This window comes from Cucumis melo, chromosome 5 (genome assembly GCF_025177605.1).
Source record: "Cucumis melo cultivar AY chromosome 5, USDA_Cmelo_AY_1.0, whole genome shotgun sequence".
NCBI lineage: Eukaryota > Viridiplantae > Streptophyta > Magnoliopsida > Cucurbitales > Cucurbitaceae > Cucumis > Cucumis melo.
The window spans coordinates 8,846,557-8,990,735 of record NC_066861.1 but is presented as its reverse complement, the minus strand read 5'-3'; the positions used below and the strand labels follow the sequence as shown (position 1 = coordinate 8,990,735).

The following is a 144,179-nucleotide window of genomic DNA, read 5'->3' as shown; positions in this document are numbered from 1 at the left end:
TAAGAATATCCAACATCAACTCAACTACACCAACAAGGTACTTTCTACAATCTCCAAAGCAGTAGAAAGAATAGAGAATCCAGATCTTTCCATAAAAGCTAAGAACCCTGAGATTCCTCAAGCTGATCCCAATCAACCAATATTTCAACCCAACAGTTTTGATATTGGTAAGCTCAAGGATGACCCTTCAGATATCTTGATTGAAATCAACAAGCATCTTTCCTCCATCTCTATAAACAAAGTAGCCCCGTCGGTAGACAAAGACAAAGTTCCAACAGGCAAAGTTGAAAACATAAGAGGAATCAACATGATAAAGAAGGATTCTTTTCAGCAGGCCCCTACTTCAAAGATTCTTCCAGAAGCTCAATGGGTAGATATGAAGAATCACTACTCTCAACCATCATCTCCTAATTTGGGTTGGAATGACCTACATCATGAAAGGCATTCTTATAACGGAACCTCTCTAGTCACTTGGAATATTAATGGATATTCTGAAGCTCAAATGATGAACACATTTCAAGAAATGTTGTTAGCAACCTCACCCTATAGTGCTAGGAAAACAACTCTTACAACAGGCCAGATTATTATTTCATGTTTCACTGGAAATTTGAGAAGCTGGTGGCATAATCAACTTACGGGGCAAGAAAGATACTGTATCTTATCTGCTACAAAGATAGTGGTCAAGTAGGAAGGAGCGTCCACTCTTAGACAAGATGAAGAACTAGATATGGTGAATCTATTGATCTACACAATGACGAAACATTTCATTGGTAGCACTCAAATTCATTTCAATCTTGCAACAGAGTCCCTCCTAGGCTTGAGGTGTCACAAGATGAGCCTATACAAATGGTATAAAGACACCTTCATGGCACAACTTTATACCCTCACAAGCGAAGTTGACATTTGGAAACAAAAGTTCGTTGAAGGACTTTCGCATTGCATTGCTCAAAAGTTCTATCAAACAGTGGCAACGAATTCAGTCACCAAGCAAATCGACTGGTCTGAATTAACCTTTGGGGACATCTCAACCATAGTTCAAGCAATATGCATTAATCTCTGTATAGAGAATAAACATACTATGAAGGTCATCAAAGACTTTGACTACCGAAAGGAGCTAGGAACCTTCTGCAAGCAGTACGGGCTTGACAAAGGACCTAAGGATGAACGAAAGAAAAGGAGAAAGTCTTCCAACAAGCGACTCTTTAGTAAAAGCAAGAGTAAAGATCCCGAATTTCCTCGAAGAAAGAGAAAATATTACAACAAAAATAAGATTAGAGATAAATATTCTTAAAAAACAATGCCATTTCCTATAAGTGCAACTGCAAAGGTCATTATTCAAACCATTGCCCTCTGAAGGATAAGATCAATGCATTGACTATGGATGAAGAGACCCGACAATCTCTTCTTTATGCAATTAGGTTTGAGGAAGATGACTCATCCCAAATTGAATCCTCTTTCGATGAAGAAAGAATCAACGTTCTTAATGAAGAAGAATCTTCTAGTGAAGAAGCCTTCTTTCCCAAAGTGACTTGAGCGATGATGAATGAGCAAATCCTTGCATTCGAAGATGTGCTGGAAAATGCTCTGGGCACATTAATGTCATCTCCAAAGATCAAGAAACTCTCTTTGATCTTATCGATCAATTACCCGATGAGAATTCCAAGCGAGCTTTCCTTCTAAAGCTAAGCCAGAACATTGAATAACAAAATTCTCAAAGAAAGATCGAGCAAAGTTCGATAATATATTCAGGATATATTAAATTGTATCATAGGCGAAGCTAAGAAGCCGGTTCAAATCGAAGATCTCCACTCTGAAGTGAAGATACTCAAAAGAGAAGTTGCAGACAATAAGCAACGACTTACAACTCTTGAACAAGCCTTCAACACGATTCAAGAAACTTAAGGTTCAAATAAAGTCTCAATAGTTCAAAAGGGAACTGCCTCAAACACCCCTACAAGTTCAAGAAAGATGCTGTTGATTGAAGAACCTGGAGTCACTCGAAGCATCAACTAAATTATATCAAAGGCGAAGCTAAGAAGCCGATTCAAATCGAAGATCTCCACTCTGAAGTGAAGATACTTAAAAGAGAAGTTGTAGACAATAAGCAACGACTTACAACTCTTGAACAAGCCTTCAGCACGATTCAAAAAACTTAAGGTTCAAATAAAGTCTCAATAGCTCAAAAGGGAACTGCCTCAAACACCCCTACAAGTTCAAGAAAGATGCTGCTGATTGAAGAACCTGGAGTCACTGGAAGCATCAACTACATTAGCAGAGTGCAAAATTAGAAGTGGATGTCAAAGATAGTCTTTAAGGTAAAGGACTTTCAATTGGAAACACTTTTTTGATAAGGATATTTTTTTATAATTGGAAACACTTGCACTTATCGATTCAGGTGTGGATTAAAACGTCATCCAAGAAGAACTTGTCCCTTCTAAATATTTTAAAGAAACAAAGGAGACGTTGAGTGGAGCAAACAAAAATCCCCTCAACATCTAATACAAATTATCCAAAGTTCACATTTTCAAAGGAGATGTCTGCCTTATCAACACTTTCATTTTGGTTGAAAACCTTAATGAAGGAATCATATTAGGAACCCCTTTTCTCACGCAGTTATACCCATTCTCAGTCTCGGATAAGGGAATAAATTCAAAGAAATTCAACAAGGAAATTACTTTCGAGTTTACTCACCCAGTAACTCCTAAATACATCTCAACCATTGAGGAAAACATTCATCAATTCATAAATTGCATCGTCATGAAGGAAAAGCAAATCGAGTTCCTTCAAGATGAAGTCAAAACCTTCAAGGTGGCTTTCGGAATTAACAAGCCATCTGTTGAACTTAAGATCTAAGCTTCCTAGCAAAATTCGAGAAAGAAGTTTGTTCAAGTCTCCCAAATGCCTTTTGAGATTGAAAGAAGCATATAGTAACCCTACCATATCTTGATGAGTTCATCGAGGCCTAAATCCCTACCAAGGCCAAGCCCATTCAAATGCACAAAAATCTAGTTAAGACCTGTACGGAAGAAATATTCGATCTTCTCAAAAAGGGACTTATCAGCCCATTAAAAAGCCCATGAACAAAGATATGGTTAAGACCCTTAATGTACACTGCCTTAGCATTAGCCATATTGAACTTGGCTAGAATTTTCTTGGTATATTATTTCTCTAATAAAAACAATTCCCTTCTACTTCTTTGCCTTGTGATTTCTAGGGTCCTCTTAGCCGACTCTAAGTCCTTTATTTCAAATTCATTCTTAAATTGTTGTTTATCTCATTTAGCTTAGTAAAAGTTTTACCAGCCAATAGCATGTCATCAACATATAATTGCAAATAGACTAGGCTTCCATCAGTTAGCTTCTTATAGTAGACACAAGGATCATATAGACTTTTCATAAAACCTATTTTGTTGATGAAATCATCAAACCTCTTATACCAACACCTTGGTGATTGCTTCAATCCATATAAGTATTTCTATAGTTTGCAAATTAGATCTGTTTTTCCTTTAGCTTTAAAACCTTTAGGTTGTTCCACATATAAATCTTCTTCTAGGCTTCCATGTAAAAAAGCTATAGTGACATCCATCTGTTCTAGCTCAAGGTCTTCACAGGCAATATAGCTAGGAGAACTTTGATTGAAGTGTGCTTTACTACTAGAAATTTTTTTATTTATAGTCAAATCCTTCTTTCTGTTTAAAGCCTTTGGCAACTAGTCTGGCTTTGAATTTCACCTTCTTATTCTTTTCACATGAGAATTTCTTCTTATAGACCCATTTGTAGGGGATAACTCCTTTGTTAAGAAGTCTATCAGTCATGTTTCATTCTTATGTAAAGAATTAATCTCACTTTTCATTGTTACAAGTCATTCATCTTTTTCATCACTATTTAATGCTTCTTTAAAGCTGCTAGGTTCTTCATTATCATCTTCTAGGAAATGATTAAAAATGCAATCAGCTCTTGCATATCTTGATCAGCGTTTGGTTGTTCTTCTTTCTCTATCTCTTGTTAGAAGATAATCATCTAGGTTTTTAACTTGTCTATTTGTGCTGTTTTTTGAGGTGCTGGGTGCATCTAATGCTTGTGGTTGATCATCAATAATCACAGAATCTTTATGACTTGGATAAATTTCAACATAGGAACTAGAAGTATGATTCTGCACTTCTAGTTGCTTGCTTGTTTCAAAGTTCATGTAGAGCTCATTTTCTTTGAAAATCACATGTCTACTAATCAAGCTTTTATTTGAAGTAAAATCCCAGCACTTATATCATTTCACTCCTTCAGGATACCCTATAAACATACATTTTAAGGCTCTAGGCTTCACCTTACTTTGCTTAATATATACATAGCCTGTGCATCCGAAGGTCTTCAAGTTTGATAAGTTAGGAGGTAATCCTCTCCACATTTCTTCAGGGATCTTCATGTTAATATAAATACTAGGACTTCTTATTAATGGTGTATATTGCTATGGCTAAAGCTTCTGCCCAAAAATCTTCAAAAAGTTTGACTTCTGACAGCATACATGTAACCCTTTCCATCAATGTTCTATTCATTCTATCTGTAACTTCATTCTATTGTGGAGTACATGCCACTGTTCTGTGTCTAATAATTTCACACTCATTACAAAGAGAGTTAAAATTGTTGCCTAGAAGTTTTAGACCATTATCAATTCTAAAATATTTCACCTTCCTTTCAATTTGAGTTTCAACTCTAATCTTCCATGTTTTAAAACATTCATAGGTTTGATCTTTAGGTTTAAGTAAATAAGTCCATACGTTTCTGAAATAGTCATCTACTAAAGATAGGAAGTACCTAAAGTCTCCCTAAGATGTTATTTTAGATGGTCTCAAAGATCTCCATGGACATAGTTAAGAATTACCTTGGTGGTATGTTCTCTTCTAGTGAATCTCATTCTCTTGGACTTTCCATACATGCAATGCTAACAGAAACTGAGTTTTTTTGTTCCCCTTGCTTGCCTTGCTTCATGAGTTCATTCAAACATTTCTCACTAATGTGTGAAAGTCTTCTATGCTATTGTTCCATCTCAACATTTTTTTTTGTTTCTGACAATAGGACATACTTAAGTTGAGTGATTCTTTTCAACACATAGTAGCCATCTAGTTTCTTTCCAGTTAGGACAATTCTGTCTTATTTTTTCTATCATCAAAACTCATTTTTCTCTAATGAATGTACGTCCCTAATCATCAATCATTCTTAGAGAAATTATGTTTCTTTTGAGTTTTGGAAAATATCTAATATCTCTCAAAAGAACCTCTTTGTTGTCTATGAGCCTTAATAGTACTGAGCTTCTTCCAATGATTTCACATTCATTGTTATTGCCCATGTAAACTAAGTCTCCTTCCTCTGATTTGTAGTCAACAAACTAGCTCTTCTTGGAGTTCATATGGTAGGTACAACTTGAGTCTAAAATTCAATCGCCCTCCTCAGTTTCAACTTCCATGGCCGTTTTATTTACAGTAGCAAGTACCTTAGTATATTCATAAGATTGTTCTCCAGCACGCCCTTGATATCTTCCATGTTCCATAAGCCTCTTTGAGCCATCTCTTTTATGATCTTTGTGCCTGTTTGATTCTTCTCTTCCATATGGCATAAATTTCGATTATCATTTCTTCTATAGTGTCTTCCTCTTTCTGGGTAGTTCTTGAAATATCCTTCTTTGTGACAGATAAAACATTTCAAGATAGGTCTATCTCTATAATTTTTGTGGTTTTTATTAAAATGATTCTTCTTGAATTAATTCTTTCCCTTAGAGAAAAGGGACTCAACACCTCCAACATTCTTTCCCTCTAATTGAAGCTCCAACTCTTTGCTCTTCAAGGCAGTAATGATAACATCCATTTAAACTGATTCTTTTCCATATTTCAAAGTTGATTTCACTTCTTTGTAAGTATCGTGTAATGAATTTATCAAGATGGCAACCTTGCTTTCGGCCTTAAGTTTTCTCTCGATTGATTGAAATCGTTTGTCAGTTTCTTGAATTCATCCAAGTTCTCATTAAGAGTTTTTAACTGGTACATTTTAAAAGAAAACAAGTCTCTCCCTCACATAAAGGTTTCTTGGTAAGTCTTTTTTCTCAATAGAGAGCCTTTAGTACATTATCTGTGAAGTCGAGAATTGGGATTTCATAGGCTCTCTTCCATGCTCTGCTTATCAACTTCAGTCATTGTTCCTGATAATTTCTCTGGATCTTGAATAGCTTTCAATGCCTTTTGAGAACTCAAAATTGCTTGAATTCGTTTTGGTCAGACAGTAAAATCTTCTTCTCCATTAAACCATTTTAATTCAAACTTTGTAGTAACCATTGTAGATTTTTCAAGATTTTCAAGAAACTTAAGAACTCTAAGGGTCTTCATGAACTTGTCTATTATACCAATTGATATAAAACCTTTTAGCAATAAAAACAAAGGATTTATTACACCTTCTTCACTTACCAATGCATGTTGATAGCACGTGACCATTTATGATGGACATCTATAACTTTTTCTCTCTCTTTTGTTGGAACTAATGAAAAGTAAAGGTAAAGAAAGTTTATTTTGCTTTTCTTTTAATTTTGTACATGCAGAGTTTTCCTTCTTTTATTTTTGTACATGCAGGGTTTTCTTTCTTCTTTCTTCAAGCCTCTTTCATTTCATTAGAAAAGAAACATCAAGTCTTCAACAATGGAGCGGAAAAGAAAATTCGAGAGAGAAAGGAAAAGAAAGATCAATGCAGAGATTTAGAGTGGTTCGACAAAAACACCTACATCCACTTTTAAGGCTATCAATCCATTTCTTTTGGGGGAGATTACAAGATGAAGAATGAAAAGATAAGTGTCAAGAAACTCTCAATTTTATAGAGTGACTAAATCAACCAAAATTAGTTAGCAACTATAACTAATTTCTAGTTTTAATTTCTAACTTCTTGAACTGTGTTTAACAGATCCAGCAAGCAAGGAACTTGAGTTCAAATTTATTTCTCCTACAGTTATAAAGCAAGTAAGGATGAGTTTCTTAATGGATATCGCTCGTTCATAGAATTAGATGCGTATCATCTCAAGGGGCCATGCCAAGGGCATTTGATGGCCGTAATTGGAATAGACGGTAATGATGGCATATATCCTGTTGCGTGGGCTGTGTTAGAGGCAGAGAAAAAAGATAGTTGGACATGGTTTCTTTCCCTCCTGCAAGATGGTCTAGGAAACTTCCACTCTGAGGGATTTACTTTCATCTTAGACCAACAAAAGGTAACTTAAGCAATGCATTTCCTCAAATTCTTCTCATATTCTTCTTATTCCATCTTTGACTTAGTGGATAAAATGTAAAGTCTAGCCAATAAGAGAGTCAAACTAGAGATAGGCTTCAGAGCATCGACGGATTTAGCATAGGCCTAGTCTATTCGTACTTAATGGATTGTTAGTGTTGAGGGACCTAATAAACCTATTATTCAAAATATAGGAACTAAAAACGTCCATTTCTAAAACTCAGGAACCAAATGTACCTAATTATGAAAACTTGAGGACTTAAAGGGTATTTTTCCCTAAAGTTAATTATGAATGAAATTCAAACTCATATTTTATAGGGAAAATATCAATTATGGGTTTTCCCCCTACCCTCTCTTCTCTTGAATATCTTATTTGTGGTGTCCTCTGTCCATCACTCGCTTCTTTTTTGGAATGCATTTGTTGGAATTGATTCGCTACGAAATTTACATTTTACGAAACATGGAATCTCCGGATTTATGCTTATTTACAACTTCCCAAAGAATTTTGTCGCTTATTACACCATTCCTCGTCTCTGGGTGCCTAGGTATCCACCGTAAGCGTTTCTTTGTTTGAAGTGTGATATAAAAAGCTCTATACTCGAAAGGATACAAAAATATCTAAAGGGGCATGGTGACCCTAAGGAGTATGACATTAAGGAACTAGGTGAAAAGTACCTACTCATAGATTGGGTTGTCTCCTGAATTTGTTTTGAGAGGTCAGGGACTAAGGTTAGTCATTGATAACTTGTAGAAATACAAATTATTATAGTCTTTTATGTAAAATAATGAGGTCTAATCGCATGACAATAGAAGAAAGAAGATGAAAAAGTAGGCGGTTTGATTAATCTGTGAATAACATGGTATAAAAGAATCTTATCCCTGTTTTATTGTGTTTTAGTACTCTAATCGCAGGATTTTAGGCAAAAGAAGTGAAGCTAGGCGATATAATGGTTACGCGAGATGTGCTCAACCTATGCGGCGACAAGCAGAGTAAGTTAGGTGATATGAAGCACTAGCAGACGAATTTGGTTAGAGCGAATGTTAGAGAAAAGACAAAAAGACGTATGGGCAGCGCCGATGCATCTTTTCATAGGTATTAATGATGCGTGGAATGTTCTGTCAACATCAAGCCTCGCCTATAAATAGAGCCTCTCACTTTAAAGCAAGGTGTGCACAATTGGCCAGAGATCAAGTTCGTACATCGTTCGTCTTCTCCCTTCTCTTGAGTTTTAGGTGAGAGCTTAGAACAAAAGATATAGAGAGAGTTTGTCCCCTTCATCTTCCCCCTCATCAATAGGCAAAAATCAGAGCTAAAGAGTATGAGAAATCATACTCTATAGTGTAACACCTTCTCTTGTATTCAGTTTATATTTTTCTTATATTGTGTTGTAAGATGTACATCATGGTCGAGAGGCCTAAAGTTATTTTTATGAAAGCAATGCATTTCTTCTTTCATTCTTCCATATTTCTTCTACTTTCCATGTTCAATCTATTTGGTTAACTTGCAAGCAATGAAATGTGTTTTTAATAACTAGAGAATCATAATATCTGCATTATGAGTTTTGCTGAGTTAAACGCAAATATTAAAACATTGTACATTCAAAAGAAGAACAATGTTGATTATGTTTGATTTGTGTCTTTTCTTTTATGCACTAGTCCCCAAAAGTCTCTACTTCGATCTTTCTTATTCTCTTTTATAATTCAATTATGCAGGACAACTCAAGAAGATACCTCTAACATAGAAAGAAGTTCAGAACAATCTAACGATAGGTTAACAGGTAATATTTATTTGAAATTCTTCTTACAACTCTAGTTTATTGTAATTTAGACATGTCTCCTTCTTCATTTTTTGAGTTTTCAATTTATAAATTCCCACCTCCCCCCCCTCATTTTTTTCAACTTGAAGACATGCCGAAGTTTCATTATTTGCTTATATGTTTTACTTATTTATTTGCTTACATATTTTACTTATTTATTCTGGTTGTTACACTTTTAGATTTGACGCACAAATGATCTTCTATACAAGATTTTGATGTTGACTTTAGGTGAATATTGAAAAGAGTTTGGTTTGTATCTTAGATCTCTTTTAGGAAAGATCATTTCATTATTCCAAGACTTGTAGGAATTTTTTGTTAGACTTGTAGGAATTCCAAGACATGGAACTTCTAGATTTAACTCTATGGTTATAACTTTGAAGATCCATTTATTTGATGTAACTCTTATGACTTAGGTTGACATTGCTTGAACTATTTATGAAATTATTGAAGTTTCTTGACATATATTTCTTGTGATAAAGTTGGTGTTATTGCATCTTGCCTAGTGATAGTTCTTAAGATTATTATATTTGATATTTTATAACAGGTTTGTATAATAAATTGGATATTATTTTTTTATATAATAAAATATGTTTACTAGCATTTTCAATAACGTCTCGAAAGCATCATTTAAAAAAAAACTGTAGGAATTGTTAGTGACCAATTGCAATACGTTGCAAAAGATATTTGTAATGGTCTTAAATTAACTTTTAGCAATAATATTATTTGTCACTAGAACATTACCTTTAGTGGCAAGTGCAATATGTCACTATAAAAGATAAATAGTGACATAACTTATGTTACTAAAAATAAGCTTTTAGTAGCGCGAAAACGTAACTAAAAGTATATCTTTTGCGACGCGTAATTGCTGAGTTGCTAAAACTTTTAGCGACGTGGATTTAGCGACAGTCCTAGCAATGAATGTCTTCGCGTCGCTAATACTTTTAACGATGTGATTTTGCATGTTAGTGACATTTTCAGTGTGCCACTAAAAATGAAATTTCTTGTAGTGTTGACTGTAATCATCTGACAAGTGAGAGCACGCATTTAGCTCAACGAGTGGTTAGAAGATTGTAGCAATACTATCTTATCACCAAATTCACCCTTTGCATATGTTGTCGAGAGACCAATGTGTGTGGCAATAGCATCGAGAGGTTGCTTGCCTTAATTAAGGATAAATTACTAATAATGCATCCAAGATGATTAGATATAAATCATAACTTAACTTTGTATATTTGGATCTCGAGAGCTGAGTAAGTATGGGGAAGGAGCTGAGAGGTCGCTCGCCCTAATTTGAATTTAATATATGCTTTATATCATCTTGAAGTATTAAAGCACAAATCAAAGCGATTAGATAATTAAACTATTCCTTCATCGCCATGCCTATAGATGAGTTCAATTTCCATTTTGACTATCTTGCCATTTTTACCTTGCACCGCCAAACACCTTAGTGTAAATAGTTAGAGTAAAAACATATTCTACATAATCTTTATTGTATAGTTATACCGCATGACTTAGTGGTGTGATAAAATAATTAGGAGCTTAAATTCCTTGTGTTACTCTAGACTTACTAGGAAACCACTCTTCACTTACACTTGGACGATAGGGAGGAAAGCTTGCGCGACATGCATATCTTTAGAAAGTTAGCAACATATGAATAGAAATGCATCTTTAAACGCATAACCTCATTCATTCGCCTAAAAGCCGCTCACTTAGAGTCTAGTATGACAAATCCACGAAAGAAACTTATGCATAGATTATAAAACAAGCAGTCATCTTTGGATATGTTGAACGATCAAGTTCAATGTCAAAGAAACGAAGTTGAGCAGTCACCGAAGTGTCCCCCTCCTGCAGAAGAACGACACTCGTCCATCAGTCTATTCTTGGGTCCATCCTGGACCGCATGGGGCATCAATGAGTGACCAATACCTTTTTGTTCCTATTCTAGATAAATAGATCTTCAGAGACAGAGAATAACCTCTTCATGATAGAATCATACTTTTCTTTCTTATGCACCAAAACTTTGGTGGTTGTATCAATTTAAACCTACTACTAATAATTTTATCAGTTTGAACTTCTAACTTTCAAGATTGTATCAATTTCTACTTTCCATTTCTCTTCATTTAAATTTTGTTAATAAAATTGGGCATCACATGTCATATATATCATTTCATTTTATATTTTTAAAAAGGAGCACTTATATGTTTGGCACGTTGGAGAAAATATCAAAGGAATCGAAGAGGCAAGGAACTTAAAGCTTTTTTCTTCTAGATAATAGTTTTAGGCTTCTTTAGAAATAAACAAAAAAATTGCTCACTTGATGCAATGAGTTTTCTAGTTAAGAGAAGGAAGGGAAGAGACTACGAGAGTACTGTAGGCAATGATTTTTTAATTTATTTTCTATTTCTTTTATCCTTAACTTTCGTCTCATGCATTTGATCGCATTTGATCTCAGGTTTGATTGCATGCATCTTTAATTAGACGGTGTAAGTAGTTTTTATTTTTAAGTAATTTTTTAGTTGGAATGTTGATTGTACACATGAATAATGTTAGGTTTTTTTTTCTTAATTTTTAATTTCATAGGAAGAAGTATTCTTCACTTATTCTTTCACTATGGGGGATAATTTGTCAAAAAAGTAATTTGTCAAAAAAGATAAACTTTTGTACATTGAAGTCGAAGTTAGAGAGTGTAAGAACTGTAGCTCGAAGGAGATGTCTGTGCTAGAAATTGAAAGTATTTTACGAAAAATTGGAATTAGGGAATGGACTAAAATTCATTATATAATTTTGGGTTTATATCTTAAAAGTGGGCTTAAATTATTATGGGTTGACAAGGATAACAAGAATATGCTAAAATTTTTGCCACCAATTAAGCAAATACATATATATGTTGAGCATGTTGAGACAATGAATATTGTTGAACAAGGGGTTAATGTTTTTACATCAAAGGGTGAAAATTTATCTTTAGAGAAGAGTATTAGTGATGACATTAAAGTGTGTACATGAACGACATTGTGGAAAGTGACTATGAAAATCTTGATGATGATTTTGTTTATTATCAAAATGTGGATGAGCAGTACCAAAATGGGTTTGTAGAATATATGGTGCAAGGAGAAAGAGTAGAAGTGCTAAATGAGGTAAATTGTGAACTTATGGATGAGGAGATGTAATCAAACTATGCTTATCAAGAATTGCATTCTTTCTGTAACTCAGATGATGAAGGGATCATGAAAGATGACATGAGTTCAAAGTATTTGAGAAAGGGATAAAACTTTTATTGGGTATGATTTTTAGTAGCAAACAAGAATTAATATCAACGATTGAGGAATATGGTTTACAGAATGGTCATGAAATAAAGTTTGTGAAAACTAAGGGTACAAGGTGACTATTGATAACTTGTAGAAATATAAGTTACTATAGCCTTTTAGGTAGAACAATAGGTCTAAACGCAAGATAAAATATCAAAATGCCAAGCTTTTACTGCAAATTCATAAAGATAAGAGAATACGACTTACATAAGTCTCCATGCCTGATTTACTATGCTTTTAATGTGTCTATCGCAAGATAATGAAGAAAAGAAGAAATATAGTGAATCGCAAGAAGAACACATGCGAAAGCTTAAGTGATAGAAAGATTTCTTGACGATTAACTTCACTAAGCAATATGTCACATCATCATGCGAGGGATTCACTATAAGACAAGAATGGTAGTTGGAGTTAATGTGATTTGACAAGGTTGCTTTTGTTGCTGACGTGTGCAGAAGAATAGAAGTTTCTCACCTAGAGTAGTCTATATACCTTCATCTCCACCATGAGAAGAGAGGTTTGATGGGACCCAAAAACTAGAGAAAGGTTTGAATGGACCAAAAGATGTAGAAGTTCTTTCTCTCTTCCCCTCTTCTTCAGTCAATTTCTGAGTGAGAGCTTAGAGTGAGATTAGAGAGAGAAACCATCAACCATTTCCCTAACTTGTAAAAGAGGCAAGGAATGCTTACAAGGCATTCTGCGGCTCGACTCACCTTTTTTACTTTTCCTTTTTATACTTTATTTGTAATGTTTTGACTTTTATACTTCCATGACCGAAAGACCTACATCAATCAATACATTATATCTTTATTCACTGTCTTTCTATCACTTCTTTACTATTCATTTGGTTGAAGTGTTATAAGTATTTTAAGTTTATGGTAAGTGCTTGATAAGAGATCTTTACTTATAAGGTTCATTGCGTTTAGCTGAGCTTGACTCCATCGCTTGGCCAGCGTTTATCGCCAACTGCTTGAGAGAGTAAGTAGCAATAACATAGCCAAACATGTGTAGAAAGGAGTTTGAAAACAAACTCCATTATGGCGATTCACCTCCAACATTTGTGTCGACCAGAAAGAAGAACAAGTGTGGTATCTTGACTCTGAGAGGTTGTCAACCTTAAAAGAGAGGCAATGTGACTCTTATAAATAAGACAATCTAGATAGCTATTGCCTAATTTATCTTTATCACTTACAATCCGAGAGGTGAACTAGTGTGCTGTTTAAGCACCGATAGGTTGCTCAACTTAATTAGAAGATGGTTAAGTGATGCTTATTGCATCAATGACCACCACATGACTTAATTGCCTACAACGTGGAGACCTTCTTTCACATTTCTTTAATGCAAGTTAGTACACTGCTCATATTCACACCATTCCATATCACCTTCTACAGAATCTCTAATGTAAATAGTTGATTTAATACAGAATACATACTTGTACTTTTGTATTGGTCATGTAAACCCGATATTTTCTTGGTTTAATTTCTTTAAATGTGGAAAAAAAAAGAAAAAAAAATGGAAATTAAGTGTAAATATAAATATATATATTTATATATTAAATAGTTTTATTAAATTAATTAAAGAAAAGAAAGAAAAGAAAGGACAAAAAGAAGAAAAGGAGAAGAAAATTTCATTTTCTCTTTTCTTCTTCTTCTTCTCTTCCCTTCACCGCCAACTTTGAAGACATCCAAGTTCCCTTTATTTTTTTTTTCTTTTTCCTTCTTCAATTTGTAGAGAACTTCTAAGAGAGAGTTTGGAAGAAGAAGAGAAATTTTATTAGAATTTTTAGGTTGAAGAAGAGGAGGAGAACTCAAGCAAAGTGTATCAATGGCTGAATTTTAGTTCATTCTGCACATCACTGGTTTTTAATTCGGTTTGAACTCTTCAAAAGGAATTAAGAGGTGAGATTTACATTTACTGAAAGTTAACTCATTTTTAAACAAACTTTATGAAGAACGTTGGAGCAAATTCGGATTTTCATTTGGTGCTTTTTGATGAAGAAAACAGGGCAGTTGGTTTTCACTCGAAATCAGGAGGTCTCTGGTTTTTCTTGTATTTCAGAGTGTATCGGTGGAGTTAGAATTTCTATTTGGTAGGGTTGGAAATCTTATTCAATTTACTACAACTTTCATGAAGAAATTGTAAACCAAAAACGACTAAAAATTGGTTAAATTGTAGGCACAAGTTAAAGAGGTCGTGTGCGCGCGATTCTGGAAGTGGTTCTGTTTTGAGGGTTATATGTGTTTATGCACGGGGAATCAGATTTATATGTCTTCAGGTAAGTTTTAGAGGATCTCAAAATGAAGAGTTTGATATAAAGAACACTCATTTTGGTTAAGTATTGAGAAAGTTATAGTTCATTGAAGTTTATGTTAGAAATCTGGAAATTTTAGAGAATTGTTGAAATAGGATTTTATTTCTTAAGCTTTGTTTTCGTGAGCGTCATCTTTGGTGCGACATGTTATGTATATCTTTAAGAAACCAGAATGTTTAAGGTTTTAATACTCGGTTGGGTTGTTGGCAGGCCGAGAAGAATTAAACCGAGCTTATAGACCAAGGATCTAGCCCAAGACTGTGAGTGACAAAACCAACTTTGAAATATTTTCCATAACTGTTATTATGATTGAATGCGATAAATGTTTATTTACGAAGCCATGAAAGGTATTTGAATTTCATGACTATTTTCAAGTATACATTTGGAGACTAGATTTCTTAAAGAAATTTATGCTAGCACGTAGATATTAAATGTTTGGAAAGTATTTAAACCACAATATTTTAAGCAAAGCATGAATTAGTATGAAGTTTTGTTTTAAGAACTACAATTTTCCACGAAAGAGCTGAGTAAAGTTCGAGCTTTGTGTAAAATTTATAAGCAGGCATGTTTTAATATTTTATGATGATTTATGAAATTTTCATTAACTACATGACTGAGATCTTGAGCCTGAGGCTAGAGATTACCGTGTGCACACTGGTTAGATTTCGTTGTTGACGTTGAGTGTACTCCGTAACAACGATGCTGTCGTGAGTGCTGGGCGGGCCCCACTACGACAAAGACGACGGGAGTGCTGGGCGGGCCCCACTACATCGTAGTGCTTGTAAACGTTGTTGTACTAGGTGTACCCTACACAACGTAGATTCGTCATGTTAGTTAAAATGCTTCGATATACTTGATATGCCTTGCTAGATTTCAATGATGAACATGCTGAGTATTTAAGGAAGCTATTCTTACTATTACACATTTACATTTACGACTTGTATAAACAGATTTATATGTGTAAAGTTTTCACGTGCTCTTATCTTTAAATTCATAGTTTTAAACTGAGTCACTCACTGAGCTCCATAGCTCACCCTTTCCAAAATGTTTTACCCATTTTCCAGGTAGAGATCGACTTCCTGGTGCCTGATAGACTGCCTTAGTCTGCGGAAGCTTCATTATCGATTGCCAGTACGTGTTTTGAGTTGGGCATAAAGTCTGTTGTGTTGTGATGTATTCACACCCTTGTATGTTATAGATACTCCACAGTTTGTATAAGCTTTAGGAGCTGTAGTTGTGTAAATTTTGTTGGTTATATTTTGATTAAGGTGTCTTTAGGTTTACTCGTGAAATTGGTAAATTTTGAGGTACACTTCATGTATGTGTTTGACTAGCTGTGTTTGACTAGCCTAGGATCCGATGTGTTTTGTGGCATGTACAATAGTTTATATACTAGATTGGCAAGTTCATCACATGAAAGTTTTAAGCAGAGTCGACAGATACAGGTACAGAATAATGTTGTTCGTCGGCTTCACGCCATCTTTCGGTCTAAGGTAGCAGGTAGTCCGGGAGGGGGTGTGACAACTTGGTATCAGAGCAGTTTGCTCCATGGGAATTAAGGTAGAGCGGTTAGCTCTAAGAAGAAACTGGAAAGTAAATAATTGAACGTCAAGTTAGCTTAAAGGGAACTAGTGGAGTATGGTCTAGGTAAGGGTAGAAGTGAGTCCAATTATTATTAATACGTGAGTAGACATTTAGTATCATGCATTTGAGTTAAGTATTTATAGTATGTCTAATGTGTTGACATATTATAGGAGTCATGCCACCACGTACTGGTAGACGACGCCGACAGAATCAGGACGGGATGCAAGGTCCTACCCAAGGTCCATCTGTAGGGGAATCTAGTACCCTAGGAGTTCGAGGTGGTGCAGGAAACGAGCAGTTTGCGAGAACAACACAGGAAATAGGAAGGACAGATAGAGCAGAGCCTAGTGATCCAGAAAAGGCATACGGAATTGAACGGCTGAAGAAGTTAGGGGCTACAGTGTTTGAAGGTTCCACAGATCCAGCTGATGCAGAGAACTGGTTGAATATGCTTGAAAAGTGTTTTGATGTGATGAATTGTCCTGAGGAGCGAAAGGTTAGATTGGCCACATTTTTGTTGCAAAAAGAGGCTGAAGGATGGTGGAAATCTATATTAGCAAGACGCAGTGATGCACGTGCTTTAGACTGGCAGACTTTTAGAGGCATATTCGAAGATAAGTATTATCCCAGCACATACTGCGAAGCCAAGAGGGATGAATTTCTGGGGTTGAAACAAGGATCACTTTCAGTGGCTGAGTATGAGAGGAAGTATGCCGAGCTTTCACGGTATGCTGACGTTATTATAGCTTCTGAGAGTGACAGGTGCCGAAGGTTTGAAAGAGGGTTGCGTTTTGAAATACGTACCCCAGTTACAGCCATTGCTAAGTGGACGAATTTCTCTCAGTTAGTGGAGACTGCCCTTCGTGTGGAGCAGAGTATAACAGAAGAGAAATCGGCAGTGGAGCTTAGTCGTGGGACTTCAACAGCTAGTGGATTTAGAGGCCGTGAGCAGCGGAGGTTCACGCCTGGGATAAATATTTCAAGCCGTCAAGATTTTAAGAATCGCTCTGGAGGCCAAGCATCAAGGAACGTGAGTTATGGTAGTGTTTTTCAGAGACAGAGCCAGAGAATACCTAGTCAACCCATTAGATCAACAGTAAGATCGCAACCAGGTCAGGAGTCCATTGCTAGTACCGTCAGGCGAATACCATGCACGAGTTGTGGCAGGAACCATCGGGGTCAGTGTTTGGTAGGTGCCGGTGTATGTTACCAGTGTGGACAGCCAGGACATTTCAAGAAAGATTGTCCGCAGTTGAACATGACAGTTCAGAGAGATCAGGGAGTTGGGTCCTAGACAATTGAGCAATCGAGAGTTTCAGTGGTTCCAACAGAGGGCACCAGTGGTGCAAGGCAAAAGGGAGTTGTTGGAAGACCGAGGCAACAGGGAAAAGTCTATGCTATGACTCAACAAGAAGTAGAGGATGCACCAGACGTTATTACTGGTACGATTCTTATTTGTAATGTACCTGCAGATGTTTTATTTGATCCAGGTGCTACGCATTCCTTTGTTTCTAGTATATTTCTGACTAAGTTGAATAGGATGCTAGAGCCTTTATCTGAGGGGTTAGCTATATACACTCAAGTTGGTGACGTTTTACTTGTTAATGAGGTGTTACGTAATTGTGAAGTTTTAGTAGAAGGTATCAGTTTGCTAGTGGACTTGCTACCACTAGAGTTGCAGAGGTTAGATGTAATTTTGGGAATGGATTTCTTATTTGCTCATTATGCATCTATGGATTGCCATAGGAAGGAAGTGGTTTTCAGAAAACCAGGCTTTGCTGAAGTGGTTTTTAGAGGTATGAGGAAGGCCGTTTCTAGAAGTCTAATCTCAGTTTTGAAAGCTGAGAAATTACTTATGAAGGGTTGCACAGCGTTTCTTGCACACATCGTAGTAGTGCAGAGAGAAAAACTAAAGCCAGAAGATGTTTCTGTGGTGAAAGAGTTTCTTGATGTATTTTCAGATGATCTGTCAGGTTTGCCACCTGATAGAGAGATTGAGTTCACCATTGAATTATTACCAGGAACAGCACCTATTTCACAGGCCTCGTATAGAATGGCTCCAAGCGAGCTAAAAGAATTGAAGATGCAGTTACAAGAACTAGTTGACAAGGGATACATCAGGCCTAGTGTTTCGCCGTGGGGAGCACCAATGCTTTTTGTGAAAAAGAAAGATGGTACCCTCAGATTATGTATTGACTATAGACAGTTAAACAAGGTTACAATACGTAACAAGTATCCTTTACCACGCATCGATGACTTATTTGATCAACTAAGGGGAGCAACGTTGTTCTCTAAGATTGACTTAAGGTCAGGATACCACCAGTTGAAGGTTAGAGAATCAGATATTGCTAAGACAGCATTTAGAACGAGGTATGGGCATTATGAGTTTCGAGTTATGCCATTCGGTTTAACGAATGCGCCAGCGGTTTTCATGGATCTCATGAACAGGATCTTCCATCGGTATTTAGATCAGTTTGTGATTGTGTTCATTGATGATATATTAGTTTACTCAGTTGACAGAGAATCTCATGAGAAACATCTGAGGATTGTTCTACAGACTCTACGTGAAAAACAGTTATACGCTAAGTTCAGCAAATGTGAGTTCTGGTTGGAACAAGTAGTATTTTTGGGGCATGTAGTTTCAGCAAAAGGAGTTAGTGTCGATCCACAAAAAGTAGAAGCGGTTGTCAATTGGGAAAGACCAATTAGTGCGACAGAAGTACGTAGTTTCCTGGGTTTGGCAGGATACTATAGGCATTTTATTGAGGATTTCTCTCGATTGGCATTGCCTTTGACCGCTTTGACAAGGAAGAATGTTAAGTTTGAGTGGTCAGATAAATGTGAGCAAAGTTTTCAGGAATTGAAGAAAAGACTAGTTACAGCACCTATTTTGGCACTTCTTGTAACAGGGAAGGACTATGTGATTTATTGTGATGCTTCAAGGCTAGGATTAGGTTGTGTGCTTATGCAAGATGGGAATGTAATAGCTTATGCTTCAAGGCAGTTGAAGGAGCATGAGTGTAATTACCCTATCCATGATCTTGAGCTAGCAGCAGTTGTTTTAGCACTAAAAATCTGGAGACACTATTTGTTCGGGGAAAAGTGCCATATTTTCACAGATCATAAAAGTCTGAAGTATATTTTTGATCAAAAAGAGCTAAATCTGAGACAAAGGTGATGGCTAGAACTGATTAAAGATTATGATTGTACTATAGAGTATCATCTAGGTAAGGCCAACGTAGTAGCAGATGCATTAAGTAGGAAGTCAAGACTTCCGAAGAGTGCCTTGTGTGGTATTCGAGTAGCTTTGTTGAATGAGTTAAGAGGTTCCAAGGCAGTAGTAACTACAGAGGATTCAGGAAGTCTCTTAGCTCAATTTCAGGTTCGGTCTTCTCTAGTAACTGAGATTGTAAGAAGACAGTCAGAAGACAGTAATTTACAGAAGAAGTTTGAGAAGTCCAAGAAAGGCTTAGAGGTGGAGTTTGAGCTGAGAACAGATGGAGCCATTGTTAAACAAGGAAGATTATGTGTTCCGAATATCAGTGAGCTTAAGAATGCTATTCTAGAAGAAGCTCACAGTTCAGCTTACGCTATGCATCCAGGTAGCACCAAGATGTACAGAACTTTAAAGAAGACTTATTGGTGGTCTGGAATGAAGCAAGAGATAGCTGAATATGTTGATAGATGTTTGATTTGTCAACAGGTTAAACCAGTAAGACAGAGGCCAGGAGGATTTCTTAATCCTTTGCCAGTGCCAGAGTGGAAATGGGAGCATATTACTATGGATTTTCTATTTGGATTACCTCGTACATCCAGTGGACATGATGGTATATGGGTAATAGTAGACAGACTCACCAAGACGACACGATTTATACCGATTAAAATGACATCTACGTTAGACCAGCTAGCGAGATTATATGTTGATAAGATTGTGAGTCAGTATGGAGTACCAGTGTCCATAGTTTCAGATAGGGATCCGAGGTTTACTTCTAAATTTTGGCCTAGTTTACAGAAAGCAATGGGAACAGGGCTAAAGTTCAGTACATCATTTCATCCCCAAACAGATGGTCAGTCCGAGAGGACCATCCAAACTTTAGAGGACATGTTGAGAGCATGTGTCCTACAACTTAAAGGAAGTTGGGATACCCACTTGCCACTTATGGAGTTTGCTTATAATAATAACTATCAGTCTAGTATCGGTATGGCACCATATGAAGCCTTATACGGGAGACCATGCAGAACTCCTGTGTGCTGGAATGAAGTGGGAGAGCGGAAGTTAGTAGGTCCTGAGTTGGTTCATATTACGACAAACAATATTAAGTTGATCAGAGAAAATCTGAGGAAAGCCCAAGATCGACAGAAAAGTTATGCGGATAAGCGACGAAGAAACCTAGAATTCCAAGTTGGAGATCAAGTTTTCTTGAAATTATCTCCATGGCGAGGTGTTATTCGTTTCGGAAGAAAAGGTAAGTTAAGTCCTAGATATATTGGGCCATATCAGATAACGGAACGAGTGGGACCAGCAGCGTATAGACTTGAGTTGCCAATAGAACTTGCACGAATACATGATGTTTTCCATGTATCCATGTTAAGAAAATATATACCAGATCCATCGCATGTGTTGCAAGATCAACCAGTTGAATTAAAAGAAGATTTGAGTTATGTTGAAGAACCAGTTCAGATTCTCGACAGAAAGGAACAAGTTTTGAGAAACAAAACGATTCCACTCATAAAAGTTTTGTGGAGACATCATGGAGCGGAGGAGGCAACTTGGGAACCAGAATATCAGATGAAGAAGAGCTATCCGATACTTTTCAGTTAAGGACATTCTAAATTTCGAGGACGAAATTTTCTAAAGGGAAGGTAAGTTGTAAACCCGATATTTTCTTGGTTTAATTTCTTTAAATGTGGAAAAAAAATGGAAATTAAGTGTAAATATATATATATATATATATTTATATATTAAATAGTTTTATTAAATTAATTAAAGAAAAGAAAGAAAAGAAAGGACAAAAAGAAGAAAAGGAGAAGAAAATTTCATTTTCTCTTTTCTTCTTCTTCTTCTCTTCCCTTCACCGCCAACTTTGAAGACATCCAAGTTCCCTTTATTTTTTTTTCTTTTTCCTTCTTCAATTTGCAGAGAACTTCTAAGAGAGAGTTTGGAAGAAGAAGAGAAATTTTATTAGAATTTTTAGGTTGAAGAAGAGGAGGAGAACTCAAGCAAAGTGTATCAATGGCTGAATTTTAGTTCATTCTGCACATCACTGGTTTTTAATTCGGTTTGAACTCTTCAAAAAGAATTAAGAGGTGAGATTTACATTTACTGAAAGTTAACTCATTTTTAAACAAACTTTATGAAGAACGTTGGAGCAAATTCGGATTTTCATTTGGTGCTTTTTGATGAAGAAAACAGGGCAGTTGGTTTTCACTCGAAATCAGGAGGTCTCTGGTTTTTCTTGTATTTCAGAGTGTATCGGTGGAGTTAGAATTTCTATTTGGTATGGTTGGAAAGCTTATTCAATTTACTACAACTTTCATGAAGAAATTGTAAACCAAAAACGACTAAAAATTGGTTAAATTGTAGGAACAAGTTAAAGAGGTCGTGTGCGCGCGATTCTGGAAGTGGTTCTGTTTTGAGGGTTATATGTGTTTATGCACGGGGAATCAGATTTATATGTCTTCAGGTAAGTTTTAGAGGATCTCAAAATGAAGAGTTTGATATAAAGAACACTCATTTTGGTTAAGTATTGAGAAAGTTATAGTTCATTGAAGTTTATGTTAGAAATCTGGAAATTTTAGAGAATTGTTGAAATAGGATTTTATTTCTTAAGCTTTGTTTTCGTGAGCGTCATCTTTGGTGCGACATGTTATGTATATCTTTAAGAAACCAGAATGTTTAAGGTTTTAATACTCGGTTGGGTTGTTGGCAGGCCGAGAAGAATTAAACCGAGCTTATAGACCAAGGATCTAGCCCAAGACTGTGAGTGACAAAACCAACTTTGAAATATTTTCCATAACTGTTATTATGATTGAATGCGATAAATGTTTATTTACGAAGCCATGAAAGGTATTTGAATTTCATGACTATTTTCAAGTATACATTTGGAGACTAGATTTCTTAAAGAAATTTATGCTAGCACGTAGATATTAAATGTTTGGAAAGTATTTAAACCACAATATTTTAAGCAAAGCATGAATTAGTATGAAGTTTTGTTTTAAGAACTACAATTTTCCACGAAAGAGCTGAGTAAAGTTCGAGCTTTGTGTAAAATTTATAAGCAGGCATGTTTTAATATTTTATGATGATTTATGAAATTTTCATTAACTACATGACTGAGATCTTGAGCCTGAGGCTAGAGATTACCGTGTGCACACTGGTTAGATTTCGTTGTTGACGTTGAGTGTACTCCGTAACAACGATGCTGTCGTGAGTGCTGGGCGGGCCCCACTACGACAAAGACGACGGGAGTGCTGGGCGGGCCCCACTACATCGTAGTGCTTGTAAACGTTGTTGTACTAGGTGTACCCTACACAACGTAGATTCGTCATGTTAGTTAAAATGCTTCGATATACTTGATATGCCTTGCTAGATTTCAATGATGAACATGCTGAGTATTTAAGGAAGCTATTCTTACTATTACACATTTACATTTACGACTTGTATAAACAGATTTATATGTGTAAAGTTTTCACGTGCTCTTATCTTTAAATTCATAGTTTTAAACTGAGTCACTCACTGAGCTCCATAGCTCACCCTTTCCAAAATGTTTTACCCATTTTCTAGGTAGAGATCGACTTCCCGGTGCCTGATAGACTGCCTTAGTCTGCGGAAGCTTCATTATCGATTGCCAGTACGTGTTTTGAGTTGGGCATAAAGTCTATTGTGTTGTGATGTATTCACACCCTTGTATGTTATAGATACTCCACAGTTTGTATAAGCTTTAGGAGCTGTAGTTGTGTAAATTTTGTTGGTTATATTTTGATTAAGGTGTCTTTAGGTTTACTCGTGAAATTGGTAAATTTTGAGGTACACTTCATGTATGTGTTTGACTAGTTGTGTTTGACTAGCCTAGGATCCGATGTGTTTTGTGGCATGTACAATAGTTTATATACTAGATTGGCAAGTTCATCACATGAAAGTTTTAAGCAGAGTCGACAGATACAGGTACAGAATAACGTTGTTCGTCGGCTTCACGCCATCTTTCGGTCTAAGATAGCAGGTAGTCCGGGAGGGGGTGTGACAGGTCATAAGTGGTTCGAGCTTTGGGGTAAAAAGCGGTGTTGCAACGGTTTCTTTGTTTTGTATTGGTCATAAGTGCTTCGAGCTTTGGGACTCGTAGTCTGAGGAGTTCAGTCTACGTTATTGGCATCGTCCCTTACCCGTTTTCCCAAAGTATAGGTCGGAAAGCGAGCTCATTGGAGGTAGAACTAAGCTGCAACTCGGAACGATCGAAAAGATGGCTAATACTCTCCAAACGAGTGGTGAACGCTCGTCCGATGTCAGAAACTAATGATAATGCATTTCAGTGAAGGAAATGTGCTAAGCTCAAGGACTTTTGGTGTACAACCCAGGAAAATGTGAACGAGAATGCCTCAGACTCAATTTTTCTATCGGGGTAAAAAGCGGTCCTGCAACGGTTTTTTTTTGTTTTGTCTTGGTCATAAGTGCTTCGAGCTTCGGAACCCATACTCTGAGGAGTTAAGTTTATGCTTCTAGCATCGTCCCTCATCCGTTTTCCAAAAGTATAGGTTGGGAAGCGAGCTCGTTGGAGGGAGATCTAAGGTGCAACCCGAAAAGATCGAAAAGATGGCTAATGCTTTCCCAACGAGTGACGAACGCTCGTCCGACATTAGAAACCAGTGAGAATGCATTTTTGCAAAGGAAATGGGCTAAGCTCAAGGACTTTTGGTATTCGTCCTAGGAAAATGCGATCGAGAATGCCTTGGACTCAGTTTTTCTATCGTCGAGTAAAAAGAGGTCCTACAACGGTTTCTTTGTTTTGTATTGGTCATACATGCTTTGAGCTTCGAAACTCCTACTTTGAGGACTTTAGTCTACACTTTTGGCATCGTCTCTCACCCATTTTCCGAAAGAATAGGTTGGGAAGCGAGCTCGTTGGAAAGAGAACTAATGTACAACCCGAAATGATCGAAACGATGGACAATGCTCTTCCAACGTGTGGCGAACACTCATCCGGTGTCAGAAACAAGTGAGAATGCATTTCGAAAAGGAAATAGGCTAAGCTCAAGGACTTCTGGTGTTCATAAAAAAAAAAGGCGAACTAAAATGCCCTGAACTCAGTTTTTCGATCGTGGGGTAAAAAGTGGTCCTACAACTGTTTCTTTGTTTTGTATTGTTCATAACTGCTTTGAGCTTTGGGACTCGTACTCCGAGGACTTTGGTCTACACTCCTGGCATCGTCCTTCACTTGTTTTCTCAAAGTATACGTCGGGAAGCAAGCTCGTTGGAGGGAGAACTGAGGTGCAACCCGGAACGATAAAAAAGATGGCCAATGCTTTTCCAACGAGTGACGAACGCTCATCCAATGTCAAAAATAAATGAGAATGCATATCAGGAAGGAACGGGCTAAGCTCAAGGACTTCAGGTGTTCGTCCCAAGAAAATGCAAACGAAAATGCTTCGAACTGAGTTTTTCGATCAGAGAATAAAAAGCGGTCCGACAACGGTTTCTTTATTTTGTATTGGTTATAAGTGCTTCGAGCTACAAGCTCAAGGACTTTTGGTGTTCCTCTCAAGAAAATACGAATGAGAATGCCCCAAACCCAGTTTTTCGATCGTAGGGTAAAAAGAGGTCCTGCAACGGTTTCATTGTTTTGTATTGGTCATAAGTGCTTCGAGCTCGGGACTCGTACTCTAAGGACTTCATTCTGCACTCCTGATATCGTCCCTCACCCGTTTCCCCAAAGTATAGGTCAGGAAGCGAGCTTGTTGGAGGGAGAACTAAGGTACAACTCCAAATGATCTAAAAGATGGCCAATGCTATCTCAACGAGTGGCGAACGCTCGTCCGGTGTCAGAACCCAGTGAGAATGCATTTCGAAGAAGGAAACGGGCTGAACTCAAGGTCTTTTTGTGTTCATCCCAGGAAAATGCGAAGGAGAATACCTCGGACTCAGATTTTCTATCACGGAATAAAAAGATGTCCTGCAACGGTTTCATTATTTTGTATTGGTCATAAGTGCTTCGAGCTTCGTGACTCGTACCTCAAGGACTTCAATCTGCACTCCTCACATTGTCTCTCACCCGTTTTCCCAAATTATGGGTTGAAAGTGAGCTTGTTGGAGGGAGAACTAAAGTGCAACTCGAAACATTCGAAAAGATGGGGAATGCTCTACCAACGAGTAGCGAATGCTCGTCTAGTGTTAGAAAGCAGTGAGAATGCATTTCGGTGAAGGAAAGGGCAAGCTCAAGAACTTTTGGTGTTCGTCTCAGGAAAATGCGAGCGAGAATGCCCTAGACTATGTTTTTCTATAGCGGATAAAAAGTGGTCCTACAACGGTTTCTTTTTTTGTATTGGTTATAAGTGCTTCGAGCTTTGGGACTCGTAGTCTGAGGAGTTCAGTCTACGCTCTTGGCATCATCGAGTGGCGAACGAGAATGGCCAATGCTTTTCCAACGAGTGGCGAACGCTCGTCCGATGTCAGAAACCAGTGAGAATGCATTTCGCTAAAGGAAACGGGCTTTGCTTAAGGACTTCTGATGTTTGTCCAAGGAAAATGCGAACGAGAATGCCCCGGACTCAGTTTTCAATCGCAGGATATAAAGCGATCCTGCAATGATTTCTTTATTTTGTATTGGTCATAAGTGCTTCGAGTTTTGAAATTCGTACTCCGAGGACTTCAGTCTACGTTCGTGGCATCATTCCTTACCTATTTTTCTAAAGCATAGGTTGGGAAGCGAGCTCGTTAAAGGGAGAACTAAGGTGCAAATCGAAACAATAAAAAAGATGGCCAATGATCTCCCAACGAGTGGCGAACACTGTCCGATGTCAGAAACCAGTGAGAATGCATTTTGGCTAAGGAAATGGGCTAAGCTTAGGGACTTCTTGTGTTCGTCCTAGGAAAATGTGAACGAGAATGCCCCAAACTATGTTTTTCTATCCTGGGTAAAAAACGATCCTGCAACGATTTCTTTGTTTTGTCTTGGTCATAAGCGCTTCGAGCTTTGGAAGTCATACTCTGAGGACTTCAGTCTACGTTCTTGGCATCATCCCTCATCCATTTTCTCAAAGCATAGGTTGGGAAGCGAGCTCGCTGGAGGAAGAACTAAGGTGTAAATGGAAACAATCGAAAAGATGACCAATGATCTCCCAACGAGTGGTAAACACTCGTTCGATGTCAGAAACCAGTGAGAATGCATTTTAGCGAAGGAAACGGGCTAAGCTTAGGGACTTATTGTGTTTGTCCTAGGAAAATGCGAACGAGAATGCCCCGAACTATGTTTTTCTATCGCAGGTAAAAAGCGGTCCTGCAACGATTTCTTTGTTTTGTCTTTGTGATAACTACTTCGAGCTTCGGGACCCATACTTCGAGGACTTCAGTCTATGGTCTTGGCATCGTCTCTCACCTGTTTTTCTAAAGTATAGATCGGGAAGTGAGCTCGTTGGAGAGATAACTAATGTGCAACCCAAAATGATCGAAATGATGGACAATGCTCTCCCAACGAGTTGCAAACACTCGTCCGGTGTTAGAAACAAGTGATAATACATTTCAGAAATGAAACGGGCTAAGCTCAAGGACTTCTGGTTTTCGTCCCAAGAAAATGCGGACGAAATTGCCCCGGACTCAGTTTTTCGATCGCGGAGTAAAAAGCGGTCCTACAACTGTTTCTTTATTTTATATTGTTCTTAACTGCTTCGAGCTTCGGGACTCGTACTCCAAGGACTTTAGTCTACACTCCGGGCATCGTCCCTCACCCATTTCCACAAAGTATAAGTCGAGAAGCGAGCTCGTTGGAGGGAGAACTAAGGTGCAACACGAAACGATCGAAAAGATGGCCAATGCTCTCCTAATGAGTGACGAACGCTCGTCCAGTATAAAAAAACAAGTGAGAATGCATATCGATGAAGGAAACAAGCTAAGCTGAAGGACTTCTGGTGTTTGTCCCAAGAAAAGGCGAACGAAAATGCCCTGGACTCAGTTTTTCGATCGCGGGGTAAAAAGCAGTCCTACAACAGTTTCTTTATTTTGTATTGTTCATAACTGCTTTGGGCTTCAGGACTCGTATTCTGATTATTTTAGTCTACACTCTTGGCATCATCCCTCACCTTTTTTCCCAAAGTATAGGTCCAAAAGCGAGCTCGATGGAGGAAGAACTAAGGTGCAATACAAAACGATCGAAAAGATGTCCAATGCTCTCTCAACGAGTGGCGATTGCTTGTCTGATGTCAGAAACCAGTAACAATGCATTTCGCTGAAGGAAACGAACTAAGCTCAAGGACTTTTGGTGTCCATCCCAGGAAAAAGCGAAGGAAAATGCCCTGGACATAGTTTTTCTATCGTAGTAGGGTAAAAAGTTGTCCTACAATGGTTTCATTGTTTTGTATTAGTCATAAGTGCTTCGAGTTTTAGGACTCGTACTCCAAGGACTTGAGTCTGAACTCCTGACATCGTCCTTCACCCATTTTCTCAAAGTATAGGTCGGGAAGTGAGCTCGTTGGAGAAAAAACTAAGTTGCATTCCAAAATGATCGAAAAGATGGCAATCTCTCCAAACGAGTGGCAAACGCTCGTTCGATGTCAGAAACAAGTGAGAATGCATTTCGGTGAAGGAAACAGGCTAAGCTCAAGGAGTTCTGGTGTTCATCCCAGGAAAATGGGAACGAGAATGCCCTGGACGCAGTTTTTCTATCGCAGGGTAAAAAGCGGTCCTGCAAGGGTTTCTTTGTTTTGTATTTGTAATAAGTGCTTCGAGCTTCGGGACTCGTACTCTAAGCACTTGAGTCTACCCTCATAGCATCGTCTCTCACACGTTTTCCCAAAGTATAGGTTGGAAAGTGAAGTCGTTAGAGGGAGAACGCTCTCTCAACGAGTGGGGAAAGCTCGTCTGGTGTCAAAAACCAATGAGAATGCATTTCGGTGAAGGAAACAGGCTAAGCTCAAGGACTTTTGGTGTTCGTCCTAGGCAACTGCGATTGAGAATGCCCCGAACTCTGTTTTTCTATCGCGGGGTAAAAAGAGGTCCTGCAACGGTTTCATTGTTTTGTATTGGCCATAAGTGCTTCAAGCTTTGAGACTCGTACTCCAAGGACTTCAGTTTGCACTCCTGGCATCGTCCCTCACCCATTCCAAAGTATAGGTCAGGAAGCGAGCTCGTTGGAGGGAGAACTAAGGTGGAACTCGAAACGATCTAAATGATGGCCAATGCTCTCCCAATGAGTGGGGAAAGCTCGTCCGGTGTCAGAAACCAGTGAGAATGCATTTTGACAAAGGAAACAGGCTAAGCTCAAGGAAATTTGGTGTTCGTCCTAGGAAAATGCGAAGGAGAATACCCTGGACTCAGTTTTTCTATCGCGGGGTAATAAGCGATCCTGCAACGGTTTCTTTGTTTTGTATTGGTCATAAGTGCTTCAAGCTTTACGACTCGTACTCCAAGGACTTCAGTCTACACTCTTGGCATCGTCCTTCACTCGTTTTCCCAAACTATAGGTCGGAAGCGAGCTCGTTGGATGGAGAACTAAGGTACAACTCGAAACGATCGAAAAGATGGTAATGTTCTACCAACGAGTGACGAACGCTCGTCCAGTGTAAAAAACCAGTGAAAATGCATTTCGAGGAAGGAAATAGGCTAAGCTCAAGGACTACTGGTGTTTGTCCTAGAAAAATGCGAACGAGAATGTGAGGACACAGTTTTTCTATCATGAGGTAAAAAGCGGTCCTGAAACGGTTTCTTTGTTTTGTATTGGTCATAAGTACTTCGAACTTCGGGACTCGTACTCCAAGGACTTTAGTCTGCACTCCTAGCATCGTCCCTTACCCATTTTCCCAAAGTATATGTCAGAAGCGAGCTCGTTGGAGGGAGAACTAAGGTACAACCCGGGATGATCGAAAAGATGGCCAATGCTCTCTCAATGAGTGACAAATGCTTGTCCGGTGTCAGAAACTAGTGAGAATGCATTTCGGTGAAGGAAACGGGCTAAGCTCAAGGACTTCTAGTGTTCATCTCAAGAAAGTGCGAACGAGAATGACTCGGACACGGTTTTCTATCGTGGGGTAAAAAGATCCTACAATAGTTTCTTTGTTTTGTATTGGTCATAAGTGCTTCGAGCTTCGGGACTCGTACTGTGAGGACTTCAGTCTATGCTTCTGGCATCGTCCCCTACCCAATTTCCCAAAGTATAGGTCGGGAAGCGAGATCGTTAGAGGGAGAATTAAGGTACAAACCGAAATGATCGAAAAGATGGCCAATGTTCTCCAAACGAGTGGCGAACACTCGTCCGGTGTCAGAAACCAGTGAGAATACATTTCGACGAAGGAAATGGGCTAAGCTCAAGAACTTCTGGTATTCGTCTCAGAAAAATGCGAATGAGAATGCCCTAGACTATGTTTCTTTATCGAGGGTAAAAAGCAATCCTGCAACAGTTTCTTTTTTTGTATTGGTCATAAGTGCTTCGAGCTTTGAGACTCGTACTCCGAGGAGTTCAGTCTACACTTCTGGCATCATCCCTCACCCATTTTTCCAAAGTATAGGTCTGAAATTGAACTTGTTGGAGGTAGAACTAAGGTGCAACCTGGAACGATCGAAAAGATGGCCAATGCTCTCCAAACGAGTGACGAACGCTCATTCGGTGTCAGAAACCAGTGATAATGCATTTCGACGAAGGAAATAGGCTAAGCTCAAGGACTTTTGGTGTTTGACCAAGGAAAATACGAAGGAGAATACCTCGGACTCAGTTTTTCTATCATGGGGTAAAAAGCGGTCCTACATCGGTTTCTTTATTTTGTACTGATTATAATTGCTTCGAGCTTCGGGACTCGTACTCCGAGTAGTTAATTCTATGCTTCTGGCATCGTCCCCCAATCGTTTTCCAAAAGTAAAGATCGGGAAGCGAGCTCATTGAAGGGAGATCTAAGGTGTAGCCCGAAATCTTTGAAAAGATGGCCAATGTTGTCCCAACGAATGGTGAACGCTCATCCGACATCAGAAACAAAAGAGAATGCATTTTAGCGAAGGAAACGGGCTATGTACAAGAACTTCTGATGTTCGTCCTAGGAAAATGCGACCGAGAATGCCTCAGACTCAGTTTTTCTATCGTGAGGTAAAAAGAGGTCCTGCAATGGTTTCTTTGTTTTATATTGGTCATAAGTGCTTCGAGCTTTGGGACTCCTACTTTGAGGACTTCAATCTACACTCATGACATCGTCTCTCACCTATTCTCCCAAGTATAGGTCGGAAAGCGAGCTCGTTGGAGGGAGACTAAGTTGCAAAATCGTAACGATCGAAAAGATAGCCAATGGTCTCCCAATGAGTGGCGAACGCTCGTCCGATGTCAGAAACCAGTGAGAATGCATTTCAGTAAAGGAAACGGGCTAAGCTCAAGGAATTCTTGTGTTCGTTCTAGGAAAATGTGAACGAGAATGCCTCAGACTTACTTTTTCTATCGCAGGGTAAAAAGCGGTCCTGCAACGGTTTCTTTGTTTTGTATTGGTCATAAGTTCTTCAAGCTTATGGACTCAACTCCGAGGACTTCAGTCTACACTCTTGGCATCGTCCTTCACCTATTTTTCCAATATATAGGTTGAGAAGCAAGCTCGACGATCGAAAAAATGGCTAATGGTTTCTCAATGAGTGGCGAACACTTGTCTGGTGTCAAAAACCAGTGAGAATTCATTTCGGTAAAGGAAACGGGATAAGCTCAGGGACTTCTGGTGTTCGTCCAAGAAAATGCGAACGAGAATGCCCCAAACTCAGTTTTTCTATCGCGGGATAAAGAGCAGTCCTACAACGGTTTCGTTATTTTGTACTGGTCATAGGTTCTTCGAGCTTCGGGAGTCGTACTCCGAGGACTTCAGTCTACACTAATGTAATTGTTCCTCAACCATTTTCCCAAAGAATAGGTCGGAAAGCAAGCTCGTTGGAAGGATAACTAATGTGCAACCCAAAACGACCAAAAAGATGACCAATGCTCTCCCAACGAGTGGCGAACGCTCGTTCGATGTCAGAAAGTGGTGAGAATGTATTTCGACGAAGGAAACGAGCTAAGCTCAAGGACTTCGGGTATTCATCCCAGGAAAATGTGAACGAGAATGCCACGGACTCAATTTTTCTATCGTGGGATAAAAAACGGTCGTACAACGGTTTCTTTGTATTGTATTGGTCATTAGTTCTTCGAGCTTCGGGACTCGTACTTCGAGGACATCAGTCTACACTCTTGGCATCGTCCCTCACCCGTTTTCCCAAAGTATAGGTCAGGAAGCAAGCTTGTTAGAGGAAAAACTAAGGTGTAACCCGAAATGATCGAAAAGATGGCTAATGGTCTCTTAATGAGTGGCGAACGTTCGTCCGGTATCAAAAACAGGTGAGAATTCATTTCGACAAAGGAAACGGGCTAAGCTCTAGGATTTCTGGTGTTCGTTCGATGAAAAATGCGAACAAGAATGGCCGTGACTCAGTTTTTCTATCACGGGGTAAAAAGCGATCCTGCAACAGTTTCGTTGTTTTGTATTGGTCATAAGCTCTTTGAGCTTTGGGAATCATACTTTGAGGACTTCAATCTACACTGCTAACATCGTCCCTCGTTTGTTTTCCCAAAGTATAGGTTGAGAAGCGAGCTTGTTGAAGGGAGAACTAACATGCAACCCGGAACTATAAAAAAGATGGCTAATGCTCTCCCAACGAGTTGCGAACGCTAGTCCGATATTAGAAATCGATGAGAATGCATTTCGGTGAAGGAAATGGGCTAAGTTAAAGGACTTTTGGTGTTAGTCCAAAGAAAATTGGAACGAGAATGCCTCAGACTCAGTTTTTATATCGCGGGTTAAAATGTGATCCTGCAACGGTTTCTTTGTTTTGTATTGGTCATAAGTGCTTCGAGCTTCAGGACTTGTACTTTAAGGACTTCAGTCTACACTCTTGGCATTGTCCTTGACCCTTTTTCCCATATAGGTCGGAAAGCGAGCTCGTTGGAGGGAGAACTAAGGTGCAACCCAAAACAATCGAAAAGATGGCCAATGTTCTCCCAACGAGTGGTGAACACTTGTCAGATGTCAGAAACCAGTGAGAATGTACTTCGACAATTGAAATGGGTTAAGCTCAAGGACTTCTGGTGTTCGTCCTAGGAAAATGCGAACTAGGTTAAAAAGCGATCCTACAACGGTTTCTTTGTTTTGTATTGGTCATAAGTGCTTTGTGCTTCAGGAGTCGTACTCTGAAGACTTCAGTCTACACTCTTGGCATCGTCCCTCTCTCTTTTACCAAATGTATAGGTCAGGAAGCGAGCTCGTTGGAGGGAGAACTAAGATGCAACTCGAAACGATCGAAAAGATGGTCAATGCTCTTCTAACGAGTGGTAAACGCTGGTCCGGTGTCAGAAACAAATGAGAATGCATTTCGAAATAGGAAACGGACTAAGCTCAAGGACTTCTAGTGTTCGTCTCAGGAAAATGCAAATGAGAATACCCCGGACTCAGGTTTTCTATTGCGGGGTAAAAAGCGATCCTGTAACAGTTTCTTTGTTTTGAATTGGTCATAAGTGCTTCAAGCTTTGGGACTCGTTCTCCAAGGACTTCAGTCTACACTCCTAGTATCTTCCCTCACCCATTTTGCCAAAGTATAGGTCGGAAAGCGAGCTTGTTAGAGGGAGAACTAAGGTACAACCTGAAACGATCTAAAAGATGGTCAATGCTCTACCAACGAGTGGCGAACGCTATCCGGTGTCAAAAACGGGTGACAATGCATTTTGACGAAGGAAATAGGCTAAGCTCAAGGACTTCTGGAGTTCGTCCTAGGAAAATGCAAAAAAGAATACTCCGGACTCAGTTTTTCTATCGTAGGATAAAAAGCGGTCCTGCAACGGTTTCTTTGTTTTGTATTGGTCATAAGTGCTTTGAGCTTTGGGACTCGTAGTCCGTGGACTTGAGTCTACACTCCTGGCATCGTCCTTCTCCCGTTTTCCCAAAGTATAGGTTGAAAAGCGAGCTTATTGGAGGGAGAACTAAGGTGCAACCCATAACGATAGAAAAGATGGCCAATGCTCTCACAACGAGTGGCAAACTCTCGTTCGGTGTCAGAAACCAGTGAGAATGCATTTCGGCGAAGGAAACGAGCTAAGCTCAAGGACTTCTGGTATTCGTCCCAGGATAATGCGAATTAGAATTCCCCAGACTCAATTTTTCTATCACGGGGTAAAAAGCGGTCCTGCAACGGTTTCTTTATTTTGTATTGGTCATAAGTCCTTCGAGTTTTGGGACTCGTACTCTGAGGACTTCAGTTTACACTTCTGACATCGTCCCTTACCCGTTTTCCCAAATATAGGTAGGGAAGCTAGCTCGTCCGAGGGAGAACTAGGTGCATCCTGAAACGATCGAAAAGATGGTCAATGCTCTTCCAATGAGTGGCGAACGCTATCCGATGTCAGAAACCAGTGTGAATGAATTTCGACAAAGGAAACGGGCTAAGCTCAAGGACGTCTGGTGTTTGTCCTAAGAAAATGCAAACAAGAATGTCCCGGACTCAGTTTTTCTATCGCGAGGTAAAAAGCGATTTTGCAACGGTTTTTTTTTTTTTTTTTTTGTATTGGTCATAAGGCTTTTTAACAACGAGTGGAAGGTTAGATTTTGTGTTTCCCAATTTAAGGATTATGCTCAAACTTTGTGAGAAATCAATGTCCAGTAGGAGAAGAAATCTTGAAGCACCAATTGATTCATGGTATGAATTCAAAGAATCTATGAGGAAGCGTTTGTTCCAAATCATTTTCAAAGAGACATGGCACAAAAGCTTCAAGCATTAAGGCAAGGAAGGAAGTCGGTGGAAGACTACTATAAAGAGATGGACACTTTGATGGATTAACTTGCTCTTGATGAGGAAATGGATACTCTCATGGCATTATTTTTTAATGGCCTCAACAAGGAGATTGCTGACAAGGTTGATTTGCAACCGTATTTTGACATAGATAAGATGTTACATCTTGCTATCAAAATGGAAAAACAACTGAGTACAAGAAGAACAAGGTACAACTCTTCTAAACCTTCTTTTTCCTTCAACTCATCATGGAAAAAGGAGAACAAAAGTGAATATAGAAGTAGAGATAAGTTTGTGAGTGGAATTCTTAAAGAAAAATGGAAGTCTTAAAGTCCAAATTCGAACAGTCTAAGGAAAGAAATAGAGATATTAAGTGCTGGAAATGTCAAGGGTTAGGTCATGTCGCTAGAAATTGTCCAAATCAAAGGACAATGACAATTCAAGATGGTGAGGTAGTAATTGAGGGAGAGGAGCATGAAAATGAAGAGGGTAAGGAAGAAATTGTTGAAGTAAGAGAGTGTAACGCCCCAAAAATTAAGACAATCTTAGAGTTAATTATCTTAATTTTGTTTAATTAGATTTAATTTATTGGGCGTTATTTTGAACTCATTTAATGAGAATTATTTGATTTATGTGGGAATTGAAATTAATTAAATATTTTTTGGATGAATATTTAATTAATTAGAGGTTTTGGCATGTGGTGTTTGTCGAGTTTTTTTTTAAATGGTAAGTTAAGAGAATTAAGTAAAGTTGTGGATTTTTAGTGTTGAAGTTGAATTTAATTAAATAATTATGGATGTTATTTAATTAAATTGTGGAGTGAAAAGTTTGTTGGAGATTTGATAATTATATGTATATGTGGAAATATATATATAATTATTATGTGAAAGGGAAAGATAATTATATTTGTTGAAATATAATTATTTAAGGAAAAGATAATTGTATTTTGGAGAAAGGATATTTAGTAAGGGAGAAAAAGTGAAATAATTATATTTTGCGAAAATATAATGATTTGTAAAAGGATAATTACTTTGGAGAAAGATAAATAATAATTAATTATTGTAGAAGATAATTAATTATTTTGGAGAAAGATAAATAATAATTAATTATTGTGAAAGATAATTAATTATTCTGCAGAAAGATAAATATTGTTTCTGGAGTGAAGTTGTTATGGTTAGGTTAAGATAATTCATGTTGAAAGTTATAAGTGATTTATTGGAAAAGATTTGATTGATTAAATTAATTGAGGATTTAAGTTAATTTGATATTTTGGAGGGAATAGTTGGTTTTGGTGGAATTGGATTTAATTTAGTATATATATGGATATATATATTTAATTAATAATTTAGAAAAGTGAAGTTAATTATATGATGGAATATAATTATATTTGTTTGGAAAAGAAGATAATCCATGAGGAGAGATGGTTGATTTTATTGGATAAGAAAAAATACATATTTATAATGGTTTAAATAAATATATATGTTTATTGTAGATTTTGGTGAGAGAAAAATAATAATAATAAAGAAGTATTATTATTATTATTAATGGTTATAAATGCATTTTGTGCATTTAAGACATTTATTTAGGAAAGATAATGGAAATAAAGATATATGTATATATTTGGTATAATATATATATATATATATATATCCTAAAAGGAAAAGGAAATAATAACAATAAATATTATTGTTATTATTTGGGTCTATAAATAGCATTGAAATGCTTAAGTGAGAAAGTAAAGGAAAAAGAAAAAGGTTATTTATCTTCTTCTCTAAGATAACCTTCTGTTGTCGCCGCCTCATCAGTTAAAGTTAAGATTGGTCTCTTTGGAAGCTTGAGGATTTAAAGTGATGAATTTTTCCATCAAAGATAAGAGGATTTTTCAACCTCCATCTGAGTAACCCTGGTAAGCTAATGAAATTAAATTAATATTTTATTAATTTAATTTTGGATCTATTTGGGGTTTCTTTAAAGGTTCAATTGACTAAACTTTTTGAGATTTAAATCTTGGATTTTTTTTTCAATCAAGGTTGAATTGGTTTCAACCCCAATTTGTTTTAGAAAGTTAATTAATTTGGGAGAATTTTTGGATGTTAGCCAATTGCTAATTTCATTAATTAAGATACTGAGTTTTCCTTTTATGATTAGGATCAAGTTAATTGGAGAATTTTTACTGTCAGCTAAGGAGTACCTTGTTTGACTAAAATCTCCAGGTAAGAGATTCTCCTACTAGACCTTCGAACTAAATTTAAGAGACCGCATGTAATTATGATTATGCATTGATGGTAGCTAAAATGCATAACTTGATGCTATTGATAATGACTGTCATAATATTGTTTGATGATGATGACTGAGGTTATGTTAATGACCGGTAGTATGTTGATGATGATGACTGTTGATGATTGTTGATGCATGATATATTAATGACATAATTAAGGACGTTAAGATTAATATTCATGCCATGTTATGATGTTATGTTATGCTACATGCTGTGGATAGGGTGTTCTCTTAACTTTGTCTATTAAAGTTGTATCTGTATGGGTGTCCTTCGGGATCACCACCTTTTTAGGACTGCGTAGTCCGACGGGACTGTCAGTCTGACATTGACATAGACATGATTCGAGTGATTCGACGGGATCACTCGCAGCCCGATTGTCTTAGTGTTTCCTTTGGGTACACTAAAGACCAGATTGTCCTAGGTGTTGCTTTGGGTTCACCGAAGACCAGATATGTTCCTACGGGATCACAGATTACACGTGTTTGGGAACGTGCCAGTTCTTGGGTACCACTTTTCAAGACTCTAATGGAAAGTTAACAGACACCTAGCGGGACTAGTAATAGGTCCCTTACTGAGTATATGTTTATACTCACTCTTTCTATGTTTAATATTTCAGGCGAAGGTAAAGGTAGAGGAAAGCTGGCGAGCGACAGAGAAGGATCCGTGACATGCCATATGGGGACTCAGTTTTGCTTCCGCGTTTATGTTTCAGTGTTTCAACATTATGTTTTTAATAAAAATTTAGTCTTCCCTCGTTTCAAAAAGTGTCTCTTGTCATTGTTTCTTTTTAGTAATGACCTCAGCTTAGTATAAAGAGTTGGGTCGTTACAGAGAGGCTAGTGATGGAAGTTTCAAAGAACCGGTAGTTGGAGATGTATTGGTAACTAGAAGAGCTTTAAGTGCTCAAGTTAAAGATCTAGTTGAGGAGCAAAGAGAAACATTGTTTCATACTCGATGCCATGTGAATGGAAAGGCATGTTGTGTAATCATTGATGGTCGGAGTTTTACTAATGGTGTTAGTACATTACTTGTCAAAAGATTGGGTTTGTCAACAACACCACATCCTAGACCTTACAGACTTCAATGGCTGAACAATAGTGAGAAAGTACGAGTGAATAGACAATGTCTTGTGACTTTTTTCTATTAGAAGATACAATGATAGTATCTTATGTGATGTTGCACCTATGCATGCTGGAGAAATTTTGTTGGGAAGGCCATGACAATTTGATAGAAAAGCTATTCATGATGGTTATTTTAACCACTACAAATTCACTAAAGATGGTAGAAAAATCATTCTTCTTCCTTTTTCCACTAATGATGTGTATGATGAGCAATGCAAGTTAGAGAAAATGAGAGTGGAATTTGAAAAAAAATGAGAAAGAGAAAAGAAATACTTTGAGTGGAAAAAGCAAAAGAGAAAATACTTTTCTTGATGGGAATGTGAAAAATAAAATGTGAAAAATAAGTGTGCAGAAAAAGAAAGGAGTGGAAAAAAAGAAAAACATCCCAGAGAGAGAATAGAAACAACAGAGTCTAATAGCTAGAAATAAAGAGGTTAGAAAAGCTTTGTTTTCCACAAAAATAGTCTTTGTACTTTTGTGCAAAGGCCCTTGTTTTCTAACTAGTGATTCAAATACTTCTTTGCCCAGTGTTTTTCTTAGTATGTTGTAGGAATTTAAGGACATTTTTCCTGAAGACATACCAAGTGGGTTGTTGTCACTTAGGGGAATTAAGCACCAAATTAACTTCCTTCAAGGAGTTGTCATTCCAAATAGGCCAGCTTATCGAGCTAACCCTACCGAGACAAAAGAAATTCAAAAACAAATGGATGAATTTCTTGCAAAAGGATATGTGCGGGAAAGTCTAAGTCCTTGTTTTGTTCCCTTCATCTTGGTTCCAAAGAAGGATGGGGCTTGAAGAATGTGCATGGATTATAGAGTCATCAACAAGATTACGGTAAAATATTGTCACCTTATATCTAGACTTAATGATATGTTAGATGAATTGAATGGATCTATTTTATCTTCTAAAATTGATCTTAAGTCTGGATATCATCAGATTAGGATGAATGTTGGTGATGGATGGAAAACTACATTTAAGACTAAGCAAGGATTGTATGAGTGGTTAGCTATGCCTTTTGGTCTTACCAATGCACCTAGTACATTTATGCATCTCATGAATCATGTTTTGTGTGAGTACATAGAAAAATTTGTGGTCGTTTACTTTGATGATATTTTGATTTATTCACGGTCTTTAGAAATGCATGTGAAACATGTTAAACAGGTTTTGTGTGCTTTGAGAAAAGCTCAGTTGTTTGCCAATATGAAAAGTGTGCATTTTGTCTGGATAAGATTAACTTTCTTGGGTTTATTATTTCTGCAAATAGTATTGAAGTTGATAATGAGAAAGTTAAAGCTATCCAAGAATGGCCATAACCTAAAAATTCTAACGAAGTTAGATCTTTTTATGGCTTAGCTCATTTTTATAGGAGGTTCATAAAGGACTTTAGCACCAGTGTTGCACCACTAACTGGGATGCTTGAAAAACATGTTGTTTTTCAATTAGAAGAACCTCAAAAAAGGGCATTTAATATTTTGAAAGAAAAATTAAGTTCTATACCTTTGTTGACATTACCTAACTTTGAAAATACATTAGAAATTGAGTGTGATGCTAGTGGAATAGGGATTGGAGTTGTTTTAATGCAGGAACAAAAACCTATTATGTACTTTAGCGAGAAGTTGAATGGTGTTGCTTTGAACTATCCAACTTATGACAAGGAGTTGTATGCTTTGGTAAGAGCATTACAAACTTGGCAGCATTATCTGTGACCAAAGGAATTTGTCATCCATACTGATCATGAGAGCTTGAAGCATCTCAAAGGACAAGATAAGTGAAATCGTCGTCATGCTAAGTGGGTGGAATTTCTTGAATCATCTCCCTATGTGATAAGGTATAAAAGTGTGAAGGAAAATATTGTTGTTGATGCATTATCTAGGAGATATAGTTTGTTATCCACTTTATCTTCTAAATTAATGGGATTCGAGTGTTTGAAAGAAATGTATGAAAATGATGATGATTTTGGTAATTTTTTTCTAAATGTGTGAATGAAATAACAATAAATAATTTTTATGGATTTTATGGATTTTTGTTTAAGAAAGATAAGCTTTGCATTCCAAAGGGTTCATAAAGAGAATTTCTTGTAAAGGAAACACATGGGAGTGGTTTAATGGGTCATTTTTCTGAATTTAAAACATATAAAGCACTCAAGAGTCATTTTTATTGGCCACATATGCAACATGATGTTCACAAAGTTTGTCGTACATGCATTACATGTCGAGAAGTTAAATCTAAATGCAGGCCACATGGATTGTATACACAACTTTATCTATCCCTAATGCACCTTAGGCTGATTTGTCTATGGATTTTATTCTTGGTCTTCCTAGGTCTAGAAAAGGACCTGATAGCATCTTTGTTGTTGTTGATCATTTTAGCAAAATGTCACACTTCATTGCCTATCATAAAACTGATGATGCCAAGAATGTTGCTGATTTATTCTTTAGGGAAGTTGACGGTTGCATGGCATTCCAAGTTTAGTAGTTAGTGATTGAGATGTCAAGTTCTTAAGTCATTTTTGGAAAGTTTTGTGGGAAAGTTGGGAACTAAGTTGTTGTTTTCTACCACATGTCACCCACAAACTGATGGCCAAACTGAGGTTGTCAATTGAACGTTAATAACTTTGCTTAGGACAATTCTTGAAAACAATCTTCGCATGTGGGAGGAACTGTTGCCTTTTATTGAGTTTGCTTATAATAGGGCTATCTAAAGTACAACTAAATGTTCTCCCTTCGAAATAATCTATGGTTTTAACCCTAAGACACCTCTTGATTTATTGCCGCTGTCAACTGACAAGTTTGTACATATTGATGCTAAATCAAAGCTGAATTTGTCAAGAAGCTTCATAAGCAAGTAAAAGAGAGAATTGAAAAGCACAATGACAAGGTGGCCAAACGAGTGAATCAAGAAAGGATACCCACTTATTTAAAAACCAAGAGATTAGGTCATTTTCGAAAGGAGCATTTTCCAAACCAAAAAGGAAGTCCAAGTTACATCCAAGGGGAGATGGAGCATTTCAAGTTTTAGAAAAGACCAACGATAATGCATACAAAGTTGATCTCCGGGGTAAGTATCATGTGAGTGCTACATTTAATGTCATTGACTTATCCTTGTTTGATGTAGGTAACTTTGATTCGAGGACGAATCCTTTCGAAGAGGGGTAGAATGATAAGATGTTGAATAGTGAAGCTCACACCAACTCAAATGAAGCACGTGTTGGAAATTCATGGGAGAACTTTCAAAGTCAAACCAATGAAGAGACAATCATTATGACAAAAGCTAAAGCTAAAAGACTTCAAGATGGATTAAATGCTTGTTTACAAGCTAGATTTTTTGTCTTCAATAAAGAGTTTGAACTTCAAGATTCACTTGGACACCCAAGAGTCATAATGAATCTAGAAATTAAGATTCATTCACATTTTTAATGCATTTTTAGATTCATTCACATCTTTAATATGTACCTATTTAATGGTATGTATTTTCATTTCTTAGGGTAGTTGAAAGGGCATAAAATTAAATGTTATGTCCTTTCATATAAAATTTGAAATTAGCATAAATAGGGTTGTAGTTTCCACATTTTGAACCCAACTTGAATTTGAATGAAATTTCTCATAGAGTATTTCTCTTAAGCTTTATGCTTTCCTTTGTATTTTGGTGTTAGAATGCATGCTTAGGACTTTCAATCTAGTTTGATCAATTAGAATGTGGAGAGTTCGAAATCTTGAAGTTAGGAACAAGTTCTCCTTTCTTCTTGATTTTTGATCAATCTTTCCAAGCCAATTTGTTTAGCTTTCTTGGGGTTGTTAACTAATTGTTTAATCGGGGTTATTCTTATTACTGTTGTGGGGGTTCATCTAGGATAAGGGAGGTTCTCAAACGTGATTGAGGTAGTTTCGTTTATCATTGATTTACTACCCATTGCAATAGTGAGATTCTTTTGGTCTTAATTATTTTCTTATTCAAGTTTTTGTCATTGTGTAAGTGATCTTAATACACACGAATGTTATCATTATTATTATTTTTGTAATTGTAACTTGGTTAACTGAATTATTGTAGGAGTTGATAAGTTGGGTCATGGATGCTAAGACTTTAATAGTTTGTGGGGACATTCCAATTGGGTGTAATCCATTATATCTCATAATGTAAGAAAATTCAGCTTAAACTCAGAAAATGGTTGTTTGAATTGGCTGAACTAATTCTTCAAGAACCATAATAAGTGAATTGTTATGACTATCCTACAGTTACAATAGTCATATATTAGTTTTTGCTATGTTATTGATGAAGCTTTTGTTTGGTTTGAGTTAATTTAATGCTTTTTGTTAATGAAATTTGGGTTGTTTCGATCGCGTTCATTGTTATGTTGAAAATTTATTATGTGGCTATCACATTTCAATATATCGCTAGTTTTTGTGTTTACTTTCTCTTGGCACAGAAGGGTGAAGTTATTTTTGCTTGAAGGATGTTTTTTGTTAACGACCGAAGGATTGGGGTTGGCAGTTCTTCAATGGAAGGATTTGCAAAGTCTTGAAGTAGTATCATGTAAGAATAAAAAAGATAGTTCCATCGTCTCTCCTGCTCTTTCTGAAATCATCTCTGTTCTTAAGAATTTGAAATGGAGGTAGGAGTCTGGTAGAAGTGCTCTTGATAGCTCCGAAGGAAAAAAAAATCTGCATGTATAGGCAAAGTAGATAATTTGAGTTTATGAGTTGGTTTTATTTCTAGATTCTTGCTTGAAAAATTGAAACGAGGAAAAATTTGAGTGGGATGAAATTTGTGTTGCTTGCAAAATTGCATCTTGTATAAATTTGAGTTGCATATTCTATATGTTAGTCTACTTGAGCATTCCCCTTCCTTCACACGCTTCTTCCATGAGCCTTGATAGTACAGAAGTGTGACATGTTTATCCAAAATTATGGCTTGCAATTTCTTTGTTATAAAAGTGTGAAACAATTTTACTAAACATGAGCCCAAGACTATGTTTATTGTACTTATCCTTTTCATTCTTAGGAATTGTAGCATTACTCCATACAATTTTAATTCGACACTATCTCAGCTTCAAGTCTATTGTTAATTAGTTGTTGGAATGCTAGGGGATCAACCTTCAATTTTTATTATTAATTTTTCATTGTTTGCCTAGTCTCAAGAGGTATTAACTTTTAATATTAACTTCAATTTTGGTTCTCTCTTTGATTTCTTTCCAAAGGTTTATTGCTAGCTCATGCTAGGCTTCTTGTCGTGTCATTTATTGGACTTCTTACTGCACTCTCTTCCTTTTCAAACTCATCCTCACTTCCACCTTTACAAATTTTTGCACCGAAAGTTGTAACAAAGAAGATGGACATGCAAGCTTAGATGAAGTTTTGCAGAAATTAAGGTATTCAAGCTAATTAGGAAATTAATTTATTCAAGCTTCAATGGAATTCGTGAATCATGTTGTCATTTGCTCCTACGTTTTAAGACATTATAGGTTGTGTTGCTTACTTTTAGAAGCTTTAATAGTTTTTACTTTTTTCTTGTGTTTTTAGGACTATGTAGGTTGTGGTGCAACTTTAGTAGTTTTTAAGTTTTTCTTTTATATTTGTTGTGATTTCTTTTTGTATCTTATTAATATAGGTGCTAAAAGCGGTGAGTTCGAGGTGTGCTACATTAATCTTGTGGAGATGGGAGCATAGTGAGAAAGATTTTGCTAGGATTACTTTATATGGGATTGATAGGTGAGTAATTTTTGGAATTTTTCATATGGGGCGAGGGGGTGTTGATTTTAGTTTTGGAAATGTGTTTATATGGGGGTTGATAGTTAGACATACTTTTAATATTGTTCATATGAGGTTGACTGTAATGTTAGAACTGTTCATTATATTTTTTGTTCATATGGGGATGCCCGTATTATTCACAAGCTTGTAAGTTGTATATTTACAATGTTGAAGAAGTGAACTCTCTTGAAAAATATTGGTGAAAATTTTGTTGAAAATGTTGTTGAAAATGTATTTGTTGTTTATTTGGTTGATGAATATATGTGTGTGTATTGAAATGGTCTACAATGTCGGTTTTAACCTGACATTATTAGGGATCTATGATATCGATTTTAAACTGACATTGTTGGTCTCTTTAATGTCGGTTTTAAATATGTCAATTTTAAACCAAATTAAAAGACTTTAATAACACAATCATAGCTGTCAGTTGCCAAACTCATTTTTGTTGTAGTGATGAGTGTAGCTATCGGTCTTTAATGCTCTTGTAGTTATTGAATATTGATTAATTTAATTAAATAGTTTAATTAATTAGTCTCACATCATTGAAGATTCTAATTTGGAAGTCCAAAACATCCTCATATTAGTTCACTAAGGATAGTAACAATAAATAATTTGAATTTGTTCAAATTTTTGAAAGGAATCATACATTACTACAACAATCGGGGTATTTTCGACGCATAAAAACGTTGGAATAGGCTTGAAATATGTCAAAAACTGATTTTTCGGCGTAGAACTCGACGTCGAAAAGAGTGTCGGGAGAAGTGCATCACGAGACCTATTCCCAACACGCTACCAATACGATGTCGGCAGTGAATGTCTCCAGACGTCACTATTGCCAACATTATCAAAACTTCAGAAAACTACGTTCCCGACGTAACGTCAAAAACTGTGTTCCTGATGCTTTCTTTAGTGCGTCAAGAACGGTTCCTAATTCCCGACATCACTGCTGTGTCGGGAAATTTGTTAAATATAGTTTTTTAATTTTTTTCAAATTGTTTTTTTATTCAATAGTATTATTTTTTTTATTCTAATTCAATTTAAATTGAACCAAATTATAGAAAATAAACAATAAATTAGTAAATAATTATATAAAATACCAAATTCAAAAACAATTTCATATGTTTACGAATGTTTCAAAAGGCACCTAATATAGTAAATATTAAAAAAAATACATAAAAATCAAAAAACTACATACGTCTCCTGACAAGCCACGTATGCCTACATCAACTAGACCTATAATGATACAAAAGTAAGTTTATTATATATGCATATCACTGAATAATGTAATTTAAATAACTTAATAATGGAAACATATATACGTACCACAAGGGATCATGGTCCCCTCTGTGTCCGACTCATTTCTTCTATAAGCTTCTGCATTTGCTCCACTTGTGAAGCCAACATCAACGATGTCTTTCTTTGTTCTTCAATTACTCGTTTAGCTTCATCAAGCTCGATCCGTTGCTACTCATTCAGAACTTGTTGTAATTTGTACACCCTGGCTTGCGAAAACGTGGTCAAGGAACTGCTAGCACTGGCCATCTTGCGGGACTTGGATTTGGGTCCCCAACCAAGACCTTTTGAGTAATTCGATCATCTATCCAAAACAATCTCACATATCTCATCCCTAAAGAGTTGCTGAGAACCCTCTGGGATAGGTTGGGACTGAAGTTTCAGCATTTGACTTTGCAACAAATTTCGTAATTAAGTTAGTAAGACACAAATAAAAATGACATAATAAAACAGAAGTATTGCTTGAACTTAATTGCGCATCCTCAGCAGTCTACGATACAAACGTGTCATCTCGAACATATGTTTGCTTGAATAACTCCACACGGTCAACTAGCTGACCTCGTGGCTTAGCGAGCTTGAACCCGCTGTTATGATTGTAAGGCTACTTTTTTCTAGCAGTATTGTTCGTCTGTTATTGCTCCTACATGAAAACATTTGTTTATTTTTTATACATATAAAAAATTGAATGAAATAACCATTACAATATATAAGCCTCACCTAAAATGGATGGCACATGTAGTGATCATAAAAGAAGTGTCAATCTTCCATACCCAATATGTGCGATGGGTTGGCAAGTGTCTGTTCAGGGTCGCTGTACTTTTTGAAATGTCTATGACAGTTGCCCGTGGAACTTCTTGAAAGAAGTGAGCATTTGATGCTCAACAAATCTATTCATTAATTAATCGTTGAAATCAAGCACAAAATGGTGCTACACATTAAAAAAACATCACACATTAGCTTGGTTACAAGTATGTTTCAAATGAAAATTGAATTGTGTATTGCATGTACCTATAAATCACCCTTGACGACCTCAATGTATTCTCTCCCAAAATTAACCCACCTAAGACAACGGACTGAAAATGTACACCTTACACACATGTCAAGGACCTGGCTGAACCGAACAACGTGTGGAGATATGGGCTTCTTTACTCAGAGGCTAAGGACATGAAAATCCTACCATTGGCATGGATATAACTTTCCAACTCCAAGAGTCGAGACTGTACACGTCTTCTAGGAGTCGGAGAGGTTTAAGTAGTTTCTGCTAAATAAAATAACAAATTCATATGAGAAACAAGTTAAAATAATTATGAGTTAACGTACCAAGAGACTCACCTAAATTGTCACCCACTGAAGATGACCCTCCCACAGTGTTTAAATCCTCACCGAACTCAAGGAATATCTAATCTATCTCCTCATAACCGCTCAAGAATAATGATGTAGTACCTGTGGGCATAGAGAAACAAACATTTATTAAGCAAATACGAATACCTACTCAGATTGGAAATATAAACTAATAAAATATGTGGATATGTGGTTCGTCACTATCGTTCCTCGTCGCTTGATTCGATTTGATGTACCAATTGTTCACCCTATCGTCTCTGAAGTCGTCGATGACATGATGCACAATCAATCTTTCAACGACTATAGGATCAACATCAGACCTACATAGATTGTCATCCTTAATGTGTTCATCCACTCAATGGCCGACAACAATTTCGAGTACATTTAGTTGCTCATTCTCAACATCATCCACTTCGGGTATGTCCCATATATCTTATTATGGACAACTTGGACAACTTTCCAATTAGTACCATTTTTTTGGGTCATCTAGGTAAATACTTGATGTTCCTACGTCACAAGAATTGACACCAACACTTAAATAACCAAACACTTCTTTCCATCGGATATTAAGCATGCAACACTCCATTTAAAATACCGTAAAAATTGTTGTCGCCACTTCCACTGGCACTGCTTTCACCGATTACCATGGCTCCATTGTTTGGTGTAATGCATTAGGAATCATGTTCTATACCCACCAATAATGCATCCATTATAACACCAAACGTTAAGTGATGGTCCCATCGCAAGTGAGAAGAAATCGTGACACTGATTTTTTGTCTCACGCAATTGTATAACCTGAAATTCATGTGACAATGATTATATACATTCACGTTCAAATAGTTTAGTGCATATATGTCAGTTATCAAATGCGTGAACGCTACATACCTGATTTCAGAACCATTCAGGAAATGTCTGTTGATGTCTTTTGTACAAATCAGTAGAGTTTTAAGCTTGCTGACGTATTAACCTCAAATGTTTCCTGACAGCGATGATTATGAATTTGTGTAACAACATTGTATAACAAATACTTAACAACTATACCTAAGAAATACAAAAGTAAGAAATGTTTACTTGCAATACTTTGATATTTCATCTACATTGTTGAGGATATACCAATGAAAGAGGCGTTTCTCTTCCTGTGATAAAGTTTAGAGACTTGACGTACCTAAAGGTCGTACTTCTTGCTTGAAAATTTTGAACTCACTAATCACCTCATCATCTGAAATGCATTCATCATTTCGCTAATCTCTAGTGAATCGAGTCCTAAAACCACCTAGGTAACGCTAACAAAAAGTGTCTGATTCATTCATCAAATATACTTCTGTAATAGATCCCTCAACACGTTCTTTGTTCCGAACATATTGTTTCAAAGTGCGTAGAATTCTTTCAATGGGATACATCCAACTATAAGAAACCGAACCAACAACCTTCGTATCATATGGTAAGTGAACAACAAGGTGTACCATAACGCTGAAGAAGGCAGGTGAAAATATTCTTTCCAACTTGCAAAGTATGATTATGATATCTGCTTACAATCTGTCCAAATCACTTACTCTAAACGTTCTTGCGCACAAGTCACTGAAAAACTATAATAACAGTGTACACGTTTTTTGATAAGAATGATCGAATATCGATAGGTAAAAGTCGATGTAGCAAAATATGACAGTCGTGTGTTTTAAGACCTGATATTTTCTCGTCTCTTTCATTCACACATCATGAAATATTATAAACGAATTCATCAGAAAACTTAACTGATTTTAGGAACTTGCAAAACTCAACTCACTCACTGCTAGTCAACGTGTAACTCACATGTGGCTTGACCAATCTGTTACCGACTTCTATAAGGTGTAAATACTTTCTTATCTTCAAATCTTGTAGGTTCAATCAAGCATTCATGGTATCCTTGGTTTTTCCTTCGATATTCAACAAGGTACCAACCAAGTTGTCACAAACATTTTTCTCAACATGCATTACATCAAGTTTCTTACATAACAGTGGACTCAACCAGTAAGGAAGTTAAAAAAAAAAAAAATTCTCTTTGTCAAATTAAGAGCTCTCTTTCTTTTATTATCTTTTACTGAAGGATGTTTACTCATAACTGGAAATTCCAACTGATCTAGTTGTTCCAATATTTCATGTCCATTCATTATCATTGGAGGAGGCCTACGCTTTACCTTTCTTTCATGTAGCCTACTTCTACGCCACACGTGATTATCTAAAAGATAGCGTCGATGTCCCATGAAAGATATTCTACCTCGTATCCCGAACAAAGATTTATCTTCCATACATATGGGACATACCAGATACCCCTTCGTACTCCATTTGGATAGGTCACCATATGCCGAGAAGTCATTAATTGTTCATAACAAGGCTGCATGTTGCTGAAAGAACTGATTGGTAAGAGAATCATATGTACGTACCCCAAAATTTCATAACTCTTTCAGTTTCTCAATCAATGGTTGAAGATAAACATCAATTTTCCTACCAAGAGATTTAGGATCGGGTATGACCAATAACATGAAGAAATTTAACTCTTTCATGCATTTCCAAGGTGGCAAATTAAAAGGAATTAACACAACAGGCCACATACTGTACGAGGTACTTATATGACCAAATGGATTAAATCCATATGAAGCTAACCCAAATGAATGTTCCATGGATCAAAAACAAAATCAAGAAATTCATAATCAAAGTGTTTCGATCCCTCCACATCATTTGAATATCTCAACACGTCATCTGTTTCAACACATTTATCCCTATGTCATCTCATGTTAGCAAACCCTTCTGGCGAGACAAACAAGCATTGTAATATCCGTACCAACGGAAAGTGGCACAATACATTATGCATAATTGTTTTCTCTATGTTAGGATTAACCTTGTACCAAGTCTCGCCACATGTAGTACAATGTTGCAAATTGTTAAACTCCTTCTAGTATAATACACAGTCGTACTTGCACGTGTGAATAGTCTCATATCCCAAGCCAGAGTCACGCAGTTTTCATTTGGCTTCATAAAATGAACTAGGGATAGTATTACCGCACATTGAAAATGCTGCTTTTAACAATTCTAACAATATGTTGAAGGATTTGTTACTCCAACCGTTGAGAACCTTGCATGCATCAACTTAACCAAAAAATTCAAGGAGGAAAATTATGAACAACGGGGGTACAACTCACTACTTGCTTCATTCGATAAGTCCTAAAATATGTTTGTTGTATCTTGTTCTATATCTACCCCAATATTACACGACATCTCATTCTCCAAACGATCTTCCTCTATTTCTTCTTTATGTTCAATCGGAGCTTATAAATCATTCAGCATACCAAACATTTCATCTTCTTCATGAAAGTGGCTACTACTTATTCCTTCATCAAAAGAGTTACTACTAGTTCCTTTATCAAAGTTTTATGTATCTTTATTCAAGTTAACCGACTCTCCATGATACAATCATTCTGTGTAGTAAGGGGATATTTCAATAGTAAGTAGATGTCGTTCCACACTCTCTAATGAGTTCCAATTTGAGTTTATAAATCTTTTTCATGGACACCTTATTCATTCGTAATCATCGACGTGAAACTTGACAATCTCTAAAAATTAGGTCACTCCCTCTCTATACTCAATGGAAAACTTATTCCTAAGTTTCATCAAACCCTTGTCCATCGTTAAAGCCCTTAAAACATAAATAGGTTTGATTAGTCGTATATTCCTCCTCTCACACTCTAACCTTACTCCCCTTAATAAGCAATAACAATCTTCCAAACTTTTCACTAATGCTAAGTTTAAATTGTAGAGGCTACCATAAGTGCAAGATAGTCACCACAAGCTAACCACAAATAACTTCAATCTTTACAACCTACCTACCCCTTCTAAAGCCATTACTTTACAAGCTACCTACCACATTTTCAAACCCCTCAGAAATACTAACAAATTCAAAACTAAGTTTTCACTAAAAAGGCTACCATAACTGTAGGATAGCCATAATAAATCAACAACAAATGACTTTAAAACTACTAAGACATAAACAACTAAATTTGAACTAAAGGCTACCATAACTGTAGGATAGCCAAAAAAAATCTCAACCACAAATTACGAAATTTATAAAAGAATAACAGCCCTCACCCCTCTAAAGTTTTCAATACGACCACCTTTCAAATTTTCAATTTCACCCCTCCCCCCTCCCAAATTTAGAACCTAACCCCCTCAAATTTTCAATTCAAACCCTTACCCCCTTCCTAAACCCAATTACACCCCCCCCCCCCACCCTCTTAAAATTTCAATTACCCCCCTCCCCCTAAAGTAAATGTGGTTGATAGCCTTTTTGACAATCAATCATATTTACGTAATATGCAAGTAGGGAACTTTCTATGGCTTACCTGGTTGGTTCTCGATTTTGTCATTTTCTACTCCTCTCTTCCTAATCAATTTTTTGAACCACCAGAGCAAGGGTTGTTTATGTTTAAAGCAACCTTATATTTTCCTCGATGTACCTCGTAATAATGTTCAACTTTCCTCTTTGCACATTCAGCCCATGTCCCTACAATCATACTAGCTACAGTCCATGTTGAGCTCTTGACTACTACTATTTGACTTTCTAATTCTGATTTCTTGATGTTGAGCTCCTCCATTGCTTATTCGAGTTTTAAATTCTTGTACTTAAGCTCCTCTATAGTCTTCTCATACTATTCCTTTTCATTATTCGCTACTTCAATATAGCAAATTGTAATTCTGAAATTTACAATAAATTTAACATCATACATACATACAATATACAATCTATACATACAATTTATGTAATTCAATGTCAAGATACGTTAATAAAGTGCTAACTTTGTGACAATATATACAAATTCAATATATATAACCCCTCCCCTAAATTCAATATAACCCTCCTCAAATTCAAATTGAAAATTGAAATTCAATCTCAAATTCAACTTCTATCTCGTCTCCAATCTTACATTCTAACAACACTAAATTTGAATGCAATACTAAAACCTACAACTAAATCAAAATCTAAAACATAAAACTAATTTAAAATCTAAATACTAAAACTAATTAACTAAAATAAAATAAAACAAAGCTAGAATCGTGTTCACATTTGTGCGATGGTGCCTTAATGATAATTTTAAAATTAGTAAACCACTTACCGACATGAAGAGTAGCGGCGGCAGATGTCGATGAACAAAATGGAGCGGTGGCGATTTCTCTCCTTCTCAGTCTCTCTCGACTCTCTCGGCCTTCTCCTTTTCAATTCTGTGAATTACGTAACTGAAAGTTGGTTTTTATAGGAGAACTCATGATGTTTTATTTATGATGCCGGCCTTATCCTTGCTCGACGTCATGGAAGCCTCATCTTCTGTCGACTTTTCTTTTCGGCGTGGCCAGAGCTCGACATTGCCGACACCTTCTTAACAACATCACGAAAAGGTCTTCTTACGACGATCCCTTTTCCCGACGTCTATTTCTGCATCGGCAGAGCTCCAATTTTTTGTAGTGAGTGTTGTTGATCATGTTAAAATTGTTTGTCCAACTTCATTAAAGATACAAACTTTAGTTATATTTTTTAGTAGGGTATTTTTTAGAACTAATAGTTATTTTGAGAACAAAATATTGTGTTTTGTTTATTTTTTTTAATTTCATGTTCGATATTTGAAAATATTATGTTTTGATAGATATTTTTCTTGTATAATTTTTTAGGATTATAATTAATAGAATCTTGATTATTTTTATTTTTGTAAAGGGTAGTAGAGTTTTAAAATATTTGTTTTTTAATAGTAGTAAAATCTTAGTGGATAGGATTTGAATCTTAGATTCTGTGAATTAGTTAGGAGTATTTTGGTTCATTTTTAATTCATAATTAATAATTTCAAAAATCATTTTGCTATTTTTATAATTTTAAAACATTTTTTTTTTTGCTACTTTTCAAAATGAAATGTTTTATTTTGTCATTTTTCTTGTTGGCCCAAATGTATTCCCATGCCTAAAGTTACAAAACTTGTATCAAACAAGGGGATGTGTGTCTCATTCTCACCCTTATTTCCATGATATTTCCTTCGATCCAAACAACTCCTAAATTCTATTTTCAATGTGACTAATTTAATGTAGATGATGAATTTTCCAATTCAACGACAAATTCTTTTGAAGAGGAAAAAATGATAAGATTCAATGGTGTTTCACATGTTTTGGTTCAGCCTATTACACAGTCCAATGCAACAAAGATTTGACATTCATTCATTCCTCATTTCATATGTTACATGTTATTCTAATAGAGGAAGGACCATTTGGAGTATTGAAAGTTAAAACATTTAGTTGAAGTAGACAAAGGAGTAGAATTTAAGTTTTCATGAGCTCAAGCACTTTGAAGACAATTTATTAGTTTTTATTATATTTTTATTGTAATTTCATTTTACATTTCTTTTTTATGCATAATCAATGTTTGTAGAAGAATATGCATTAAAAATAGTGGTTAAAAAGATCGAGTTTGTTTACTTTAATGGAGATAAATTAAAGATGGTGATTAAAAAGAAGGTTGAGAAAATGATAGCTTTCTTCTTTATTTTGACTTTTCTTCTTTAGATTAAACAGATATTAATTTGTAATCAGATCATTACAAGAAATTTATTATTCAATGACAAAGTTTTAGTAGCGCAAGTAACCTTTGTTAGTAAAATATCAATGCAGAAAAATGTGCCACAAACGATTATTATTAGCAACACATTTTTAATCTACGTCACTAAAAGAATTAGTAACACGGCAATAATGTCTCTAAAAATTAAATAGTTTTAGCAACAAACATAAATGTTGCAAAATCTTTACCAAATTTTCTCCTTTTTTTTTTAATTTTCCTCCAACTTTTTCATTAAATAATTTATTAAATATATTTTTATTTTTATCTCTCCTTTCTCTCTATCATCTCCACGAAAAGATCCCAAAAATCCCAACCTCAATCCTCTCCATCTCCATCGGCCAACCACAAAAAAGTACTCGTCTTTTCATCGACGGCGACCCACAGACGTTTTGGCCGGCCACAGAAGATGATGTTTCAGTTGGCCACATAGAAGGCGACGCATTTCGGCTAGCCAAACAAAAGCTAATGAATCGGTCGGCCACACAAAAGCTAATGTTTCATTCGGGTCCCACTAGTTTCTCCACATAAATAGGATGTCTCATTCCTTGATTCCATCACCATCAGTGAAGGTCACACCACCCTTAGCCCTGAAATCAGAACATCACTGAAGGAGGATTTATGCTGGCATCTTTTACTTGATCATGGGCATACTCAAATCAGTGGTCTATTCGCCCAGAAAGGAAACCCCTCTACATGGGAAGACAAATTTCATACCCGCAAAGAACTCATATTGACGGCTACACACAAAAATCTAGTTCCTCCCGAATGCCAAATCCAACTTCTACAACTCCAATCCACTTCGACAAGGCTAGCCAATAGTGTCTATTGTACTCGAACTCAAACTCGATCAACCCAATCTCCAATTGCACTTTTGGGTGGTCAAAGCCCTAATTCTTTAAAGGTATAAACCCTACCCATATTGATGACTGATGTTTAGATATTATATATAGTGATGACTAATTTAAGAAAGGAATATATTCATGGTTCTGTCAAATAAAGCTTTAGATATTATTCTTTACTTGTTGATTTTCTACATTTTGGAGAGATTTTAAAATTTTAAAACTCATTGAGACTTGGTTATATTGTTGTAATTGGGTGTTAGGTTTATATTTAGGTTGGTTTCTACATTCTCAACTTCGGTAAAATTTTGGTAAACGTCGGGGGTAATTGACTTGGTTGTGTATTGAATTGGGATTGAGTTATGGCTTTATGATTGGAGTTTAACTTACTTTATACTTTAGGGCTTGATTCAAGGTTTCATTAAACAAGAAGGGAATAAACTTGCTTTTTGGGCTCAGTTTCGAGGTAATTAAGTAAATTTACAACGAGAATCTCTTTGAGCATCCTAGTTTATATAACATTGTTATGCCGAATAGGTTGTAGAAGCATGTTATGTGATATTTGAGATAATTGGGTTTGTTTTCTTAAGAAGGTTCCTACCATCCTTTGATTAGAGAACAAAAAGGAGTTTTGTTGAAGGTAACATTTCAAGTTAATCACATTTTTTTATCTTATTTATGCTTCTATCATGTGGATGCATTTAGATTTGTTGTTGTTAGCTTCTTTTTTTCATGTAGCTTGAAGTGTTTATTTACATTGTTCATTTTGCATTTAGAAGAAACAACGAATGTGTGGATCTTTGAATTGAAATGAACTTTCTTATTTCTCGTGGATAAGCACAAAAACATCCCACACGAAATGTACATATGTTTTATATTACTTCAAAAACATCTCTCTCTATCTATATCTCAAGGAAAAAGAACAATTCTTAGTCAAAAATCTCTCTTTCTCTTCATCTCTCTATCACAAGAAATTATACCTATTATTTTTCTCCTTTTTTCCCTATTTTTTCTTATTATGTTGGTTGATTCAAAATTTAAAGACAATAATAATAATTATTATTTGATGGTTGGTCAGTTTGACTCAATTCTATATTAGAGTTAATGAGGACCAATTTTTCTCATACTTCTTCCATATCATTTTCCTTTATTCATCTCTCTCACTAGGATTAACCTCTATTTTACTTTGTTTCCATATCTATATCTATTTTCCATCTCTCTTTATTATGTCATTTAGCTTTTGGGGTCTCCATTTTTCTTTCCTCAAATGTCACACTGCTGTTCTTCTTTCAAGACCTAAAAAGAAAAGCCTTTAAGAACGCAATAGGTCTACTTTTTTTCTCTTCCTTTTGAAAAACTTTGCTAACATATCTTCCTTTTTTATCATTCCACTTCTCACAAAGATTTCATTTCTATCTCTCTCTTTTTACCGAACTTCTAATAGGGATTCTCACTCTCTTGTTTCTCTTGTTTTTGTAATTAGTTTTATTCTTTTTATTCTCCATGAAAGAAGTTGATGATCATGAGCCAACCATCCCTCACTTGTTTAGATGTCCAATAATTCTTGATTTGTTTAAGGATTCTGTCACTCTTTTGCAAAGGAAAAACTTATGAAAGATCAAGCATTAAGGAATGGTTGGCATTGAGAATCTTACATGTCCTGTGACAATGCAGAAGCTTCATGATCCTTCTTTTGTTTCTAATAATACTCTTTGTCATTAATTGTTATTGGGGTATTTTTCTAAGAATCGAATGTACGTGATATTTTTTTTTAAATTATAGGCAATTGTTATTGGACTTTTTATCCATTATTTGTGTGATATTTTGCAATTTACATATGACTTTGATTCTAACACCTGAATTTCTAACTTAGGTACTTTAAGCATTGTACTTATTATGGATCGAAGTTTGATAAATTTAAGAGCTTCTAGTGAATATTTTGATGGTGTTGCTAACTTTATCGAAATTACAACTAATTATTTAGACGAAGAGGGAAAAACAAGATATCCTTGTTCAAATTGTGTGAACATCAATTGGAATATACTAGATGTCATAGAATGTCATTTTTATAAATATAGTATGTTCTCAACTTGTAGTCGATGGATATTTCATAGAGATACAGTTGATCTTTCTCCATTTTTTAAATCTAATTCCAGGTTTTTAGGTGTAACATTTTCCAATTTAAGTAAATTTAGAGAAGAGAATGCAAATCTTAGAAAAAACAGTGGATTTGGAGATACTATGGATGATAAGATGCTAGAGATGATTCATGATCTACATGGTCCAATGTTTGAAGAAACTAAAAGAGAATCAACCGAGCAAGATGAGTCTGATAGAATAAGTGGTATGTTCCCTGAAGTAGAAAAGGAGTTATATCTGAAATGTCTAAAGTTCACTACGTTTAAATTTTAGTGAAACATATGCACATTAAGGTGTTTAATCGTTGAAGCGACAAATCCTTTGATATATTACTTGAATTTTTAAACGAAGCCTTTCTGGATGGTGTGAAGCTACTTGCCTCCTACTATGAAGCTAAGAAAAGACTACATGACCTAAGGATGGGATGTGAAACAATTCATGTGTGCAAATTTGATTATGCTTTATTTTGGAAAGATTATGCATCACTTGGCAAATATTCGTATTGTGAAGAGTCTAGATATAGGTTGAATGATAGAAATGAGAAACAAATTCCACATAAGGTGTTGAGATATTTTTCGCTAAAGGCAAGGTTGAAAATACTATTTCTTTCAAAACATACCGCAGAGGATATGCGGTGACAAAAACATAAAAGGTGTAAACCTGAAGGCATACTTTGATATTCTATTGATGTTGAGGATTGAAAACATTTTGATGACCAGTATCCTTGTTTTGCTTCAGATGCTCGAAATGTCAAATTAGCACTTGCTTCTGATGGGTTTAATTCATTTGGAAACATGAGCACATCATACAGCATATGGCAAGTTATACTCATTCCATACAACTTGCCTCCTTGGAACTGTATGAAAGCACCATTCACTTTTCTATCTTTACTCATCCCTGGTTCAAGTTCTCCTAGTAAAGAAATTAATATTTACTTACAACCATTGATAGATGAGGTAAATGAGTTGTGGGTGGATGGTATTCAAACATATGATAGTTTCCGTGCTTCTTTCTTCCAACTCCATGTTGCACTATTGTGGAAATAAATGATTTTCCAGCTTATGGTGATTTATCTAGTTGGAGGACAAAAGGTTATAAAGCATGCCCGATTTGCAATGTTGATATAAGCTCAATGGGACTAAAGAGCAAAATTTGGCATATGGAACATCGTCGATATCTACCTTTAACACATGCATTACGTAAAAGTAGGCAGCATGATGGAAAAAAAGAAATGCGAGCAGCTCCGAATATTTTATCTAGACAAGATATTATAAATCAAATGAATTTTATAAGTTTTCCAATGTTGACCAAAAATCCTACAAGACGTGATATCAAATGAAAAAGGACAATTTGTGAGCACAATTGGACTAAAAGAAGTTTTTTTTCAATTTTCCTTACTGAAAAAATCATAAACTACATTATAAATTTGATGTGATGCATATTGAGAAAAATATTTGTGATAACTTGGTGGGTACTATATTGAACATCGATGGAAAAAATATAGCACCATTAAAGCGCGTGAGGATCTAGCTAACTTGAAAATAAGAAATGAACATCACATATAAGAGACTGGAAATAGACATGTAAAGCCTCCATGCTTCCTACATGTTAACTACTGCTAAAAAAGTAGACTTTTGTAAGTTCTTGAAGTCTATGAAGTTTCCATATGGTTTTGCATCCAACAAATATCATTATGTTAATTTGAAAGAGGGGAAAATATATAGTTTAAAGAGCCATGATTGACATCTTTTATTACAAAAACTTCTCCCAATCGGCATTTGACCTTATATACGTAAGGACATTTCTACTACTATATCGAAGTTGTCAAATTTCTTCCATGCTTTATGTTAAAAAAAAATTGAGCATATCAAAACTAGACAAAATGCAAGATGATATAGTACTCATCTTATGTTAGTTGGAAAAGATCTTCCCGCCAGCTTTTTTGGCATGATGGTCCACTTAGCTGTCCATTTGCCAAGAGAAGCAAGAATTGTTGGACCTATTGGATATAGATGGATGTATCCAATTGAAAGGTATGTGAATTCTTTGTTGCTATTACTTTTATGGTATAGGATTCCAACACATGTAATTTGGTTCATGTTGTCTCAGGAGTTTGCGGTATTTGAAGCAATATGTTAGAAACAAAGCTCGATCTAAGGGTTCAATTGCAGAAGCTTATGTCATAAATGAATCCTTGAACTTTTGTTTTATGTATTTACGTGGCATTGAAACAAGGTTTAATAGAGGGGATTGAAATAATGATAACATTGATGATGAGGAAATCAACAATTATGGTCTATCAATTTTCTTTCAACACATAAGATGGTTAGGCGAGGCCCTATTTTGACAACTAACCCCTGATGAGTTAGAGAAATCACATTGGTATATTATAAACAATTGTGATGAAGTGGAACTTTATCTCCAGTATGTATCATTTTACCTATATTCATTTTTAATATTTTAAATATGACTAAAAAGTTACACGAACTTGCAAAACATAGAGAGCATATGAAAATCCTTAAGTTGAGTAATGAGCATGTTGATTTTCATAAGAGAACAATTAGAATTCCCTACTTGGTTCAAAGCAAAGGTATGTCATTTTTGTGGTCGTACCTTGTGTTATACAATATTTTAATACATTTAAGCATTGCTTTGTGATTAAGCCCAAAGGTTTGCATTGTGATAAATTTGTATCCAATGGTTCGTATGCCCTTGCCTGTGGTCTGAATGACTGTGCTCGCTCTTATAGTAGGTGTATAGCAAATGAAGTTTCATTTCCCACTAAAGATCGTGATAGTCGTCGAACCACTCAGAATAGTGAAGTGATGGTGACAGGTGATGATGAAACAGGATAAATCTTTTTCTACGGCGAACTACATGAAACTATAAGACTATAATACATTTGCATGAAGGCAATTGCGTTTCTTAGGTGTGAATGGTATAGTACTAGTTCAAGGAAGAATGAAGTTAACATAGTTGATGGTTTTATATCATGAACACTCGTAAACGTTGGTACAAAGATGAGACTTTCATCCTTGTAAGTCAAGCAACACAAGTTTTTTACTTAGATGATTACAAACTTGGTCAAGACTGAAAATTAATTCAACAAATTCAACCAAGACATGTGTGGGATATTTCAAAGTTAGAAAGTAATAAAATAGAAGTAACATCAGATGAAACCATATCCATATGTTATCCTCAAGTTGAAGATATATTACCTAGATTCACAAACTTTTAATAGAGAAGATGTTGAACCTTCGATAATTGGAGACCAAGAAGACTTTACTGCATAAAGTAATGATCAAGAAGCATCAACCGACGAAGCATTGGTTGATGAAGAAGATTTTGATTCGGATAATTCTAGCGATGAGTCAATTAGAGTAACGAAGATTGTGATAGCTAATGACTTTTAATCATACTACCAATGTTATACATAACTAACTATAGTTTTATTTATTCATATATTTGAATTGTACATTATTTGTTCATTTACTTTTATATTTATAGTTATATTTATGCTAATTATAGTTATATTTATGCATTATAAAACATTCGTAGGATGTCATCAAGAAATCTTGGACCAGAAAATTGTAGTAGATCATTTTTAAATGTGAACCAAGCAAACAATACTAATGAAAATTGTATTGGTGAGCAAGAAGTTGTGTCCATAGATCCAGATATTCAAAGTATGTATTCATTTCTATGTTAAATCTTCTAGTTTTCATATAACATTAGATGTATTAATATTAACATTTCTCATGTAGGTTTTAGTACAAAAACAAAAGGCCAAGGATCGACTAGAAGGGTTGGACTTGAGAAATATGTCCAAGCAAATGGTTCCATTCCAATTACAATTTGTAAGAACTCCTCCAAATTAAACTCTCAAATTGAAAAAGAGGTACGAGCGATAGTACCACTTGAATGTGAACATTGGTCAGATGTATCCAAAGAGGTGAAAAGAAAGATAGTAGATAGACTTTTGGTAAGCTATTTAAGTTTAGTTTTAAGCAAATATTATGTTTTTTTAGACCAAGTATAAACTTACTTTTTTTATTTCTTATTACTAGAATTATTTCATTCTAGACTTAGATGAACCTTTGGTACAAGATTATCTTGATCACGAGATGAGTGTACTATATAGAGATTTTTGTTATTCACTACACAAAAGCTACAAAAAGTATGACTCTCTAAGTGAAGACAAAAAGCTATAATTGAAAAGTATGACTCTCAAGCTTCAAAAAGCTATAATTGAAGCGATTTTAAGAAAGTTAACATGTCAAGAAGCTACCTCCAGCATGGAATGGAGTTCAGAACAATCAAATGACAGTCAGCAGATAGATTTTTCAACTTAATTAGTTTGATATAAAGTGTCGGAATAGAGTAGTATATATAAATATGGTATATTATGAATTTATATGACTATCCTGCAATCATGGTAAATTCGTTCTTGTGATGATTTTGGTGCTTGTGATTAGAACGTTATGAAGTGTCATTATGATTTTAGTGCTTGATGTAGACATGTCCCCCTTCCTCGTGATGAAGTTTGTTGCTTTCGATTTAGACATGTCATCCCCTTTCTCATTATTTTAGAATATTTGAGTTTCATCCATTTGAGTAGTGTCATTATGTTTTAAAGTGCTAAGTTTCATTTTTTTTAGTTGAATCAAATTGAGTTTGTTGCTTTTGATGTAGACAAGTCCCCCTTTCTCATTATGAAGTTTGTTGCTTTTTATTTAGACATGCCCCCTCTTATTTTCTTAGAATGTTTGAGCTTCATCCATTTGAGTTTTCGATTTAGACATGCCCCCTTTCCTTATTGTTTTAGAATGTTTCAGTTTCATTCATTTGAGTAGTGTCATTATGCTTTAAAGTGCCTAAGTTTTGTTTTTTGAGTTGAATCGTATTGAGTTTATTGCTTTTGATGTAGACATCCCCCTCTTCCTCATTATGGAGTTCGTTGCTTTCCATTTAGACATGTCTCCTCCTCATTATGGAGTTTGTTGCTTTCGACATGCTCCCCCTTCCTCATTGTTTTAGAATGTTTGCGCTTCATACATTTGAGTAATGTGATATTTAAAACAGCTAAGTTTCATTTTTTGTTTACATGTTTTACTTATTTATTATGTCATGTTACATATTTCAGATTTGACGCACAAATGGTCTTCTATACAAGATTTTGATGTTGACTTCGGATGAATATGAAAAGAGTTTTGGTTCGTATCCTATAATTTTGTTAGGAAACATCATTTCATGCTTCCAAGACTTATAAGAATTTTTGTTACACACATTACTTTTGCACAAATGTAACTTCTTCTTGATATAAATTTATACTTATAACTTGGGAACTAACTTAGATATCCATTTACTAGATGTAATTTCATATTTATTTATAACTTAGGTTAACATTGCTCGAACTATTTATGAAATTATCGAAGTTTCTTGACATATATTTCTAGTGATAAAGTTGGTGTTATTGCATGTTGCCTAGTGATAGTTCCTAAGATTATTATATTTGACATTTAATAACAGGTTTACATAGTAAATTGGATATTATTTTTTTATTTAATAAAATACTTTTATTGGCACTTTCAATAACATCGCAACAGAATTGGCTTTAGTGACGCTAAATATTGACTTCAATACATCACAAAAGATCTTTGTAATGGTCCCAAAATTAACCTTTACCAACAACATTATTTGCCACTAAAACATCACCTTTATTGGCGAGTGCACTATGTCACTATAAAAAATAAATAGTGACAAAACATATGTTACTAAAAGTAAACATTTAGTAATGCGCAAATGTCACTAAAAGTACACCTTTTGTTGTGCATATCTTCGCTAAAACTTTTAGCTATGCAGATACTGCGAAGTCCTAGCAACGAATGACATTGCCTCGCTAATACTTTTAGTGACTGTTTTTCGTTTTAGTAATGTTTTTTTTTTTTTTTTTGTACCACTAACAACTCGATTTCTTGTAGTGGATTCTTATGAATGAAATTTGAACTCTCATGTTTTAGACTTTTCCCTTAGAAATTCAACTATTGGAATTTTTAGAAGATGATTGAATGGAGAGGGAAGTGTAAAGAAGATTGCTAGAGTTTTTGGGAGAAAAATGGTAGAATGGAGAAGGAAGAGTTCTGTCAAGATGAAATTTAGAGAGAATTTTGGTGAAAATTGGAGTTGGATTGATGAATTGATGAGAAATTAGGGAAAAATATGTATCTATAGAAAAGAAATCAAAATAACCGTTGGAGAGATTCAAAACCATGATCTGGAGCTCGCGTGCGTGAAATTGAAGAAAAAATTCGTATATGTATTTTCAACGACACAATTTACCTCACCGCATCCCTTTTTTTATTTTTAACAACACATTATCTTAATTAGTAGTGTCATTGAAACCCATTTTTTAGTAGTGACCTTTGCATTTTCTAGGATTTTTCTCTTGCAATTCTTAAGATAAATGCACGTGAGCCATTAAATTAGGCATTGAATGATTGTGGAGTGACTTAATCTATAACATGGTTCCAAAATCTTGCTTCTAAATCTTCAATCTGAATGGTAATCTACTTCTAATATTTTTCTCTAGGTTGATCTAAGTTTCACATAAAGAGGCATTAGTTTCTTAGATTCAAAAGATTCTTGTTTCAACAAAAACATGTATACTTGAGTTGAGAACTTAGATTGTCTTATCATTAAGGAAGCAAGTGTATGTCAATTATAACTAAACTAAACACGCTATTTGTTAAGAGTTGTTCGGGTTGAAGAAACTTAAAACCCGAACAATTTGATTAGGTTTAAAAAGTGCTCCAACCCACAAACACCCCTACAAGTGTAAATAAACTTTACATATGAGTCATTGCCACATTGAATTACATACATTTTCTTGTATATGCAACAATGAGATGATATTTTCTATTAGATTATAGTTGAATAAAATAGGAAAAAGTATACTAGTCTAAGAGTTGGCAAAAAAGGTCTAACTTACTATCCATTTGGATTGACTTGAATATATATATATAATATATATATATTTAAAGAAAATTGTTTTTATTTAAACTCTTTTGATTAAAAAAAATTATTTACGATATATATAAAAAGCGTTTTTGGGTGATTGCTAAATAATTCTAATTTTTTCTTTAAAATGTATTTCAAATGCATCTTTAATAGTAGTCAACTTAAATATGATATGTTGTTGGTTAAAATAATTTTTTTAGTTCTTTATTTTTAGACCTTGTTCAATTTTATTCATTGTTCTTTTGAAATGTCAAAGTTTAGTTCCTACCCTTTGAAAAAAATCTAAATGTAGACCCTCAAATTATTTCTTTCAATCAAAATTGATTAAATAATTATAATAAATTTTAGTGAAAGAAAGGAAGATTATGTGAATATATTTCTACAATTTAAAGTGAAGAATTGATAAATAAATAAATAACTTTAGAAAGATGAACAATAAAACTAGAACATGGACTAAATTTAATATTGATTAAAAGTAAATTGGACATTAAAAAAATACAAGAACTCTTGTTCAAAGTATAGAGACTAACCTGTTTTAGTTCAACTACAATAGGATGAAAATGTAACTATCAACATTTAGGATAGAAATTAAACTGTTTTATCCACTAAACTATGTTTTAGTTGATATGACATAGTAAATTTTTTCCCTTTTTTTAGTACGGTAAGAACTTGATGTTGATGTTAGGGCAAACTCCAAAAATGGTTAGTTATTGAATATCTTGTATATTGCAGGTGATTTAAATGATGGGAAAATGTTTATATAGTATGATTCAAAATTAGGTATTGAAAGGAAAATTTTCAGAACTTATATCATAAAGGCCCATGTACAAGCCCACACATCTTTTCCATCTGTTTAAAAGGAGAAGTTACTATATACCTTCTCTTTTACAAACCAACATATCCCAATTTGTCATTTACAAGAGAGAGACGAAGAGGGGGAGGAATTGATTGTTACCCAACCAACTTCAATCATACAACCAATAATGTCATCGGCAAACATTTTGTGTGGGAAAAATATTGTATCATACTCATCATAGGTAGAATTTTAGTCATGTTTACAGAACTATAATGAAAATTGGAGAGATTATTGTATGACGATAATTGTAACAACGTCCTTACTTTTATATAAATATTCGTAATTACAATAACGACAGAAATTGAACTCTCATATGATAAAAATTAAACCATCAAAATTCTACCACTCTTACACTTAAGTCATGTTTACAAAACCATAATGAAAATTGGTACAGTTGTAGTAAAATTTTATTGATGGATCAATTGAATCGCAAATGTAATTAGGCTGATTTTGATTGCTTTTACTTCTGATTATGAATTTTGTAAAATTTATTGTTATGATGATTTTTACCTCTAAGGGTCAACGATGACAGTAAATATGTTAAATTGATAATTTTTCAAATGTAACAGTAACAATAATAGTAGCCATAACGGTAATGGTAACAATACGACATAATTCTTAGGTGCAATCATATTTGGCAATCTTAATTTATCAATCAAATTGTGTTATTTCATTATAAATTTGAATGTAGATCTCATGTATTAATACAAATGTAAACCACAAGTAAACAACACCAAAAGTAATGAAATGGTGTCTATTTGTTGATTTCTATTGATCTATTATGTTTCCACTAAGATAAATGTGACCTTATATAAGTTTGAAGGTATAACTCTAACACATATAAATATGAAGGTCCAACCTTTATCATTGAAAGGTTAAGAGATAAATAATTATTGCTTCACCCATATCTGAATCAAGAAAATGAGATAGAATTATGTTATTTGCTTGCAAGAAATTTGTGAACCCAATACTAAAATAAGAGTTTTTTTTTTAAAATAATGTATTTTTTAAAAGTAATGTCAAAAAAAGATAGAATGACAAAAATATGATAATTTGGGGGAAGTCGTGTACCTTATACACGACTTTATTTGGAAGTCGTAGATGGGGTCCATGTCTTCAATGCGTAGACCCCATCATTTCTTCTTTTTTAAAGATATTATATATATTAAATATTCAAATCTCCAAATTCCAATTTTCAAAAATATATTTCTTATTAAATATTTTTTCAAATTCCAATTTGTAATTTTCAAAAATACATTTCCTTATTAAATATATTTCCAAATTTCAAATTCCAATCTCCAATTTTTTGTAAAATATATATATTAACAAATTATTCTATTTTTGTTAATAGTTTGTCTTTTACCCTATTTTTTTACGTTACTTTTAAAAAACACATTATTTGAAAAAAAAAATTATAAAATAAACCTTAATAATTAAATTCAAAATAATCAATCATACGATAATAAATTAAAAGAATTATAAGTATAGTAAAATCTGTCCAAATAAATCAATGATAAAGTCTATCTCAAATTGGAAACATTCGTCAATTACTAATAAATTCTTATTATTATAGATAGATTTTACAAAATTTACTATATTTAGAATTTTTGTAAAATGTTATTATATACTTGCTTACTATTCTAAAATTACAATCCATTATTTAACAACATTTTCCTTCTTTTTTTTCTTTTTTTTTTTCCAAAGCCAACTACAATTAGCACCACAACCCATAATACAAATTGATGTGAGTTTCCAGATGGAACACTTTGTCTAACTTCCTCCTCCTCCTTCAAAAAGAACAAAAACAAAAACAAAAAGTTTGTCTAACACTCATGAACAAACCAAGATATCGAGTGTCGGCTGTTTCCTGTTTGAACACAAACCAAGAAATCACTGAGGACCAATAACTCACACCCACCACCAGAATTCCAATTCAATTCAATTCAATGCTTCTTCCCTGTCTCCCACATTCACGCATTTACTCTCTACCCTTTTTATTTCTGCACCGCCCTCACTAGTTTCTGCACTCCCCTTTGGTTCTCTCATTTCTCCGCCGTCTCCGGGCAGATTGGCAAATGGGTGGTGATGGAAAGCTCTATACATTGGCTGAAGTCTCTCAGCACAATAATCCCAAGGACTGTTGGTTGATCATCAATGGCAAGGTTTTCTTCATACCCTTTTCTTTGTTGTTTCTGTTTTTGGGGTTTCTTCTTTCTATTATGCCTGCAGGAGTCTTTGAAGTTGTTTGTTCTTGTTCTGTTTTGGTTTCCTCTTGAAATCTCACATGCATTCTGGACAGACCCATTATTTTCACTGTTGAATCAATATGTTTATCCAAACTGCTGCATGGTGAGCTTTGCCAATGATGTTGTATTTGGCTGGCTAAAGAAGAATTTTAGTTGCAGAGTACAGTGTAAATTGAACTATTCCTTTACCTTTTTTCTTGGGAATGCAAAGAGATTCAGGCTTGATGTTGTAGCTTTTAAAATAATGGCAGCAAACGGTGCTTTAATACGAAGGAAATTAGTGTTTGGGGTATTTAGAACTTAAACGTGAAAAAGTAGGATAAAATAGGAGTTTTCAGGTGTTGGTTTGAAGGCATCATATTCTTTTGCATTATAATAAGGTCGCCAAACATTAAATACAGTTATCATTCCCTCTAGTCAGTCACTTTTATCGTTGGCAAAATCAATTTCAAGCGCAACCTCAATCGTTGAAAAGTGATGTTTCATCCTCACCGGGTCTTAGACGATTGATTTTTGGTTGAGTTGCTTTCATGATACAAGTTGCTAGAGACTGAGCAAGGGGCATGCTATGAAACCAACGATCAAGGAAAGCGAGAGAATATAGAAAGTAAAAAAATCAACACAAAGACACATATGGTTTACTAACAAAGTGTTAGCTACGTCTAAGGGTGTAGGCAGGTTAAAGGGCTTGTATATAGTGCACCCGTTTAAAATTCAAGGCCAAAGTTGTAAATAACTTAAAATGTGTATATAATACAACATAGGTTAAATGACCAGGCAGCAAGACCCATGGTGAATCATTTCTAGCAACAGATAATTGATTCAAGACATTCTAACAAGGCAAATGCCTTGGTCACATGGTTTGTTTAAGTTGAAGAGCATGAGATTTTGTAATATGTGTTAATAAGTTATGGAAAATAATGGGTTCTATAAATATGTATTCATATCACGTATATTTGGTTTGGGAGTTTGTGATCTATAAAATATTATACAGCGGACTTTATAAGCCTGAGAATGTGTAACATTGGTTCGTCTAGTTCACGAGGTTAACAAACAAATTCCCAAACGAAGATAAACAAACTCACATGATGGCAAACATTGACTTGGCTTCTTAATTCCAGATATACATTCCTTGCTCTGCTGTGCTCACCTTACCACGTATATAAAGACTGGACTGGAGATTTATGATTTACAGATATTAAAAAATGCGCTGCGTTTAGTGCCTTGAGTGGACTTATTTTTTTGTCTTTGATTCCACCAGGATCTCATTGTATGGATAGAATCTAAGCCTTCTTCATGTTAGGCAGTCCTGTTATGAAACAAATGCTCTCATATTTTTACCAATTCATTGACAGGAATATCAGTGTAGAAAAACTTTGTTTGAAAAGCGGTTAATATAAAGATCACTAACTTGGAAATGAACTGATCCAAAGATCTCATTTTATTTTTGTGTGTGAATGCTCTTGTCTACCGAGGGCAATCTTATGCATATACTATGTGAGAACTGGACTCCAGTGGGGGTTGGACATCCAACACTTTGTTCAAACCTAACCAATAAAAAAAACCAGGCGTCTGTCGGATGAATGGTTAACATACATCATTCATCATTGCTATGCTGTCTGGTGGGTCAATGTCTGTCACTGAAGACCTAATCTGCCATAAAAAATTTCTTTCATTCTTGATTATTCTGATTCCATTTGATACTTTTTTCTCCGGCATCCATAATATGATCTCAAAGCAATATCCTGAAGCCTCAGTCTGTTGAATTTCCATATTCTATTGATGTTAAAGATTTTTTGCCAGACATCAGACTTACGTCCTGCCCTACTAAATCTTCAAGAAGGCTTCAGCCACGCATTGGAAAGAATCGTGACATATGAAGAGTTTTAAAATATTGACTTTCCCTTCCTCAGCTTGAAAGTTGAACCCAGATATTTCAAGTAGTATCTCTAGATTTAAAATCCTTTACACCAGAGCCTTCCTGTGGGTAAAATCAGAAATTTACTGTGTCCAATTAGTAGTGATAAGCTCTGGCTGTACTTGTTCATCATTGTGCTATAAACTCTGCTTTCGTCCTTATCAATGTACTGTGAAATCTCATTCTTGATCTACCATATCAATAAAGGATAAAGATAGTCTAGGAATGCTTGTGTTGGAGAATGCAAGTACTAGTTTCTCAACCAAAACTTGATAACCATGACCATTAGCCAACTCAAGTTTCTTAAGCCCCAAGTGTAAAGTTAGAAGCAGGCGGATAAACATGAAAATGCATGAAACTTCCCTCAACTTTACCAGATTCCTACTCGGAAGTGAATATGAATTATATCTTCTCAAAGAACAACACTTGCACATTTCTACTATTGTTTTGCTTCTAAAATTTCTTGAAGTATAGTAATAAAAAGTCGAATAATTTTGTTTTTCGCACTTGTTCTATGAGCTCAGAATGTGAGCAACAAGCTTTCAGTTGTTTTGGCAGTTGGCCTGGAATTAAACTAAATGAGTCATGCATATTTTATCTTCGATGGGTATTGGTTTCTAGCTTGAGGTTACCATTTTGTCCATCTTGATTATCTCAACAGGTTTACAATGTAACCGAGTTCTTGGAAGACCATCCCGGTGGCGACGAGGTGTTGTTGTCTGGCACAGGTAATAAATCTTCCAGTCATACAGCATTAGTTATTTACAATGTACATCGAGTGTTTGTACATCATCTACGCACTATGTAATTTTTATTACCACAGGTAAGGATGCAACTGATGATTTCGAAGACGTGGGTCATAGTGAGAGCGCAAGAGAAATGATGAGCAAATACTACATTGGAGAGATCGACATCTCAACAATCCCAGAACAGTTGACATACACAGGTCCAAAGCAGCCTCATTACAATCAGGATAAGACAACTGAGTTCATCATTAAGCTCCTCCAGTTCTTGGTTCCTCTTGCAATCTTGGGATTGGCGGTTGGTATCCGCTTTTACAACAAATCAAGCTGAGGTTCTCGTTGAGATATTAGGTGATTTAGTCTTATGATCAATTACCAACTGCTGCATTGTGTTTGTGAAACTGAGAAATTTTCTAATCTAATCCTCTACTTTTTTTTCTCTTCCTTTTCTTTGTCTTTTACATTTTAGTTCTGCTATCTGATTGGTAAAGTAAATGTTATTTTAGTTAAAGAAAAGAGTTGTTTGTAATCATGGAGTTGGTGGGTTTTATCAGTATTTTACCAAGGAAATCTCTATCTTTTCTCCAATAATAATTTAAAATATACCTAAACTAACCTCCAATGATTAATTTAAAGCACAAACATGAGGAAAAGACTAAAATAATGCCCTTACTGCAGAGGTACTGATGTGACAATTTTACCCTCTCAAAAGAAAACTAACAAAAGTGAAATTTGTCCACTCCAATCCACACTTTGTTTTCAAGTAATTAACAATTTCTCATGAAAATTAAAAAAAAAAAAAATTAAGGTATTGGAACTAAAGCAAGGTATGATCTCTTGTTCACGAGTACAATGAGTGTCAATTGAGCTAAGATGTAGTTGGTAAAACTAAAACAAATTCATGTCGAAGTTCGTTGAAAAACTATAGGTTTATTTGTCAATCACTATAACATGGCTGATTTAGGGCTGTTTTAATATGTATATTTATCAACCTACAAAGCAAAGTGAAACTCATTACCAAATTCAAATTTCATAGGCTAAATCTAAGAAGCATCGTTGGACACATATTCACTTGGACACGTATCTAACTGTAACCTAACCTAAAAGTAGGAAAGAAACTTAGAGAATCTCTTATATATTTTACTCTTTATACATAGATTATTCTTCAAAGTATTAGGATGACATCTTCCTCTAACCATCATAAACTAAATCCTTTCATATCTTATAATGGTAACTTTTTTTCAAATATTGTTAGTTGACTTTGATTTTAGTAAAGTAAGTGTTGCTTTTAGGTTAAAGTTGGATGTTTCATTTAAACAAAAGTATTAATACGTCAACATGTAAGCATTTTTGTGTTTGTGTCTTTGATGCTTGACTTTTATCTAGTAGAAAATGTAAAAACAAGTACAAATTCAGGAACTAAATCATTGTTTACATGAAAATAGAAGAATCAAACAGAATTGTTGACCAATAATGCATAACATAAAAAATGGGTGTTTGGACCTTCTAGTTAATTGAGTTATAGAATTTGTAGTTATTGTATTGGAGTTGGACATTTATGTTTTTGGATGTTGTAAGATAAATTTTCCCAAAAGATACGTAAAAAAAGAGAAAAGAAAAGTAGTTTTATTTGATAAATATGCAAACTTCGATAATAAATACTATTGAAGTTAAGTTATTTGACTCATGGAACTGTTTTGAGGGCTCCTTCAACCCCTAATAACAAACGCATTAAAGAATTGTTTGGAGGGCTAAAATGTAAATAAAATTATTGAAAATCAAATGTATTAAAAAGGATGAGTAATCGAAGATGGAATGTAAGTCAGATTATGAAACATGAAAATAGTGATAAGATGATGAATTATATTGAAACAGTCGAAACAAATAAGTTTTGTACTATCGACTCAAAACACACGTTCCAAGTATAGGTTTTAGATTAATTTTAAACTATAAACGATTACCAGGGATTAAAATGAAAATATGAAAGGATTGAAGGGCTAAAATGTAAAGGAGGGAAGACTAAAATGGAAAAGTTTAGAAAGGAAAAGTAAGAGATAGAATATGTGTGTTTGGAGGTTTAAGGAGTGAAAGTGAATCACACAAATTACAAAGCAAAGGCTCGAAGTTCGAGAGTGAAAGAGTTGAAATGACTGGACTCGTAATAAATGAATAGTTTAAGTACTTTTGTTGGAGTGATAAACAAATAAGATGCCATCATTGGGTCAAGTGATTTCAAACCCTCAATTCATTTCATTCCTCTTTCTACCAAACAAACCTTCTAATTTTATTACAATAATGTCTTACTCTTTCGATTTTGATATATAATAATGTTAGTAAGTAATCATTTTAGGTTGTGTTTTTTAATTGGTGAAAATTGAATTAAATTATGAACTTTTCTGTAAAATAATTTAGTTTTAATATATGTAATGGTAGTTCCTTTGCTACTAGACAATACTTATAAACCAAAGAAACTAAGCTATTTAAGAAAAAAGTAAAAAATTTTGGTAGCCTTCTAAAAATTTAGAGTTGACATTCTCTTTGAGTGACCATCTTTTTTTAGTTCTAAATTTAAATCTAAATTTTTAATAATACACTGAACTATTACGTATTTAGATTATATAAATCTATTCACCACATTTTAAAGGAAAAATGATTTAGTATCTTATTAGTTCTATTTTAACAATCAAATGGGGTAGAGTAAAATATGTTTGTTTTGTAAGATTTGTATGTGTAAGCTAATAAACATTCACAATACTAAAAAAAATCATAGTGGGAAACGTTTATGTTTTCAAAAGGTTCTTCAATCTTAGACAAAAATATATAAAATTATCTGAGCTAACTTTGAACAATACTCAACTAGTAAACACACTGCTAACTAAACTTCCATAAACAACATCAAGTAACAAAATGAACCCTGAAAATCATAACACAAAAATGTAACATGATATCATCAAGGAGAGAGAAAAAAAAGAAGAGCGTAAGAGAGATCTTCCTAATATTTTGTAACCTAAAAGTGTTATCAGAGATGAGTGAAGAGGGAGTAATCATGAAAGGTAAAGACTGAAATAAAGGGCCACCTGTGAGATATGCAGCTCCAAAACACATGCAACTTTCTCTCTCTCTCATGTCAAAGTTAAAAGAATGAGGTCGCAATTGCAAATACATATTCATATCCTTTTGTCCTTCCCTCCTCCTCTCTTTGCTTTTTCCATCTACTTAGAGATCTGCAGTTGCCAGTCATCACACCATGAAGGCAACCCACAAGGTCAGACAGAAGTAAGAGAAAAAAATAAAAATACCAAACCCCAAAAAATAGACACCACTCTGTGCCACTTATTTCACAGGACAAGTTTTGCAGTTTACAGTTATGTACAATCTAAACAGTGTCTTGTCAGCCTCTTCAAATTTACACAAACCTAATTCATTTTTCAACCTGCCTACCCAGCCGGCCTTCGATGGTGTCTCTTTTTGTTTCGATCTGGTCCTTGAACCATTATGAACACGACCACAACCACTCATAAACACAATGCTAAAATCAGCGTATACGGTTATTATATGATGCATTGTAAACCACAAGACATGTATGAAAAAAGGTTACTAATAACTTTCTCTAATACAATAGAATAGATCTTCTGACTGAGTTTAGTAAATTCCAAACCTAGTTAAGGTGGCGATTACTTCCCTCTTTGACTCATGTTACTGTAAACTTACTATTTTAGAATTGCTGAGGAGAGAGCAAAGAAAAAGTAGTCAGAAATTCACTCATGCTGGGGTGAAAAAAGCTACTTAGTCAAGCATTTAATGACACCTCCATGAATGCTCTGTTTGAATTCAGCAGTTATAATCTTTAGGCTAAAGACTTCTAAACCCAAGAAATAGCCAACATCACCCTCCCAACCTCTCTCTTTCCCATTGGAAATGGAAGATTCTCCAGTTTCACCCAATGCTAATTTAGTAACAGTTCCATCCACCCACATCTATATAAACAGCCAAAATCAAAGAGATTATATAGTGGTCAAGTCTTTTTCAGCTTTTGCTTTGTAAAAAAACATCTTTTCTTGTTGATATATTTTATTCTTAAGCTGGCCCTGATTGATTGAGGTGTTAATCCTTGTCTCCCAATCTCTCTCCCCTAATGAATTTAACTTGTCTGTCAACACCACCACCAACCAAAGCAGCAGCATATCACATCAAACAAGTGCTACCACACACACACTAATAAACTAATGGTGGACGTAAGATTCCCCTCATTGATCATAATAAAGCTTGCTTTTCCACCACCCACCACAAACAACAAACAACAAACCACCAACCATCTATTCTCAACCAAATAATAGTAAATCTAATCATTTAACACAACACAGGCAGAAAATGGCTTTGAACATCACATTACAGATAAACACAAATAAGAGTAGAGGATGAAGAGAGGGACACAAAGGGTTAGTTTTTATTTCACAGGTTGTTGGTTTGTAGTTCCATCAGTACAAGTATAGACAAAGAAGAGTGGAGGAGAGCACAGTACTACAAAGTGGGGAAGAGAAGAAAAATATCCTAAGTAAATTATCTGTACCACAGTTTCCTAGTTGCCTGAACTAACTACTAACCCTACGACTAAACTGCAGACCCTCTTTCCTTCCCCCTCTCAGTATCATGGCTAGACAATGAACTTTGATGGGTATTTAGTGTGTAAATCATAACCTCTGTTATGTTACAGAACATTAGTCTACACTTCTTTTAAGCGTTTTCCTTTTTCCTTTTTTTTTTTTTTTTTTTTTTTGGGTTTTGAGAGGTCTTACTACTCCTTTACAAAAGTTAACAAGGATGATGGAAAAAAGGAAATACCACCATCACCCTTTAAGTTAGACTAATTCCTTCCTACTACTTATGGAAACCTTGGCCTGAAATCTATTGAAAATAAGCAGGAAAGAACTCCTGATGGAACAACACACTATAATCTTCTATGGTTGCAACTTCTCCCATTCGTAACGGCCAGGAAGCGGCGTATCTTTCACGGGATCAAAGTTGTACCTGCAGACATCATACCATTGAGGCTGTTACTAATACGAACAATAATATGTTCTTTTACAGCTATGGAAGAAATGTACACGTTAACATACTTCTCAATGAAGTGTCGTTGCTGCTTTTCTTCTGCAAGAGCAAAAAACTCATCCATTTCACGAGTTGTCGGTATGTGCCGATTGGATGAGTAAGGATTCCTATGGTTAGTTTCAATTGCACTGGTTGTCGGCCTGGTAGTAGAACCGGGTGTTCTGATGGTATCAGGATTCCTAATCAAACTGGAGGGAGTAGATTCCCTAGTACTCCTGGTACAATCAAAAGCATCATCCGTTAGACATGCCAAACTGATAAAGAATGTCAAACAGTGTAGAAAGCAAAACCGTATGATATTTGATTAATCAGCTAAACCAAACAATGTTATCGGCAGGAATACAAATGTTTAGAGTCACCAATTTGGTACACCTCAAGTAATATTTCAGTAGCTAAATGCCCTTTTAACCTCCATTTAACATTTGAATAACAAAATTACCATTCAAGTAAGTTTTCATTTTCATTAACAAGGTAACAAAAACATTTATACAGCAAAAAATCCTATCCATGGTATGTATGTACATCACATGAGAAATGTCAGAAATGTCTGAAAGTAAAACTAGCAATTATGCCTCCAATTCCAACTAGGAGAAAAAACAACTAGGGCAAATTGTTAGGCAAGGGAAAGCAAAAGAGACCCAACGTTTAATAAAGAGACAAATAATATTAAGTCCAACTCCAGGAAAAAAAAAAAGGGAAAAGAAAATTCCTTTCCAAAAACCTTCTCTAGAACAAGACAAACAGAAAAAATTAACGAGCAAATACATCTACAAGCTTTATCCTTCAAGTGGAATAAATGGGTGAAAAAGCAGAGTACGCAAAAGAACATATACATGATATACAAACAAGAAAATGATAACACTGAATGACCATTTCAACTGCAAAAATAAGTGGGGAAGAGAATCCCAGGGCATTGTTCTACAGAAAAGTTCAAAAAAAAAAATATTAAAAAACACTAAAAAGTCATCTGCATAGTAAAATAGCTCCATAAGAAAGGTGGTCTAACAGGGGCATAAAAGTACGAACAAGGAAACAAGGTGCGCATAAAAGTTTGACAAATATCATCCACGAAATTTTCAATTAAAACAAAAGTAATGGCGGAAAGATTATCTAAAGTTTTGGCGCTGAAAAATCATAAGACGCAAGAATAAGAAAGCTTAATTTGAAGGTTGATTCCAATATACAAAGTTGATAGAAAAGTAAAAGGGTGAAATAAAAACAAGGGCCACAGATAAAAATTTCAACACCAGACGAAGAACAACAAATTGAAGTTTAATAGTTCCCCTTCTGTAACATTCCGAGAAACCCCACAAAAGAACAGAAGAATTTCCAACTCCACAAATCACACAGCCGTAGCCATAGCCGTAGCCATAGCCAACCAAATCAAGGAAATGAAAATTTCAGACTAAAACCTCTTGCATGTTTTTCACCAGACACCGATAGTTCAAGAAATACCCAATTTCAGTCTCCAAAATTTCCAAAATCTTATGTATGAAAATCAAATGAGAGATTACAAAATTTCGCCAACGCTAAATAAATATAACAAGAAAATGAGAAGAAAAAAAAAATAAAACAGAAGAAATCCCACCTCTCTCTACTCTCAAAATCCAAAATATTTTCCCCAAACGAAGCCTCTTCAATGACCAAATCAATATTCTCATTCTTACTTTCACCCATACCCCCATGAATTTCATCAAATTTCACAAGGGATTTCTCCGCCACATCCTCCGCCGTGTGATCCCCCTCTTCATTAACACGGCCAAGCGAAACCGACCTTTCCGGCATAGCCGGCCTCAAACTAGAACTGACCCTAGGGCTAGGGTTTCTCGTACAAGCCTCTCTAGGGCTGGGCTTCTGCCTCTTGGATTCATGGCCGGAAAATACAAGGGGTGGCTTCTCAAGCCTTCGGTTCCTAAGCTGAAGATAAGAACCGGAAGCAACCGGAGACGCCGGAGACGCCGGAGATGGGGAGGGCGAGGGAGATTGCTGAAGACGACGCAAGGCAAGAGTCTTAGCCCTAGTCAAAACCCCAAGAGAAGATTGGGAAAGCTCCATGACCGCAACTTCACCTAATGACTTGGTTTTCCTCATGTACTTCCCCATGAATTTGTACCTAAGACAAAGCTCTCATGGGAAACAGAGGGGAGAGAGAGAGAGAGAGAGAGAGAAAGAAGGAAATGGAAAGAACCCAGAAAGGGATTGAAGATGGAAAAACGGAGGAAGAAGAAGAAGGAGAAAAGGGGGTATGTTGAAGTTTGTTTGGTTAGAGAGAGAGAGAGAGAGAGAGAAGGAAGAGATTGAGAAGAATATGAAGAAAGGTTTATGTAATGTTAAAAAGATGGCGCCTGAGGTTGAAGATGAAGGTAAAAGGTAGGGTTGGAGGATTCCAGGTCCACCGTACTTTCATTTTCTCTTTATCCATTTCTTTTTCTCCTCCAAATATATCACCATTTTTTCATCATTTTCTCATTTACCCTTTACCCATTTACCATTTACCATTTACCATTTACCATTTACCATTCACCATTTACCATTTACGGCTATGCTGAAACAAAACTCTTATTTTTATTATTTTTATTTGTTTCTTTTTCTTTTTCTTTTTCTTTTTCTTTTTATCGCTACAAAAACACACTAAATCTTGTCATAATATATATATATATATATATATATAAATGACACTTTTTTAAGTAGAACTTTTATTCATTATATTTCATATCAACATCATCATATATACTTCAATGACCTTCTACTCCTTACAACCATAAAGTTTCAAATTAGAATATAGAATCATAAAACGAATATTTGATAATAAGTCCACACAAAATTTAGGCAGCATTATTATCCCAAAGTAACATATGCCCAAATTCTAGTGGCTCTCTTCCAAGTATAATCTCCTTCGTCCCAAAAAGTTATTACACGTTTTAAATAGTTGGAAGCTTTTATTTATTTATATGTATACTTATTAAATCTAAAACTTTATACCTAAAGTTTGCTTTTAACTTGATCTTATTTCACCTCATATCCTTTTATACCAAAAACAATTATCATACATTTCTCCTCCTTGACCATTTAGATCGAGAAGATCATAGTACTAAAATAAATATTATTCCTCATGCATTATGTAAAATAATATAACGATCAATGAAATTGAGTTATCGTTAGACTAAATTAGGTATTCTATCACTTGCCAAAAAGTTAGACGTTGGAAGTTTCATAACTCAACTAACATGTATAGTGCTTATATTATCATTTCAAAATTAGAGGTTTGATTCTGTCATTCTACGTATCACATTAAAAAAAAAAAAAGCAATAACTTACAAGTAACTAAATGTCTTTCCGGATCATAAATTAACATAAAGACAGTCTGAAATTTCAAGAACACAATTTTTTTTTGGTAGTAGCTAATTAAATAGACACTTAGGATTAAAATATCAATATTGATATCGATAATTCAATTTTACATATATATCAATAAAATATTGATATCGATGGATATTTATTAAATCATGAAATTTAAAAAATTTATTTAGATCAATAATTAAGTTGATTTTACTCTCAAACTAAATTGCGAGTATTGTTATTGGTATTCTTATTCATATTGAACTAAGTAGAGAACATTTCTTATGTTTTATGAAAATTTATAGAAGAGATTGGCATCCATGAATCTTAATATAGATATCGAAACCTTCAATTTATGAATATAACGATAAATATTTTCATTTGATCATATACACAACCTATTTGATCAAACTCCTAATTTACGTGAAAAAGTAAGAGCCTAGAACATATACTTTAGTTGTTAGATGGTCATTGTTTCGTTCTTTAATCTAATTCTTTTATTTATAAAGTTTCAATACTCATCGTTTACAAATGTTAGAATAATTAGTCATCATAAAACTATTTGACTTAATATTTAGTGAATTGACTAACACATTTTAGGTGAGGAATTAGAAACGAAACTACTTAAAAAAATGATTTTTCTTGCTCTAAGGAATTAGAGATGACCTCCAATCAATCTTCTATCTAATTATTTATATACATAATGATGGGAAGAAAATAATTTACATTTATAAAAAAGAAAGATAGAGAGAGGAAAATATCGTGAGAGAAAGAGATCTTGAAAAGAGAGAGTCATTGGATTCCCTTTGGGAGTGGCCACGTGGAAAGTCCAATTTTTTTATTTCTCTAAACCTCCGATTTTCCTTTTCTTTTTTATTTTTTTTAATTTTTCTTTCTTGGACGCTAAGCTTGAAAATTACCCACTCTCATCTCTCCCAAACTGCACTACACGCGCAGAAATAATAATGAATGAATTTTTAAAAAAAGGAAATCCTTATTGTACGAAACGACGTGTCGGCTTACTATTTAAAGACGTCATGGTTTGTGATACTTAATTAAACTCCTTGTTTTGGCAGTTGATCCAATGGGAAAGTCATTTAATTTTGTGGTACTATCCTTTACATCTCCTCAATTTACGCCTCCCTTTTTCTTTTTCTTTTTCTTTTTCTTTCTCTTTCTCTTTCTCTTTCTCTTTCTCAATCCATTCTTTTTTCACCTAATAATATTTTACCCTACAAATTACAAAACATAAAGTTTATTAATTAATACATATTTGTGTTCTCCCTCCATCCCAGCCTTCAACACTATTTCTTAATCATACTGGCATTAAACTTCTTGAAGCTAATGGTTACTCCTGCCCGTTTTTTTTTAATAGTAATATATATACATATATCTATTAACCTCTCTCATATTCATCCTTTCATTTCTTTCTTTTTATTTGAGTCGGTCTAACAATTTCATGCTGCACTTGCTTCCACATCCAAAAACGCTATGACTCTTCATCTTTGTTTAACTTGTTCATTTATGTTCTCTCAAAAATAATAAATGTTAGGAATATTTACAAATTTGGGAAATGAGCTTACTTATTTATAAATGTAACCAAATTTTTCTTTCTACCTATGATAAACCTTAACAAACTTATATACACATATATGTAACAGATGTTTATTTTGGTCTATTAAGATCTACTACCGACCAAAAGTAAAATTGTGTTATATTTGCGAATTTTTTCAATGGTTTTGCATTTAAAACATTTTTTCATTTTTGTTTGTGTATTTTGCTTTTTTATGGTGATTCTTAACTATTGAAGCTTGTTTAATATATCACGTCTATTTATGTGTATATGTTTACAGTTGTGAGTTTGATCAAAGCGGATTTAGTTGTCCATATCCGAATCGAATAATTTACCAAGTCACACACTAAAAACTAGTCTCAGTGGCAAGCTATATCGAATTTAGGAAGCATGCGAATTTCTCAAACAAAATTGCTTCCAACTAGAGGTAATTGAGAGGGGGGATTGAATTGTTTTGAATTGGAGAGAAAATAAATTGCTAAGAAAATAAAGTAAAAGTGTAAATCAATCTGAGGAAACTTAACTTGGGTTTTGTAGATCTCCTTAAACATTACATGCTTTTGATTATTGAATTCTCCCTACACAGTTGATACTCCCAACCAATTTGATTAGAAAAGCTAACAAAATTATCCTAGACATTAAATTAGTGCAAGTTAGCCCAATTAAAAAGCGTACAGTTTCCAATCACTAGAAGAAATATGACCTTTAATGTCGGTTGTAAAAAATGAAAATGGATGTTTAATGTCGGTTTTTAAAATACGGATGTTTAATGTCGGTTTTAAACTGACATCAAAGAGGAAGGATTAATGTCGGTTTAAAACCGACATTAAAGCTATGTTTATTTATTTATTTTATAAATTAATATCTTCCTTTAGGTTTAGTATTTTGATGCTTTTTTCTTTAACCCATTTGCAGCCGCCTCCATCCCCCTTCCTCCCTCTCACTCATCTCCCCATCTTGCATCTACTCTTTCTCCATCTTCATCTCCTTTTCTTCCATCTTTTCCATCTCTTCGATCTCCATTGGTTCCAACTCTTCTCTCATCGCCTCTGAGATCCTCCCTCATATAGTTTCATCCGACAGTGACTCTCGTAATCTCAAGCGCATCTTACATATGCTCACTAGCTACGATGTTTTTGAGGAATATCTCAGCAACATTTACCTAGTCGCAAACGTTTAGATTCACCGTCATTCTCCCTCTGTCAAAAATGGCGAAAATGGTGAAAACCCCCCTTCACCATCATTATCAGCAGAGACAAAACCAGTTTTAGACGAAACCGAAATTGAAGTTGATGGGAAGAGAGAAGAAGAAGAAGAGAAAGCGACGGATGAAGGCATCGGACCCGACGACGAAAACAACGGCGCATTGGTGGGTCCAGAGGAGGAGGACCAGTCAAAGGAGTGAGAAACTCCGTCGCTGGATCCGGAACCAGAGAGAAAAACACAAATAGAAACATCTGTTCTACCAAATTGCTTGTTGTTAATGATGTACGAGCCAAAGCTATCAATGGAGGTATAGTGTGGTAGCAATTTGTATTTTCCCAGGAAAAAAAAGGTATTTTGCCATTGTAGGTTTTTGCATAATTCTGCCCTTTTGCAATCACATGTTTTTCTTTTTGCCCCTCAAATTTATTATATTGGAAAATTGGTTTTAAACATTTATATGATCATCAACTTTACCTCAATTTTGTTAGAAAAAAGAACAGTTCATGTGCTATGTAGTTCTTAAATTTATTTCAAAATAATGCTAAAATTTGATACTGGAAAGTGGATGTAATAATAATTTCTAGGATAGAATTAAATTTTAGAATTTAAATGAAATGGAGTACAACACAAATCTTAGTTGGAAAGAGATTCTAATCTTGGTTTGTGAAAATCAGTAATTAAATAGCAATGTATTTCTTCGTACAAAAGTTCTCAATATGGCATTAGCTTGCTCATTTGGAACGTAATTTTCTATATTTAGATTTTGCTTTGGTTCTTCATTATAGCTAAATAAAAAGGCTATTATTGAAAAATTAGGCTTTCTTACAAAATTGAGTTGGGTTTTTTTATCCATTTGAACTTGGGTTTAGGAAAATTAGGAGGAAACCTACTTACTGATCTCTTCATTTTTCTCAAAACAGTGAACAAATTCATTTACTCACTTACCCATTTGAAATTTCTTAAGAAACACACATACACACATGAATTCTCTTCCAAGTTTGAACTGGGTTTTAATCAAAACAGAAAAAACCCCACTTACTTGTTTGATTTCCTTCAAAATTTGTCTTAGATGATTGATAAAAACAGGGGGGAAAATACCCCACTTGCACACTCAAAATTTCTTCAAAACCCCACTAACCCACTTGAATATTCTTCAAAGTAGAAGAATCTGCAGCTTCATCGGTGTGGTCATAATCTTCCATGGAAACTCCGACAAAGGTCTAGTAATGAGGTGAAAAAAGTCTATGTTTTCCCTGAGATTTCTTGTGTTCATCATGATCGCTTTTAGAGCTCTAGGTGATTTGACTGGGATTAAGAAGCACTTTTGCAGAAAGATAAGTAATTTTTGTGGCTAACTTTTGCTTTGGGTGATTTGATTGGGTGATAGTAATGTGATAAGTGTTTGAAGTAACATGCTGTTCTATTCAACCATTTGTGCTCTGTGGATGTGATCCTTCTCTTTATTACTTTTCTAAATAAGCAGGATTTCTTTCATAATCTAGTGTTTGTTTAGATTTTGAGTTGTCTGCAGGTGACTTGTCTACTCCATTTCAAGTACAAGTCAAAACGTTTCTGATTTCCCATTTGTCTCTCTTTTTAGTTTTATTTACTTTGTATCGTTTGAAATTTTGGGGGGTTTTTTGCTCAAGGGATTGTTTTAGCTAACTGCATATTGTATTTAACTCTTTGTCAGATTCAGAGTAGTTGAAATGTGAAGTACAGTAGAATTTTTCCCCTCTTTATATTTGTAGTATGAGCAAACAAATTTAACCGATCGATTGAATGTGGGCTGGGGTGAGGTGGGTCTGTGGGAGATTACTGAAATAGTTTAAATTAGTTTGAGCAAGCTATTAGAAGTTTTATTTGGTGAACCCTTGTATACTTTAATTCTTGGTTGAGTTTTACTATAATGTGATATTTTTTTTTGTATCCATACTTGGTTCATGTTCTTTTTTTCATTATCAAAATCATTGTCCATTATGGTGCTTGTGAGATCTTATTATTTAAGGAAAGATTACTTAATAGGTTTTGTAAAATATAGGGAAATTTATATGGTTCAGTTTGATTTAGCAACCTAGTTGTGGTTGTATGCAATAGTGATTGTCATTTCAAGTTTGTACTAGAAATTTTTTCTTTTTATAGCATGACAAACATGAATGGACTGGTAGCAATTGGCTTCTGTTTTTGGTTGGTTAGGTAACTTTTGTTTTCTCAATGTAAATAACATGTTTCTTCAAATTGGTGGAAATTGTAGAGTGCAATGGCGTATGTTTTCGATTCAACCTTTGATTGCAAAAATATTGATGCTGCAAAAGAGGTATGCTAATTCAGTGTTCTTGTTGAGAGAAATAATGTGTTCTTAGAGTCCACAATTAATTTTCTTGTCGTAGACTTTTGGTATTTATTAATCTCCATGTTGCTTTTAATAGAGAAATTCACACCCCTAGTGTTACACTTGAAGTTCACGGGCGCTTTAAGATTTTGTAGATTTTTGAATCATCCTTGATGTTTAAGATTAATCTATCAATAAGTTTAGATGGCAATATTCCACAGGGACCATGCATACTTGGGCATGCACAAGTATTGGTTTCTGTATTTTGTGCATTTTATTAATTCTACATTCAAATCCAATGCTAATTCTAAATATACATAGGTTTGTGTCTATTTCATCCTGGTGTGTAAAGCATGCAAGTAAGAAAGTTAAATTGTGCTAAATTTTTTACTTAGTGGATTTTATGCTATGAAGGATGTCGCAGACTATGTGGATGATTTTAAGGTTGCTTGCCTGAAAAACGACTTTTTGAGGCATTTTGATGTTTTTAATCCTTTTCTTCGGTCCCCATTACTACTTCAATAGGCTAAAAAATTTCATATTTTCTTTGTTTTTGATTGGTTGGTACTTGGTTATTATGGATTACAGAGCCTGAGTTATGTTTGTCAATTATTTTTCTTTTTCCGTTAATAAACAGATGTATATATCATTTTTTTTAAATGTGAAAGACTGAGCTATCATTGATATGGCAGATATACGGGGCCCTTCGCATGTTTGTGAAAATGCATTTAATGTGGAATTCCAAAATACTTATAGACGGCGGAGACAATGAAATTGTGGCAACATCTCTGCTTGGGGCCAACGTCTTATACTATCATTGTTTTTCAGTATCTATGTAAGCTGAATTAACTTTCTTTACTGTTTAGAATTCGCTTAAACCGTACATATAAGAGCATGCACATTTTTTTATTGTTTGTTTGTACCAAGTGTTGAATATCTACTTGATAATATTAAGGTTGGGCCTAAGTCATTCCTCCGAGGACCTTTGGACGATTCAAAAGCCAATAAGACGTAAGTTTTCTAATGTATGATCGTAGATCAGTAATTTCGTTTTTGTTTCCCTAACTTTTCTATAAATTTGCAGGAGACCACGGCTCTACTGTGAACTTTCTGATTGTCCAGCGGAACTACTTCACCCCCCTGAAGATTGTAACGTGAATTCCACATTGCCCTTCACTCTTCAGGTGTCTCATTAGCCAGATTGACCACTAAGTAGTTATCTTGTGTGGAGAATATTATTTTTTAGATTTATTCATTACACTGAACATGCTTTTCATTGTCTAATCTGATATTTGTTTGCTTAGCTTGTTTCTGCTGATTTGTCGAGTTGAAGATTTGTTTCTGCAGATTGACCACATTGCTTGGCTTGTTTCATGGGTCAGGGATATATTTGTTTACCTATCTGGTGCAATTAGTGCTTCTGGTCTTGGTATGCATTTTTCTTCCAATTATTTTGTTCTTACCTGGCAGGTTCAAGTAGTTTTAATGAAAAATTGTTAATATACCGCAGCTTCATCTCAACTGAAGGTTGAACATATTACATTACACTATTGTAGATAAATTAAAGTTTTCTGTTGTGCTTCGGCTATGTATCGTTTCTTCTTCTTTTTTTCCATTTAAATTGGTATCTTAGTTTTATCTTGCATCCTTTGTGGGTTTTCGTTATTGTATGTGATTGCCTCCATCTTTTCTTGATGAAAGTTTGGTTATTCATAAGAGGAAAATTTTCCATTATTGCAACTCACCATGTTTTGTACTTGGTTGTGCAGGCTGCACCGGTGGAGTGGGTAGAGGACGAATTTTTGCAAATGGCTTTGGTGCAGGTGGTGGACATGGTGGGAAAGGTGGTGATGGATACTATAATGGCACCTTCATTAATGGCGGTGTTGCGTATGGTGATCCCAATCTCCCTTGTGAACTTGGCAGTGGTAATGGAAATGGTAGTCTTGCTAGCGAAACAGCAGGTGGTGGGATTATTGGTAAGTTGTGATTCTTCCTCTCTTTCTCTGGTTTTGTTTATTATTTATTATTTTAGTTAATTTTTAATGATGTTTATGTTTACTTGGAATGAAATTCCATTGGTGACGTAAGGGACATTTTTTCTTTGCGCTACTTATGCTTACGTTGGACTACAATAAGCTTTACTTTTCAGCTTATTGTGTTGATGTTGCTTATTTCTTTATAGATTGATATTGGTTTTCATAATAATGTTATGTAAAAAAATGTTGATTATTCATTTGGTGGGCAATATTAAGAACTTTTCATCCTTTTCTGCAATTTCAGTACTTCAAACAGCTTTGTTTTTCATATAAATGGTTTATTTGGGTATTGTTTGTAGATAATTGAAGTGATATCGGGTTGAAAGCTAAGCGATTGTGTAGAAATGGTCAAGCGACCGTTGAAAATTGAAGACTGAGAAGGCATTTAGGATTTTTAATTATTTAATTCTTGTATTAGAATCTTTTTTCATGTACTATTGTAGAATGTATATATAAACATAATATTAATATTTTATTTTGTGTATTCAAATGTAAAAGACAAATGTTATAGTTTCTAACATAATATGAATTTCATTGATTTGTTGGCGTGTGAAAAACATATTTATCTACATTTGACCCAATGTCGGTCTATAGGACAATAATGTAACAATTAAATAAAAATAAATTTGTAAAAATAAATAAAAAAACTAGGCTTTAATGTCGGTTTTAAACCGACATATCAGAGTTCAACCGACATTAAAGAGCTTCAATAACACTATCAAAGATGTCGGTTGAAAACTGACAAACCGACATTAAAGAGGGCTTTAATGTCGTTTTTAAACCGACATTAAAGCCCAACCGACATTAAAGGGCTTCAATAACACCATCAAAGATGTCGGTTGAAAACTGACATTAAAGGCCTTTAATGTCGTTTTTAAACCGACATTAAAGAGGCCTTTAATGTCGTTTTTAAACCGACATTAAAGCCCAACCGACATTAAAGACCTTTAATAACGCTCACAAAGATGTCGGTTGCCAAGTGACATTAAAGGCCTTTAATGTCGGTTTTAAACCGACATTAAAGGCCAAAATTCTTGTAGTGAATTCACACTAATTGCATTACAAACAAGGACTGAGTTAGGTTGAAGCCTAATTTTTATGCGCCTAATTAAACTATCATCAAGTTCAATCCTAAGTCGATCAGAACAATACAAGATCTAATTGATTTTTGCAAGCTAACCTATAACTTATTGATTCTAATTGAATTGTATACGACTTACAAAGATAATTGCACGTAATCAAAAGCATTCGTCATAAAGTCTCCATGCGCTACACAATATAAACATATTCATATCAAAAACAGAATTTGAACTATCAACATAAATTATTCAATTCAAATCTCACAAATGCATAAATTCAAGGGAGATTACTACAGACCAAAGCTAAGAAAGAGTACCTTAAGCTCTCATCTACACAATGATGAAGGGATGTTCAAGTACATAAAACTAAACTCAAAAGCTCAGAAAATAAAAAGAAATTTGTATTAGAACGGCTTAAATCGAGTTCCTCTAACCTAGGCGGCAAAAAACCCTTTTACAAAAATGTAGCAACGTCGTGGCAATAGGGACAACGCCATGAACAACTTTGAAGCGCTATGGCATTGCAAGATAGAAGTCAATTTGGCTTCTTTTCTCCATGCTTTGCCCTGGTTGATGTCTTATGACTTTGATTTTGCCTAATTTAGTAATAATTTGAAACCAAATTTAGCAATAATTTGAAACCAACACCGAAGTCTACCTTAGTTTGCTCGACACCTACAAAGTAACAAAATAAGAACGTAAAATCATGGAACGGTCCCAAATCAAGTGGAATTAGATAGCAGATTTTTTGTGATAACAAACACCTCAACTGAATCCTTGATCTTCTCGAGCAAAGTAGAATAAAGCACACAATCATTGCTTGCTAAGATGCCAAGATGCTTGTCTTGTTCCTTAATGGTCAACAAGCATCAAGTAGGTAATCTACAATACAATCCAAAGACAAGCAATCAGTTGATACAGAAATTAGAATTTTTTCCTTCAAATCTATTCATGCATAAACAAGTCTGCTGCCATTCTACTTAAGCCTAAACAAAACTCGGAGTAAACATAAAGGACCCTCAATTCACTTTTCCCGTACTCTAGCAAAAGTAAGATATAAATGTAACTTCCTAATGCAAAGTGACAATGTCAAGTAATCAGGTAAACCAACTTCAAGTCCTATTCCCTTTTCACTTTTTATTCGTTTTGCTTCTCTTTTTATATGCTCATCCTAGTTATCTTGCTCTCATTTAGATTTGAAGTATAGATTTTGGCCTAGATCCGTTCAAAGCCTAATTTATGTTAGGCGAGATTTCTTTGTTAGTAACATAGAGTTGGTTTATTTCTTTTTCTTTTTCTTTTTCTTTTAATTTTTGACGAAAGGTAGGAAAATTGATTATTGGTTTAGTTCTTACACATGCAAAATAAATTGATGCTAATAAGGTCTTTTAGGGGTGACAACAAACATATAGATCTAATGAATCTACTCTAAGCATGCAAAACCAAGGATAGTGAGACAAAAGTCTCAAGTATGCATGAAAGATGGACGGATGAATTTTGGCACAACGAAGGATGGACGTCTAGCTACACAATAATGTGTTTCTCTCCAATTTCCTAAAACCAAGAATAATAGGAAGATTTAGATCAATAAAAACAAAAATAACAAAAAATGAACATACATTAAGAAAGTAATAAAAATCTTGACTGTTTCAAGGTAGCACAAATTTTTAGATTGTCATGCTCGATTGTACTCAGCTTCATCAATCATAGCCACCATGAATTACCAAATCTCGAACCTTTGGAGGTGAGCCACTCTCTTGAAAGATCTAATGATTAAAACAAGTACGATTAGTGGTACTAGAGTTAGAGATAAGAAACAATTTTCAACTATTATTATGTCGAAGAGTTGGGACCCTTTGTCCACATCTATTACAACTTTCAATGTTTTTTTAAAAAGGGATTACCTAACAACACAGATAGATCAGAAGAGGAAGAATCAACTTTCATATTGATCACCAAAAAATCCACATGACATGATAAATTGTTGATTCTACCTAATTCATCCTTGACCAAATCTAAGGACCTAACAAGGGAGACATTAGGTAATTGCATTAAAATGCATGTCAAATTGGTGTAGGATATGAGACTGAAATTCAAAGTAAACAAGGGCAGACATGATATTAATTAAAGTCAAACCTAAACGTAACGGAGGATCAAATCTTACCCCACGCCTTTTGGACGAGCTAAAAGCAATCTTTTGGTCAAACTCCTTAATGGGCACAGAGACATAGAGGGATGGGGAGAGGGAAAGATTCTCAATAAGGTGAACGGTAGAGATGGTGCTGACATTCCTCACATTTGACATTGATTGAGAAGGAAGCTTCCCATACTGGATGTAGCAACCTATTTTTGTCCCATCTTATTTAAAATTTGGCTCATTTATTTTATGACTAACCAATTTTTCTTATAAAAAAATGTTATTTAACTATTTTTAAAGTCTTGTTTGGTTAAAGTAACTAAATCAATTAGTTAGACTAACTAAGGTAGGTGGAAAAATACTTTGTAACTTTATAAAGTTAGTTTTTGTTGTCAAAGGCTCTATGCCCTTTTCAAATGCATGTCAAAGTTTGTATTATTTTCTTTTTTAAAAAAGAAAAAACTAGTAATTTGAATTTTTAGTCATATGAATAAGCTTTTTTTTTTTTTTTTTTTGCTATAAATATTCTTCTTTTTCCTAGGAGGCACGTAGAGAAAAAGCCACAGGAAACAAAAAAATCCTAGTAATTTTTTTACACAACCTCCGCATTCTCTCTTTTTCATCCAAAACTCTAGCTCCTAGAGTTACCATTTCTCTTTAGCCTTCATCTTCTTAGCAAAAATCTAAATGTCTACGACATTCATTTTGTTTTTTCTTCTAACAACTCTTTCAATCTCCTTCTGTCTCATGAAAACTCTCTACAATGTCAAAAACTCAACACACAAGAGAAATTTGAACTTAATTTGAGGTGTATTGATAGAGCCTTTGGTCCCACGATCCACACTTCAAACAACAAGTGAATTTAGTGCATAGGAATTTCAACATTTCTTTCTTTTCTTTATTATTATCATTATCATTATTGTTACTGTTATTCTTTTAGGTTAGTTTACATAAGTGTAATAAAACCCAAAAATATTTACGGCCCGTGTAACAATAAATAAACGTCCATGAAATCGGTAAAATATTTTCAGAATTTTCAGATTTGCCCTTGAATATTGTGAATGATTCTTCACTTCTCTTTCTTCTTATTTGCAATTTATTCATCTTCTCTTCTAGATTTTCTTTATTCTATTTTTAAATGATTTATTATTCTGTTTAAATATCTTATTTCATCTTTACCTTTTTCGAAAAGATTCTATGAAGCTATTCCATCTTTCCCATATTCAAGAATATCAAGATCGTTTCAATATCATTTTGACATGATCTAAATGATCGTTTTCATTATCAGTACGATCGTTTACCATTAGTCAACGCGATCGTTTAAATTTGAAGTCTTTTTTTCCATCATTAAAAATAACTATATGATCGTGTATTATGACTTAAACGATATATTAGATCATTCGTTTAGAGTATAGTACATGATCATTTAAAAGAAAATTACTCACGTACGCATGTGGCTAATTAATCACATGTGTTCACTGAAGTATTTTTTGTATTTTCCATTGTGAGTCTATGAGTTTTTTCTGTTTTCAGAATGTTCTATACAATATAAATATTATACCAGTTTGTTTTATTTTTTAAAAAATCTCCATTATTTTATTTATTTTCCTTTGAACTTCCATACAAAAAATGCAAAAAAAAAAAAAAAAAAAAAAAACTAGACATTTGATTATTGTTTTTGTTCTTGATCTTAGTTTCCTATTTTTACTTTCTTTTACTATTATATATTGTGAGCTTTCTCTTTTATATATATATATATATATATACACATTGTTTTATATTTTGTTATTTGTCTTTTTTCTTTTAATTAATTTATTTCTTTTTTTAATCTATTCTTATACTTTATTCTTTATATGTTTATCTTTATTATTTTCTATAATTAGCATTTTAATCCATTAATTCTTTTTTTTGCATAGCATTGATTATTGTTTATTTAGTATTTTTCTCATCTTTTATATGTTAATGAATACCATATACTTTTTCCTTTCTTTTGTTGTCAATGCAATATGTTATTGCTAATAGTTGATTAAATTTATAACATTTTTAATTCTTTTTTATTTAAACGTTTTTTACGACAGAATCCTAGAAAATTTGGGATTTTGATTATCTAGAATTCTTGAGGTAAGAAGTCAATTCTTTAAAAGTCCGAGATCGATCACCAATAATTTTTTCTAAAATGTGAATATGGTTCTTTGTGTTTACTAACCTATCATTCTGCTTCTCTAAAATAATACCGTTTTGCTTTACAATGTTTTACATTAAATTTTACCTTGATGTTCGATTTAATATTTCTCCAAATGGTAATTTTCTCTCTAAGTCATTGGAAACTTCTTTTAAAGTTTTATAAAAAAAAATATATATCATTTCAGAACTTTCAAATTCTTCTATCTTTCAAACAAGTATGTCATTTTTATAAAGTATATGTTCCACGGCAAATCTTGAAAATTTGGGAGTTCAATTTTCTAGAATTCTTAAGGTGAAAAAATCGATTCCTTGGAAGTTTAAGATCGATCTCTAATAATTTTTTTTTATTAAAAATTTAATATCATGTTATTTATTTATTTATATCATTATTTGTTGTTTATATCCATTTTCCAATTTAAATTTCCCAAAGTTTTAAAATATTTTACAAAATTATTTTTTGAAGCATTTAGAAAATTTTTCTTTAAAGTTATAACTTTTTTATGCTTTTCAAACGTCCAAAGTTTAATTTAGGATTTCATTAGGATTCCAAAATCAATCTTTTTTAATAATTTATATCGTTTTCCTTAAACAAAATTTTATGATGGAATCTAGAAAATTTGAGAGTTCAATTTTTTAGAATTCATACGAGGGATCACATTTTGGGAGTCCGAGATTTGATCTTAGGAAAAATTATTGAATTAATGTTTTTTTAAAAAAAACTGTTTTATTAAACTTTATTAGAAGGTTATTCCTATGATGAATTTTGAGAAATTGTACTAATTTCTCACATTTTTTTAGATACAATTTTTTTTTTCAATATAGTCTAATTGATGGAATGTTATCCACCTATTTTATGGGATCATTGCTTCAAATATTGGAATGATGAGCGAAATAAGATATTTTTAAAATCTTATTTTTCCAAATGAATTTCATTTAAATAATGATTTCAATTCAAGATATAAAATACTGACCTCCATTTTCTAAACGAATGTTGTGGGATGCACTTTCCTCATACACAAAAGGCTCTAGAAGTGATCAATTCTAGTTTTTGCATACCACTTTTTTTAATGATTTTATTTAAAAATTATTTAGGTGTGCAATGACACCATAAAAAGATTGGTGGTGACTTCTTTTGTATTTTATTATAAAATTAGGCAATTTTAATGATATCGATTGCTCCACATCGTCTCGGGCATGTGATGAGAGTAAGTGTTGAATTTACTAAGAGTGTTAGCCACAACTGGGATATGTGAGTAGCCAAACTGTGCATATGTGAGTGAGATAATGGTCTTCTAATTTTGGTTAAGTTGTAGAGTAATGTTGAGTAGACTCTTTACTATGTCCTCTAAAAGCATGTTAGAGCTATCATGCCCTTTTTCCACTTTTGGACAAAGGTCTCTCCAATGATTATAATTGAAGGGCCTACCATCCTGCTAATTTACAATATAGTTCACTTTAGCAACAAGCTCTTGATGCTATTGTACTCGTCCAAGATATATCTGTTACACAAGGAGTAGTTAGTTTAACAAATTTAAATCTAAGCTCACTTACTTCTTGTAACGATGTAGAGGATAGTGGGACTCCATCTCTGGTCCCAAATTGTTGGCCCTATTTATATGTATTTGGTATGAATTAGCTCTTTTGGGATTTGTTTTAGATGATGTTGGTTTTCTATCCATTTGAGTGTGTATGTATAACATTTGCTAATTAGTATTTTTTTGCTATTTTTTACAAGTTTGAAAACTTTTTCCTATATTTTCAAATAAAACTTAAATGTGATGTTTTGTCTTAGCAGCTCAAATTTAAAACAAAACTAAGGCTCTATTTGGTAATCATTTTGTTTCTTGAGTTTGGTTTTTTGAAAATTAAGTCTATTTTTCTTCATTTTCTTATCATGGTTTGTATCAATCTGAGTTAAAGAGTTATATTTCTAGTCAAATTTGAAAAATAAAAAACAAGTTTTCAAAAACTACTTTTCTAGTTTTCAAAATTTGACTTGTTTTTTAAAATATGGATAAAAGGTAAATATCAAAGCATCATATTTAGAGGTGGAAGAGATATTTTTTATCAGCTTAATTTTAAAAAATAAAAAATAAAATACAAACGGGTTAACAAACGAGGTTAAACGATTATCAAATGGACATTATAAGTATCTACTATTATTGTTTCCATTTTATAAAAAACAATTTCAAAATTGGATATAGATCCTGTTTAGTAACTATTTTGTTTTGGTTTTTTATTTTTAAAAATTAAGCATATTTTCTCTCCATGTCTTACAATGCTTTATATCTTTCTTGAGTATAGGAGTTGAATTTTTAGCCAAATTCTCAATAAAAGCAACTTTTTGAAGCTAGTTTTTAAAAGTGGTGTTTTAAATCATTGGTGATGGAATATAGACAACAAAAGGAAGAAAAATCAGAGATGGAAGTAAAGCATATAGACTTAATTTAGAAAAAAGAAACAAAAACAAATATAATTTCATACTAATAATAATACGGCTACGGAGCCAAACACATTTTCACAAATATAATTTTTTCAATCTTCATTTTAAAAAAAAAATGATTAGTCTTAACAATTAAGGTAATGTTTTCAAATTAAACATGGAGTGATGATGTATATAGATATACACTAACTTTAAAGAAAACTTCCCTCAACAAGGAGTTATATACAATTTGGCACTCTAAAATCGAAAGATTAAACATTTGGAAAAATTTACATATTGTTATTAGAAATTTTTTTTCAATAATCAGAAACAACAAAAACTTCTACCTTAAATATATCGGAAATAAACTCACTATTTAATCATCGTATCAACTAACTTTATTGTTCTTTTTTTTAATAAAGAATGGCATCACCTAACTTGTATATTTAGAGACTTAAAAGTTGTTGTTTTTCATGGAGTCCCTCAAATTTGGAAGTTCATTAATTGAACTTTATATTATATGTTTGGCAAATTTCTATATATGATGCCTTAGATGGGTTAGAATTAAATTCTATGTCCTTTTAAAAGCTTAACTCATTCCCATATTTGCCCATCTTCTTACTTCTTATTAGGTTCACTTTTGGAGGAGGAGGGGAAAATTTTAACCATAATTATGAAACTCTTCTGTCTTTTACACCCTACTACTACAAATGAAATACATGATTGGAAATTAGGGTTTAATTTTATAGCAAATATTGCAACTTTTTAAAGCTCTTTAAGAGCTAGCTAGCCAACTTTCAAATCTGAAAATAAAATGTAAACCACATGCATATATGGACACACCTAACCTTTTTTTTCTTCTTCTTTTTGATAAATGTAACCCTAATTTTCATCTTGTAGTATGTTATATTTAGATCTTATTTATACATTATCAATAATCTAAACTTATGTACTTAACAAATGTTTATGCGCAATTTAAGCAATAAAAATGTTTGTGATATGCATGTGTCTCGAAGATAAATTTGTTGATTTTGAGGAAAAATATTGACTTGAAAAAGAAAGCAAAAATATATATTGATAAGGTGTTTGTGACACAGTACTCTAATGTCTAACAGAGTTAGAAGTAAGTGACACTAAACTTTACTTGTCACACAGTTCTCCAATGTCTAACAGAGTTAGAAGTAGGTGAAAAAAAATATAACGAATGGAGCTTGAGTTTAGGGCTAGAGGGGGTGGGAAAACAATGTTACCACTAAGTTAATCATTGGTATTAGTATTATTTGAGTTATATATATATATATGTATGTATATAAAGAGCATAAAGTTGAGGGAGACTCGAGTTTCCTAAACCTATACTAAATCCGCTAATAAGAAGTGAAGTGTTATGAATTGGAGTTGAAATGTTTGAGAAATAAGGTTGTCCTTCAGAGATTAAAATAACATATCTATATGAAATTAGTTAAGGTAAGAGATTATTATCATCTATTTTTTCCTTTCAAATTAAGAGTCTATTTGGAATATATTTTTAAATAATTAATTTAAAAAATAAATCATTTTGAAACTTTTGGAGTGTATATAACACTCTTAAATTTTGAATATTGAATATTGAATATTCAAAATAGAGTTGGAATAAAAAACGTATGTTTGAAAAAACCCAAATTTTTTTGTAATCAATTTAAATGGCTCTAAGAAAGAAAATTGAAATAATGGTCGTCGTAAGTAAGAATTTTAGAATTAAGGTAATTAAAGAAGAGAATGTGTAGTAGCCAACACATAAGGAATGCATCCCCCTCTTGAGATGAAGAATAATTTTTGTTCTTTCCCACACCACAATTGTACTCTGACCACCGTTATGTTTCATGATTATATTTTTACATAAATTATTTTAAATAATAAATCTTCTAAACATATTTATAAATTAATCAAAATATCATTTTTATACATCTCAATGCATCCAAATACATCATTTGCGTCTATCCTTATACATACATATACTAGTTTACCATAGTATATAATATTTTATAAATATTTTGCTTTATTTTTTTATATTTAAAAACAATCCGTATATTTTATTGTTTTGTTTAACTAATTGGTTTGAGAATCATCTTGCCCTTTTATTTTATTCTTGGTTTGCTTTTGTTTGAGTCCAAAAGTATATCACTCACAGCAAATTAAAAATTATCAAGCATCTAATCAATACGTTATTTGCTTGAATCATCTCATGGTAAAACTATTTTATTAGATATAGTAAATGTTAGAATATTATCCGTACATATAATATAATTTAATAAATGAAAGTTATAAGGTATGCTAGTCTTACCTTTGAATATATCCAAAAGTTCATATATTCTCAATCATTAATTAGGTGGAGACAATGATTTGTTACTAAGACCTTATATAGAAGCAAATTTTTGTTAGTATATGAAAATCCAATTGGACCACATTTTAGATGAAATTTTGAAAAAGATAAACTTACCTTTGGAGGAATGCCAAAATGAGTCTCTCCATGTGGCCATATATAATATATACATCCACCAAATGGCCCTTAGGGAAATGTCTCATCTATATACATGTGTGTGTGTGTGTGTAACACTTTATGCAGCTGAAAAGCCCAAGCCTTTTAACCTATCTAACATCAATTAGTCATTTTGAGTGTGTATATGAACAAAACGTCCAACCATATAAAATATCAATGTGAACTTAAAAAGAACCATTGAAGAGATGGGAAGCATCAAAAGGAGATTATTCAAATAAGTTATGGTGCTTTTTATTTTTAGTTAGAGTTTTAAAGTTTATCCAAGAGTTAGTTTTGAACTTACTTTTGTTTATGTTTTATTATTTATTATTTTTTTTAGTATGTTATTTATATGGTTATTATAGTATTGAATAAGGGATTCTCGATTCTCATTCTATACACCTATAATTTTACGATATCTATTTGTTCGAAAGAATAAGAAAAACAATTAGATTTTATGTGTGTTAGTATTGGTATATATTAGATATTAAAACTAGCTTAGTAATAAAATTAAAAGGCAAATTGATTCAGTTGTTTGATTTGTTTTTATTATAAAATTGGACATCTTGATTTGTTTTGGAGAAACAAAAATATTAGTTTAAATATATTTTTTCATTAGAAAAATCAATCAAATAAGTTTGTAAACTCTAAAACCAATTAAAACCTTGGTTTCAGTAGAATGGTTGATCCCAGAGAGTAACTATTGCTTATCGTAATCAATGATCAAAGTTCTTTCGAAAACCATCTCACACTAACGTTTGATTAAAGAAAAAGTTAAGATGATTAGTTACTAAGTAGTATGTAATTAGTCTAACTGATTTTATTCTTAAACTAATCAATCATGCAATGTTATAAAATGATTGTCATGAATAGCGAAAAAATTTACACATAAGCAAGCTTTGATGCTATTAAAATTTAACACAACTAAATATCACAAATTGTGAGTTAACTATTACCAAAGCAATGAAAATATGTCAAGGTGATCATTCGATACATAATCCAAAGCATAGAAGTTCAAATCACTACAAGAAATTTGGCCTTTAATGTCGGTTTAAAACCGACATTAAAGGCCTTTAATGTCACTTGGCGACCGACATCTTTGCGAGCGTTATTAAAGGGCTTTAATGTCGGTTGGGCTTCAATGTCGGTTTATAACCGACATTAAAGACATCTTTAATGTCGGTTATAAACCGACATTAAAGGCCTTCAATGTCGGTTATAAACCGACATCTTTGAAGGTGTTATTGAAGGCCTTTAATGTCGGTTTATCTTTAATGTCGGTGGATAACCGACATTAAAGATGTCTTTAATTTTTTTTTAACCGACATTAAAGCTGTCTTTAATGTCGTTTTTTCAAATTTATTTTTATTAAATCCTTGCATTATTGTCCATTTTGTATGACACCAAATAGTTAAAAATGAAATCTTTTACTTGTACATATACAAAATGAAATCTTAATAATGTGTACATTTATATACAACTTGGCTCCAAATACAAAGAAGTTATGAAGCTTAATTATTATACATTGATCATCCTTTGGAAAAAAAGAAAGAAAGAAAGAAAAAGAATATATTGAGAGAGCAATAACTAAAATTGCAACTAATAGCAAACTAGAACGCTTCACAAATGACCATCTTCAAGATCTTGTCACAAAGATAAGGGTCTGGCTAATTGTACTCACTTGCAACCATTTCTTCTATTGCAGTCATTTGTTTAGTGATATCTCCCTGTAAAAGACATCAAGATGGTTGAATTGATAAGTAACAATTTTATGACCTAGTTATAATTGCAAGTCTCGCAACCGAAACCTACGTAACTAAGTATCCATATCACAAACAAAACAAAAATGTAAAAAACAGAAACCAACTTATTTAAGAGAAAAAAAGGTCGTTCAAAGCAAGCAAACCACATATCACAAAGATTTTTTTTTTTTAATCTTCAAAAGAAAAAACACCACACCAGACTAAAATAGCCTACACCCCAAAGTCAAACTATTCTAACTCCACAAAACTATTATATAATCCCACAAATTACAATAACCACAAACTACGGCAACTCTGAACCCAAACAACTCCAAAGACTCTATGTTAGAAAAATTGCTTTTAGTGAATATACATCATATACAACATGTAATTAGATAAGGAAGCAACAACTGACCATTTGCATGACTCACACCAAGTGCATGAAGCATCTCTAAGTTTGTAGGGTCAACGTCCAATGCTTGCTTCACTACAGCGATAGCCTGCATATATCAATATATATTATATTTCTTTGTACAAACAATAATTAGAAATCAGAAATTAAACATGAGATGGTACAGCACAATACCAGAAGTATAATTGCCATGAAAAGGAGTCACCTAAACTAACAGAATAGAAGTATGAGCATTATGAATGTCAGAAAAGTATTGCAATAAAAACAACATTAAAGTGCTTGTAATGTTAGTAATATAAACTACAACTTAAAAGTCATTCATGGATGCACAGAGAATGGGGGACAATAGAATATGGTCACTGTAAAGTTTGAGCAGCTCAAGTATAATAATACTTCTGACAAAGAAACTCGTTCTACAGCAATAAGAATTAACTTACACTGCCAATAAGATCAACATCTCGATCAGTTGGTGATCCAATCAGCTCAAACCATATGTAGGAATCAAGAGGATTGAAGCTGTGCGGCAAAACAGAGGGAAAAAGAATGATCAATAATTTAAAATGGTAAAGTTGAAAGTGTGAAAAGTTAAATGAACAATTTATCACCACATCAATGGCAATACTAACAATTTTCACTTCATTAGCACTTAGCAGCATAAGGATGACTGAAAATTTCCCAAGACACGTAGCAAACAGGTATATATATCTAGTGCATAAAAAATAATGGTTATACCTTAAAACCAGTTAATCAAGAAACAAGGACAAATGTATAGCAGAACTCCAGAATACCTGTATCCCGGGATTGTTCAGTTTTGCACTGAACTACTACCAAATTTTCCAAAAAGAAGAAAAACTAGTTTATGGGGTTTTAAGTGATTATATAATAATTGACGTATAAAGTAATCACGATCCAAAATTTCAATTATGATCAGCATCCCTATCAACATATTTCATATAGTTTACTGGTACATTCGTTAGTAAATAGATTAATCAACAACCAGAATGCATATTTCAGCCTCAAATATCTCAGGAGACAAGAAATTTAACCAGGATAAGAACCACAGAGCAGTAACAATATCCAACCATTCTTTAATGAATAAAAAATTTCTGACTAGCACATTTAGGAAACCCAAAGTTGAAACTAAATCCTACTGCGTATGGAAGCCACAATGAAAACATTTTTCTTAAGATACAGCTGCTTTAAATAAGACTTTGTGCTGAACCAGCCATGACTTCAACAACTTTTGGGTCTTAAATATTTTCTTCAAAACAGATTTGAAACCTGAGCAATTGAGAAAGAACATAATCATATTTAAAGAGTAATGGCCGATTGCAAGAACAAAATGAAATTGGCAATGAGTTGAAATCTTTTCTTTTATGGTGGAGGATCCAGCTTTGATTTTGGCACTGGAAATAAGGTTATACTAGCGAGGACAGAAAAGGGCAGAAAAACGAATAAGGGGCCATTTATTGAATAGATTACTCTCTAAAGCTGACTTTGAAGGCAAGGATGGAACCCGTTTTAGACTTTTGGAAATCTCTACCCTTCCTCCGTACTCTGTCTTCAACCTGTTACAATCACATTGGGAGATGTAACTATGCACAAAGATAAGAAAGCACCATTATTTAACAGGAATTACATGAAAAAAAATCTAGAAGCCTTTTCTCTTCTGGTTGATACCTCGCAGAAAGAAGCTTATTCTGTTCATCAGTTCTATGTGGATGTAATCACAGACAAATATTCAAGAATGAAATTCAAACTGCTTTTAATACTCTAATATGATGCTAACAGCTTGTGATCGACGATAGATGTGAAATAAGTTTAATTACAAAAAATTTCTGTATGAGTAATTAGTCACATGAGAAACTTTTCCAGCCAAATGTTTTGAAGAGCCAATACTGGAATATAAGTAAAGTGAGCGGCTTATGAAACGACAAACTAATAAATCAGTCCCGTTGCTTATCCAGAAAATGCTCCTCATCGAGATAAATCACAACCTAGAACTTTCCAAGTCTCCCACAGTAAGCACCATATTCAACTATAACAACAAGATACATTATAACAACGGTCCTACTTAATCCTCATAATTGCGAGAAGATAATAAGGTGAATCTTATTCTCTCAGACGTCCGACTGATGAATATATCAAGGAAACATTAAATAGTAAATTTCGAATATGATACAAACTAGTTCCAATCATTTTGATAAGGTTTCTCGTCGCTCAAACGGAAGCGAAAGAATTCTGAACAAAGAGTTGAAAAAACGACACAACAAGAAATGTGCAAACAGGAGATGTATCCAATCACAACAAACTGATACTCAAAAAAATCAAATGAAGAAGATGAATATTAGCCAAACTGATATACCTTTTTCCTCATCTCCTCTGGATTGCCAATGCTATCGCCAAGAACAGCACGTAATTCCGCATCGTTTTTGCAGGCATCTTCCAACACCCTGTCGTTTCACTCAAGTAGAGTGGATGAAGGGTATGAAGACTTGTTGCCGGTGATGGCACAGAAGCTCGACGTCGAGGTGTTTGTGTCTGAGCTTTGCAGCGGTTTTCGGCTGCTTGCTGATGCAACGAAAGGGCTGATTACTGCAGAGAGTTTACGGCGAAATTCAGCGCTGTTAGGAATGGAAGGGATAAATAATAATTGAAGTAGAAAAAAAAAGACCTTAATCGGAGTAGCTTTTCTGATGGAATCATTATCAATGGTAACCCTGGAAAACAAAACCCATTTAAGAAAAGAAACAGAGTAAACAAAACCCATAATGAAAATCGAAGATTAAAGAGAAAAAGAAACCTGTGAGGGTTCATACGATTGACGAGCTTCTTGAACTCGTCGTCGAGAGGGAGAGAAAGGGACCAACAATCCATAAGAAGAGAGTGACGGAACTATCGAAGAAGAAGAGAAAATAGAGAGCGATGGTGATTCGACCCTAAACCCTAAAGTTGGATATGAATAGTTCATAAAATTATAAAAAAAACAAATCAATCAACCGCAACATTCCCATTGAACGAAACGGGAAAACAGAAACTCAAAAGAAGGAAACCCAAATGAAAATCGAAAATCAAAATCGAAGATGAAGAATGGAAAATGTAAAATACGAATTTACCTCTACAGAAGGTGGATGAGCATGCCTTTGGATGAATATGGGAAGGATTCAGAAAAAGAAAAGAAGATGAGAAAAACAATGAGAAAAAGTCGGAGAAGGAACGGGCATCGGAGAAGAAAAAGTCGCCGAAGAAGAAATGGACGAATTCATTTGGAGAAGAAAAGGGATTGCGCGAGTAGGAGAGGGTCGAAAGAGTAAAGTAAGAGAGAGACTATTATTTTTTCACAAAATAAAATTATTAAAAAAAAATTAAATGGACCTTTAATGTCGGTTTTCAAAATGGCGGACCTTTAATGTCGGTTTAAAACCGACATTAAAGCTTAGTCTTTAATGTCGGTGGAAAACCGACATTAAACATCCGCGTTTTCAAAACCGACATTAATGTTCATTTTCCATTTTTCCCAACCGACATTAAAGCCTATATTTGTTCTAGTGAATGCTTCAAGAATCATTACAAACATTTATAAATTAAAAGAAATATAAATCACCGATTCTTACGACATAATACCATGGATTTCTTTCTATGCCTTAGCCATTAAATATTGAGATTGAGATTTTTATGGTCAAGATGAGTCTCCATAAATATGAATAGACTAAATATTAAAAAGAACAAAAAAAGGGGAAGGAGAAAGTTGGTGGAATGAATTGATAATTCTTAGAGCTAAAACAAAATTTCTAGCATATAACAAATTGTAGTACCACAGGACAATGGAGCAATACCACGATGCTAGGTAAAATGTGGTAAGCACATTCATTTTTCACTCTCTTAACTTTATCCTCATTCAAGCAGCCTTGGAGGAACAATCTTTGTTTAGGGTTCGATTGCAAGAGATTGTCCTCCTACTATACTCCGTTTTTTACAGAGTTTTCTTAAAAGGGACCTCTGATGAGTCGGGTTCTAAAGAAAATTTTGGGAAGATTTAAATTGGCGTTTAGATAAAGTGTTAATTTAAGAAAGTCTAAATTATTTTCTCCTAACTTCGTTTTGGTAAATGTTTCCAATGTTAAAAAAGTCTTATTTTCTCTTAATGCTAGCTCAAACATTCATGCCTTCGTGTAGTTGATATTATTATAGATAAAGGTGGTTCATACTTTTGGATTTTATCAGGGAAAGTCTGACATATGTCAATATATTAAAATGTTAGGACTTTAGGAGGACTATATATTGTGTGTGGAACACCCTTCAAGGGTGGAAAGATAGTTAATTTCAGTATCTTCTTAGCTATCCTCTATCTAACCTCATTTTGTTGAATGTTTCAAATGTGTTAAGACATTTGTTAAACTCCCTCCATTTACCAAAACTCGATGAATCTTGACATTGGTTATTACCAAGGTAATAATCAATATATCCTTGTATAGTTGATGGAGTGTTTGTGCTTTCTTTTCATAGAATTTTAGTGTGGGTCCAAGATTTTTTATTTGAAGTGAATGTACCTGGAAAGCCTTGGCTCATGATCGACTTCTCGGCTATACTAAAATTTCCTTTGGTAGGTCCTCTATGGATTAGGGATACAAGACCGTGTATCCCTAATCGGTCTTGTGTCTAAATTGTTTGGGTCGGCTTCAGCCATTTTTCTGATGAAACTTTTACAAACTTACTTAAAAACCCCTTATGGATTAGGGTTTCGATTTCGTCTTTACAACTTAACACAATCCCTCGTCATATGTCCATGATCTTGGTGAAAGAAGCACTACCTCTGTCTATCCCAAGGTCTCATCTTATCTTCATTTTGTCTTGCTCTTTTAGAAGATTCATGTGTTTTATTTTTATAAGGAATTGCTCACCTGTAGGGTCGTTGGGATGTACCTTATGAATCTTGGTATGCTTTCAAATCTTATCTACTCTTGGTCTTCCAACCGATGTCACTTGACTTCATATTGCACCCTCTTTTTTCAGTTCGTCCCTTTCCTGAGGTCGAGGCTAAGGTGATCACTTCCTAATTTCATCTAATCTCCCTTTGAACTACACAAAAGTTCCTTTGCACTCATGCATTTGTGTGCTTGAGTTACCAATTCTATATAGATTTGTGCTTCTATTTTCTCTGATGATCTCAACTTCTCGCCTCCTAAGCCCATTAACTATGGCTAGCAGAGTTACTAAATCAATGTATTCATCTGCTTGCAAAACTTCACTATTTAATCATGCAATATACTCCCTAAATTCTCTTGATCCTTAATTTATGGTTAGGAGATGTAAATCATTGTTATCGTTGATTTTCATTGATCCCACTCTTCCAAAAATTGGTTGACAAAAACTCTTGCTAACTGCTTAAATGGCCCAATGAACTTTCTTTTTAATTGTCGAAACCATTCTTTGACCTGTTCTATCAAGGTAAAAAAGAATGCTTTGCACTTTATAGCATTTTGTTTCCCATGGAGTTCCATCCAAGATCGACATGAATCTAAATGTCTAATCGAGTCCTTTTTCTATCACAAGGTCTAATTGATGAAACTTTGAATTTTTGTGGAACTTTTACTTTTATTATGTCGTCGTTGAATCTAGAGGAACTACCTATTCAATCAGAGCTTATAGGTCCACCCGTTTTTTTACAGCTTTGTAGAGAATGTCCTCATGTAGGTGCTTTATTTCTTTATGTATCTTCAACAAGTTTGGTTTCTAGGGCATCTCCATTGTGTGGGTTTGTCTTGAGATAAATTTTAATTGACTCTTCATTTTGATCTGACCCTTAATGAGATGTTCGACTTCCACTTCCACCTCCATTGTTTCTGCCGTTGTGCACGTATGACATCAATTTATTGACATATGACTTTGAGCAATCGAAGCAACGTTTTGTCTTATCTCGTCCACCTTTCCTTCTAGATCATATATTGTGTCTTTGCATGTTGTCTCTTAAGCTCAGGTCAAGGAGCCTTAATATTTTGCAATATCCTTTGATGGTGACATTCTTGATTAAAGTCTTCTTTATTAATTTAAATTTATTTTAACATTTATGATCCTCTGACTCTTTCTTATGAACTTTTCAAAATTTTACTTTGTCAAGCAAGTATTTGTACCCACGATGGCACCAACTATTGATGTCAAATTTTGGTTAGAGAGATTAAACTAACCTTGAAAGAGGCCTCAACGGTAAATTTGTATCTCTCTGGAAAGGGAGCTTACCTGCAAAAGAATAGAAAATTTCATACTAGTGTAGTGTAGGTCACATTAGCTCTAATGTGTAAGTTAGAGTTGAAGGATTCTCAGTCTAAGTTTTAGCCGATTGATTAACTTTACTTGCTTTTACTCCTTTTTCTATTTATCTTATAGGCCCTCTTACTCATCTATTTCCTCTTTCATCTTCTTATTACTATTTTCCTATTCTTTCATAATTTAACACAAGATCGAATTAGACCGAGCACGACCCAACACCTCTCCAAGGTTGGTTTGGGCTTCTTCCTTAGGACCTTGGGTACTTTAAGCTTTCAGCTAGTAGCACTACTTTGGAGGCTTGACCATGACCTCGACCAACTTGGATGACTAGGTCCATTTCATTCCCACCCCATCCCTTTGATCCTTCTTTTCTTTCTTAATTGACATTTTTCCCTTTGGTTTTGTAACCCACCCTTAACAAACGTGATTTACCATACATAATGTCATATTGAATTTATTTTCTTATATTTTTTTCTATTTAAAATTAAAAAATTTGCTACATATATATTTGCTATATTTATTGAGAAATATACTTTTATATACTATTTGGTCAATTTTACGATTTTTTTTAAAAAAAATCCTTTTATTTAAGTGTTTTATGATATATTTTGATTTGGGTGCATTATTAGGTTTTACATATTGATTTTAATATTAAATGAAAAGGCGAAGGAATCAGTATATATATATATATATATATATATCTTTTGGCATGATCATATCAAAGCCTATCAAACCTAAAATTTTCTTTTCCATTAGAATCATCCTACTCATTCGCAGTTACTAAAATTTCATCACCTCCAAAATACACTTTCATCTTGGATTTCAATTTGTGAGTTTTGGTGCATTTGGAATAATTGTATTAGTAATATAGTTTTTAAAACTATTTAGAAAAATAAAGCTCTTTCCAAATTATTTAGTAAAATATTGTTACTTTTTATCTTTTAACTTTCTCTTTTCATGGTGAGTCTTCATCCTTCTTTTCTAATTTTTCATATGAATTTTTCTTTTCTTTCTTTTTCTCTTAAAGTTTATTTCATTTAAACTTTTTTTTAAAAATCAATTCTAATAAGTTTGGAAAATTTTAATTATAATATTTTATCTTTATTCAATTTAAATTTTATTTTTTATTAAATTTTATTCAATTTGAATTTTATTTGTCAATTACTTCTTTTTTTATTTTTCATATAATTTTTTTTATCTTTATACAATTTGAATTTGATTTTTCGTTCTTAAAAACTAAATTCTACTCATTTTTTACTTTTCATATGATTTGTTATCTTTATTCAATTTAAATCTTATTTTTCGTTCTTAAAAACTAAACTCTTAATTTTAAATTTAATATTAATTTATTTTTCTCTCTTCTGAAAAAACTATTTTTTTTTATGGAATTCAATTTTATTGTCATTGAAACTTGTTAAAACTGTGTTCTTTGTATTTTTAAATTGATGAAATTTCTTTCAATTTTTTAATTTGAAAATTTATGTTTACATGATTTTTTTTAATATATGGATATTTCATTAGTTTTGTATTAATTGAAGACCGTAAATTTTTAGTAATTGCTTGTGATTGGATAATAATTAAATATAAAGTAGAATGTTTAATACAATAATTTAACAATTTTCATTTAATGAAAAAAAATCAATGTGTTCCACAACTTGGACGTCGACGATTTGTAGCTGGTTGTCGTCGTCGACTCTGCACTCTTTGCTGTTGTAGTTCATCCTGATTCTCTTGTTGTTGTTGCTCATTTGGTTCCTCGGGTACCATTGCGGGCGCTTCGTAGTATAAATATTCGTTATGTTCTCCACGACTGCGTCCGTGACCATGCATGTATGAAGATGATGGATTGGTCCCTAAATCATAGTATTCTTGTCCAAAGTTTGATGATGACGGACCTGCCTCTGAATTGTAATATCCTGTTTCGAAGTCTGACGATTGACCGACTTCTGAATCATAATATCCTGTTCCAAACGCCGACATCATCCTCACTAGACTAACGTAATCAGTCTCGCTCTGTGTTTGTGTGATAGGAGACACTTCTTCCACGTGTTGGTCAACTTCTTCCAATTCATCAAACTCTTGCACTAGATCAGCATGTCTCCTTTGAACTGGAGCAGGTACATAGGTACATCATACATATAGTGTATGATGTACTGCTCGTTATCATTGCATATATCTTATATACACTTATATATATGAATTGTAAGCTGTATTTGTAAATATAAATAGGTTCTGGCCATATGTCAATTATGCAAATAAAAATATTGTTTAACAAATTAAAAAAATAATAAAAACAAAAATAAAAATGTTAGAAATCACAACTAAACCCAAATAGTTAATCTTCAAATAATGTATATCATCGCAAAATATCTTGAATTTCATATTACATGGGTAGAGTATTACTAAATATATAGATATTTGTTTCACCAAGCTAATTTTCTAATTAAAATGTTAATCGAGAGTTTTGTGTGGATGGACAAGATGCATAAAAGTAAATACTAGATAGTATATTAAAATCTTTTCTTATAAAAATCTACAATTGTATTTTTAGTAATCATTTATAATTGAAAAATAGTTGAAGACCGCAAATTAAATTTTTTTATATCATTACAACGTGTAAACATATGACAACACTCTTAGTCTATCATATGTCTTGATTGTTCTTAAATTTATTGATATTGGAACATCTCGTCATGTAACTGGAACTTTATTCTTTTTAATCCTACATATACTATTCAACCAAGTCCTATAAGCTTGCCAAAAGAAAATAAAACGCTCGCCACAATGGACGGGAGTGTTGTATTTGTCGGTTTCACACTTGAACGTGTTTTTATTTTTACCAGCCTTGCAACGCAACAATTAATTGATGATGTTAGTTGCTTCGTTCGATTTACACCTTTTTTATGTGCTATACACGTTCAACATTCTAAAAGCATGATTGTCTCATATATGTTGATGTGCTTAACATAAGCTATACAAAGGCTTCTTATGTCTCGTATATGTTGATGATCTAAATATTTCTGATAATGACTCTTTCGTTGTTGCATCTTTTATATCCTTGAATTTTAGAATAGTATTGGTGCAAACTAACTAGTAACTGAATAATCAAATTTAAATTTAAACATATGCAAGTGTATTAATTAACATTCTCTTTCCTTTTTAAGAAAATGAAAAACAAAAATAATGTAAAATTTAGAATTTGTATTAATTAAACTCAATTCATTATGATTGGCTTTAAAAATGATTAATGCATAAATTCTCAAACATATACGTAGACTATATCAAATGTCCGTTTAAAAACAATGATTGATTTGAATTGAGGTGTAGGTAATCATCCAACGAAATTCTAATTAATAATTTAAATTGATGTATTCATGAAAATTTAGAGTTTAATTGATACAATTATAAACTTTGTGCAATATCTTTTTTCTCAAACAACGCGAATATAGAAGTTTAATTGATACAATTATAAATCTTGCGCAATATCTTTTTTCAAACCAAATTCTAGCTAGTATTCAAACAAAATGCTCGGGGAGTGTACTGTGTCAAATTCTTACTCTTACAGGTTTAGCATTTTAGATAATAGAACCCTAAAATTTACAAATTGATATTTTTCTCTTAAAATTAAGATTAAAATTTGACCAATTTTCCTTTTGGTTATAGTTTATTTTCTGAAAAAATAAAGTTACTAATTAGAAAATTACTATATTTTTATATTACAAGGGTTTAAAAGGAAACTCTTCATCATGATGTGAAAAATATTCTTAGCATTCCTTTGGGCTTGCATAGTCATTTTGAAGAGGATGAGATCATCTGCAGCGTCAATAAAAAAAATATAAAAAGATTGAATCATTTAAGAAAACACTGAGCTGATTTTATCTTGGCTTTTCAATCCTCCAAATGAAAGCTTTCAAGCTTTTGAAGAGCGGTGTAAAAGTCTAATACTAGAGTTGTGAGGCTTAGATTCCACTACAAAAATTGAGGTTCTCTCAACGCAAAGAAAGGCGTCGGTAGCAAATTCGTTAGGAATGACACAATATCCTGACGCATACTTTCACATGTCGGGAGAAACACCTTTTTTCGACATTGTGACATAGACGTCGGGAACAACATCGGGAATAACATGTTATCCCGATGCAGCATGTATGCATTGGGAACAAACCGTCAAAAATTAGATAACATTAATTTTGTCAAACATATATTTCCAACGCATGCTGCATGGCATCGGGGAATGTGTCGGGAGTAAAGCGCTCTCCCAATGCTATTTTGGTGCGTCGGGAGTAATGCAAAATCCCAACGCCATTAGTTATTCGTCGAGAATGGCATCGAGAGAAAGGGGATCCCCTGACGTTTTCGTGTTGCGAGGGAGCTCCCCTATAAATTTGATGTTTTAGTTGTGAAACACAAAACTGAAACGAAGGAAAAAAAAGAAAAAGAGCCGGCGATCGAAGAAAAAGAGAAGCCCTCACCGTCGAATTCCTCTCGTTCCCTTGCCGTCGTTGCTCTTGTCTTTGTCCCTCTCCTATGGTCTGTCGCCGCTGCACATTGAGGTGAGTTTTAAAATCTTTAATTTTTAGGTTTATTTAGATAGTTTAGGGTTTTTTTTTTTAAAAAAAAAGTTGTTTTAGGATTTTGTTTAGGAATAGATTTTTGTTTGTGAAATGAAAATTTTGAATGTATGTTGAATTGAAATATGAAGTGGGTGGTTGAATTGAAATTTTGAGGGGGGGTTGAATGGAAAATTTGAAGTAGGGGGTTGATTGAATTTAAATTTTGAAGGAGGTGGAGGGATGAATTGAAAATTTGAAATGTGGGAGGGTTGAATATAAATTTTGAAGGGGGTGGGGGGTCTGAATTGAAAATTTGAGGGGGGGGGGGGAATGGAATTTGTTTGTGTTAAAAATTCTATAATATGTGTTAAGATTTGTTTTGATTATCCTACAGTTATGGTAGCCTGTTTGTATTGAATAACTTTGTTGTTGATTTGGGATGACTATCCTAACAGTTATGGTAGCCTGTTTATGTTGAATAACTTTGCGTTGTTGATTTGGGATGACTATCCTGCAGTTATAGTAGCCTTTTTTGTTTTGAATTTGTTTGTATTTGTGAGGGTTTGAAGGGGGTGCTAGACAGAAGCAACCTTACAATCTTAGCAATAGGTCAAAGTCGTTTCTACAACGACAGCACGAGCTCGCAGAGCAAAGAGGGGATTCGGTCATCCGTGTGGAGTTATTCTGGGAAACACATGTTCGATCTAGGACGTTCGTGTCACAGGCTGCAGAGGATGCGCATGTAAGTTATCGAAACAACACTTATGCCCTTATTAATTGTCCTCTTTGATAATATATTTTTGACTTACTAACTTAGTTTTTAAATTTGTTGCAGAATCAAATGCTGAAACTCCAGTCCCAGCCTACCTTAGATGGTAGTCAGCCACTCTCTGAGGATAAGATAAGCGATCAGGTGTTGGGTAGACGACCAGGCTACTTAAAAGGTCTTGGTTGGGGACCCAAGCTGAAAGCTCGCAAGACGACAAGTGCGAGTAGTTCCTCGACGTCATGTTTGTAGTCCATAGAAAGAGAGATTCAATTACAAGCTAAGCTTGATCAAGCTTTGGAACGAAATAAACGGATTGAAGAGCAGACAAGAAATCATTAAGTGTTAGCTTCAGAAGTGAAACAAATGCGGAAGCTGATACAAGACATGACTCGGGCACAACAAGGACCATCACATGATCCCTAGCTTTGCGGTACGTATATATGTTTCCATTATTCTTAAGTTTTTGAAATGACAGTGATGATATGGAACTTAGCCACTTTTGTATCATTGTAAGACCCACAGTGTAGAATGGCGTATGAGGCTCGTTAGAAAACGTACGACTTTCTTTGCACTTTTTTCTATTATGAACATTACATTTTTTATATTATGAACGCTATTATATTTTTGAACTTCTTTGTTTTATTGAAACTATCAATATTTCGTAATTTACTAATTTATTTTGAATTTCCTTTAATTTAATCCAAAACGAATGTGAATACTTCACAAAATAGAGACTTTGATTCATTATAGTTTATTTTAGGGAAAGAAATAAAAATTACATATTAAAAAAATACATATAAAAGGAATTCTCGACGCAACAAATGTCGGGAATACATTGCACACAACACGTCGAGGTTAGTATTTTTTTCGATGCACTAGTGACGTCGGGAGTAGGTATTCTCGACGCACAGGTGGCGTCAGAAATGATGACATCGAGAATTACGTATTGCCGACGCATCGGTGGCATCGAAAAAGGATATGCCGAGAGAAGGTTATTCCCGATGCCTTGTTCATGATGCGTTGGGAATTGTTCTCCCGACACATTTCTTCTGACGACGTTCTCAACATCGTCTTCTGCGTCGAGAAATCATATCCCGACGTTTTTAGCACTTCTACCGACGTTTATGTGCGTCGGGAGTCCCCCCAATTCTTGTAGTGTTAGTAAAAAGAAGTTCTTATTAAGAGGAGTCTTGATGAAAGAATTATTTTGGTTAAGTGTAAATAAGAGGCGTTATGCGTAGAAGGTTGCGTTTTAGGAAAAGGCGACGTGAGGTGAAAGCTTGCGTTTAAGTGTTGTTGCAAAGAAGTAGACGTTATGCTACAAGAAGAGTTAGGTGTACTATTTTGGTACGCTAAGTAAAGTAAGAAAAAAGGAAATTTGCATTTGTAGTATAACACGAGAAGAAGAAGGCGAGGAAGAGTTTAGCCTCCCGAGAAGATAATGTTAGCATCTGAAGGAAATGTCTAATCTTGAATGGACAGTCGGCTACGTGTTGAGCATAGGTTGGTTGCATGGCATGAAGAACTACGAGTTGACACGTGTGAAAGTTATAAGTAGGAACTGACGGGTAAAGAGAGGTTTGATGATGATTAGTCGGGTTAAAGGTTTAGTATAAATAAGATCGAAGGGATCAGAGAAGGTGTTGTTATTCTGATAAGTTGTTGAGGAAGAACTAAGAGTTGAGCTGTTTGTTGAAAAAGCTAGGTGAGGAAAGGAAGTGAACTAGGTGCCCTGAAAGGAAGGAAACTAAGTATTTCATGAGTGACCTTAAGTATAATAAGTGTTTTGTGAGTGACCTTCGTAAAAAAAAGACGTGGTTTGAAAATATTTTTCTGAGTTTGTCGTTATGCATAACTTTTTCTGTATATCTATATATTGTGGTGTTGATATTGATGATGTCATTTGAAAAGAGAAAATTATTCATTTCTGTGCAATGATTATTATACTTGTGTGCGAGTAAACCATTAACCTTATTCCAGTCAAGTGAACTACTATTATGTGGTGTGCACATAATGTGTAAAGGCGTTGTGTGGACGGCCTGTGCAACGAGAAATGAACTAGGAAAATTCTCGGATGCTGATAATGGAGTGAACGTCATTGTAGTCTAAACGCAAGACACCGACGAGAGTGAATCTCAATAGTCTTGGAATAGGGAATGGTTCATGTTCTTGGTGGAAAGGAATAAGAGGAAGCTAATGTGTGATTTATGAAATAAGGTGTTGAGCTTGTGTTGGTGAAATGAAAATGAATTTATGTGATTGATTTGTATTCCCCAAAAGGTATTTTTAAACTCCCATTCACTAAGTATTTGACTTATGTGTTAAGTTTCCCTTTCCCCAAGTGTTTAGGCATTGAGGCCAAGTAAAGAAGGGTAAGATGAGTTGCTATGCGTGGAAGCTGAGCGAGTAAACCGTGCTCTTTTATATTGTATTTACTTGTAATTGGAAAATTATTATGTTTATAGAAGCTTTGTATGCAATGAGCTACATCTCAGTTTTGTGAGAGCTAAGCAAGGCGTTAAAGTTTAAGATTTATCTTTGTACTTAGGAAGTAAGGAAGGTGTAATTGTAAAGCATTGGTCTGAGTAATAAAAAATGTCTTGTTTATTAGTTATACTTGAAGATGTTTATTTCGTTTTCTGCTGCATTGTTCTATGCCTATTGCTTAGTAGTTGAAGAGCTTAAGTAAAGCTAAGTTAAGAGAGTTAAGTTGGTTATTTAAGTTATTTTTGTTGCGCTGTGTTGTGAAAGCCACTTGAGTTCCAAGAGAAAGCTTTGCGTTGAGGCCGGTTTAAGGACTTGTTTCGCTCACTAGGAGTTCGGTGGTTTATCACGCGGTGTGATATGTGTTGAGTGTCTAGGTGGCACACCTCCACTAGGTTGCCTAAAGTGACTTTTGGGGCGGGGCATGACAAATGCACTACTCAAGATCAAGTTAGCAAGATAAAAAGCTTATAATGGCATCATTCTTACGCCTCATAATCTATCGAGAAAAGGGGATTGTTACAAACCTATATTTCTCTTTTGTAGGGTACATATGAAAATTAAAATCACGTATCACTTTATGTGAGAATATAAAGTATTTAAGAATGATTTAGAAGGTCTCTTTTCCCCTTAATGTTCCTATGTTTTTTTGGACATGGGGTTCTTGCTAGTGATTATTAGAAGTGTTTAAAAAATATCTATTAATCTTTAAGGAGAATTTAGGAAACGATCTCAAACTTATTTTTGGAGTATTTGAAACGAAACAAATATATTTTTTTTGAAGTAAGGGTCACTAGATTATAGATCTAAATGATGTAGAATCTTGGTTGGAAGTCTTTTTCAAGTGGGTTTTCCCTCATTTCCTCTTTTTCCCTTTTTGAGTTTCTTCGGGAGATGCATGGGAGGAAAAACTCCTAAGAAGGGCTATTGGAAGATATACATGGATGCGACTCGACCAAAGTCTCATTGAAAGGAACCGGGGGATTGGTCATCAAATTTCGTCACTCAAATCACAAATGCTTAATCGAATTACATACCAAGAACTAATTCTAATGGCAAGTCCATGTCGAACTTATGTAGCACGTGAATTTCTTAAGTAAAATTATTTTCCACCCGAGGTAACCAAGGGAGGGGGGGGGGGGTTGGAGTTATTGTTAATTGCGAGAAGAATAAAGTGCAAAGAAAATTAAATTTGACTAAATTTAATATCAAAAAAATCTAGATTGGGTCTAACTAAATTTCTTATTCAATGTATTCGATCATGCTTTTATCATTACTAAATTTCTAGGTTGCTTTCACCTAACCAATTCAATTGGAAAAGCCAATTGTTTCGAATGGAATTATCCTAAGCAACTAGGTAATGAGAAGCATACAAAATTCGAATTACTATCAATTGCATTAAGATCAAGGGTTCGATAAAAAGAATAAATAGTTTTCAAGCGCTTTGGAAAAATATTGGTGCAAATTCCATTCTAGGTGAGATTGATCAATGCCTACAACAAGCAAACTTAACCTATTGTTTCAATAAAGCGGTAATCTAACAATTCCCAAGAGTCCAAAAACAAGATATTAACACGTTCATAATAGAATTGAATTAATAAGCCAAGCAATCTAGTTCAAAAGTCACACAAATACAATGAAATATGGGAAAATCCTAAACAACCCAAGCTACCTTAGCCTCTCGTCTCATTTCATCCTTTAGAATCGGGGCTAAAACCCCACGTAGTGGGAAAGCGAGGAAGTGGGGGGAGAAATGACAAGAAAATATTGGAACATCCATTTGGAAGAGATGATGGAAGAAGGAGTTCATTTTAGTCATGGTACTAGAAAATGGAATCCCAGAATGACACTTTATGTTCTAAATCTTACTAGAACTGCACGTTTTTTATCAGAAGTTTGTGGTTATGGAAGAGCGAGAGCATAGACTTGTTTAAAATATATATTGTGATTGTGGTATAAGCATGTATCAATTTTGTAAGATCCTTATAGACGTGAACAAAGTAGATAAGAAAGTAGAGGTTTATTGGTTTGGTGTTGTGGGTCATTCTATATACGTTGGTCGTTCCTGTGCGCCTTGAAGAGCCGTTGGGTTTGATGCTAAGCAACCCAATTCCATATCAAACTTTTATTCTTCTTATTATTATTGAGAGTGTTGATGTTATTCATACTTTTCTCCCCCACCCTTCCTTTTTTCTTTAGTTTTATTCTAATAATTACTTACAAATTCAAAGCCATACGGAAAACAAAAACATTCACAAATCTATTAACTTTTAAAACTCCATCAATATATACCTCACAAACTTACATGCTTACCCTCCATTTCAAAACCTTCCCTATAATTATAATTATAAATGTTGAATGTTTAAATTGATATATTTATAAAAGTTTGGAGTTTAGGTTCATACAAACTATTAATCTAAGATTTAAATCGATATATCCTTAAGGGACCGTTTGAAGGAAGGGTTGGATTATGATAAACCTAAGATTATGATAAAATGTGTTTGAGGAAAGGGTTATAGAAGAAATATTATGATAAGATGTGTTTGAAATAAAAGTAATGTGAGTAGAGTTACGATAGTGTTATGATAAAAAGGGTTTGGGAGAAGGATTATATAGGTAGTGTTGTGGAATTTGTTTATATATATATATATATATATATATTACAAATCCAATACACAAATTTCGTATATTTAATTTATCAAATCGTCCTAGTTTTCATAAAACAATTTGTCTTAATTTCTTTAAATACAACATTCATTTTCAAACCTTTTTTAAGTAATTGTTACGTACAAATAATTTTTTTAAAAAAAATATATATACTCAATCCAATACACTAATTTTTTATATTTAATTTACCAAATCGTCTTAGTTTTCGTAAAACAGTTTGCATTAATTTATTTAACTACAATGTTCATTTTCAACAATTTTTAAGTATACGTTACGTTTAAATAAATTGGTTTTTATGAATGTGACATACAACCCGTAAACATGTAAATAAGTGCAAATAGCAATTGGAAATACAAAGTACCGGAAACAAAAAATAACAATCAACACTTTTACCAACTCTAGTTTTGTTTTTTCTAGTGAAAAATTACAATGAATCTAGTTTTAGGTTTCTCTTCAATTTATTTTAGTCTTTATATACTTTCAAAATATTTATTTTAGTCATTTTGCAACAATTATTGGATAAAAAGTTCATGAACCTACTGCCTATATAACAAAAGATTTGTTATATTAATTTAACCAAGTTTAATTTAATAACCAAAATAACATTATGAAAATGGGAAAGTAGACAAACCCCCTCTAAATAATAGGTTTGTTGAAATTACAACCTCACCGATTTTTAATTTAATCAAATAGTCCTTTATGGTTTTCTAATTGTTGTAATTAATTTATGGTAGTTTGTTAAAATTTTACCATTTTTTTTTATTGAATTGACATTTCTTGGATATTTAAGCTAATTAACAAAAAAAAAAAAAAACGATGAAGTTGAGATTGATATGAAAATTTTAATTTCACAAATATATTGATTTGAATTCAAACATAGAGTTAATTGAAGGTAATTAAATTAAAAATTTAATAGTGTAATCACAATAAATTACTTAATTCAAGAGTATAGGAAGAAATTAAAATTTTAATAATATAATTGTACCAAATTCATAACCGAAAAACAAACTGTATTTTTAAAATAAAAAAAAATTAAAATTAACAAAACTCATAAATATAAAAATTATAAATAAGGAAAAAAAATGGATTGAGGATAAGCTAAAGTTATGACAACCCTTCCCGCAAACGAGGGTTGGATTACATAACTCAACCCTCCTTTTTATAAATCTTTCTCCAAACATGCCTTAAAGTTTAAGGTTTATATTGATATAATTATTAATTTATTGTTTAAATTAATAAAAATTACAAAAATTATGAATGTATAGAAAAAGAAAAAAGTTAAATATGGGACAACTAACACTGACACTATAGTAGTTAAACTCACAAACTACATAGTTTTTATTTGTTGCAGTCAAATTCTATACATTAATGATTTTTGAATCAAAATGACAACTCAACATTGATTTGAAAGAAAAAAAGCAATAGTAATAATATAGTTTCCTAAACCAAAACAAAGGAATTTTTAAATATTAAGGATAAATTTGGTAACCATTATCTTCTTTTTTTTATATATATTTTTGAAAATCAAGCTTATTTCTCTTTCATGTCTATTTACATTTATCAGATTCTAAAACTAAAAATAACTTTATGGTATTTTTTTTAAAAAAATTAGTTTGTTTTTTTTAAACCATTAATAAAATACAGGTAACAAAAAAATTAGAGATAAAAGTGTAGTGTTTGTAGGCATAATTTAGAAAAAAAATTAACTATAAAACAAGATCTAAGAAATTTATAAATCATTATTAAGCTTCATATTTTAAAAGGGTTTTTTTTTAAAAAAAAAAAACTAACTATCTACCCTTATAGAAAAAACCACTAAACTACAAAAATCCATTATAAAGTCTAAATATTTTATCAATTTTACTATTTTTCGACAATTTCTCTATTTCAAAGATAGGTAGTTATCATTCATTTTAGGAATATTTTCAAAAATAACAAAATATTGAAATTATTTTATAAAATATTACAAAATTCATCGAAGACTCTATAATCTCTTTAAAAAATTTGGTACATTGGGTAAGTAAAAAGTTTCATTTAGGGAATAAATTGTGTATTATAGTTTATTAAAGAAGATTTTATTTATTATTATTAAGATTGTTATGGAAGATAGCCTAAAATAACAACCGGACGAAATTCGGAATGATAATAAAGTAAGAGTGATAATTAGTTGTTGGGAAGCATTTCAAACCCAACTTCAGTTTGCTTTCCCAAAAATTGACCCTAACCCCATAATCTTTCTTTCTTTCTTTCTTCTCTTTTTGGTATTATACTCAATTTATTCATATTATAAAGATATGGTTTTGTCTTTTATATATATATTTTTTAATTTTAATACTAAATCCTAAGTGCATAGGAAGATTATGCATACACTTGTAGTACTTAAAATTTTTACGAACAAGAAAACAAGTCTTGAAAAGTTATTAATGGATGCCCCCAAAATTGAAGGTCTGGAGTGAACTTACTTATCATGGTATTAACTTTTTTTTTCTTGTGACCTAAGAGCGATTGAAACATAAACATGTTTTGTTCTTTTTGGTTGAAAGTATAAATCCTCATTTTGAAAATTCTACAATGAATGAATAAGGGGATGTCATAATCTTTAAGGAGGTGTTTGGGCTACCAACTTCAAATCGATGGAGTGCGGGTGTTATAGCTCACTTCATACTTACGGTTTTGGATATATAATAGTAATGTTAACAACTATTAGTATCCTACAATCCTACGATAATATGCTATTTAATTTGAAAACTCTCTTTGTCAAATATTATGATAATCAACTTAGGACTCCAAATACTTTTTGAGAGAAAATTTATTTTAATATACACTTTACTAAAAAAAATAATTTTTTAAATGTCATAATTTCAAAAATTTGGAACTCCTCGTTATCTTTTGAACTTCTTTATTTTAAATATTAAATAACATACAGAAGGTTTAGAGTTTGCATCCTATACAACTTCTTTGAGAAGATATATTAACAATAATTCCATTGAACTTAATTGTCGCGTAGACTAATATTTTCATTTTTGGAGCTTATAATAATAATAACTTGAAATTATTGTCCACATTTTAAATATATATGATATTGAAATTAAAAATATATACGACCTAAGATTTCTAAGCACACAAACTATGTGAAATTTAAATTACACACTAAATTGCGGATACACATATATTTTACTTGTTGCTTTTTAAGTAAAAGAAAAAAATAATCTCAAGTTAAGTTTGGTCAAGGAAGTCTTTTGCTTTTGCTCATACACTTAATATATTCAAGGAAATATTGGGTTTCATCCTTCAATTGGTTAGCAAAAAACTATTTTCTAATACTAGGAATAATTTTTTTTTTTTTAAAAAAAAAATAATACATGTGCAAATCATGTAATATTAAATTTGCTTTCATCACCTAGGTGTTTTATGAGGTGAAATCAGTGAATTTGTAAAGAATTATTGATCAGGAAGAATTAAAATCACTTAAACTGTTAATTTAATATATGATATTGATTTCAAGTCGAATGCAACTTTATAGTTCTTAACACAACTATAAAGTACTCCTACCTCATATATCATAAAATTGGAAGATACTAAAATAATAATAAAAATAAAAATAATAATCTCTTTTCCGAGATGATACATTTTAATAAAGGTAGAATTTTCAATATTCAACAAAGTGGATGGTCCATTATAAGCTGAAGTGTACTCTTTTTTCTTAGAAAATGAAAAAAACAAAAAAAAATGAAGAAAAGGAAAACTCCCTTGAAGTTAATTAAGATTTAGGTTCATGTTGTTTAGTTTTTGGTTAATTTACCTCTAACAAAATTCAAAAATATTTATGGTCTGTTAGCGAAAGAGGAAAACCTATAAAGTTACTAAGGTTTTTTTTTTCATAAATTCCATATTTGTCTTGGTTGATTTTGAATTTTTCGAGACGAGTATTGAATTTTTACACATCTTAATTCTTCATATTATTACTTCTCCTTCTTCATATTTCCACCTCTTATTGTTCCTGATCTTTTCATTTCCTCTTTTATAATTTCTTCCTTCTTCGTCATCTCTCATCTTCTATTTCCACTACACGATTTTGTAGAAAAATCTAAACGATCAATCGTCTATCTTAGATAAACAAAGATAGATCACTATCTAAGTGATCGTTTATCAAGATCTGAATAATCGTGTATGTTAATTTAAATGATCTTGATATAAAATGTACCAAGATCATTTAAATGATCTTGATATAAAATGTACCAAGATCATTTAAATCTGGTACAAGATCGTTTAGATTTTATATGGTATCATTTACCAAAATCTAAACGAGCGTGTACCGAGACTATTTAGATTTGGTACAAGATCATGTACCAAAATCTAAACGATTAATCGTCTATCCCAAATAGATAAAGATAGACTACTATAATTGTCTATCCCAGATAGATAAGCGATAGATTCAGACGATCGTTTACCAAGATTTGAAGATCGTGTATTAATATCTAAACGATCTTTTAGACTAAATTATACGATCATTTAAATTAGAAGTTTTTCGTGTGGCAGATCAACGTGGGTATTTTAATTATTTCATGTCGTGGGATTGTTGGTTTTTTTCTTTTTCAAAATTGTTCGTAGAAATATTTTTGCGTTTTGTTCTATATTTTAGAATAAAACTATTAGTTATATAAAATTAAAATTTTTCGTACATGACTTTTAAAGAAATAATAAAAAAAGGAAAAAAAGGGAGGGTAAGTATGGTATTTAGAGATTTATAGGCAACTAATTGATTAAAGAATGTTGAAAGGCCTCGAGAATGACGCCTTAGGCTTAAACAAAAAACATAGGGAGCGTAGAAAAACAAAATAAATGGAGACGTGGATCAATGAGAATCGTTCCAAAAGTGTTATTCACGCGCTTTCCCGGCAGGTTCACAATGGAACACACTCGCTCGCTCTCACCCAACTCCACTATGCCACGCACACACCCCCAAATTTAGACTCTCTCTCCTCAATTTGTGACCCTTGGCCTGTACTCTGTGTCTTAGCCAAATTACAAACTTTGTTTTCATTTGGGTATAGAATGAACCAAACATATTTATTAATCATCCGCTTAATCTTTCTTTTTTCTTTCCTCAAAATTAATACGCTCTAAATTTTAACATTAAGCCCAATTATTTAAACATAAAATGTGAAAACTAGTTTTTCAAAACAAAATACTAAGGTCCCTCTCCCAACTGTTTTATTTTTATTTTTAGTTCTTTTTTCTAAATTAAGACTATAGACGCTACTTTCACCTCCATCTTTCTTTTCTTGTTATTTACTTTTTAACAATATTTTAATAAACCAAACTAAAATTTGAAAAACTAAAACCATTACTTATTAAAAATTTGTTTTTTTTTAGAATTTAATCAAGGGTTCAACAATTTTACTTATGAAACATGCAAAACATTATAAGAACTAATTAGGATTAGGAAATAGGTTTAATATTTAAAAATGAAAAAACCAAATGGTTACCAAACAAAACCTAAACGGTCACTAAACTAAAAACTGATAGCAAGAAATTTAACGGTGAAAAATGGTTACCAAATGGGGCCTTGGTTTTTTGTTTTTAGTTTTTAAGAATTAAGTCTATAAATACATTTTATATCTTTGAATTTTTTTTATTATTTATTATTGTTGTTGCACTTCAGTGGAGCTAATCATCGTGGTAAGAAAAACCTACAACACAAAAGCACGTTAATAACAGACTAAGTCACAGATGTAGCCCTCTTTAAGATGTTTTGTAGCTCTGCTAGGATGTGAAAACATATATCACATGCCATATCGTCTCCAGGATAAAACAACCTCTAATTTTGTTGGTAGGAACTGCACTGGAACCAACTGGTATACCAACACTCGACAAATACTTATTTGCTCATAAAACTACATGCAATTAACACTATCTTCATATCACTTGTGGTATGTTATTACCTGTTGAACTTGTTTCTTGGTATTTCTAGTCTTTCAAGTTGGGTTTACCTCACAGATGATTCAGTTTTCTATAGGCTTGAGTCCCATTCTTTCTGAAGTTTTGAAAACTTTCTCTCTAGGTAGTCCTTTCATATATATATACATGATTTACTAAGTTTATGTTTAAAACATGCTTTGAGTTAACTTACTTGAGAACCATCTTTGATTTATAATATTAATTTTCAAAGCATGAGTTTCAATATTAGAAAAGTTTGAAAGCATGAGTTTGACTGATGAATTTATAAAGATCATTTCTTTATACATTGATTTATGAGTAAGTACTGTAAATGTTGAGTTCCTGAAGTATTGAGTTACTATGTTTATGTCTAATTCAGACTCGTGGTTTTGTTGTAAGTTTGGATTTCACAATGTAATTATACATGAAGTTTGTTTTTATTTCCTTTATGTGTGATATGTTTTATGTTGAGTGTAGTTTTAGTTCTATAGCTAGTAGTGTTAGTAGGTATCATTAGAAGAAGAACGATATCTGTTGGATTCACACCGTCTCTTGGGCTAAGAGTAGATGGTATGCGAGGGGAATGACAAAGACGCGCAACCTTATTCATATACTATAGACCATTTAGGCTATTAATCCGTAGTTGATCTACTTTTATGTTACTATATCAAATTCAAGTATACATATATTATAGCCATAAGACCTTAGTTTGTCAGATTTGAGATTACAATGAGCAAATCACATATTCAACAATTGTATTGAACAATACCTCAATAACATTTTTATTGCAAAGTACAACATGCTTAGCATTTAAAGCCACAAATTTCAGGACATAAAATTAAACATAAAATCGATCGGTTTGATTTGGTTTTTGGTTGACCGTAAAACAAATAAAATCGATTCGGACTATTACTCATGATATAAAGTACATGACGAACAAAGATATTTTTTTTACAAAAAAAAAAAGTCAACAAGAAATTATTTAAAATGACTAACTTTAAAATGCTCTAAATACTATTTAGTTCCTAAACATTAAAATTTGTTTTATTTTAATCCATAAACTTTTAAAACGTAGGGTTAGTCCTCAAAAATCCACTTCTAGTCCCTATGGTTCATTTTCTGTTAAGTTATTAACATATTAGTATTTGACTTATTTCTTTAATATATTAGGCATTTATGTAATGTTGAATAAGGAAATCGGGTATGAGATTGAACCTCAAAAAAGAAAACAAATGAGAAAATTTTCATCTCCAAAAAGCGATGGTGGCTTCAAATTAGAAAAACGAAGAAATGGATGATTAATGGGGATATAAACTCATTCATTGGTTGGTAGAAGATTGGAAATTAAAGAGAAATTAGGGCTTGAGAGGGAATCGTAAAACATATGAAGAAGGTTTCCATGTGAGAGGGATTACGAAAACAATTGATCTAAAAGAGAACAAAAGTGAGAGACAGAGTTTGAATCAACCAAAATGGTGGCAAAATTAATTAATTACTTGTTGAGATTTAAGGATGAGAAGGGTATTTTAGTTGAAAATGGATAAGGACCAAAAGCTTATAATAAATTAAAGTTTTCATATCGAATAAAAGTAATTGTGAAATGGTTTAAGTAAAGCAAAAAGGAATGAAAGAAGTGGAAGGTGGGTTTCAGGCGTAAGAAAAGCGAGTGAAGCAATGGGAATAAAAGAGCAAAACAAAAAGAAAGGAATCCGAGGCGGCCGCGTCGGTTTTAAAAAGTGGCGTCAAATCGGCGCCACCCGCACGTGAGCTATCCCGTGCATTTCTTTAATCTTTCGCCAATCCCAATTATTTACAAAAACTCACTCTCTCCAATCCTCATCATAAATTATTCTCTCTTTTTAATCTCTCGTTTTCAAACCAAACAATCAAACAAAGAATATAAAAGAAAATAAAAGACTAAAATGGAAAATAAAAGCATAGCTTTGTGATCTATGATAATGGTTAGAAATTACCCATCTTTACTTTTTTTCTTTTTTTAATTCAGCAATAATTGACATATCAATTATTGTACCAAAAAAACAACACAATTTCTAAATTTATTTAAATAATTCATTTTTATGGGACACTTATATATATTAGAACTGACAATTAAGTGAATGATCGAGAATAGAGTGAAAATCAGATTAGCATGTTAGGAGAAGGGGATCAAGGATTTCAGGGAGTTAAAAGGATTAAGCATGTTGGAAAAAGAAATAGAAATTTTGAACACTTATCAAAAATTTTCCTCAATCCTTGATGAAATTAAATGAAATAAGTTGAAAACAACACAATGATAATTTCTACTATTCTCAAGGTTTAAAACTTAGTATGAGATGAATTTTGTGAGATTTTGAAAGAATAAATTAAGAACACATATTAAATTCTAACAAAATTCATTAAGTTTCCATCATCAATCGTTATTGCATTATACAGTCAAAATAAATGCAAATCATATTTACACGACAATTTGACACTTAACTCGTGCAATGAAATGGGATTTGTGGTGAATTTAGAGAACAACACTCCACCTTCGAAGCACTTTGTTTATCTTTGCACTAAAGGTGAGAAAAATCCACTAACTTACAAAGTCAACAATCTTGACTTTTAAAAAAATAAATTTCTAAAAACATAATTTGAAATTCTTAAATTTATTTACTTAATTAAATAATATTATTAATTAATCTAATTAATTAATTTGACAAAATATTTACAAAGTATAACAAAATTTTATATTCTATCAATGATAACAACCACTAAACTATTAATTTAATTAATTAATTGCTAAAATTTAATATCTTATATTTAATTTAATCAAATTTTGAATCATATTCAAATATAAATTTCTCTCATAACCTATAGTCTTAATGTATATCATATACACATTCAATTTTAGCATATAGTTTCAATATGAATCTAATTCATATTAAATTAATATTTGAACTCATTCAAATATTTTATTTTCTCTTAGACTAATTTTAAATCATATCCAAAATTAAATTTACATAAAAAAGTTTAGTTAACATATTAACTTTATATTATAATGTATCACTATACATTATATTAATTTTCAGAGTAAATTTGAACATTTCAAATTACAACAAATATATATTAACCTCGTTACCCTTGACGAGCTAGGAAAGAGACCTAATGGACATACAGATCAAAAGTTACAACGATATAAAATTAATTGGTTAAACTCATTAACCACTTTAATTAATATTCGTTAAATATGTGTAAACTCCACTAAAAACTCACAACTGAACTCTTCTCACTATAAATATATTTATGTGTTTATGGATATAGACCAATAATAGTAAGTTAGTCATTCACAAGTGTTTGTATTACCAACCAAGTCAAATTACCGTTTTATCCTAGGGTTACTCTGGTCCTTAAATAATAGTGCTCCTCTAAGGAACAACTTGTTTATGGTCCAACCACTAAACAGAAATCTCTCTCATGCCATAGAAAGTGTAGACCCTTTGTTCAAGCTTCAGAGACACTATTTAAAGGAACACTCATCTACTTACCCTAAAGTTGGAAAGAAGTGAATGCTATCTTTTCCCCATTCGGTCTTTCCCCCAAAATGATAAGCATATTGATTGGCAAATTGGCCACTCTGACCTGTACAAATCAAAGGACAATCATCCTTGACAAACAGGAGTTCATAACAAACTCAAGATTAAGATTAAGTTACTTAGGTCATCCTAATAAAACAGAAACCTAATTTGTTAACGGAGTTACATCTAGTGGTTACTATTACATGGTCTGGTCATATGCAAACGCATTTCACAAGATACCCTTATTCGCATGTCACCTATACGAATGCATTGGACCATTGTGTTTGTATCAAATACAAAGTGAGCCGTATCCATAATGTTACCAGAAAAAGGTACCCAACCTTATCCTTATACTATAAACCCTTTAAGCTGTATCTCTCTACATATTGTTCAAGACTAATCAAACAACTTAGGATGTTAGTTTATTGGATTTAGCTTATTAAGATAAAAATAATAATATAATTAGTAACACTTATTGAAATTATAATAATAATGATCAATGGATTACATTTACTATTTACGAGTTTTAAGACATAAAACCCAACATTTATGTCCACCACATATAACCATTAATAGTAAGTCAGCCCTTCATAGTTGTTCGTAATCTTAGTTGGGTTAATTTACCATTTTGTCCTCAAGATTATATCTTGTTCCTTAAGCCGTAGTTGATCCTCTAATGAACAATTCGTTTAAAGTCAAACCTATAAACTGAATCTCTCTCAAGCCAATGAGAGTGTGAGGCCCCCTTGTTCAAGACCTAAAGTGAGCACTTAAAGAAAGTCTATCTACTAAAAGCAGACAAGAGCAAATTCTGTCTTGTACCCTACGTTCTCATCTTTCAACTCGGTCTTACCCCTACAATGGGAAGTCTATTGAACTGGTGCTGATAAGCTACCTTCACCCATATGTAAGTCTAAAGTTAATTTCATGTGAACAAGAGTTCATAGTTAGCTTATGATTGAGGTCGAGATACCTGGGTCATCATAAAGAAGAAATAGTCAGTTTTAATATGTTAATAATGTTGTAATGTAAAAGTAACAATTTCGTGGTTCAATCTTATACAATCTCATTGTATAGGATGCCTCCACTGGCACGTTTCTATATGAGCATCTTTGGATCACTCTGCCTGTACTAAATACAAAAGTGGATCACATCCATAAAGTCCCAAAATTTGATGTCCAATCTATTGGAATTTATGTCATAAAACTTGTAGTTTGTAGATTAAAATCATATTCTATTCAACCAAGTTGCTATTGGGGAATTATTAGTGAAATTGAATACTATAATCTTGAATTTATTAAATAAAGATCCCGAGGCTATCTTAAGTAAACTTGAACTTTATGTAGAGACATAAACATGAATCAAGTTCGAGTATATAGTCTAAATGGTCTATAGTATATAAATAAGATTGGGTGTCTTATTCTAGGGGCACTATGAATGCGGCCCACTTTGTAGTTAGTACTAAAAATTGGACCGTAGATGAATGTGGTCCATTTTCATCTACAACAGTATCATTATCGCCTGGATTTTAAACTCGGTTTCAAAGGATGCTGCTAGTATTTGTTGACTCTGCTCGAGAAATTTGGCTAGACCTTCAACAACAATACCAACAAAAGAATCGACCGTGCATCTTCCAATTGTGCCATGAATTATCAAATCTCACCCAAGATCAACAATCGGTCACTACCTATTTTGTAAAGCTCAAGACATTATGGAATGAATTACTTATGTACCGTCTTTTTTGCTCCGGTGGAAAATGCTCATGTGGAGGAGTTAAAGATCTCCAAGCCCACTTCCAAATTAAACATGTGATGTTATTTCTAATGGGACTTAATGGCTCTCTCTCACAATCCCGCACACAACTACTCCTAATGGAACCATAATCAACATTACAGAAAGCGTTTTCCCTAGTAGTTCAAGAAGTTGAACAACAAGCATCAACCTCCCAAGTCAGTATATCCAACCCCTCTATAAATTCTGAAAACTTAGTCATGTTAGTGAAAAATACTTCATAGAATCAGCCACATTCCCGCTCAAACTCATCAAAGAAGAAAGATTGTCTTGTGTGTTCTTACTACAACAGTTCTAGTCATACAGTCGAAAACTGCTACCGAATCCATGGTCTTCCTTCTGGATCCTAAACCAACCGTAACTCCAAGACCAATCCTATCACCACATCACCTATCTCTGCCTATATTGACTCTTTTTCAAATATGAATGTTGAGCAATGCCAAGACCTCTTTACCATATTACAATCCCACTTGACCAAAATAAAAATAGAGTCCCTTACAACCACTAGCCTTTCATCATCATCTTCCACTGCCCCACCCTCATCTCACATAGTAGGTACTTGTTACTCTTTACCAAAATCTATATCTAATTTATCTTGTTAGGTGATTGACTCTAGAGCTACTACTTATATATGTTGCTCTATGAAATTATTCACTTCCCTAAAACCTGTAGGTTTCAATGTATCCCTCCTTAATCACACACGACTGTCTATCAAATTTGTTGGTATTGTCCAAATATTCTTTGACTTACTACTTGAAGATGTGCTGCTTATCCCTGAATTTCAATTCAACCTAATTTTAGTTAGTGTCTTGACTATGAAACTACCTTATAAAGTTCAATTTGATGATGATTTTTGTTTAATCCAGAATAAGTCTTCTTTGAGGACGATTAACAAAGCTAAACTTCAATGAGGCCTCGTTCTCTTACATAAAACTACGAAGCCAATTCTCACCATTGTAACTCTATCAATACACCTTATACTTCTTTACATACTTGCACAACAGACTTGGCCACCCCTCTATCAAACATGTAAATGCCTGAAAAAGGCATGATATCTTTCAACTCTCTTCAAGACAACACTCTTTGTTTAATCTGTCCCTTAACTAAACAAAGAAGATTACCTTTTCACTCAAACAATCATATATATAATAAAATTTTCGATCTATTATAATTTGATATATGGGGTCCCTATCAATCCCTTACCCATAATGGACATAAATATTTTCTAACGCTCGTGGTTGATTTCTCACGATACACTTGGATATATTTACTAAAAAAGAAGTTGGATGTACTCACTATAATCCTATTCTTTTTCACCCTTATAGAAAACCAATTTGGGATCACTATAAAGAAGTTCCGATCTGACAATGCCTCTGAACTATCTTTCACTGAATTCTTCAATGAAAAAGGCGTCATTCACCAAATACTCTTGTGTTGGCCGCCCAAAGCAAAACTCAATTGTTGAAAGAAAACACCAATACTTATTAAACGTCTCGCGAGCATTGTTTTTTCAGTCTCAAGTACCTATCAAATTCTAGGAAGATTGTGTTTTAACTACTGCCTACCTAATCAACCGACTGCCATTAACAACCATATAGTGGGAAACTCACCACTATCAACTATTTAAACAACAAGCCAACTATAATTCACTCAAAACCTTTGGATATATCATGCTTTGCATCCACCCTTATATCAGAAAGATCCAAGTTTCATCCATGTGCCACTTCAGCTGTGTTCATTGGATACCTACAAAGAGTAAAGGGATATAAACTCTTTGTTATTCAACATCAAAAGGTTTTCATATCAAGGGATGTCACCTTCCATGAATCCATTTTTCCTTTTCATATAATTAATAACACTGATGAAGTTGTCGATCCTTTTCCAGATTTAATATTCTCAAGGAATGCTACAATTTCTCAATTAATCTACAGGCAACCAAATGATCAGCCACCAGTGACAACCAACTTTGAAGAAGACATTCCCAACAACATTGAACCCAACGGTATTGAAGAAACCATTGCAAATGTTTAATCATCTAAAACACATCAGAATGTTGAAAGCACCAACACAACACCACCTTATAACCTAACAACAAGAAGATCCTTCAGAATTTCAAAACCACCATCTTACCTACAAGAATTTCATTGTGGCCTCCTATTAAACCAACCCCTACCCTCCAAATCCAAATTTTCATTACAAAAATACTTATCCTATAACAAACTCTCCCAAAGCCACAAACAATTCGTCATGACCATCTCATTCACACATGAACCACAATACTACAACCAAGTTGTACCTCATCTATATTGGAGATAAGACATGAATTATGAGTTTCTAGCATAGAGCAGAACAACACCTGGACAATCGTCCCATTACTAAAGGGCCAACATTCCACTGGATGCAAATGGGTCTACAAAATCAAGCATGAAGATGATGGATCTGTTGAAGGATATAAAGCCCAATTAGTGGCCAAGGGATACACTCAATAAGAAGGCCTAGACTATATGGAAACCTTCTTCCCAGTTGCCAAACTCGTCACTGTCAAGGTACTCCTTACACTTATTGTCTTCCGTGATTGACCAGTAAATAGTTAGATGTCAACAATGAATTCTTTAATGGAGATTTATTTGAAACCGTATACAAGGACCTTCCTTTGGGCTACAAACATAATGTCTCCTCCTCAGCTCACACCAAACACGTATGCAAGCTTAATAAGTCAATATATGGCTTAAAACAAGCTTTGGGACAATGGTTTGAAAAATTCTTCACTATCCTACTATAGCTTGGATTCACAATCCTAGTCAGATTACTCACTAGCTATTCGTCAAAGGAACATGAGACTTTTTCATAGAATTGCTAGTATAGGTGGATGACATAATAATCATCGGGCCTTCAACATCCTAAATCAACACCCTAAAGAAACACCTTCTTGCCTAATTCAAACTCAAAGACTTTGGCACCTTAAAATACTTTCTTAGGATTAGAACTTGCACGCTCATCCAATGGCTTATTCCTTTCACAAAAAAGTACACTCTTCAACTACTTGACGATATTGACTTTTTAGCCTCTAAGCTAGCCTTCCTACCCATAGATCTCAACCTAAAACTCCAATCTGATTTCGGAGTTAATGAATGACGTACACATTTAATCACCCTCACCTGTTGTAATATATTGTGACAATGATGCAACCATCCACATTGCATCCAATCCCATCTTTCATGAACGCACGAAGCATATCGAACTTGACTGTCATTTCGTTCGAGAAAAGGTCCTCTAAAATCATATCAAGCTGCTGCCAATATACTTTAACCAATAACTTGCGGACATCTTCACTAAACCACTACCATCCTGCGCTCTTACTCCATTACTTTCCAAGATGGGTATCATCAATCCATTAAGTTCATCTTGAGGGAGGGGTATTAGAGTTAACCAAATTAGTTAGCATTTAGTTAGTTTTGTTGTTGTTACACTATTACTTTTTGTTATTAAATAGTTGTAATGAGTGGCTATTTATATGCCCAACATTCATCTTTAATAAAATCAAGAAAATGGTTTATTTACCTTCTGTCTTAATACCTGTCAATTTTAAAAATAAACCTCAAATGATATATTTTTATCCTAATACACAACCCAAGGACAATCTCTCACTCTTTATGCTTGACTCAAGAAAAAACCCTTTGTGTTCGAGTTTTTTCTCTCTTGGGTTGGTCTCTCCACCTCCACCTCCACCTCCAAGCTATTCTAGCTGAAAAATACAACCTGGCCTCTGTTGCAACTAGGTAGACATTCCATCTCTCCATCTCTCCACCTTCCATCCCTCCATCTTTTTGTCTCTATCATAAACATGTAAACATTCTCAGCCACACCTTTTTGTACATCTTTTGTCATGTTCTCAATCATGTAAAAAACAAGCAACACAATCGCTCCATTGAAATGGTCTCCCTCATGATCTTTGACGTTGTCCATTCTATCATCACAGTGGAAGTCGTCGCCAACCTTTGCTCCTTAAAAAATGTTCAATCGCTGCTCCATTAAAGACTCTTCAAACGTTGTTGGTCATCACGTTTTATTCTGTCATGTTTCGCTTCGTCTAAAGTTGCTCTATCACGTTCTCAGCCGCTCTATTCTACTTACTCTCTCCTAATTTGTTGTGTTCTCACCCATGTCAATGACAAACAATATAACTGCTCGCTTGCCTTAGTCTTAATCTCAACCGTCGTTTATTCTACTGTGGTTCATGATTGAAGACAATGAACTCAAACCATAATTTTTCTTTTTTTTTTTTTAAATCAATGTCTCCCTTTTTTAAAACATTAAAATAACATATATATTGCTAAAATATTTGGTTCAAACCTATGAGAAGATATTATATTCTTGAAAAATAAAGAATTAGGAAATAATTTTAATTGAAAAATTAGTTGAAATAGTTTGAAAAACAAAAATAATATCTAAGACAGAGATATTCCTACTTTTTTGAATTTACCTATAGAAACAGAATATTAGATGTTTAGCTAGCAAAGTTTTTGTATCTAATAAATTTAGAGAAGGAGATATGAAAATAGATAATACAATAAAGAACAAGGGTTAGTGAAAAATTAGGAGCTGCGAGGAATAAGTGGTGAAGAAAAACAAAAACAAATATCTAATAATTCATATAAGTGAAGACGAGGTATGTTTCTAATTTCTACCTACTACGATCTGAAAACAAAAAAACTAACAATCTTTGCACAACTTGATAAAAAATACAAAGAAAAAAAGAAAAAGATTAAGTTAGAAAAGAAGTAAATGTTCCATTAAAAAAACAAGAATAAAAAGCATGGTAATATAGCTTTATCTTAAAATTTTGTTTAAACAATATGAGTTTATATTAATGTGATGAATGTGGAGGTTATAAAAAGAACGAAGACGTTAAAAAGAAGTAGAGGAAGAACAAAGGAGAAAGACAAGCAAGAGGATAGGGTATGATATGCACAATCTATTACAAAATAATTTGAAAAATATAGTGTACATTTGATAAAGTAACTAGGAAATTATATAATTCATCAAATAATACATATATGAACAGGATAGTAATGGAGAGGAGGATGTGAATACAAATGAAGATGAAAATGAGCAAACAAAGATAACAAAGACAAACGTTAAAAAACGCACGAAGAAACGTTAGCGGATGAAGAATAATCATCAAATGAGGAGAGAAACATAAACTCGTAATAGAAAGAAGGTAATATATTCCATAGTAAATAAAAAGTAAAAGAACTTTTTATATTACACTTGTTTTATTTAATGAGATTTTAAAATTATAGGTATAAAGGATGAAGGACAAAGAAAAGGAGAAGAATCAAGAAAGCAAAAAGAAAGTGGAAATGGTAATAAGTTGTGTTTGAATAATAGGTAGGAATCGAGTTTTAATCCATAAGTATTCCATATGTAAGAGTAGAAGAGGAAAATTCTTGTGTTGAAAATAGTTATTGAAGGTGATAATGTACTACTGTCGTCTTCCCATCAAATAAGAAAGCACTTTTAGAAGGACCTCTTTTCTTTTCCCCTTCTAAAAAACTCTCCAATCTTTTTTAACCACAATTCCGCATTTAAATTCTCTAATATTTTTGTAATTCCAAAATATATTTAAATTAATCTTAATATAAAATTGCTTTCTTATTTTATTAAATTTTATGTTAATTATTTTTAGAATTTGAATGAATTTAAATTGAATTCAATCCCAATAGCAAAATAATAATAATAATAATTGAATAATAAAAAATAAAAATATATATTATAAAAAGGTTTTTCCGACGCACTAAATTAGTCGAGAGTGGACACCTTTACTGACGCAGTGTCGGTCCAAGGTATGCCGACGCCGCGTCAGTTGTTCATTTAAGCCGGTGTACACGACGACATCGACAATACTATATTGTCGACGTGTTGACATCGAACATCGGTAGTACTCTATTTGCAACGCTCTGACCAGATGTCAGCATTATTCCATTGTCGACGTGTTGACCATGTCGGCAAAGCATGTGTCGGACAAAAGTTTTTGCCGACATCGTCTTGTTTGTGCGTCGACGTTTTCTATCACGACGCCACACTCACGACACGTGTCCCAACTTGCATTTCTTCGTTGACTAGCTTTTCTCGACGTATTTTTTTATTTCTGACGATCCCTACTTCTTGCGATAACTCTTCTCCAAAAGTACAAATTTACGTTGTAAAGTTCATTTGCATCTTCCATATACCAAAATTTAGTATTAACACGTTTACTATTCTTTAATACCAGTTTTTCCACTTTCTTAAAGATATGTTAGAATAACTTCATAAAACAATTAAAACAAAGTATTAGAATTTAAAAACTATTTTAAAAAGTTTGTTTTGTTTTAAAAAATTGTTTAATAATACAAATGCTTTCTTAACAGAGACGAAAATCATTGTAAAGAAAATATGAGAAAATAAAATACAATTTTCAAAAACCAAAATCCTTATCAAACAAAACTTTATATTAATTTTCAAATTTCATCTTTTTTCTTTCATTTGTTGTTTTTTTAAAACCTTTTTTTTTCTTTTCAATTATTCGTTTAATCTCTTACTAGCGGCGATTCTTATAAGTCGTCTCCTTTGTGTGAGCTTATTTGGCATATATTTTTGCATGGTTCATATTTGTTTTATGTCATAGATATTTGATTTGCATCTGTAATTGGTTTTGTATTATTATTTTTCATGACCAAAACAAGAAGTTTTATGTCATTTTTAATCTAGACGACTATAAATGTATGTTTTGTTTAAATGAAAATTCATAAACTCTAAAGGATCTTTTCAACTCTATCAATTAATTCTTTGGGCTCAATTAAAGTCTAGTATTGATGTATATATTCCAGTGTAAAGTCTCTTGGTGGATATATATATCTTCCATTTAATAATAGAAGGTAATTTTTTTAAAAAAATTAAATAGAGATCTTCTGATGAACAACTTTGTAGCGTCGGGAGATCTTCTCCCAACACATTTTCTCCGACCCCGACCGAAATTTATGCATCGAGAGATTTTTTTTCGACGCCTTTGTGTATGGAGAGATCTCTATTTTCTTGTAGTGAGTCATTGATGGATCAAAATTCATCGAGCCATCTATCTCCAAGTTTTTTTTTTTTTATTATTGTAGCACGACCACAACCAAAAGACATGAGTATGAAATAGCAACAAAAGAATGCTTCAAACCCAACTACAAATGTCATTGTTCAAGAAAAGGAGAAAAATGAGGGAAACCTCAAGAAGAAATAGCATGAAGAAAGTCTGCTAGAGAGAAAAAACCAACTATTTAAAAGGAGTATATAATTTATGTATTTGAATATGAAAGTGACTTGAGCATTGATAATGATCCCACTTCCTATTAGGATCCGATTGCATTTAATTGACTCCATATTTGAATATAATTATTTGCTTGCTATATACTAAACTAAAGTATAGATTATTTTATTCATGGCCAACCCCAAAACATATGGTGTGAATTTTGATGGGAGATAAATCAAGGTATATGATGGTAGTAGAAAAAGAAGAAAAACTACGCCACATCAAAATTATCAACAAACTAAAACATGAAATGTTGACATGTACATTGCTAAAATATATACTTGTTTCCCATTGATTTTCTAAGTGTTGGTAAACTTTTTTTTTCTTTTTTTGCAGTTATATATAAACAAAAAATCAATCCAACTATGTTCAACTTTGTATCTAATCTATTTTGAATGATGAAGGATAGAATTGAAATGTTTAAAAAAATTTGAACCAAACAGCTATATTAAAAAAAAAATAAAATCTAAACCAATGATATTTAAGTTATGTTTCTAAATAGTTCCACATATTTTGTTATAGAAATAAAATTCCCATAATTTTAAGCTTATAAATATATTATAGGTAATATTGTACAAATATGGAAAAGATGAAAAGTTATTAAATAATTTGGAGTGAGGTACTAACTTTTTTGGATTATACTAATTTTCTTTTTTGTTACAAAATGCCACAAATTGTTTCTTTTAACTATTTTCTCCCATGCGCTTTAGCATTAATTTAAAGAGCTCATCCTTTTTTTCAAGAAAACATGCAGTAAAGAAAGAAAGAAAGAAAAAAGAGTTGCTTCCAATTTTGATTTACTAATAGATTATTTCTATATTTTTAATAAAAAAGACTTGACAAAATACATTAATGGAAATAAATCCACCATCAATACAAATTTATTTTAGTCAAAATGAGCCTATGTAGCTCAATTTAACATAAAGTTTATATTATTCATTAACTACCATGTTTTAGATTTGATAAGAAATATTATTAAAAAAATCAAAAATATTTTTTACATATGTTCATGGCTCGAATTTAGCCATTAAATTAAGGACAATTAATCGATTTTATATAGTTAGTAGGAAGTTTTCTAATTAAGTAAAAAAATAGATAAAACAATAAAAAAAATATTTTAGAAAACAAAACTTTTAAAAGCATTCCCAAAATATCACAATCTACCGTAAAAACAGGACTACTATATATAATATAGATAGACATAAATAATAATCTATCTTAATCTATTGTGGTCGCTCGTAAATAACTAGACTGTGATATTTCGTTATATTTAAATATTTTAGTTTTGCTATATTTAAAAATAACCCTAAAATAATAGATAGAATTTTAAAATAAACTATAGTCCAAAGAAGATTTTACAAGTGAGAATAGATAGAAAATATTAAACCCTTACTTAATATTTTTGAAATAGCTAATACTAAACTCAGACGATGTTGAACTAAACTTAAGAAGAAAAAACTTGATCTAACGCATATTTGAGTTAGCTTTGATTTTGACATTTTTGGTGTAGCTTTGGAATAATATGTATCTTCAATTGTGTGCTTCTTACAAAGATCATCAATATATAATATAAATTTTAAATAAATGATATATATGGTATGGACTTTTATTTGGGAAAAAAAAAAAGAAAAAGAAATAGTTGCACTCACAGATAATAAAACCAATCTTAGTTACATGAAAGATGTACCAACTAAACTCTCTATAAAATAAATGTAATTTTAGGAAATTGAAAGACACATTAAAAAGAGACATGCATACATGTTTAAAGCTCTCTTTTCAATCACATATATGATCAGTTTATTTTATTAAACATAAAAACGTTACAAATTCTAATTTCAAATCACTTTAAATTATCTCAATATCAATCTCAAACACATACTCAACGCCTAATTATTACAAAATATTTATTTTGATATATACAAGTTGATTACCCTTCATATTTTTATCTTGAATACCTCTATTTGTAGTCTACAAAATAATACTTCAAATTAATCATTAATTTCGTTCAGAAAAACATCACCCAACTCAAACCATTCTTGTGATCATAAAAATTTTGGCTCAAATATTTAGGCATTTGATCACTTTTTTTTTTTTTTTTTTTTTTTTAAATTCTAGGAAAATTTTAATTTTTCAAATTTTCATATTTGGAAATTAACACCAACAATATTAGTAACCCAGCTTCCTTTCAAATTAAAATAAAATAATTTTTTTATCATACAGAGCCTAAAAGATTTTAGATAAAATCGTCACATGCACACACACATATATATCACAAACAATTTAACCAGATCCATTAAATCTTAATTAACATGGAAAAATCAGCAACTTTTATGATTTATTACAAAGACTTGAAAAAAGAATCTAAAAGAAAAAAGATGTGAAATACTTGTGAAAGGCTCATGAAATTTCAGCTCAACAAACGTCAAGTTTAATTGTAATATTATAAACATAATGTCAAAGTTATTTAATTTTCTTCCCAAACAAAAAAGAAGAAAATGATCAAAAATATATCTATAGCCCATGTGATAACAAATTCAAGTGTGCAGAAAAATTAATTTAACCCAAAAAGGACACACCATAGCTTACTGTACACATACACACAGCTACTAATTATGCAATAATAACTCACAAGCTAAAAATATAATTAAAACCAAAAAAAAAAAAAGATTTATATATAGAGAAATGTTTCATATAATAATAATCCTCCAATAATATTCAATATTTAACCCTCTTCTTCTTTCTTTGTTTTTTTTTTTTTTTTTTTGTTGTTGTTTGTTGTACTTAATCTTACTTGTTGGATGTGGGATTTGGGCCACTAGGAACTTCATGCATAGCTGCTTCAAACTGTTGCAATAATAATGTTCTTTTACTTGAACTAGGGCTAGAGAATAAGTCTTCTTTTGCCATGGCCATAGAATTTGAAGGAGGACTGGGCGGAGTATTCGGCTCTGTCGAGAAGCAATGAGGAACGACGAGAAGAAGGAGAACGAGGAGGAAGAGGAAGAAGCAAGTTTGAGACTTCAAATACTCTTCAAAATGTTTTGCCATGAAAAGGGAGTGGAAAGACGACGACGACGACAACAATAGGCAATGGTGACACCCCCCGGAAACCGAAGGAGAAGTCAATATCCATGAAACAGTTAAATGCAACGGGGAGGGTGGGGGAGGGGAAGAGGAGGTCGGCCTTTTTTTTTTTTTTTTTTTTTTTTTTTAGTATTTTTTTTATTTACTTGAGGGAAGAAGAAGAAAAATAAAAGAAAATGGTGGAGTAATGTAGTCTTAATAGAAAGGGAAAAGGGAAGGGAGTGGTTTAAATGAGAACAGTATGAGAGTGTTAATGGCATTGGGAAGATGGAATTATTGGTCACTTTGTTTTGGCAGAGAGACATATAGTAGTAGAGAGCTGATCATGAGAGACTTTAACACCCTTTTTCTTTTGACTAACATTTTCTTTCTTTATTATCATTTTCTCTTTTCGTATTTCAATTATATGGATTATCTAATGAGTTGGCTTAATACAAAAAATGTATAGACTGTATGAAGATTATTTTTTAATATTTATAAAAACAACGAGATAATTAATCTTTGTGTATTATTACCAACGATGATCGAGAACTATACAATTATTTCCATGACAATTGTTAATATACAGGCTAAAGTAAATTGATATTATATGTATGTACTACTGACTGACTTTGAGATTAGAGATTCCATGAAGAATTTTATTATTCTCTTTTAATTAATATGGTTAAAGCGGATAAATTGGTCCAAATTATACCAACCAAATTCTACTGTATAGTTAATTTATTTTCTTTTCTTTTTTCAGAGAAAATAGTCTCTCTATTAGTATTTTCCCTAAATCTTGGAATAATTTTTACCAAATATTATTATTATTATTATTATTATTATTATTATTATTATACAAGTTTAATATTAAAAATAAAAACAAAAATAAAAATAAAAACTTCAACCAGCAATTAAGCTTTACTTTACAATTGGTTGAAAATAGTGGGACTAAATTTAAAAATTTAAAAATACATATATTAAAATAAAATAGAAAACTAAAATATGAGTAAACTGACGTTTAATTTGTAATATGATCCTACTTCAGCTACCATAAATTTATACTATCAATCTTCAACGACATATGATGTGTTTTCAAACATTTTAAACAAACATTTACTCATAAATAAATAAATACTATCTATTAATTTTTAAAAAATAATTTTCTAAGAAATAGATAAAAAATGAACTAAAATTAAATATTCAACAATATATATAGTTAACTAAAATAATATATATATATATAAAAGAATGAAAATAATATCAAAATGAACCTAAATTGAACAGCTTCTACCATAGGAATTTTAAGGTGAGAGTTTTGTTTAGAATTTTATGAAAATAATATATCATAAAAAGACATGATTTAGATAATATTTTCAGAATACACATAGATGACAAAGATGATGATATTTCAATAATGATAAACATTTTTGGTTGTTAATATTAATATAGTTTTTTCTTCTCCGACAGGCCTTAGGATAAATATGAATTTTTTCCCCTCTCCTTATAAATGATTTTTGTATGTGTTAATATATATAAGAAAAATGAAATAGATTTGAAGAAAGAGTAGGACTGTATGAGGTTGATAAATAAAATAAAATAATTAAAATTGGTACGAATTTGGACAATTAATTAAACTGACAAAGAACAAGATCATGTGGGGAAAGAAGAATCTGTGAAATAATATTTGTAAAAAGGGAATTGTTTTATTTGATTCTTTTAGGGGGTGGGGTGAGGGAAAACACATTATAAAAAAAGGTAGATGATTCAGAGATCAAATTGGGGGGTCATACTGACATTAAACTGTGGCCTTTTTCTTCCTTTTATGTCTGCTACTCCCTAAAGCAAATTTCTCTCTTTCTAACTCTTTTTTTTTTTTTCCTTTTTCTTACTTCTAAAACATAGTCTTTTTTTTTTTCTTTTTCAAATTAGATACAATTTTAAATTTGTTCAAAGTGATTTTGGAGTTATTGATAAATTTTAGAAAAAATTAAAAAAAATTATCTCTATACTATGATGGTAGTTGTAATTATATCCTTCAAAAAGTTGAGCTTTAGACTCTTATCCAAATTTTAAAATTGAAATCTCTATCTTTGTAAAATGAAGGATCTAATTTTAATACCTCTAAACTCATCCATAATTGCAACTGCCATAGTTGCAATTTTACATCAAGTTTAACCTTTTTTTTTTTTTTTTCTTTTCTCCCAAATCATGGAAACCAATTTTATTACGATTTTGAAAATTTTCAATTTTATACACCATGGATTTCTTAAAAGGTGATAGTAAATAAATGAATAAATAAAAGTGTCTAATATACCCTTCAAAACATTAAATTTTGTGCCAAATAAAGATAACATTTTTTTTTTAAGTTGGTGTCCAACAAAGATACAATCTTTTTTTAATAATGGGTTTGGTTATTCTACATATTTAAAATTCATAAATCTATCTGGTACTAAATTAAAATATTTAATTAAATTTTTAGTTAATAAATTAATTGGTTTTTGAACTTTTTTTTTTTAAAGAAAATTGAGTAAACACGAAGTTGAAAGTTTAAAAATATTTATTAAACTTTTTAAAATATAAAAGCTATTTAAAATTATATACTTTAAAATATACAAAGCACAAAACTTGAAGAAATTTTTTTTTTATAATTTAACAACTTTGGTTACATGCCCCCAATACATTTTTATGTGAACCTTATGGATCAAAATTGGTAAATTTACTGTCCAAATGATTTTTATTTTAATTCAAAATGTGTTCCTTTTGGAACTATTAATTATATATAGTTAAATATAATATAGATCTAATTTATTGATTATTATACAAACTTTGTTTATTAAAATAAAGAAGACTACTCTGACAACTTTTATCTCAAACACATCATAATTAATTTTATTAATTTAAAACTACAAAAGACTACAAATAAATTTTAAGCTAAATTGAATTAATATATTTTTAAGATAGGTTATATGTACCTCTTTTCTTCTTAAAACCATACTACTTATCTTCAATAATCTTTTAAAATCAATTCTTTAAAAAATTTGTGTTTCAAATTTGATTTTAATTAAAGTTCCTTTTCAATCCTTCCATTTAATTTCAAAACATATTTCTACATCAAACATCGTTTATAAACATTATGAAAAATCAAAATATATTACAACTTTAGAAAGAAAAAAAGGAGTATTATAGGAAAAATATAAGGGTATTTATTTATATATAATATAGAATTTAGTCTAAAATTTTATTTAAAGGCTAAGGATGGTGTTTTTGAATTAAAGGTAAGAAGAGAGGTAGGAAAAGCAAAGGCCGAAGCATCAATCAAATCCTCAATCAGTGCTTTTTTTTTTTTGATATGTGATGAGGTTTATGAAAATGGAGAAGCTTTGTCTATGAGATCCTATGCATGGAGTCCCCACCATCACTCTTACAAAATCTTTATATCACTAAAATATTCACATACATTATTTTTTCTTTTCTAAGTTCATAATAATACTAGTTTTTTCCCCTTCTATTTCATTCCTTCCACTCATTTCAAATTTAAATTTAGTTACTGAAATTTAAAATGCTTTAGTAATTCACTTAATATTCAACTTCATTCCATAAACCATTTTGTTTTTTTTAAAATATTATGCCTATTTATTTTCATTTTCTTACCATGGTTTATATATTAATCTTATACAAAAGTGTTGTATTCTTAGTCAAATTTTATAGACAAAATAAGTTTTTTTAAAATTCTATTCTTTTTTTTAAAGTTTTTCAAATTTTGACTTGGTTTTGAAAAATATGGACAGTAAATATTAGATTAAGAGATTTAGTGGTAGAAGAGGTGTTTATGAGTTTAATTTTCAAAAATCAAAAACAAAAATGAGATGGTTATCAAATGGGGTTTAAAATTTTAAAAAGTATTTACTATATGTCTTTAAACTTTCAATTTCATGTCTAATTAGGTCAATAATATGTTTGAAATTTTCTAAAACTAATTGGCCAATTAAATATAAAATTAAAATTTATATTTAACATTAAGTTGGTTACAAAATAAAAAAATTTGATCTAGTTGACACATACAATTGAAAGTTTATAAATATATTCGTTTGTACGGTCTTTGTGTTTTCAAGTATGTGGATAATTAAAATATTTAGATGTTTAAAATTATGTACATCAAAAATTGAAGATATCTGATATCCTTAGATAATCATGATTGTTTTGTATGATATTTTTTAAGATGTTTGGAAATACTTTATAATTATTTTTTGTTTCCTGGGTATTAGTATTATATTATGTTCTGCTTTTGTTTTTGTTGTATTTATTAATATTGCTACTTGATTTCTATATGATAGAGGAATGTAATTGTGAATAAAAGAACTGCAAGTGGTATTAGATGATTTATACTTACAATAGGATGTCACAATTTAGAAATTTGGAAGGTGTTGTTTTCTTATTGATATACATCATATATCTGAAATTGTTTCTTGATACATTACAACATTCTTTTTCTTTTTTATCCATGAGTTCATCAATTGTGATCTTCTTGCACTTGTTTAAACTATCACTACAAGAGAGCGGGGATTCTTGATGCAGCATTATGTCGGAAGAAGCTAAAACAATGTTGGGATCCCTATTCCCGACGTCCTTCACTGCGTCGGGATGCACGTCGGAAGAAACACATCGGGAGACGAATTCTCAATGCATGACCAACACGGCGTCGAGAATACCTCTCCCGACGTTGCTTATGCCGACGCAATATAACGCGTCGAGAATCCCTCTAAAGCTTAATGATAGTAGGGGGATATTCCAATAGTCAATAGATGTCGTTCCACACCCTCTAATGAGCTCCAATTTAAATTCAAACATCTCTTACATGGACACCTTAATCATCCGTAAGCATCAACGTGAAGCTTGGCAAATTCTAAAAATTGGGTCACTTCCTGTTATACTCAAGGAAGAACTTATTTCTAATTTTCATCCAACCCTTGTCCATCGTTTAAATCCCTAAAACATAAATAGGTTTGATTAGAAACATATCTCTCTCCCTCTCTCACATCCATAACTCACTAAAACTAACTTCAAACTACAGAGGTTGCCATAACTGCAGGATAGCCAACACAACGTAATTATTAATAAAAACATATTGTATCTTCACATCATACCCACCCCTTCCAACAACGCTACGCCTTAACAAGCTATCCTACTACCATACCCCTTGAAACCATCCCAAACATAAACAAATTCAAAACAAAAAAAAAGCTACCACAATTGCAAGATAGCCATCCCAAATAGAAACAAATTCAAAAGAACAAAAGGCTACCATAACTGTAGGATAACCATCCCAAATCAACAACAAAGTTATTCAGCACAAACAAGCTACCATAACTGCAAGATAGCCAAAACAAATATTAACACATATTACATTTTCAATTAACCCCCCCCCCCCCCCTTCAAATTTCAATTCAAACATACCCCTTTCAAATTTCAATTCAACAAATTTTAATTCAATTCAATTCAATTTTTTTTTAAAAAAACCCTAAAACAAATTTCAATTCAATTCAAATTTCAATTCAACAAATTCAACACACATTCAATACAAAATAGAAAAATTCGTAAACCAATTTTTTCAAAAAAAAACCCTAAACTATCAACCTTAAACCTAAAAATTTTAGATTTTAAACTTACCTTAATACACAGTGGTAAACGGCGACGGCGGCGAGGGCAACGACGACTGGGCTCGACGACAGGGCACACGACGATCGTCTCTCCTTTCTTCTTTTCTCCTTCGTTCTTTCGGTTCTGTGATTCACAGAATCGAAATGAATTTAAAGCAGATCTCCCGACGCATCACGAAAACGTCGGGAGATCCCACTTATGGCGTTGGGAATTAAGAACTTGTCCCGATGCACCATGGTGGCGTCGGAAAAGGTCCTTATTCCCAACGTCGTCCCCGACATATAAGGTAAAGTGTCGGGGATACATGCTCCCCATAATTAATTTGTTGTAAATTATGACGAGTCTTTCCCGATGCACCATGACGACGTCGAGAACAGTCCTTATTCCTGACACCGTCCCCGACGCATCAGACAAATCGTCGGGGATATATGTCCGTCGTTATTAATTCGTTGTAAATTACGATGAGCCTTTCCCAACATACCATGATGGCATCGGAAAAGATCCTTCTTCCCGATGCCTTTTCCGACGCACTATTCTAGGCATCGGGAAAGGTCCTTTCGCTCGACGTCTAACATGAGGCGTCGAAAGAACCAGCTATTCCCGATGATTTTATTGTCGACGTCTTCCTCTGCGTAGGGAAAGACCCGATTTCTTGTAGTGTATCATTGGAAAATTTGAATTGAATTCTGGTTGAAATGTATCATTTCTTTTCTTGGGAAAACTAGTTCAAGCATATGCACGCTCATTTCAATACCCTTATTTTTTATGGTTGTTCTATTGTGTTGTATGTATATTAAAATTCTAATGGTTGTTCTGTTGTATGTATATTGATGCTAATTTTGATTGTATTTTTTATGTCTTTTTGATGTTTGTTCTATTTTGATGCTTTTGGATGTATTTTTTATATTAAACTTGTGTATTTTCAGAATTATATGCAATGGAGAAACTCAAACAAAGGAAGGGAAGTTGAACATTATTTTAGCTAGTATGATCATAGAGACATGGGCAACATGTGTAAAGAGGGTAGTTGGACATTATTACGAGCAGCATATGAAGAAATACAAGTTTGCTTCAAATGGAAAGAACCCTAACTCTGGTGGTTAAAAAAATTGATTTGGAAGAGAGAAGCAAAAAATGACAAGATTGAGAACCGAACAGGTAGGCCATATAAATTTCTTCGTATTAGGTAAATATGCAAGTGGGAAACTTTCTATGGCTTACCTGTTCGGTTCTCGATCTTGTCATTTTCTGCTCCTCTCTTTCCAATCAATTTTCTGGAACCACCAGAGCAGGGGTTGTTTCTATTTGAAGCAACTTCGTGTTTTTCCCAATGCAACTCGTAATAATGTTCAACTTTTCTCTTTGCATATTCTGCCAATGTCTCTATGATCATACTAGCCATAGTGATGTTGAGGCCATTTGCAGAAGCTGGCGTCGATGATTAAAACTATGTTTAAGTTTTCATTTTTACTTTGTATTATTCATGTAATTTATATTTGAATTACTTGAATTACCTACAAACGTGTACTTTTTTAATATTTCAATTAATGATAAATTTGATTTGGTATTTTAATAATTTTTTTTTCAATTTTACGTTAATTCTAATTCAATTTAAAATTTTAATAATTTTTTTTATTAATCTTACATTAATTAAATATAAAATAAGGATATATAATATTTTTTTTTATTAATTTTACGTCAATTAATAAAAATTAAATCAGAAGCCAGTCCTTGACATCGCGTTCTAGACGACGCCTACGTACATGGCGACATCGGCAGTGAGGTATTTGCGATGTCGTTAATAAGTGTCGGTAGTTCACCATTGTCGACGTGTTGGCCCTATCGACGAAGAGTGCGTCGGCAATAATCCTTTGTTGATGTTGTCCTGTTCGTACATTGGGATTGCCTTTCACGACGCATTTCTCAAGACGTCTTTGTCGATGTCGATTTCTGTGTCGACATAACCTCTCCCGATACATTCCTAGCTTCTGTCGACGTATCTCTACATCGGCATACCCCCTTCTTCTTGTAGTGTTACAATATTGTTTAGACAAAAAATTTAATAAAGTAAACTATGTTTACTTTTTTTTTTTTTTTTGACATAAACTAAAAAAACAAAATGATGAGCATGCTACTTAATTATAAAGTTATAGGTTTTACTTTCTAAATTATTTTCTCCTTTTCTTTTCTGGTCTCTTTCTGTTACATAGTATTTCATTATTCTTTTAGAATGTATGGTCAAGTACAGTATTTTTTGTGTTTTATTTGCCGCTGGATTTTCATATTTGGAATACATGGTTTATACAATTCAGAAACCAAATAATATAAGAAAAGAAATGAGCTCCTATATAGAATGTTACAAGTAAACATGATGAAACTTAGAAGTAGCAAAAATTATCAATATAATGCAACTAGTAATAACCTCAAGTATATATTATCAGTTTGGAGGTTAGATTTCTCACCACCCTACATATTGTTAAAAAAAAAATTTAAAAGAATGTGTAGATGAATATTTATATGACAACAGAATAAAAGAAGAAAATATATAGTAATGAAATTAAATTTTATTCGTAGAAAATTATATCCAATTAAAAGCTTGTCTAGACCTAAACTAGTTAAGTATCCAAGTAGGGCCATACATTATATTTAAAAATTTAATGAAAAGTATACCAAGTTAAAAATAAAATTATATTAACCTAAAAGCATCAGAGAATCGAATGTCAAAGATAAAATTATAAAATGAGACGGCTTTTTCAATAATAGTAGGATTATATATGATTGAAATAGATTAAAGATAAAGTAATATAAAAATAATAATGATGATAATAGAAAAGGAAACTTATTTCAGAAAACTAAGTAATTGAGTGATTATTGTGATGAAAAGATTTGAGAGTGATGTAAAGGTTGTTTGCTTCATGTCCATTTGGAGAAGAAGGAGAGATGAGATATAAAGGTATGATGCAGGGAGGAGAACCTTTTGACAAAATTGCAACCATTCTTTCAATCAATGCCTTCATAAAGTTATTGGAAACATCACCTATTTTTCTTTTTCCTTCATTAATTTAACATTATTTAAGGTTACCTATAAAATTCAATTACTTGATGAGTTTTTTCTTTAACAAAGGTATGAGTAAGGTTTTTGGGAAAAAAAATTAGATCACTGTTCTTTTATGTAAAAAAGAGTAATTTCTATGACAATTTTCTCTCTCTTTCCTCAATTAATTATATTTATTAACATTATGAAATAATAATTATATGTTCTCAAAGTCAATATGGTTTGTCAAAATTTAATTTAGTAGATTTTCCTTTTTCTTCCTTTCTTTCTTTCTTTCTTTCTTTATTTTCTTTTGGTGGAGAAAAGAAGAATCACATCAAGTTGAATTGTAAACTTGAATTATTGATAACTTTTTTAACTGATTAATTTTCTTTTCCTTTGAGATCTATAGCTATAAGCAATTTTGCATCTATTTGGCATGTTAGATGTTTTTGTTTTCTTATGAAAAAAAGTTTTTCTTTTTAAGATAATAGAAACAAAAAGCTGAAAAACCAATCAAATGAACAAATTAATATCATCACGAGATATATGTAAGCACAGAA

The 144,179-nt window shown here is 33.2% G+C and overlaps 4 protein-coding genes and 5 long non-coding RNA genes across 9 annotated transcripts; 5 read left to right on the top strand and 4 right to left on the bottom strand.

Moving 5' to 3' along the window:
- Nucleotides 1–39,245: 39,245 nt before the first annotated feature.
- On the top strand, nucleotides 39,246–55,287 carry LOC127149446 (uncharacterized). The gene is made up of 5 exons (XM_051084950.1): nucleotides 39,246–39,317; nucleotides 53,183–53,551; nucleotides 53,892–53,955; nucleotides 54,083–54,129; nucleotides 55,091–55,287. Exons 1-5 carry the CDS (start codon nucleotides 39,246–39,248, stop codon nucleotides 55,133–55,135), a joined length of 597 nt encoding a protein of 198 aa, XP_050940907.1. The 3' UTR covers nucleotides 55,136–55,287.
- An 88-nt stretch (nucleotides 55,288–55,375) lies between these two features.
- Nucleotides 55,376–58,041, top strand: LOC127149371 (uncharacterized). The gene is made up of 3 exons (XM_051084582.1): nucleotides 55,376–55,833; nucleotides 56,367–57,661; nucleotides 57,738–58,041. Exons 1-2 carry the CDS (start codon nucleotides 55,386–55,388, stop codon nucleotides 56,672–56,674), a joined length of 756 nt encoding a protein of 251 aa, XP_050940539.1. The 5' UTR covers nucleotides 55,376–55,385; the 3' UTR covers nucleotides 56,675–57,661; nucleotides 57,738–58,041.
- Nucleotides 58,042–65,289: 7,248 nt separating this feature from the next.
- LOC103496974 (cytochrome b5-like) lies at nucleotides 65,290–68,852 on the top strand. Its single transcript, XM_008459027.2, has 3 exons — nucleotides 65,290–65,663; nucleotides 68,327–68,393; nucleotides 68,489–68,852. Exons 1-3 carry the CDS (start codon nucleotides 65,577–65,579, stop codon nucleotides 68,737–68,739), a joined length of 405 nt encoding a protein of 134 aa, XP_008457249.1. The 5' UTR covers nucleotides 65,290–65,576; the 3' UTR covers nucleotides 68,740–68,852.
- Nucleotides 68,853–72,837: 3,985 nt separating this feature from the next.
- Nucleotides 72,838–75,917, bottom strand: LOC103496975 (cyclin-dependent kinase inhibitor 5-like). The gene is made up of 3 exons (XM_051084581.1): nucleotides 75,106–75,917; nucleotides 73,526–73,732; nucleotides 72,838–73,436 (listed from the first exon to the last, which is right to left on the bottom strand). The coding sequence occupies exons 1-3, from the start codon at nucleotides 75,618–75,620 to the stop codon at nucleotides 73,367–73,369; spliced, it is 792 nt and encodes a 263-aa protein (XP_050940538.1). The 5' UTR covers nucleotides 75,621–75,917; the 3' UTR covers nucleotides 72,838–73,366.
- A 6,854-nt stretch (nucleotides 75,918–82,771) lies between these two features.
- Nucleotides 82,772–83,179, top strand: LOC127149373 (uncharacterized). The gene is made up of 3 exons (XR_007820903.1): nucleotides 82,772–82,802; nucleotides 82,923–82,978; nucleotides 83,052–83,179. It is a non-coding gene; the product is annotated as an uncharacterized LOC127149373 (long non-coding RNA).
- A 171-nt stretch (nucleotides 83,180–83,350) lies between these two features.
- Nucleotides 83,351–84,481, top strand: LOC127149517 (uncharacterized). The gene is made up of 2 exons (XR_007821196.1): nucleotides 83,351–83,396; nucleotides 84,306–84,481. It is a non-coding gene; the product is annotated as an uncharacterized LOC127149517 (long non-coding RNA).
- An 11,273-nt stretch (nucleotides 84,482–95,754) lies between these two features.
- On the bottom strand, nucleotides 95,755–96,762 carry LOC127149276 (uncharacterized). Its single transcript, XR_007820676.1, has 2 exons — nucleotides 96,501–96,762; nucleotides 95,755–96,070 (listed from the first exon to the last, which is right to left on the bottom strand). It is a non-coding gene; the product is annotated as an uncharacterized LOC127149276 (long non-coding RNA).
- A 172-nt stretch (nucleotides 96,763–96,934) lies between these two features.
- Nucleotides 96,935–98,947, bottom strand: LOC127149294 (uncharacterized). The gene is made up of 3 exons (XR_007820723.1): nucleotides 98,863–98,947; nucleotides 97,980–98,065; nucleotides 96,935–97,013 (listed from the first exon to the last, which is right to left on the bottom strand). It is a non-coding gene; the product is annotated as an uncharacterized LOC127149294 (long non-coding RNA).
- An 11-nt stretch (nucleotides 98,948–98,958) lies between these two features.
- Nucleotides 98,959–99,480, bottom strand: LOC127149293 (uncharacterized). Its single transcript, XR_007820722.1, has 3 exons — nucleotides 99,301–99,480; nucleotides 99,172–99,217; nucleotides 98,959–99,092 (listed from the first exon to the last, which is right to left on the bottom strand). It is a non-coding gene; the product is annotated as an uncharacterized LOC127149293 (long non-coding RNA).
- Between the last annotated feature and the right edge of the window lie 44,699 nt (nucleotides 99,481–144,179).

What these genes read in the sequence shown, in the direction of transcription:
- LOC127149446 (XM_051084950.1), top strand. Translation starts at nt 39,246, where the DNA reads ATGTACTTTAGCGAGAAGTTGAATGGTGTTGCTTTGAACTATCCAACT. An exon ending in ACAAGGAGTTGTATGCTTTG is followed by an intron (nt 39,318 to 53,182) that starts GTAAGAGCATTA and finishes CCACATAAATAG; the next exon opens with GATGTCTCATTCCTTGATTC. An exon ending in AAAGCCCTAATTCTTTAAAG is followed by an intron (nt 53,552 to 53,891) that starts GTATAAACCCTA and finishes TTTATACTTTAG; the next exon opens with GGCTTGATTCAAGGTTTCAT.
- LOC127149371 (XM_051084582.1), top strand. Translation starts at nt 55,386, where the DNA reads ATGGATCGAAGTTTGATAAATTTAAGAGCTTCTAGTGAATATTTTGAT. An exon ending in TGAGTCTGATAGAATAAGTG is followed by an intron (nt 55,834 to 56,366) that starts GTATGTTCCCTG and finishes GTTTTGCTTCAG; the next exon opens with ATGCTCGAAATGTCAAATTA.
- LOC103496974 (XM_008459027.2), top strand. Translation starts at nt 65,577, where the DNA reads ATGGGTGGTGATGGAAAGCTCTATACATTGGCTGAAGTCTCTCAGCAC. An exon ending in GGTTGATCATCAATGGCAAG is followed by an intron (nt 65,664 to 68,326) that starts GTTTTCTTCATA and finishes TTATCTCAACAG; the next exon opens with GTTTACAATGTAACCGAGTT. An exon ending in GGTGTTGTTGTCTGGCACAG is followed by an intron (nt 68,394 to 68,488) that starts GTAATAAATCTT and finishes TTATTACCACAG; the next exon opens with GTAAGGATGCAACTGATGAT.
- LOC103496975 (XM_051084581.1), bottom strand. Translation starts at nt 75,620, where the DNA reads ATGGGGAAGTACATGAGGAAAACCAAGTCATTAGGTGAAGTTGCGGTC. An exon ending in GATTTTGAGAGTAGAGAGAG is followed by an intron (nt 73,733 to 75,105) that starts GTGGGATTTCTT and finishes TGATTGTACCAG; the next exon opens with GAGTACTAGGGAATCTACTC. An exon ending in CAACGACACTTCATTGAGAA is followed by an intron (nt 73,437 to 73,525) that starts GTATGTTAACGT and finishes TGATGTCTGCAG; the next exon opens with GTACAACTTTGATCCCGTGA.